The sequence below is a fragment of the Leucoraja erinacea genome, chromosome 14 (genome assembly GCF_028641065.1).
Source record: "Leucoraja erinacea ecotype New England chromosome 14, Leri_hhj_1, whole genome shotgun sequence".
In the NCBI taxonomy this organism is placed as follows: domain Eukaryota; kingdom Metazoa; phylum Chordata; class Chondrichthyes; order Rajiformes; family Rajidae; genus Leucoraja; species Leucoraja erinaceus.
The window spans coordinates 5,952,616-6,074,511 of record NC_073390.1 but is presented as its reverse complement, the minus strand read 5'-3'; the positions used below and the strand labels follow the sequence as shown (position 1 = coordinate 6,074,511).

General features: G+C 41.1%; 3 protein-coding genes across 3 annotated transcripts; 2 read left to right on the top strand and 1 right to left on the bottom strand.

Annotated features, from left to right (window-relative positions):
• Window positions 1-794: 794 nt before the first annotated feature.
• On the top strand, window positions 795-16,023 carry LOC129703217 (uncharacterized). The gene is made up of 3 exons (XM_055645430.1): window positions 795-1,464; window positions 12,615-12,731; window positions 15,519-16,023. The coding sequence occupies exons 1-3, from the start codon at window positions 840-842 to the stop codon at window positions 15,653-15,655; spliced, it is 879 nt and encodes a 292-aa protein (XP_055501405.1). The 5' UTR covers window positions 795-839; the 3' UTR covers window positions 15,656-16,023.
• An 11,634-nt stretch (window positions 16,024-27,657) lies between these two features.
• psmd1 (proteasome 26S subunit, non-ATPase 1) lies at window positions 27,658-119,607 on the top strand. Its single transcript, XM_055645426.1, has 25 exons — window positions 27,658-27,869; window positions 35,962-36,005; window positions 36,461-36,534; window positions 37,400-37,569; window positions 42,853-43,058; window positions 44,695-44,838; window positions 47,507-47,736; window positions 48,146-48,212; window positions 48,976-49,113; window positions 49,194-49,282; window positions 52,179-52,257; window positions 55,937-56,110; window positions 59,234-59,345; window positions 61,161-61,357; window positions 62,021-62,116; window positions 63,188-63,252; window positions 103,653-103,767; window positions 105,038-105,154; window positions 106,620-106,722; window positions 112,873-113,042; window positions 114,001-114,093; window positions 114,572-114,667; window positions 115,216-115,371; window positions 118,674-118,825; window positions 119,412-119,607. Exons 1-24 carry the CDS (start codon window positions 27,854-27,856, stop codon window positions 118,818-118,820), a joined length of 2,898 nt encoding a protein of 965 aa, XP_055501401.1. The 5' UTR covers window positions 27,658-27,853; the 3' UTR covers window positions 118,821-118,825; window positions 119,412-119,607.
• htr2b (5-hydroxytryptamine (serotonin) receptor 2B, G protein-coupled) lies at window positions 78,636-92,267 on the bottom strand. Its single transcript, XM_055645427.1, has 4 exons — window positions 91,750-92,267; window positions 90,943-91,556; window positions 80,746-80,946; window positions 78,636-80,138 (listed from the first exon to the last, which is right to left on the bottom strand). The coding sequence occupies exons 2-4, from the start codon at window positions 91,367-91,369 to the stop codon at window positions 79,264-79,266; spliced, it is 1,503 nt and encodes a 500-aa protein (XP_055501402.1). The 5' UTR covers window positions 91,370-91,556; window positions 91,750-92,267; the 3' UTR covers window positions 78,636-79,263.
• Window positions 119,608-121,896: the final 2,289 nt, after the last annotated feature.

Below are 121,896 nucleotides of genomic sequence, written 5' to 3'. Positions count from 1 at the left end.
AAGGGCTAGTGTGTGAGGGACGGGGCTACTGTGACTGTGTGGGGGGGGGGGTCTACTGTGATGTGTGGGGGGCAGCCCCCTTAGTGTAGTGTGTGGGGGGGCGGGGCCGCCGTAGTGTAGAGCTAAGATCTTTGGTGTAGAGTGTGTGTATCTCCCCGGGGCTACTGTAATATAGTGTAAGGGGGCGGGGCTACTGTTGTGTGTGGGGGCGGGGCTAATGTAGTGTAGCGTGTGGGGGGCGGGGCTACAGTAGTGTGTGTGTGTGGGGGGGGCGGGGCTAATGTAGTGTAGCGTGTGGGGGGCGGGGGGCTATAGTACCGTGTGTGGGGCGGGGCTACTGTAGTGTGTGTGTGTGGGGGGGGGGGGCTACTGTTGTGTGGGGGCGGGGCTATTGTAGTGTCGGGGCGGGTAGTGTGTGTGTGGGGGCGGGGCTACTGTAGTGTGTGTGGGGGGCGGGGCTATAGTACTGTGTGTGTGGGGGGGGCGGGGTACTGTAGTGTGTGGGGGGCGGGGCTATAGTAGTGTGTGTGTGTGGGGGCGGGGCTACTGTAGTGTGTGTGGGGGGGCGGGGCTATAGTAGTGTGTGTGTGGGGGGCGGGGCTACTGTAGTGTGTGTGGGGGGGGGGGGCCGCTGTAAGTGTGTGGGGGGGCGGGGCCGCTGTAGTGTGTGTGGGGGCGGGGCTACTGTAGTGTGTGTGTGGGGGCGGGGCTACTGTAGTGTGTGTGTGTGGGGGCGGGGCCGCTGTAGTGTGTGTGGGGGGCGGGGCCGCTGTAGTGTCCGGGGGGCGGGAGTCTCTCTGCCCGGGCGGGGTGGGGACGGAGCGGCGGCGGCGGCGGCGATGGACCTGGATGCGGAGTGGACGGAGCGCGAGTTCCAGCAGATGGTGAAGGCTATCGGCGGCAGGGAGAGCATCTTCCTGATCGGGGAGGTGTGCGACAGCAGGGACTTGATGTTCCAGTTTGTCAATAACATGTTCCCGCGACATGGGAAAGTTTGCAGCAGAGTAGCGGAGCCGCGCTGCGAGGAGCCCAAGTCCGAGTGTGGGCTCGAACGTGAGAGTGAAAACTTACTCGACCCCTCCGCGAAAGTGACACAGATTGTTAACGGGAACAAGGAGCAGAGAATGATCAACGCCAGGTTAATTATCTTCCTCTTCCACCAAGACTTTATCTGTGACAAGCTGAACGACCTGGTGATCCGAGAGCTGCTGAAGGACGTGCGGTTGCGGTGCGGTTCATGGAAGGAGCTGCCCGCGCTCATTGGGGTGGTGCACGCCGACTCTGCCAGCGGACAGCTCGGCATCGCCGTCCGCCTCGTCGAGTATTACCTGCGGACTATCTTCCACCGGCAACCCGGCGAGTGTGTGCAGGCACTGCCCTTCATCTCCAACCAGCCCGACTCTATGCTGGAGCTGAAAAAGACCACCTGTGTTGTTCTCCGAGCTGTGTCGGGCGTCACAGAAGGTACCGAGCTGCACTGGGTGCTAGTCAATGCTATAGGATGGGGTTTGTGTCGTTTATCTTATGATTTACTGTGTAATTAACCATTATACCCACCCTTGCCGATATACATCCTCCTCCCAGCTTTCCCCTTTATTTTTACCTCAACAATAATTTCGCAAACACGTTGCTATTACATTTTTGCTAGTAAGAAATGTTGGATAACTGCAGTTATTTTCTTTGAAACAGTTAGGTTGAAGAAAAACTTAATTCAGATGGATGTTTATAAAAAAAACCCTGCAATTCGCATAGAGCAGGGGTGGGGAAACCTTTCATGGTGGAATGCCACATTAAATTAGCTGTAATCTAATAAGGCCGCATTCAAGAAACTTCAGTTAGATATACTTCAAAATGTACATTAGTTTGTTAAAATAGCCCTCATGACTTACTAATGTTTTAATTGTGGCCGTCAGTTGGGGAGGATTATTTTGTTGAATCTTCTTTTACTCTTTGGTATTTTAAATACATTCATTTTAAGATTAAAAGAAAAATAATAAAAGATGAACAAAACACATTAATAAATAAAAAGATTTGTTGTACAAAATTTGGATTCATTCAAAAGGACGCACTTAATGGCTTAGAAGGCCGCAGGTTCCCCACCCCTGGCATAGAGGGTTGTAGAACCAAGAATTCCTGGTTCCAAAAATGCTGTGTTTTCTACATGAGGGCTGTAGACTCAAAGAACTGCAGAAACGTTTACAAAAAAACCCCACAAATTGCTGGACTAACTCGGTTGGTCAGGCCACGTCTCTGGAGAACCTGGCTAGGCAACGTTTTGGGTTGGGTAGGAGATTGCATTGGAGGGACAAAGCTGGAAGAGGTGGGGGCGGGGCAAAGCCTGGAAAATGACAGGTGGATGCAGGTGAGGGGGACTTTGATTGGCAGGTGGTTGGACAACGGCCAGAGATGAAAAGACAAAAGATTGTGTGATAAGAAAAGGGGTGTGAAATGGAAAGTCTGAGACCGGGGGCGGGGGAGCTCCTTCTTTCACTTCTGCCTCCAGGCCATTTTCTTGGGTGAGGAGTCCTCATCTCCAAGTCGACCCCTTCTCCAATCTTCAACAATCCTCCTCATGGACTCCCCCTGCTGGGCCTCTACCATGCTGAAGCCAGGCACCAGCCCTCAAACGTGCCCTTTGACCATGACACAAAGACAAACAGCAGCCACCATCTCCTAGACCGTTAATCTCATCAGCTCTGGTGATCTTCCATCCAAACCTTTAGATCCCCTGCCCAATATTTCTGTCTCCTGTCCAAAATCAACAAACAGGACTGCTCCGCACATCCATGTGATAGGAGCAAAATTATGCCATTTTGCCCATCATCTACTCCACCATTCAATCATGGCTGATCTATCCCTCTCAACCCCATTCTCTTGCCTTCTCCCCATAACAGGACTGCTCCGCACATTGTTTCAGTCTCACAGAACTCCTCTCCAAATAACTTGATTACATCTTATCCTCCTTTGTCCAATCGACCTATATGTGAGGAACCTCATGTGCTCTTCACCACTTCAATAACTTCCAATTCCTAAGCCTCCATTGCCTCATTTTTTACCATGGACGTCCAGTCTCTTTACACTTCCATTCCCTAGTAGGAAGGTCTCGCGGCCCTTCAATTCTTAAACAGGGACACAATCAATTTCCCTTTACTAATAGTCTCCTCTGCCTGGTGGTACTTATCCTCACCCTCAACAACTTCTCTTTTGACTCCACTCACTTCCTTCAAGTTAAAGGTGTAGCCATGGACACTTGCGTGGGCCTCAATCAGTCTTTTTGTTGGTCACGTCAAACAGTCCTTATTCCAAACACTAGCACCAACCCCGACTCTTTCTGCACTACATCGGGGCTGCCTCCTGCACTCATGTAGAACTCATTTATTGCATTAACTTTACCACCAACCTCCACCCTTATGTCAAATTTGTTTGGACTATCTTTGACATCTCTCTCTCTCCTTTCTTGATCTCAGTCTCCATCACAGGAGACAGATTGACCTATGGGTGACAGGGTGTCAGTGGTTATGGGGAGAAGGCAAGAGAATGGGGTTGAGAGGGATAGATCAGTCATGATTGAATGGTGGAGTAGATGATGGGCCAAATGGCCTAATTTTTCTCCTATCACATGAAGATTAATCACTGTCATCTCATATAAACCCACTGACTCCCACAGATATCTGGATTGCATCTCCTCCCATCCTGTCTCTTGCAAAGATGCTATCATACTCTCAACTTCTACATCTCTGCCGCATCCAGCACGCAAGATGAAGCTGTCCACACTGTAGGTTATATGAGATGTCCTCCTTCTCTAGTAAATGTGGTCGTCTCCCCCCCCCCCCCCCCCCCCCCCCCCCCCCAGCTATCGTAGATGGATCCCTCACCCGTGTCTTCTCTATAACCTGTTCAGCTCTCATTCCTCTCCCACACCGATGGAACAAGGGTAGAATTCCCCAAGTCCTTATCTATCATTCCAACAGCCTCCGCTTTGTTCTCGGATATTTCTGCCACCTTCAACGTGATTCTAGCACGAGTAACATCTTTCCATCCATACCCCTTTCTGCTTTCCATAGGGACCACTCCCACTACAACACCTTAGTTCACATCCATTCCCACCCCCTCCCCAGGTATTTTCTTCTGCAACCGCAGGAGATGTAATACCTGTCCCTATCCACAGTAGCCCTTCCACGTGAGACAGAGGTTAACATGCACCTCCTCTAACCTCATCCACTGCATTCAGTGCTCCTGACACGACCAAGGGTAGATTATGCGAACACCTGTACTCTGAGATGTTTACCCAGCCCAAGTTTGGAATATTGTTCAGGGCTGCATTGAGGGATTTCTGTATGGAATTCTTTATGCTCAAGAGCTGTGGGGTTTAGTCATTAAGGAAATCAAAGAATAATGGGATTGGGCTGGAAAATGGCATTGAGGCAAAAGATCAGCAATGATCTGAATGGCAGACAGTCTCAAACACGTCTATTCATGCTTCTATTCCTTCTGAGCGTCATAGTTCAGAATTCAGAGACTTCTGAGCTTCATATTTCAGAAGTCAAAGTTTGGTTGATGTAGATCTATAATTATTAGGATTAGATGAAAGATGAGGTAAATATTGTTTTACTATGAGGGTGGCAGAGGTCTGGAACTCACTGCATGAATGGGTGGGGGAGGCAGAACCCTCAGAACTTTGAAACATTACTCGGATGTGTACTTACAAAGCTGTAACCTTCAAGGCTCCGTCCTTGTAGTGGAATGTGGGATTAGCTTGGGTTTCATTTTTGATGAGGACTGATTCAAATGCGTTGAATGGCCTCCTGTGTCATAGATTTTCTATGATGTTATTTGTAGTAAGAAGTTGTATTTTTCTGAATCAATCTCCCCCATAATTGTTTGACTCTACTATGTGAAATAGTGTGCGCGCTGCGCACATCATGAGCGCAAAGCGTGCAGTCCCTCGATGCCAGGGTCCAGGGTCCGCTTAAGGGCCCTGGAAGCTCTGGGGTTTTAGATGCTCTCTGATGCATTCTGAGCCTTATTTTGGAGCTTTTTGCACCAAATTTATGACCAATATTTCAGAAATTAACAGGAATCTGAGGCAGCTTTTTCACACAAAGGGTGCTGGGTGTATGGAACGAGGAGGTAGTTAAGGCTGGGACTATCCTAATGTTCAAGAGACATTTGGACACGTACATGGATAGGACAGATTTAGATGGATATGGGCCAAACGCGTGTGAGTGGGACTAGTTTACATGGGACATGTCGGTCGGTGTGGGTAAGTTGGGCTGAAGGGCCTGTTTCCACACTGCACCATTCTATGACTTAAAAGTTAAGAAGAAAAATGAATGTAGATAAGTAGAGCAGATTTGAAAGAGGAGTGAAATGTAAATGCAGAGAGAGGTTTATGGGTGGAAAGGAACATAGGAAAGGACACAAAGTGCTGGAGTAACTCAGCGGGTCAGGCAGCATCTCTGGAGAACATGGAAAGATGACATGTCACCGAGTGCTGGAGTAACTCAGTGAGTCAGGCAGCATCTCTGGAGATTATATTTCGAGTCAAGACCGTTCTTCAGTAATATTCATGATGTGGCATGCGTAGACATTCCGGAATGTTACCCAAACCATCGTGAGGTCCTTGCCCCCTCCTATAATGTCTCTGCTGCCTTGGGTGGTACAGGACCGGACATGAGCTTTGGGACATGGTGTGAAGCTGTTGCAGTCTGTCCCAGCCTGGTTTAAAAACCTGGATGGAGTGGATGTGGAGAGGATGTTTCCACTAGTGGGAGAGTCGAGGACCAGTGGCCACAACCTTGGAATTAAAAGACATTCCTTTAGGAAGGAGATGAGCAGGAATTTCGTAAGTCGGAGGGTGGTGAACTGTGGAATTCATTGTCACAGACAGCTGTGGAGGTCAAGTCAATGGACATTTTTCAGGAGGAGGTTGATAGATTCTTGATTGATATGGGTGTCGGAGGTAATGGGGAGAAGGCAGGAGAATGTGTTTGAGTGGGAAAGATAGATAGAGTCATAAGAGTGATACAGTATGGAAACAGGCCCTTCGGCCCTGCATGTCCCATCTGCACTTGTCCCACCTGCCCACGTTTGATCCATATCCCTCCGAACCTATCCTATCCATGTACCTGTTTGACTGTTTCTTAAATGTTGCGATAGTCCCTGCCTCAACTACCTCCTTTGGCAGCTTGTTCCATACATCTACCACCCTTTGTGTGAAAAACATACCCCTCAGATTCCAATTAAATCTTTTGCCGTTCACCTTAAACTTATGTCCTCTGCTCCTTGATTCACCTACTCTGGGCAAAAGACTCAACCATATCTATTCAAATCATGATTTTATACACCTCTATTAGATCATCCCTCATCCTCCTGTGCTCCATGAAATAGAGTCCCAGCCTACTCAACCTCTCCCTATAGCTCTGGCCCTCTAGTCCTGGCAATATCCTCGTAAATCTTCTCTGTACCCTTTCCAGTTTGATGACATCTTTCCTATAACATGGTGCCCAGAACTGAACACAATACTCTGAATGCGGCCTCACCAACTTCTTATGCAACTGCAACATGACCTCCCAACTTCTATACTCAGCCTGACCCGCTGAGTTACTCCAGCACTCTGTGAAACGTCACAGAACAGGGCAAGATTAGCAAGTTTGCTGATGATACAGAAGTGAGTGGTTTTGCAGATAGTGAAGATGGTTGTGAAAGATTGCAGCAGGATCTGGATCAATTAGCCAGGTGGGCAGAGGAATGGTTGCATGGTTCCTTGAATGTCGTGTCGCAGGTATATCAGGTGGTCAAAACGTATTTTGGCACTTTGGCCTTCATCAGTCAGAGTATTGAGTATAGAAGTTGTGAGGTCATGTTGCAGTTGTATAAGACTTTGGTGAGACGGCATTTAGAATATTGTGTTCAGTTCTGGGCACCATGTTATAGGAAAGATGTCAAATTGAAAAGAGTACAGAGATCCCCATCCTGGATCAGTCCAATCAGGGATGTGTCGTCCGCAAGCTTGAGAAGCTTGACAGAGGTGTCTGTGGAGGTGCAGTCATTGGTGTGGCGAGAGTAGAGGAGAGGGGAGAGTATGCATCTTGCGGCGCTCCTATGCTGAGCGTTTGCGGGTCCGAGATATGCTTTCCTGCCTCGCATGCTGCTTCCCGTCTGTCAGGGGTTCAGGCACAGTCAACTCAGAAAGTTTGGACCGTAGTAGCTCTGGCACAATGGTGTTGAATGCAGAGCTAAAATCAACAAACAAAATCCTCGCATAGGTCCCCTGGCGGTCTAGGTGCTGGTGGATGAAGTGCAGGCCCAGATTGACTGCATCATCCACAGATCTATTGGCCCAATATGCAAAGTGCAGAGAGTTCAGCAGAGGGATTGTGATATTTTTCAGCTTGGCCAGCACAAGCCTTTCAATGGTCTCCATGACTACAGAGGTCAGTGCGACAAGCCTTTAGTCATTAAGACCAGTAATCCTTACGTTTTTGGGTACAGGGCCAATAGTGGAGACTTTGAAGCAGGCAGGGACCATGCATCTTTGCAGGGACTGGTTAAAAATGAGTAATTGGGTGTGAAGTGTTGGTGGGGATGGGAAAGGGTCCACTCTTTTCCTACTGGACTCTTGCCTTAAGTAGGTGTGAGGTGGTGAATGGGAAGGAGAGGGTGCAAGGACCATTCTTTGAAGACTGGGGTCTGGCTGTGTTTGTTGGGGAAGGGGTACCAGGGTTACGTTTCTGATTTTCAAACCTGCAGTAAAACTCATTCAGGTAGTTCGTCAGCTGATGATTGTCCAAAGAGCGGGGGGCTTTCCTCTTATAGCTGGTGATTTCTTGCATGCCCTTCCAAACTGAAGAAGAGTCACTAGCTGAGAACTTGCTCCTCAACTTCTCAGAGTACCTTTCCTTGGCAGCTCCGATTCCTCTTCTCAGCTCTTTATCGATTAGGCTATCTTTTAACTCTTTAACGATTAGGCTATCGGCTTGACGCATATTTGCCCCCCCCCCCCCCCCCCCCCGATCTCGAAATGGAAATGTTACATCTGTATATAATGATCCCATTAAAATGTATATTTATGTCACAAACTATGGAATTCATATTTTTCAGTATTATTATCAAGGAAAATAAAAGTTCCAATTGTTTGATATTATTTGATATTGTTTCATATTACTCGTATGGAGGAGAAAATATAATAGGTCTAAAACCTACCTTAATTTTTAATCTCACTAAAGATAATCCCCCTTTCCCTCTTCCCTCCTCCATTCTCTCTCTCCCCTCCCTTCCCCTCTCTCTCTCCCCCTCCCACATCTCCCCTCTTTCTGGCAGGGGGGATGAAGATGAAGGTGGCGTGGGCGAAGATGGGGGGCGTGGGCCCAGCGGGGGTGGCGTGGGCAGTGGGGGTGGCGTGGACCCAGCGGGGGTGGCGTGGGCCCAGCGGGGGTGGCGTGGGCCCAGCGGGGGTGGCCTGGGCCCAGCGGGGGTGGCGTGGGCCCAGCGGGGGTGGCCTGGGCCCAGCAGCAGCGGTGGTGTGGAACCAGCGGGGGTGGCCTGGGCCCAGCGGGGTGGCCTGGGCCCAGCGGGGGTGGCCTGGGCCCAGCGGGGGTGGCGGGGGACAATGAGGGCGGCGTGGGCCCAGTGGGGCTCAGCGAGTGTGGCGTGGACCCAGCGGGGGTGGCGTGGGCCCAGCGGGGGTCAGCGGGGGTGGCGTGGGCCCAGCGGGGGTAGCGTGGGCCCAGCGGGGGTGGCGTGGGACCAGCGGGGGTGGCGTGGGCCCAGCGGGGGTGGCGTGGGCCCAGCGGGGGTGGCGTGGGCCCAACGGGGGTGGCGTGGGTAATACACAAATTTCTGGAATAACACAGTGGACCAGACAACATCTCTGGAGGTCATAGATAGGCAACATTTTGTGGTGGGACTCTTATTCACACTAGAATATGAGGTGCTGTTCCTCCAGTGTGCATGTGGCCTCACTCTGACAGAGGAGGAGACCCAGGACAGAAAGATTGGTACAGGAATGGGAAGGCGAGTTAAAATGGTTAGCAACCAGGGGATCCAGCAGGCCTTGGAGACCAAGTGCAAGTGTTCAGTGAAAGGGTTGCCTAGTCTGCGCTTGGTCTTGCAGATGTAAAGGAAACCACATCAGGAGCACCAAATGCAGTCGTGGTGGCTATCTCTCGAGGTCGAGGATGATTGTTTACGTTCTGTTGTTTTATGGGCTCTCAGGTGGCCTATGAGTCCAATCCTATCTTTGAAAGTTCTGCAGCATTCAGGACAGGTAATTCCAGATGGCAGATCGGGCTTTGGTTGTGGCTGCCTCTCTTTCCGTTTTCTTCTCATTTCTTCTAATTCTACACATCTCTTGGCTTCGAAGGTCACTGTTCCTTCTTGGATGATTGTTTGCCAGAGTTTCCTGTCCTTGGCATTGGTTTCCCAATTGTCGATGTCGATTTCACATTTCTTCATGATGGCTTTCAAGGCGTCTTTGAATCTCTTGAATTGCATGGGAAAGCACCTGGGCAGCGGGCGGTTTGAGTGCGTAGACATGAGTGAACCAAGGAGTTGTGGAGGGAGTGGTCACTATGGAATGGGTAAAGAGGTGGGGATGGGAAGATATGTCTAGTAAGACCACGTTGTAGGTGGCGGAAATGTTGGAGAGTGATGTTGGATATGGCGGTTGGGGAGGTGAAAAGTAAGGACCTGAGTAACTCTATCCTTGTTCTATCTGGGGGGAGGAGAAGCAAGAGCAGATGTCTAGGACACAGGAGATGTTGGTGGGTGATCCAGATCAGCTAGGGTGAAAGCACATTGACTAAAGAAAGAGCATTTCTTGGATGTGGAAAAGCTCATCTTGGGAGCAGATGCAGCAGAGATGGAAAAATTGAGAGCAGTGGATGGTGTCCTTGCATGAGGCAGGGTGGGAGGAGGTGTAATTAAAATAACTGTGGGAGCCAGTGAGTTTATAGTTGACATCAGTCAATAGTCTGTGCCCTGTAATGGAGACAGGGACATCGAGAAAGAGAGAGGTGTCTGAGAAAGTCCAAGTAAATTTGAGGGCAGGGTGAGTTAGTGATGAAATCAACGAGTTCTGCAAGAGCAACCCGATGTCGTCTTTGATGTCGCGGGGAAAGAGTTGGGGGATGGGGCTTGTGTCAGAAGCTAGTGCCCAAAACGTCGCCTATCCATGTCCTCCAAGAGATGCTGCATGACCTGCTAAGCTACTCCAGCATTTTGTTTTACAATCAGTAGATGTAATAGATATGGGCTTTTAAAAAAAGAATACTAGTGCAGTTTAAATCAGTTCTGAATTTTTTTTTTTCTCTGCTCACGTTGAAGGTGCAGTGGATTTGTGAAGCAGTCCATTACTCAGTTGGACAGTTGTTGTATTACAACAGAAACCCTTAAAACAAACAACAAATAAGAATCTCCACAACTATGTGAACTTTCAAACATCTGAGTCCTCTGGATTCTACTTCTTTGTTTACTCTTCAATAATGATTAATATTTAGTCAATAGCAGACTCCTAACAGAACGGAGTGATGTCCATCTGCGTGATTTGAAAGCTGGAATTCCACTTGGATTGTTAGGACTTGTTATCAACTAGTAGTTCTGTTTCTGTACATTAATTGGATCTGCTAACTAAAATAAAAAAATAATTAAATGAATGAAAATTAGCACCCCTCTTTAATTCCCGCTATCTTCAAAACCCAATACCACTCCTTCAAATAAAAATGGAACCTGATCCTTGTGATCACGGAGTTAAGAAGGAGCAACATTTGTGTCAATGAACCTTACTTACTCTGTTGGCAACAAATCGAATGCAATGTTTCAAATGTGCTTTCAGTCTAGTCATATCTGAACTTCATAAATTCAGTACTCAGCCAGCAACTGGATACATTGCTGACCATAATTGACCTAGAAATAGTGGATGGATTGGTGATTATTTTCCAATGTTCAATAGATTCAGGATTAGTCCCTGTGGATTGGAGGATAGCTAATGTGATCCCAATTTTCAAGAAAGGAGCAGGAGAGAAAACGGGGAATTACAGACGTTAGATTGACTTCGGTGATGGGAAAGATGCTGGAGTCAATTATTAAAGAGGTAATAATGGGGCATTTGGATAGCAATAAAAGGATTAGTCCAAGTCAACATGGATTTATGAAAGGGAAATCATGCTTGACTAATCTTCTGTAATTTTTTGAGGATGTGACAAGTAAAATGGATGAAGGGGAGCCAATGGATGTAGTGTATCTAGACTTTCAGAAAGCCTTTGATAAGGTCCCGCACGGGAGACTGGTGACTAAAATTAGAGCGCATGGTATTGGGGTTAGGGTGTTGACATGGATAGAAAATTGATTGGCAGACCGGAAGCAAAGAGTAGGAGTGAACGGATCTTTTTCAGAATGGCAGGCAGTGGCGAGTGGCGTGCCACAAGGCTCGGTGTTGGGGCCGCAACTCTTTACCATATATATTAATGATTTGGAAGAGGGAATTAGGAGCAACACTAGCAAGTTTGCGAATGATACAAAGCTGGGTGGCAGTGTGAACTGTGAAGAGGATGTTAAGAGGTTGCAGGGTGACCTGGACAGGTTGAGTGAGTGGGCAAATGCCTGGCAGATGCAGTATAATATATATAAATGTGAGGTTATCCACTTTGGCGGCAAAAACAAGGGGGCAGATTATTATCTCAATGGGGTTAGGTTAGGTAAGGGGGAGGTACAGCGAGACCTGGGCGTCTTTTTACACTGGTCACTGAAAGTTGGCGTACAGGTAGAGCAGGCAGTGAAGAAAGCTAATGGAATGTTGGCCTTCATAACAAGAGGATTTCAGTATAGGAGTAGAGAAATTCTTCTGCAGTTGTATAGGGCTGTGGTGAGACCACATCTGGAGTATTGTGTACAGTTTTGGTCTCCTCATTTGAGGAAGGACATCCTTGTGATTGAGGCAGTGCAGTTTAGGTTCAAGGGATTGATCCCTGGGATGGCGGGACAGTCATATGAGGAAAGATTGAAAAGACTAGGCTTGTATTCACTGGAGTTTAGAAGGATGAGGGGGAATTTTATAGAAACATGTAAAATTATAAATGGACTGGACAAGCTAGATGCAGGAAAAATGTTCCCTATGTTGGGCGAGTCCAGAACCAGGGGCCACAGTCTTAGAATAAAGGGGAGGTCATTTAAGACTGACCTTGTACCGTGCCCTTCTACACCTCAATTGCACGTTTCTCCCCACTTTCAGACAGCTCTGTCTCAGATACCAAAAGTTCCTCAATACATTCTGTTGTGCAAGAAGAAAAATGTTTGACGTTTTTAGGCAAAAGGAATCACTTCTACCATTCTTATAGACATTATGTATGTCATGAAGTTAAGAGTGATTGTCATCTGTACTGGCACCAACAATTCTTACTTGCTGCAACTTAACAGCCCTTAAGTGCAATAACATAAATAAATGTATAATAATCAAAAATACAATAAATTAATAGCGTAATACTAAGTGACCATAATAGTGCAAAACCGATGTCCGTTGTGCCTGCAAAGACACAATGAGAAAAGCAATCAGGTCATTAAATGAACTATTTTACTTTGATGAAATCCAGACACCACAAAACCCTCTTTATTTACAGATGTAAAGAAAAGAAGACAGACGTGTTTTCCTGAATTTTTTTGCTTCTTGGGGAACACCAGAAGACGTAGAGAAGACAGGGATGTCGATAACATCCGGAATAGTATAGAAAAAGAAGGTACGTAGAAAATTATAATATAACTTTATTTATTAATAGGTGCTAAATTTTGCAAGTTTAAATTTGCATTTGGTGTTTTTTGATAAAGTATATTTTCATGCACGCTTCATGGAATCACAGTGTGTGAAGGGAGGAGAATATCAAGTTGAAGCAGAAAACAAACTACTGGAGGAACTCAGTGGGTCAGGAAACAGCTGTAGAGGCAAAGAGACTGAATGATGGGGCATGTTCCTCGTGCCAGGGGAACTACAAAAATTCACCCCACCCACTTTGGAGCTGCAGACAGGTGCCTGTGGCAGAAGATAGTAAGGAAGCTCACTGAAGGTGATCAGTACAATTTAAAGAGTATCTGCATTTTCCAGAAGCTTGTAGTGCAACCATAGGCTCTTCCCCATTGCCTCTATGTGGACTAACGGAAAAGGGTATAAAGTTGCTTCTCCTTGAGTATGGAGTTTGGGTGATCTCCCTAATGCAGCAGTGATCATCAAATATGAGATGTGGCAGAGACCAGTAATTCAGTCTGGCACAATCTCAAGATTAGGAACTGAGTTTGACAGTGATCTTGTCCCTCTCAGGTGAAGCAGTCAAGCACACCTGTGAGGCTGAAAATGCAGACATCCTTAAATTGTATTTGTATTCATGACCATCAGATAGTTTTCTTACAATCTTTTGCTGGGAGCACCAGGCTGTAGCTCTGGAGCGGATGGGGCGAATCATTGTAGCCGCCTTGGCACAAAGAACATGTCCCCCAAACATTTAAGATGTAACTGACTATATCTAGGGAAAACATTGATGTTCCTGATGAAATTCTTGAACAATAGCGACGAAGAACTTCAGTCACAAATCAACTCATCATCCACACCTGGGAAGAGGAAGATATACCAGGGACCTTGGAGATGGTGTAATGACTATCTTCAAGAAAGGAGGAGTCCAATTTGTGGTCATTGCAAATTGGGATTCTGCTGTTATTGTCAAAGCCCTCCTAATATGCTCTTCCGACTGGCTGAATAACTGTTTTCCAGATTGCAGTATATATTCCACCTATTAGAGAAGTATAATGGACATGACAACTTCAAGAAAAAAAGTGTGGAGCAGTTTCTATCATTGCGCATGGCCTTTATTGATTTCACTAAAGCTTTTGACCCCATTAGCTAGGAGGAATGTTGGAGGGCTCCTTAAATTTGCCAATCCGCAGAAATTTGTCTTCATCTTATATTTGCTTTCCATCTTAAAACCCAAGTCAATCCCAGTGAAGACTAGTATCAAATGCTCTTATAATATCAGCTATGTCAATCTCTGTGTGCAGAAAATAGAATGCAAATATTTTAGATGTATTGTCATTTAGTATGTTTATAAATTACTAAATTCATGTTAATTCTGCAGATAATTATGACTGACGAGACCTAATTATTATGCTACAATTGCTGCTCAGTTGAGATTATGTAGTTCTGGGAACTGTAACCTTTTAAATATTTAGAAAATTATATATCTTGGGATGTAGTATTGCATTAAGGTGGATTAGGTACCCTAAGAACAATATATACCATCTACATGGTATTGGCCTGCAGTCATTCTGTAACAAAGGAGTAGTGGAAAGTAGATTCTGTTCCCCACAGCAATTTAGTCATGTGCTGGCCCACAATATGACGATGGGAATTCAGCGTTTGAATTCATTTTATTGCAATAGCATAAAGTCCAGTATGCTTGCATACTTAGCTGGGTGTGGATCATGGAGAAGTTCTTTTTAACTGTTATTGTAATTAATATTGATGACATTGAATATTGGAGATTATGTGGACTGCAAGTCTTTTTAAACAGCTACTTCTTGTCCTCTGACTGTTAGAATTTTACTAAAAGCAATTTAAATACCCGGGTTTGCTATGGGTTGAATGTTTTGACTTTACCATTTCTGCAAGTGTCTTTTGTAAATTTGGAGTACTGTTTGCCCAGCGGTTGTAAGGGTATGATTAAACTGGAGAGGGAGCAGAGGAGATTTACGAGGATGTTACTGTCCCTGGAAGGTTTAAGGTGTAGACTGGATGGGCCAAGTCTTTTTCCCTGGAGTATGGGAGGTCAAGGAGTGCTCATATACTGTAATAGCACAGTCATTTCCTCAGGGTAGAGGAATATAAAGTTTTAGGGCACAGGTTTAAGGTGAGAGGAAAAAAGACTCAAAATGAAATGAGGGGCAACTTTTTCACGAACATGGTGAGGCATATAAATGAACGAACTGCTCAAGGAGGTGGTGGAGCTGGGTGAATTAGGACATTTAAAAGACACCGTACAAGCACATGGATAGAAAATGTTTGGACTTTGGAGGGATGTGCATGTGGGACTAGTTAGGTTACAAAACTTCAACTAGTTAGGCCGAAGGGCCTAATTCAGTGCTCTTCTAATCCTATGACTATGTAAAATGAGTTATTGCTGCCTCTCTCTATCCTGTTCCGACTGAATAAAGCTTAATTAATTAGTACCGTGAAAGAGTGAATGTGAGGTCTGTTTTCCATATCACTGTATTTCCCTTATGACATTCAACTGTGACTGAAATTTGCTGTTGGAGGCAGAGTAGAAGTTTCTACTCGATCTCTTCTCAGGTGTGATGCCTGTGCTGGTTTCTCTGGTCTGTTGTCTATCCTGTCACGTTGATGAATGGACTGATCGATGAATTGTCAGACAGGAAAACGGAAAATCTGTACATTTGGAGTTTATAACATTTGTAAATATGAAATCATATTTTAAATATTACTTTACATCATTAGTTGAAATAATTGCATCTTTTTTTTTTAGGAATATCGAAGGATGCTGAGAAAGATTTTGCTTCACAACAATTGACAGTGGGGTCACACATGACTGATGTTTGTAAAAGTGACCTGCAGATCAACTCCAATGGAAATAATGAACTGAATATAGAAACTGAAGTTTAAATCACTTTTTCTACGCATTTATTACAAAGTGATAGAACCTTCTGAGAAAAGCAAATTAAATAGTTGTTTTTCCATTTCCATGAGGTTTTTTCATTGTACTAGTTGGGAAGAGTTGGTATTCCAGAACATTGTGAAAAAATATTATGAATATTCAGATCACGCATTTAAATAACATGATATTTGCATTCAATTTTTAAGATTTTTAATTCACTATAATCCAATGACAAAAAAATAGGTGAAGAACCTAATGATAATCTACCCAACAGCCATTTGAATTAAGTGTTCAAGAAGGAACTGCAGATGCTGGAAAATCGAAGGTATACAAAATTGCTGGAGAAACTCAGCGGGTGCAGCAGCATCTATGGAGCGAAGGAAATAGGCAACGTTTCGGGCCGAAACCCTTCTTCAGACTGATGGGTGGGGGGGGGAAGAAGGAAGGAAAAGGGGAGGAGGAGGAGCCCGAGGGCGGCCGGATAGGAGGGTGGGAGGAGACAGCTCAAGGGTTAAGGAAGGGGAGGGGACAGTAAGGGCTAGCAAAATTGGGAGAATTCAATGTTAATGCCATCCGGACGCAAGGTCCCCAGGCGGAATATGAGGTGCTGTTCCTCCAATTTCCGCTGTTGCTCACTCTGGCAATGGAGGAGACCCAGGACAGAGAGGTCGGATTGGGAATGGGAGGGGAAGTTGAAGTGCTGAGCCACCGGGAGGCGCTCAGTCCGCAATAACCAACCTGACCTCCCGGTGGCTCAGCACTTCAACTCCCCCTCCCATTCCCAATCCGACCTCTCTGTCCTGGGTCTCCTCCATTGCCAGAGTGAGCAACAGCGGAAATTGGAGGAACAGCGCCTCATATTCCGCCTGGGTTGCTTGCGTCCGGATGGCATTTACATTGAATTCTCCCAATTTTGCTAGCCCTTACTGTCTCCTCCCCTTCCTTAACCTTGAGCTGTCTCCTCCCACCCTCCTATCCGCCCGCCCTCGGGCTCCTCCTCCTCCCCTTTTTCCTCCCTTCTTCCCCCCCCCCCCCCCCCATCAGTCTGAAGAAGGGTTTCGGCCCGAAACGTCGCCTATTTCCTTCGCTCCATAGATGCTGCTGCACCCGCTGAGTTTCTCCAGCAATTTTGTGTACCAGCCATTTGAATTAACACTTGTTGACAAAGATAAAACTACATCTTAATGCCTGGAAGGTGCTGGCCAGGTAAATGAAAATATTCAAAATTGGAAAAGGTCTGCCAGGAACTATTTCTAATCTATCTTTTTTCACTCATCACATTTCTGGCAATAATAATTTACCCGAGTTAAAAATCTATCCATAAAGACCACAAGTATATTTTGCATACCAATAAAGCTAACATTTTTGATACACTATTTTAAAAAGACACGTTTAGTGTGCATCGGCAAACTTCTACTAACTAGTCTGCTATTGATGTAAATTTTTATATGAAGTTAATTTATTCCTGTAATTAGTTTATTCACGAAAAACAAAATATTGTCTCTTTTTATAATAATTTAATAGAAGGGGGTTGAGAAAATGCTGTTGTTTGTTGTAAAAATGATGCACATCATTAAGATTAACAATTTGATAATTGCTAAACTAATATAAAATTACAGTTGGAATTTTGGTTCCACGCAATTTGATTTGTGACAAAACAGAAATTGTTTCTTTTGAATTTTAATTAAGGGTGCAAATTAATCAAAGATTTTTTGTAATTCTCTTTGTGCTACTAGAGACGCATAGAGCACCTATTTTAACTTTTGTCAGAGAAGATTACATGTTGCTATTGCCATAAGATCCATTTATATGAAGTAAAAGAGAATGTTCCATTGATAATACCTGGATGGGCAAATATAAATGTTGTATGAATAGTGAGGTAACTATGCAAGAGGTCTCCTGTAATCAGTGGTATAATCTAGCATTGGGCTAATGTTAAAGCACCATTCTACAGTACAATAGGGAATGAGATACAAACATCATGCAGCGGTCTGCTTCCACAACATTGTCAGCTACTCCGAGTATAAAATGTGGGCCACATGTGGGAGAATGATATTTGGAAGAAAATCACTACCAGCTGAGATGAAGTGCTACTAGTATTTATTTTTGGGACCAAATGGTTGAAATAATGGTCTATTCAATGGGGTTGTTACATGTTTGCGTACACAAGTTTACAAAATACAGTCAGCAGCTGATTACCAATATATGCCTATTGCATTTATTATTGCTGATTCGTTACCAGTCTGGACTAAAATAGTTGAACTAAAGTTAACTCCAAAAATCTATTTACTTCTTGTCCTTTGGTAAATTTAGATTGTGCATCTTACAGTCTTGGCCACTCCCTTCATATATTTGCAGCTTAGGCAATACGGTTTAGGTAAAATAAATCAATAAAGGATTGGGTCATTTTCAATTGTTTCAGAATCGAATGGTGTAGAAAAACCTAGGCAATTTAATATTTATGCCAAAATATTGGAAGTTAATTTATAACTCCCAATAAGTGTAGCCATTAAACCAAGCCTAGTAAATTAAGCCACGATGGTCCTTTTTCTCCGTGATTTACGGGGATGATTTATGTTAAATGAGTGAAATTGAATTTTGCTTTTACATGCAAAAGAAAATGACATATGCACTTCTTCAATCCAGCTATTGGTCTTGAATTTCTACATAATGCATTATTTGTCTGAAAACAAATTTATAATAGGAATATAAATGGTTTACATTATTCAAATATAAAACAAAACTGTACTTCAGGCTGGATTAGTTTAATGTTTTAAAAATCTTATCTTTTACTCTCAATGATGCTGTGTATTGGAAAAGAATACATTTCAGAAATTAAATCTATCCATTTGTTGTAATGATGTGTAGATTTGAATCATTAAATAAATAAGCTGTGGACCATACCGATTAGTTCATTGCAAGTTGTGCTTTATACGAGTGATGTTGAAAATCAAAAGTAAATGAACAGTGTTCAAGACGGAACTGAAAAAAATCGTTTTTCTGTCAGTGCCGTTACTTAGTTTAAAAATCAAAGCAACATCTCACCAACAATGTAAAATAAGGTAGTTTTCTTTATCATTTATTTATTAAAACACAAAATATGTTTAATATAGCATTGATATTGCCACATACGATTCTTCCCTACAATTTTACCTTTACAAGGAGAGATCAAATGCAACATTCTCAAAACAAAGTTATTTCTCCCCTTGTACCCTCTATCCTCCTATTGTCCTTCACTCACTGTTGTAGGCTCAAACAGTTCTGAAATGAAATAGACATTGTTCATTTCTCTGCATCGTCTACATTAGTGAAAAATACATCTTTGTCCTCATTCAAGGTCACTTCAATATTCAATATCCCAAGTATTGGGCAAATGCATTAAGTACAATGCTTTATAAATTATTTTATTAAAATGTTAGCTTTAAAATAGTTCTATTAGCTTTAAGATAGTTATGGATATTAGCCTTAAGATAGTTATGTATAAAGACATGGCCTGTGAATTAAGATTTGAAATTGAGGCAAGCCCAACTTTAGTATTAGACTAGTATTAGAATTTGCTCAAGTTGATTAGAGCAGGTTGTCTGCAGGAAAAGGAATGTACGGAAAGTGGGATGCTTTTAAAAACTGATGTTCTGGGTATGCATGTTCCAGTTAGAGAGAAAGGCAAGGCAGGTGGGAGTAAGGAAGCTTGGATGACAAGAAATTGTGGCTCTGGTCAAGAAAAAGTAGGCTTGGGACAGGTATAGGCAGCTGGGATCAAGTATATCTCTGGAGGAGTTTCGGGAACTGAGGAACACATTAAAGAAGGAAATCAGGAGGGTAAAAAGAGGTCTGGCACAGTTACAAAACATTTTAACTCCAATTCCCATACTGATCTTCTCCACTGTCAGAGTGAGGTCACACACAAATTGGAGGAACAGCACCTCATATTTTGCTTGGGCGCCTTGCAACCCAGTGGCATGAACGTTGATTTCTCTAATTCAAGTAACTCCAGAATTCCTTCCCCCTCCCCCCTTCTCTCCTGCACCCTGGTCATTCATTCATTCAACTAGTAGGATAAGTTTATTGGCCAAGTATTCACATACAAGGAATTTGCCTTGGTGCTCTGCCCGCAAGTGACAACATGACATACAGTGACAGTTAGGAATGACACATAAAACATTAATAATAAAACACTATTGATTAAACACTGTTCCACTGTTCACATCCTTGTAACTTGTTGTTAGCACATCTTTCCCAGCCAACAATGGGCCATTCTGGACTCCACCCTTCCTGAGGTCATCTGTTGCTGACCTTGTTTTGTTCAGGTCTTCCCTATCTTTCAGTCTGAAGAAGGGTTCCGATCCGAAACATAACCTATTCCTTTTCTCCAGAGATGCTGCCTGACCCGCTGAGTTACTCCAGCATTTTGTGTCTATAGATGTGCACTAGTTTTTTTTTATGGTTGGCTTGGAATCTTTGCATTTTTCACATTTTGGAGTTAGGGAGTTCCTGCAGATTTATTTGGTGAGAAATCAAAATGGACAAAAGGATTTTTTCAAATTTAATTTCCAGCTTGTGTTAGGGTAGTGTAGTTTTCCTCGTGATCAAAACTAATGGAGAGAAGAAATTGATGTTCATTCCTGTTCGTTCTGTTTTGTGCAGCAATTGCACAAACAGGCCAAGAAAAGCAAGAATATTTCCTGGCTAAGTGATAATTGTCCTACAATCCAATGGCCCACAAATGTTTCTGCTAAGACACATAATATAATTATCAATGTGTTGGAAGGAACTGCAGATGCTGGTTTAAACCAAAGAAAGACACAAAAAGCTGGTGTAACTCAGCGGGTTAGACAGCATCTCTGGAAAAAAGGAACAGGTGGTAGTTCGGGTCAAGACCTTTCTTCAGACTGAGAGTCAGGGGAAAGGGAAACGAGAGATATAGAGATGTAGAGCAAATGAATGAAAGATATGCAAAAAAGCCCCGATAAAGGGAACAAGCCATTGTTAGCTGTGGCCTAGGTGAAAACGAGTTAGACAATGAGACTTAACAAGACGACTTTGAAGCTCATACAACGACTTGGGTGTGAGAGGGATGGAGAGGGGATGCAAGGGTAACTTGAAGTTCAAGAAATCAATATTCATACCGCTGGATTGTAAGCTGCCCACGTGAAAAATGAGATGCTTTTCCTCCAATTTACATTTGGCCTCACTCCGAAAATGGAGGAGTGCCAGGACAGAAAGGTCAGTGTGGGAACGGGAAGGGGAATTAAAGTGTTTGGCAACCGTGAGATCAGTTGGGCCCAGGCGGACTGAGTGAAGGTGTTTAGCGAAATGATCGCCCACTCAATATTTTGTCTCGCCGATGTATAAGAGTCCACACCTTGAACAACTGGCACAGTAAATTATGTTGGAGGAGGTGCAAGTGAACCTCTGTCTCACCTGAAAGGACTGTCTGGGTCCCTGGTCAGTGTTGAGAGAGGAGGTATAGGGACAGGTGTTGCATCTCCTGCAGTTGCTGGGGAAGGTACCTAGGTAGGGGGTGGTTTAGGTGGGAAGGGATGAGTTACCCAGGGAATTGTGGAGGAAACAGTCTCTGTGGAAGGCGGAAAGGGGTGGAGATGGGAAGATGTGACTAGTGGTGGTCCTCCTGTTAGAGGTGGCGAAAATGTCAGAGGATTAGTTCTGTATGATGGCAGATGGGGTGAAAGGTCAGGACGGGGGGGGACTCAGTCCCTTTTGCAACTAATGGGAGGGGGAGTACCAAGGAGACATGTGCGCGGGCCTCATCTATGGAAGAGGGGAATGGTCAATCTGGCTGTTAACACTAAGTCACATCAACACCTCTACTTCCTGAGAGGATTACGGAGATTTGGTATGTCAGAGAGAATTCTCTTGAACGTCTACAGGTGTACAGTAGAGAGCACATTGACTGGTTGCATCACGGCCTGGTTCAGCAACTTGAATGCCCAGAAGCAAGGAAGACTGCAAAAAGTTGTGAACATTGCCCAGTCGATCTCCGGCTCTGACCTCCCCATCATTGAAGGGGTTTACCGGAGTCGCTGCTTCAAAAAGGCAGCCAGCATAATCAGAGACCCACACCACCCTGGCCACACACTCATTTTACCCTTCCCATCAGGAAGACGATACAGGTGCCTGAAAACTAATGTCCAGGTTCAGGAACAGCTTCTTCCCTACAGCCATTAAACAATACAACCTCGAATAAGCTCTGAACTACATAGACTAATATTGCTATGCATTATTGTTGTTTTTTGTGTGTATGTATGTGTGCGTGTGTATCTATATATTTGATCTATATACAGGTATATGTGTATTTGTGAGTATGTATATCTACACACTGAACTTTTTTCTCGTTTATTATATTGCTTACAGTGTACTATGTTTACATATCCTGTTGTGCTGCTGCAAGTAAGAATATCATTGTTCTACCTGGGACATATGACTATAAAACACTCTTGACTATGTGTAGGAAAGAACTGCAGATGCTGGCTTAAATCGAAGGTAGACACAAAATGCTGGAGTTTGACGAGCGCAGTGACCCGTTGAATCGATGCGGGAACCCTTGAGTGCAGCTTCTGTTCATTTGAAATAGTCCACACCCTTCCAGGTCACTGTGACAAGACTCCAAATGGATATTCAGTTTGCTGGGCTTCATGCTCCCGTGGCTCAAAACCTTGGCACAGAAAACACATTGGGGCTTGACCATGGATTTTTGAACAGTGCTTGTGAAGCCGAACTTGAGAAATGCTTCACTATACGAGCGCTTTTTGGCAGACATGATTCACAACACACACAGTAAATGTGCGTATACGTACGCGCATACGCAAACAAAATACTGTGTGTGGTATGTACCTTTGTTAGGTTCCTAAAAATGGGCTCAACACATTGATATGTTATTTATGACCCCTTCATAACCCCTGGAAAAACCCCAAACGGCCCCCATGGGGAAGTCACGACCCCCAGGTTAAGAACCGCTGCTCTAAGGTAACTCTTCATTCACTGCATACAATAGTATACTGTACATGTAATAAGGATGGGGCACGTAATAAGATAGGAGTACTGTCACTTTTTCTTTGTAATACAAGAGGGCCTTCACAACTAGAGGTGTTTGAGCAAGCAGTAATCACGTGAAGTCATGCTTACAATATTGCACAAAATACACAATCATTGTGGTGGAAATTGTGCCTCGATGTCAAAAGAAATAGATTATATACATTTAATATGAATATTACAACTGAATGCATATTTAAATGTTCTGACTTTGTTGATTTATTACAGCTCAATGGGTTGAAACAATGCACTAATCATTTGTTAAGTAAGGTGACATACAAGTACATATCGCCATCAAGTGGTGTAGTATTAACTAATCTTGCTATTAATAACTGAATTCCAGCGCTATGGCATTCTTGGGGGGGGATATCATTGATCACAGGCGCCTATTGGTGGAGAATGGGACAATCCATAGATCTAAAGAAATTAAAATGATTTAAAAAAACAAAAACATTCTGTTTATGTCGGGGTTACTGCATCCCACTGTTTAATATACTTCATTATGTGCAAAACGATAAAGATTAAAAATGTAAGTCAATGGAGTATACCATTAATTCTGATAAATTTATGTTGTTTTTTGTTAGCACAAATGAATGTTTAAAATATAGATAGAAAATGCTGAAAATATTCAACCAGATGTATATGTGAAGAGAGAAAGTTGTTTCGATTTAAGAGTTCCATAATCTGTTTATATTCATAATATTTGCATTTATTATGATTTAATAAAGCATTTTCTCATGCAAAAAAATCTTATGCTTATTCATGTTCAGTTCTGATCCTAGAAACATTAAAAAAAAAATATCACCATTTCTAAATATAATTTAGACGTAAAATTTGATGCTGTTCTTTATTCTTTTTTAAATTTGCACTTGTTCATAAGAACTAACTTATTATACTTGAGATAGACACAAAATGCTGGAGTAACTCAGCGAGACAGGCAGCATCTCTGGAGAGAAGGTATGGGTGGCATTTTGGGTCAAGACCCTTCTTCAGACAGAGTTAGGGGAGAGGCGAACTGGAGATATGGAAGGGTGCAAAGAGAATGTAAGGTGTGAAAATGACTCATCAAAGTAGACGATGATCAAGGAAACATAAAATGGTTCGTTGTTCGCTGAGGGGAAGAGACCGCGAGGCATAGAATCAATAAAATTAATCAGGAGGACAGTGAAACTAATTGGAGAACTAGGGTGAGGGAGAAACGGAGAGGGAAAGCAAGGTTTACCTGAAGTTAGAGAAATCAATGTACATACCGCTGGGGTGTAAGCTGTCCAAGTGAAATGTGAGGTGCTGTTCCTCCAATTTGTGCTGGGCCTCACTCTGACAATGGAGGATGCTCAGGACAGAAATGTCAGTGTGGGAATGGGAGGGTGAGTGTTTAGCAACTGGGAGATCAGATAGGTTTATGCGGACCGAGCGGAGGTGTTCAGCGGAACGATCACCGAGCCAGCTCTTGATCTCGCCGATATCCAGGAGTCCACACCTTAAACAGCGGATATAGTAGATGAGGTTGGAAGAAGTGCAAGTGAACCTCTGCCTCACCTGAAAAGACTGGTGGGATCCTTCGACGGAGATGAGGGGGGAGGTATAGGGACAGATGTTGCATCTCCTGCGGTTGCAGGGGAAAGTACCTCGGGAGGGAATGGGACGAGTTGACAAGGGAGTTGCAGAGAGAGCAGTCTTCCCTAAATCGGACATCGGAGATGTGTTTCCCCTCTTCCATGATAGATAAGGCCCTCATGAGATATCCCACAGCTCTGCAATTCTTACTCTAATTCATAACAAGGACAGAATCCTCCTTGTCCTCACCTTCCACCCCATCAGCCGTCGCATGCAGCACATAATCCTCTGACATTTTCGCCACCTCCAACGGGATCCCACTACTAGCCACATCTTCCCATCTCCACCCATTTCCGCAGACCATTCCTTCCGTAACTTCCTGGTCAACTCGTCCTTTCCCACCCAAACCACCCGTCCCTAGGTACTTTCCCCTGCAACTGCAGGCGATGCAATACCTGTCCTTATACCTCTCCCCTCAACTCCATCCAATAGCAATGTTACAAAATTTTGAGATTTTAAAAATCAAGTCTGCAATTTATCCCATCAGATAAAGCATAAAAAGAAGTTTAATTTGACACCTAATTCACTTTCATATCTCAAGTATTTAAAAAGTTATGGCCATTTTCATACTCGGAAATTAGCATCTTGTTCCCTATTGATTTTCTATGGACATAACAAAAAAGCTGTGATCGTGGACAGTCAAAAGTCCATAACTTTCTTAAAAATTAAGAGAACTGAATGAAATTTTCAGTTATCATAGAAGCATTCTGAAACAAATATAAATCAATTTTACTTGGATGACCTGAAATTAAAGCATATAATTAGTTAGTTACCCAATTGGAGCTAAGTTCAAACTTCAATTACTAGATCTAAACATCTATCTATTTCTTAATAAACGATTAACATTTTTAAATAGCCTAAGTGTCCAAATAATATTCACAAATAATTCACAATAAACCATGATTTTTAAATCTCATTTACATTAATTTATAGGCCAAATGGAAGGAATTTCGTGTTCAATTACTGTAAATTAAAGTCAATTTAAATCAGCTTTCTAGTGGGTTCCTGTGAACGGGCTGGTTTAGAACGTTCACATTGCGGTGGATTTGTGCCCTCAAATGCCCAGAAAAATACTGCGGGATATAATGGGCCCAAAATGAGCTACTCGCAACTTTAAACTTTGTATAAAGGGATCTTAAGAAGCCCTTTTTAATGTAAAAATAAACAGCCTACCTTCTGTTGTCTGCTGTATGAGACCCTGCCGGTTGCCGGTGGTCGCGGGGTTAGAGGTTAAACTAGTAGTTTTTAAACTACTACAACAATTATATAAAGCCTTTAAAACTAATAATAGCTAAAGCGACGGAATATTTCAGTGATTTTCCGTTAATAATTAACTAGGCTGAACATCCTTGATTGGAACAGCCTAGGGAAAATCGCGTTTTAAACCCGCCCCTCTAAACGGCGCCAAAATCGCGCACACCCGCAGCGACAGATTTTCAGCGACGCTTCAGGTAGGCTTTGCAACATACCTACATCCAAGGACCCCGCTGTCTTTTCAGGTGAGACAGAGGTTCACTTGCACCTCCTCCAACCTCATCTACTGTATCCACTGTTTCAGGTGTGGACTCCTGAATATCGGCGAGACCAAGCGCAGGCTTGGCGATCGTTTCACTGAACACCTCCACTCAGTCCGCCTAAAAACCAACCTGATCTCCCGTTGCTCAACACTTTATAACTCCCCCTCCCATTCCCACACTGACCTTTCTGTCCTGGGCCTCCTCCATTGTCAGAGTGAGGCCCAGCGCAATTGGAAGAACAGCACCTCATATTTCGCTTGGGCAGTTACACCCCAGCGGTATGAACATTGACTTCTCTAATTTCAAGTAGCCCTTGCTTTCCCTCTCTCTCCATCACCCCCAGTTCTCCGACCAGTCTTACTGTCTCCGACTACATTTTATCTCTGTACTGCCCACTCCCCTGACATCAGTCTGAAGAAGGGTCCCGACCCGAAACGTCACCGTTTCCTTCTCTCCAGATATGCTGCCTGTCCCGCTGCGTTACTCCAGCATTTTGTGTCTCTACGATTTAAACCAGCATCTGCAGTTCTTTCCTACACAAGCTCAGTATAGGAATGGGAGGGGGTATTTAAAGTGTTTAGCAACTGGAAGATCGCATTGGCCTAGGTGTTCAGCAACATGATCGCCGAGTCTGCACTTGGTCTCGCCGATATATAGGAGTCCACACCTGGAACAGCGGATACAGTTGGAGGTTGGAGGAGGTTCAAGTGAACCTCTGCTTCACCTGACTGTCGGGGTCCTTGGACGGAGATATTGGGACAGGTGTTGCATCTCCTGGGTGTTGCTGGGGAAAGTACCTGGTGAGGGGGTGGTTTGAGTGAGAAGCGATGAGTTAACCAGAGTTGCAGAGTAAACGGTTTCTGTGGAAATGGGGTGGGGGGGGGGGGGGGGGCTAAAATGTTGGAGTATGATGTGCTGTATGCGGTGGCTGATGGGGTGAAAGGTGAGGACGGGGAACTCTGTCCCTGTTGCAACTGGGGGGTGGGGGGGGAGTGGGAGCAAGGGCAGAGCTGCAGCGGAATGAGGAGACACGAGTGAGGGCCTCATCTATGATGGGAGAGGGGAACCTCCCTTGTATGAAACACCTCATCTTGGGCACAGATGCGGTGTAGACCGAGGAATTGGGAGCAGGGGATTGAGTCTTTGCAGGAAGCAGGGTGGGAAGAAGTGTAGTCCAGATAGCTGTGAGAGTCAGTAGTACATAAGTGCCGTACATAAGTGCCGCTGTAACTCCAGCACGTTGTGTTTTGCTCCACTTTCTAAGTTTGTTGTGTCCTCGTTTAACATGGTTCCTATTTTATATTCATACAAACACAGGACCCTCGGGTCTGTCCGCCGTTCCACAAATCTTAGTCTAATTTTCCATCATCTGCAGTTCCTTCTTGAACATTTAGTCTAATTTAACATTGTTTGAAGCGTCCTCGCTGTGGTGAAGGGTACAGTGCATCTTTGCCTTGTGTTGTCTGTGTGCGTGTGTGTCTGTGTGCGTGTGTGTGTTTTATGTGTCTGTGCGTGTCTGTGTGCACGTGTGTATGTCTGTGTGTGTGTGTGTGTGTGTGTGTGCGCGCGTGTGCGTGACGTCACCGCCGCTCTTCGCCCTTTGACGCTACACCAACGGCGGGGCCACCACGCGGCTGCCTAACCTTTGCCTGACACAAGTGAAAGACCTGTGAAAGTACCCCCACTCCTCTGTGAACTAGATACTTGTAATAATTACGATTTGTTTCAATCAAACGCAAGGGGCTGTTTGTTGTTGTTGTTGTTGTTGAAGTGATTGCAGGCGGGAGGGGGCAGGCAGGCGGGTGCGGAGGACGCCATGAGACGGGAGGACCCTGAGGCGAGTGTGGACGGATTGTGTGAAAACCCCTGAGTCAGGGCGACAGCGGCGGCGGCGACCAGCGGCGACCAGCAGCGGCCAGCGGGCACCGAGCACCGGGCAGTACCGACACACCGAGCGGCCAGTGGGCACCGAACGACAAGCCGACACACCGAGTGGACGCTGAGCGAGTGAGCGGTCACAACATGATCACCTCGGCCGGTGAGTGAAGCTGCTCGGGCCGCTGCCGCCGCCTCGCCGCTCGCGTCCCCAATGTCGGGATGATCTCGGGTCTCTCTGCTATGTTTAATGTTTAATGCCAGCGGGAGAACGCTGCCAGTCCACCACCTCCCTCTGCCTCGTTTAGCGGCGTTAACATATTCGCGCACTAGTTACTTGGGTCTACAATCTTTGCTTGGGACCCAATAGCTGAGTCATTGAATGAATGAGGCTTGAGCACCCGGGGCCACGCTCGGCAGCAGTAGCAAGGAGTAATTCCAGCTTTTTGTGCCTATCTTCGGTTTAAATCAGCATCCGCAGTTCCTTCTTGCACAACAGTAGGAAGTACTCGGTTGTGGGAGAGCGAGATGATCGCCAGGAAACACATCCGAGTGGGCACTGAATGCCCATTAATTTACAGGCCTACTGTGTTGACAGTCAAGTCCAAGGAAGAGAGGGAGCAAGTTATGGATGAATCTGTTACGCTACAATGTAGATTGAGTGTAGATAATCTTGATAAATTCGTGCAACCATCAAAAGTGCGAAAGCCCAATTACTAATTTATGAGTGAGAGGAAGGAAAAATATTTCACGCAGAAGGCCTATGATTTTTAGTTTTAGAATCCTCTACTTGAAAAAAGTCTTTATGCCCCTCATGATTTTGTGTACTACAATAAGGTCATCCCTCAACTTCCTATGCTCCAGTGAAAACAGCCCCAGCCTATCCAACTTGCCTTTTATAACTCAAGCCATCCTATCCCGGTGACATCCTTGTGAATTTTCTCTGCATCCTTCCTAAAGTTGGGTGATCAGAATGGCAGACGGTACTGTGGTCTTACCAACAACTAATGCCATTGTAATTTGATATTCCAACTCCTAAACGGTGCTCTGTTTGATGAAGGCAAATGTGCCAAACATCTCCTTCACCTTGTTTTTCAGAAAACAATGCATCTGCATCCCCAGATATCTATGTTTTACAACATTCTATCTACCACTTGCTGTATAAGACCTGCCCTCGTTTAACTTTGCAAAATTCAACACATCACACTTATCGGAGTTAAATTCCATTTGCCATTTCTTGGCTCAATCCTTCAGTTCATCTAGATGGACTTATTTAAGGATCTTAAATCTAAAGAAAGGTATAGAAGAATTGCCTGTGGTTGATTGGGAGAGAATACATTGAAAGGTATGGTGATCAGGTAATAGTTAGGACTTAAAGAAGTTGTGCAAAGGCTGCTGATGATATATTTTCTTTCATGACCTGACTATTTGGGATAAACATATGTATATATTCATTGATTGAGAAAGGGAGAGAAATCAAGAGGCTGTATGACTTGTTAGCCTCAAATCAATGTTAAGGGAAATGCCTGATTCTTTGCTGAAGGATGTAACGATATAATACCTATAGGGTGATTTCACTAAAGGTCACTGGAGCGTGGATCCGCACCCACGTGACCAAAATTCTCAGGTGGAGGACATGCTATCCATCCGGTACATGTTAGTGGATGGGAAAAATCGCATTTTCCCACCCGTTAAAAACATAGAAAACGGCGAGGTTGAGAGCTGCAATTTACTGTGCCAGTCGGGGTGACTGTGAGGCACAGCTACCTAGATTTACAGGGGGAAAAAAAGATAGCAAGTAAGGTAAATTCAAGAGGGAACTGAAGGTGCCTATCCACCGGAAGTCAGGAGCCGACAATTGCCGAGGATATTTAAAGGTCCAAAATATCGGGAAATATCGCGTTTTCCCGCTGAATTTCATCAAAAGTAAGGCATTATATACTTTTTTATCTTTATTCATTTGTTAGATGAGAATTTTTAAAAGTGAAAAATCACTCAGTAAAAGTTCAAAATCGGCCATGGTTCTCAGGTTGGTTTTAACATGCAAAATCAAAACGCCTCTGAAGCTGCATTTACCATTTAAATAATGATAAACTATCAATGCATTTTTAAATAAATTTCACTCAGATGCAAGCTAAGGAATGTGATAATTATCAGCTGTCAGTTGGACAAAATTAGGACATTTTATTATTTGCCAAAATATATTTCTCAATGTTTCTTGTTTAAAGCCTGCACATTCACCCAATTAATACATAAGTCGTTTGGGTGAATGTGCAGGCTTTAAACAAGAAACATTGAGAAATATATTTTGGCAAATAATAAAATGTCCTAATTTTGTCCAACTGACAACTGATGGATAGCATGTCCTCCACCTGAGAATTTTGGTCACGTGGGTGCGGATCCACGCTCCAGTGACCTTTAGTGAAATCACCCTATAAAAGAATAATAGGATTGAGCAGTCCGATGGATTTAAGAAAGGAACATTGTGTTTGATTACTCTACTGGAGTTCTTTGTAGATGTGACCAGTAGAACACTTTAGTGTATTTAGTTTAATTTAGATATTCAGCATAGAAGCAGGGCAACCTTGTCCATGCCGACCATCGATCACCCATTCACACTAGTTCTATGTTATCCCACTTTCTCACCCACTCCTGACATAATAGGGACAATTTTCAAAGGCTAACTAACCTACGAACCTACACATCTTTGCGATGCTGGACGAAACCCACGCCGTCACAAGAGAAAATGTGCAAACTCCACACAGATAGCACCTAAGGTCAGGATTGAACCCGGGTGTCTGGCGCTGTGAGGCAGTGGCTGTACCAGCTGCACCACTGAATTTCTCTATAAAGATAAAGGGAACCAATGGAAGTGGTGTATTTAGATGTAGAAAAGGCTTCCAGGAGGTTGCTTCACAAGATTACAGCACCTGGACGTTGGTGTTAAATACGTAGATTGAGAATTAATTATCAGATAGAAAGCCAATAGGGAGGTTTCACGGCAGTCGGGTCACGACCCATGACCCGTACTGTTGCTACGCTACTCCAAATGGATTACACGCGATGTACTGCAGGTAGGCACTTACCATTGTTTCCAGCGTAGCGGGCCCGTTAAAACCCGCTGAAATTGTCAATTTTTGCGCTGTAAATAATTATGGAAATCGGGATAAGAGTGAGAGACATTTAGCCTACTTCAGAATTCCAAAAGTGAGGAGAAATGACGGTAGATAGAAGTGAGAGCTGAAGGGGACAACAACAGCCAGAGTGCTTGGCAAACATTGGCCGTTTGCTCACTGCATTTCATCAAGTAAGGCATTATTTGTGTTTTTTCTTGATTCCTTTGGCATCTAAAAAGTTTCAGAAGTGATAAATCTGGCTGTAATTTTTTTAAATCGCCCATGTTTCTCGTGGGTTTTTACATACAGAATGAAAACGCATCTGAAGAAAAATTTACAGCCAGATTTATCACTTCCGAGAATTTTTAGATACCAAAGGAATCAAGAAAAAACACAAATAATGCCTTACTTGATGAAATGCAGTGAGCAAACGTGATAATTCCCAATATTTTCAATGTTTACCAAGTACTTTAGCTGCGGTAGTCCCTTCAGTTCTCGCTTCTCTATACCTTCATTTCGCTTCACTTTTGTAATTCTGAAGTTGGGTACATGTCCCTCACACTTACCCCGACTGCCACAATTTTTTTCAGCGCAAAAAATTTTTTTCAGCGCAAAAATTCAACATTTTGGCGGTTTTTAACAGGTAGGAAAGTACGCGTTTGTAGCATTAATAACATATACCGGAAGTGACGGATGTCTTCCAGTTGGATTTAGCGTCTCCGTGCGTCGAGCCCTATGACCCGGTGACCTTCCCTGCAACCCCCCCTATAGTGGCACCAAACAGACTGTTCTCAGAGGCAGGTAAATCACTGTAAGGCTCGCAGGGCAATTTGGCCTACTCTTCTTTTTACCTTTTATTTTGTCATATATGTTTGCATATAAAAGCTTTGGATATTTCTCCTCGTATCTATAATCCAACATTTCTAGCAATATCCTCTTAAATCTACATTCTATGCTCTCTCTTGTGCTATCACCTTTTTCTTATAATAAACTGATCAAAACTATAAATTGATGTTTTAGTTTTGTTGAATAAAAACAATTGCAAATTCTAGAAATTCTAATAAAAATGCTGGACACCCAACACGTCATGCATCATCAGTGGGGAAGGAAACAGAGTCAACATTTTATGTCAAGATCCCTCCATTAGAACTAGAAAGTGGGAATAAAAGTATTTTAAGCTGTAGAGGTAGTTAACAATTCAACTTTCATTGGTAGGGTGTGTATATTCATTTATGTTATTCCGAGCATAGCGCATCTCAAATTGTTTAAAGATAGAAGGACCACAAAGAGATTAACCTCTGGCTGAAAGGCTCCCGGGGGGGGGTGTTGCACGTGGTTGAAGTCTCCCAGGGCCCACACAGGGGAACCACCGACCCTGCTCAACCGACGGGCAAGCGCAACAGTCGGCGCAGACAGCGGCTGAACGCAAGACCCGGCATGCCATGGCCTGCAAGGGGTAGCCACTGAGGCATGCTCGGAAGACATGGTGGGCCGCGGTCTGGAAGGAGCAGCCTGCTGAACTGCAACCGCTCATCCCCCGAAGACCAGAGACCGTGAGGGTAGCAACGGCAATGGACATGACTGGAGAGGAGCGAGGCCAGAAAGAGAGGAGAGGGAACCGGAGTCAGGCCCACCGTACCTTCGAGATCAGCTGGTGGAGGCGCCCCAGGAGAACAAAGGTGGATGGACGAGGGGAGGACGTAGGTTGCTGGCGGGAGGCTTGCAGCAGCCTGAGGTGTGTCTGAGTCGTGCACTGCTCAAGACAGCTGGAACGTGGCCTGGACTTGGAAAATGGTGCTAAAACATGGCGCCTCTTGCATGTGGGATCAGTGGACTATTTCTGCGCAATTACTAATTGGAGATGGTATAGCGATACTCTACTGGACTGTTTGTAAGAAAGGGATTTCACTGCTTATTTGCACTTCGCAACGGTGGCAGTAAAGCACCATTAAACCCAGAGACTTAACAAGTAGTTGAAGTTTCAAGGGGGCTTTTAAAACAGGATAAACGAGGTGCTAGTAAGGGTAAGAGGATAGGATGGATAAATGCATGGCTGAGGAGTCGGTGCAGGAGGCAGGAATTCAGAATTTTGGACTTTTGGGATCTCCTCTGGTCAGAAGTGACCTGCACTAGATTGGCAAGTTACACCAAAACTGGAGGGGAACCAATGCAGGGACATTTTCTAGTGCTGCTCAGGAAGGTTGGCAGGGGATTGGGGACCAGAGCAGAAGGTCAGCAAATGGAAGGGGTGAAGGGAAGGTGGAAGTTATGACCAGTGATTCACAAAGGAAGAATAGTCAGGGATAGGTTGAGGAATATGGTGAAACTGACTCAACACAAGGAGTAGTGTGAGTAAAGCAGATTAACTTAGAGCCTGGATCAGAGCTTGTAACTATGATGCTTTGACAGGAAGGGCACAGCGACATAGCTGGTAGCGCTGCTGCCTCACAGCATCAGAGACCTAGGTTCGATACTGACCCAGGTTTGATTCTGTTTGTATGGTGTTTGCACATTCTCCCTGTGGGTTTCCTTTGGGTGCTCCGGTTTTCTCCCAAATCAGATACGTGTGACATGATCTCCCATGTACGATTTCTTCCCAAGCTTGCAAAAGCGTCCTCTGATGTATGTGGCCAGGCCCGTGAGATTTGTCTGCCTTCATATGCGTTAGGACCTTCGCACCCCCTTGACCATAATACTGACTGCCCTCAAGACACTTCCATTGACTGCCGCAGCTACCCAGGTCCTTGTGTCTTTCTCCACATTAAAATCAGAGGAGAAATACTCTGTGGACCTTGCCCATCTCTTGTGGCTCCACACAGAGTTGACTGCTTTGATTCCTGAGGGACCCTATTCTCCCTCTGGTTACCATTTTTCCCTTAATGCACTAGCAATGTCTCTTGGGATTATCGTTAATATTGCCAGAATTATCTCCTGCCCCCTTTTTGCCCTCCTGATTTCCTCCCTTGATTTTCTCCTCAGTTCTCAGACCTTCTCCAGGGATATACTTGATCCTAGCTACCTATACCTGTTCCATGACTCCTTTTTATTCTTGACCTTTCTCGTCATCCAAGCTTCCTTGACCTTCACACTAACCGGAACATGGATATCCTGAACTCTTGTCAGCACACTTTTAGAGACATCCTACTTTCTGTACGTTGCTTTCCAAGCAAATAACATGCTCCAATCAACTTGAATGAGTTCCTGTCTCATGCCTTCAAAGTTGGACTTGGCCAAAATTAGAATTTTAACTCGCGGGCCCATCCTGTCTTTATTTGTAACTATCTTAAAGCTAATAGAAGAGTGGTTGTTGATCCCAACAGGCTTATCCACATAACTTCAGCCACTTGCCTCTCTCAATTTCCCAAGACTAGATCAAGCACTGCCCTCTTCCATGTGGAGCCCTCTACCTATTGCCTGAGAAAACTTTCCTGAACACGTTTGACAAAATCTGCCACATCTAAACCTTTTGCACCATGACAGTCTCAGTCAATTTTGGGAAAGCTGAAATCCTCTACTATGGCAACCTTATTGGTCCTGTGGCTGGCTACAATCTCGGCATTTTTGCTCTTCTAATTCCTGTTGACCATTTGGTGCTTGCAGTACACTCCCAACAAGGTGATCATCCCTTTCTTATCTCTCAGCTCCACCCATATAGCCTCACTGGACAAACCATCAGTAGTGTCATCTCTGACCACTGCCATGCTAACCTCCTTAATCAAGCAGCGCCTCCTCTTTTACCCCCACCTCTGTCTCTCCAATATAATCTGTACCCTGGAACATAAAGCTCCAAGTCCTGTCTCTCTCTTAATCAGGTTTCTGTAATGGCTTCATCGTACCAGTCATGTATACCTATCCATGTCCTGTTTTCATCAGCCTTGCCCATCAGGCCTCTCGCATTAGAATAAGTGCAATTCAAACAAACAGTGATACTTGTCATTCTCTTGCCTATTCTGTTCACTGAACTTTCTTTCATCACAATCCATAGCGATCTCCAGTCTCCCACCTGTCTTGGTCCTGAATAGGATCCCACCCCCCTGCCAATCTTGTTTAAACCCACCCGTGTGGCACTAGCGAACCTGTCTGACAGATATTGGTTCCCCTCCAGTTCAGGTGCAACCCATCCCTCTTGTATAGGTTACCTTTGCCCCAGAAGAAATCCAAATGGCCCAAAAATCTGAATCCGCGCCCCATGCACCAACTCCTCAGTCACATATTCACCTGCCCTATCTTCTTGTTACTACCTCACTATCATGTGGCACTGGAAGTAGCCCAGATATCACTACACTAGAGGATCTGCTTTTTAAAAATCTTTTATCTAACTCCCTATAATTGTTTTCCTCTCCCCCTTGAGAATATCATGCAGCTATTCCAAGACATTCTAGACCCTGGCAGCAGGGAGGCAACATACAACCCTGGAGTCTCAACTGCTGCATAGAATCTCCTGTCTGCACTCTAACTATAGAGTTAGCTACGACTGTGGCTCTCCCTGCATTGCCTCAGAGCCAGGCTTGGTGCCACAGTCCTGCCTGGTACTGCTGCTCAACCTTGATATGTCGTCCCCTGCCGACAACACCGAAAAGGGTGTCCCTGATTCGAAGGGAGATGGTCACATGCACCCCTTGCCTATCACCCTTTCTCGTGGTCACGCACATTCTCGCTTCCTGGACCTTGGGCGATCTTTAATGCGCTGAACCTGGACACAATTCCCAGTTTTCTCTCTCTCGCACTACCATGGTTTTGCACTCTTGCTGAGATGCATGCTCTCTCTCTCCCTCATTAACCCCCAATAACCTATAAACCTTCTGACAGCTTATCCCCCATGACATTTCACAGATATTTCCTTTGTACCCCCCCCCCCTCCCCCCGTGGCCTCTCTACTGAAAATTAATGTGTTCTCTGTTTCTAATTCTGATGAAAGATGTTCAACCTGAAATGTTAACTCTCCCTTCTCTTTCCACTGATACTGCTTGAGCTGCTGAACATTTTCTATAATTTTTGTTTTTATTTCAGATTTCCAAAATTAGTCTTTGATTTATTTTCTACCTGGATAACGTTGAACTAGGCTACTTATTTTTCATGATTTACTGGACTTCATTAATGTGTTGTGCTAAATTGTTCCTTCCTAATTGTATTTTATAGCTGGAATCATTTCGCTTCTGGATGAAAAAGAGCCACAGCTCAAGGCAAGTGCTTACCCATCTCCAGATAAACAATAGTTGAAGAGTTCTGTGTTCTGCAAATACTACTATAGATTTTTACTTTAGCACAGTAAATGTCATCTGATTTTGCAAATAATTACAATGTGAAATGTGAATATCTTGGGAATGAAGTCTCTCTGATACTCAAACCACAGCACTGCTGAAATAATTAGTATGACTTTCTAATTTAGGGCAGTGCTTGGATTGTCATGATTTCTTTTGGCTTTTGAGTCTTTACTATCCATGAATGTTAAGGCTATTGTTCTAATTAATGGCCTCACGATCCTACAGTGTAAGGGTGTTAATGTAAGAATTGGACAGATCTTTAGCTTTTGCACTCCAGTCTGAATAAAGAACATATATTTCACACTGTTACTTAAATTGGTTAATCATCATAATGTATTATGTGCCCTTGCTTAATATCTTTTTCTCTGTTCTAGGAGTTTGCTCTGCACAAGCTGAACGCTGTGGTCAATGACTTCTGGGCTGAAATTTCAGAATCTGTGGTTAAAATGTAAGGGATTTGTGTTGTTTTTAATATTTTTCCCAGCATGAAACATCATGATTTTTTTTAGTAATCAGATGAGATGAAGTTAATAAAATGTGCCCAAGTTCCCCAGTTGAGTTTTTATGTATTCAAAATCATTTTAGATTTCAGTGCCATGTTTTTGCATGTTTACATTTGTTACTGGTTTAACTTATAACTTTTAGAATGGCATGGTATCTTTGTACTCCAGTTTGCTGTGCCACTTCTAAAAAGGGTACCTGCACACATTTAGTAAATCCATCAAGTATCAATGAAATAATCAGTCAGTTGTCTCCACTGTCAAGGTTACTAGTGCACAAATACTAAAGAGATAGTGTAGGAAAGAACTGCAGATGCTGGGTTAAATTGAAGGTGGACACAAAATGCTGGAGTAACTCAGACTTCTGACTTCTTCTGAAGAAGGGTCTCGACCCGAAACGTCACTCATTCCTACTCACCAGAGATGCTGCCTGTCCTGCTGAGTTACTCCAGCATTTTGTGTCTACCTTTAATACTAAAGAGATAATTGTTTTAATATTTGCCTGTACTGAATCTCGGGAGCAAGAACTTTATTTTGAAGCATTTTAAGTTTACTTTGACCTATGATATCATTAATGTGCACTTGAGCACTGACTGAACTAGCAGACTCACTAAGCATTTTACAGCTGTGCACAATTTACTTTAAACCACAGCACAGCAATATAGCAAGCTTCTTTAATGCACTCAATACTCAAAACTAGGCTGGTTTCATTGCTCATAAATAAATGCAGAGAAAGACATAATATGTTTGTATCAACAACACCAAAGTACCAAATGTAAATATTCTACATAAGTAAATTGTGCTTGTTTTTAGTGAGGAACTATATGAAGATGAGACATTTCGGAGTCGGGAATTTGCTGCCTTGGTGGCATCTAAAGTTTTTTATCATCTTGGAGCCTTTGAGGAATCATTGAACTATGCACTTGGAGCTGGGGACCTCTTCAATGTCAATGATGAATCAGAATACGTGGAAACCATTATAGGTTAGCTGTCTTTTATTTTTTATCTATGGAGTATTAATTTTACAAATTATGTTATGAAAGTAATTAAACAATAATTATTATTAATTTAATATTAAAGGTACACAGCAGTGGATCTTTGAGCTCTTGAACCTGCTTTTGATCCTTGTAAATCTTCTCTGCACTCTTCCAGCTTACCAACATCCTATAGCAGGGTGACCAAAACTGAACACAATACTCCAAATGTAGCCTTGCCAATGTCTTGTGCAACTGCAACATAACATTCCCAACTTCTATGCTCATTACCCTGACTGATGAAGCTAAATGTACTGAAAGCCTTCTTGACCATCCTATCTACCTGCAATGCCACTTTCAGGAAATGATGTACTTGCACTCCTAGATCCCTCTGCTCTACAACACTCCCCAATGCCCTGCCATTTGTTGTGAAGGCCTTGCTCAGGTTTGATTTCCCAAAATGCAACACCTCGCATTTATCAGCATTACACTCCATTAACCATTCTTCAGCCCACCTGCACAACTGATCAAGATCCTGATGAAATAATTGATAACCACCTTTGCTCTCTTGGATACCACCTACATCCAACTCGTTAATATAAACCACAAACAGCGATCCCTGAGGCACACCATCACTCAAAGACCACTCAACCTTTCTCCTCTGCTTCCTTCGATAAAGCCAATTTTCTATTGTCGCATAACTCTCCCTGGATCCCATGCGATCTGACCTTTTAGAGGACCCTACCATGTGGAACCTCATCAAATGCCTCGCTGAAATCCATTTAGACAATGTCTACAGCTTTACCCTTGTCAACCATTTTGGATTACTACTTCACAGAATCTCCTGTTAGCCCCTCTAACTAACAAGTCTCCTAACACTATCGCTATGCCTGACATTATCCTTCCCCATTGTCTCTCAGAGCGAGGCTCAGTACCACAGACCCGACTGCTACTGCTGCTCACCCCTGACTGTCACCCCCTTCAACAGTATCCAAAAGTGTATATCCATTTTGAAGCTAAATAGCCACATGGATTACCTGCACTCTGCCTACACTATCTTTTTGTGGTCACCCATGGACCTTGGGCGTGATCACCTTGCTGTACCTCCTATCTATGAAGCTCTTATTCTCCAGGATGATCCTAAGGTTTGAATTTAATTGCCACGTGTACCTAGGTACAGTGAAAAGCTTTAGTTGCGGAAAGACAATACACAATTACAATCGAGCCATTTACAATGCATAGACACAAGATAAGGGAATAATGTCTAGTGCAAGTTAAAGCCAGCAAAGTCCTAACCAGGATAGTCCGAGGGTCATGAGGTCAATGAGGTAGATAGGTGACCACCAATGAAATCATCCTGCTGCAACCAGTTCCCTAATACGTCCATACGGAACTATTTCACAGCCTTTGCTGAAGTCCATATACACTATGCCTACCGGCCAGCCCTCATCTGTCTTCTTGGTTACTTTAAAATGCTCAATTGAATTTGTGAGGCATGACCATCCATGTACAAAGTCACCTGACTATTTCTAATCAACCCCTATCTTTCCAAATGTATATCTCTTATTTCTCCAGTAACTTTTCCAATAGCTTACCTTCTACAAATGTAAGCCTTACTGGTCATTAGTTCTCAGGTTTTTCTTTGCAACCTTTCTTAATTAAAGTCAAGGCATTAGCCATCCTCCCATCTTCTGGGACCTTGCCTGTGGCCAACAAAGATGCATATATCTCAGCTGGTGCTCCTGCAATTTCTTCTCTAGCTTCTTACATTGTTCTTGGATATACACAGGATCAGGCCCTAGAGATTTATCTACCTTCATACATTTAAAGACATCCAGCACCTTCTCAACTGCAATGTAGACGCTTCCTCCAGACAACCCTATTAACATTTCTGATTTCCCTATTCTTCATGTCTTTCCCCACAGTAAAAACGGACGAGGCATCTTCATCAAGAACTTCTGCCATCTACAGTTGCTCTAAACGGGTCCACTTTGGTCTTTGAGGAGCCACCATCTCTGTCTCGTAGTGCTTTTTTCCCTTTATTAACTTGGAACATCTTTTTTGGTTTCTCCTTAATCTTCTCTGCCGCAGGCTTGGAAACTGCATATAGAGTACGGTAGACAAATACATTTTGCAGATAGTGCACACTACACTAACACTGCAGGTGTTAGAGGTAATGAAGGCTTAGGATCGTTAAGTAAATGCCAATGAAACGGGTTTTTTTTTTCTAGAACCTGTTGAGCTTCTTGAGTTTTTTTGGCACTGCACTTGTCTTGGCAAATGAAGAATATTCCATCACAATCCAGACTTGCCCAGTAGATTGCAAAGGGGTTGGGGTGTCGGACGGAGAGTCACATGCTTCAAAGTACCCAGTTGTTTATCTGCTTGTAACTCAGCATTTATGTGACTGGTTCAGTTGAACTCCGAATCAGTGGTTCTCCTCACAATGTTGATAGTGTGGGGCTTGATGATGGTAATGTTGTTAATAATGCCCCTGTCCCACTTAGGAAACCTGAACGGAAACCTCTGGAGACTTTGCGCCCCACCTAAGGTTTCCGTGCGGTTCCCGGAGGTTTTTGTCAGTCTCTCTACCTGCTTCCACTACCTGCAACCTCCGATAACCGCATGGAAATCTTGGGTGGGGCACAAAGTCTCCAGAGGTTTCCGTTCAGGTTTCCTAAGTGGGACAGGGGCATAAGGCACAATTAATGTCAGTTGTGTAGCATTATGCAATTAGCATCAAGGGAGGGGATGAAGCCACATCATTAGGGGCAAGAAAAAGGAGTGCAGTTTCAGCACTCAAATCTTCCTTTACCTGAACTACTATTTACCTCATCAGGAATCGTCGGACTATCTTTCGAAACGTTATTCCTTTTCGTGTATCTACACTGTGAATGGCTCAATTGTAATCATGTATTGTCTTTCCGCTGACCGGTTAGCACGCAGCAATAGCTTTTCACTGCACAATACACGTGACAATAAACTAAACTAAACTGAATACCATCTCTTTAACATCCCCAATCATATGTAATTTTTTTGTTATTCATTGTTAAGTGGAGCAAACAAGACAGTCTTCCTTAAAAATTACAAAATTAAACAAATTTAGCGTTGAAGACTATTCATCCTTTTGAGTCTGTGCTGACTCTCGGAGAAACCCCTGTAATCCTATTCCCCATTGATTTCCCCAAAACCTATTTTCTCTCAAATGCCCCTCAGTTACAGTCTAGTTTTTCTGTAACCCACCTTTACCAGATGACAACTTATGCCACTGTCCCACTTAGGAAACCTGAACGGAAACCTCTGGAGATTTTGTGCCCCACCCAAGGTTTCCGTGTGGTTCCTGGAGGTTTTTGTCAGTCAGTCCCTACCTGCTTCCACTACCTGCGACCTCCGGCAACTACCTGCAAGCTCCGGGAACCACATGGAAACCTTGGGTGGGGCGCAAAGTCTCCAGAGGTTTCCGTTCAGGTTTCCTAAGTGGGACAGGGGCATACGAAGGATATATAGATTTAACTCTGGTTCAGTGATGTTGATCGCTGGCTGACATTTTCGTAATGTGAATGATACAAGTCTTTTAGCAGCCCTTTGCTAAATGTTACCTAATTCTTGTTCGGCTGTTTCATTCACTAAGGGATTGTAAGTGAAATTGAATATTGTGTAATCATCATCACGCTTCAAAGCTTTTAAACTTTGTGATGAAAGGAAGATCAGTGTTACACTGCTGTAGATGGCATGGCAAAGGACATGCCTTGAGGAGCTTCTGTAGTGACTTCCAACAATCACAGTCATCTTCCTTTGTGCACGACACAACCATAAACACTGAAATCTTTTTACTGTGATGCTCACTATTGATACTATCATTGGTTAACTGCTGCCGAGATCAAACACAGTCACTGTCATCATGTGTCTGGAATTTGGTCTTTGATCCATGATGACGATGGCTTGTTGCATCTTGAGGTCACACTGCATTTGTAGTTGTGCCATGTGTTGCAGCCAGCATTTCTTTCTGCCCATTCTTTGAAACCAGGGTTGGTTCTCCGGCATGGTTTGTAACAGTAGAGTGAGGGATATACTCGGCCATCAAATTACAGGTTCTGGACACGTTATGTTTAAGCTGTTGCTATTGGCCCATAGTACATAATAAGTGTCCAATTATTTTTCCTGAGTCTTTCCTATTTAACGTGGTGGTACCACAGAAAATGATGGATTGATGTCGTCAATGTGAAGTTGTACCAGATATTATGGTTAATGCCGAAGCTGCACTGACATTAGCTATCAGATGGATGAAACTATATTAAGAACGGGATAGGCCAATATTACATTTTGGATTATGTGTGGAAAGTTAAACACGGGCATAGACCAGCTGTGTTAAATAATTTTCGTTCGTCCAGCAATTAGAAGATTTTTGCTAAGTAATTTTAGAATTTATATATTTCTTATTTTTTGGTTTGAGCATATTGTGCTTGGACCAGAAAAATCATCACACTGATATAATATTTTTACAGCAATCATGAGGCCCACATTTTATTTTGTTAATTTATGCCAAATTCAGGAAAATATGCACTAAGGATACATCCCTGCTAAAGATTAAGTTAAATATTATTCAAACTCGATTCATCATAGCAACTTGAACTTATGATGCTTGTTTTTTGCTGGAAGACGCCCCAATATGCACTACAGAAGTATGACGGAAATGGATACTAAGCAAACATTAAGGAACGTCAAAAACATTCGCAGGGCTGGGCAAAGATTTAGACAATTTTGAGATTGACCATTGTGCACCTATTTACACTAATCTTACATTGTTCCCATTTTACCATGTCAGATCTGTCAACATCCCCCAGATTCTAGCACTCGCATACACGCTGGAGGCAATTTGAAATGGTCAATTAACCTATCCAACGCACATCTTTGAGCCGTGGGGGGGCACCAAAGCATCCAGGGAGGAAATTCACACAGTCACACGAGAATGTGTAAATTGCACACCGGCACCAGAGGTCGGGATCGAATGTAGTTGCTAGAACTGTGAGGCAGCTACTCTGCGAGCTGCCCCTCCATGTTGCTATGAATTTATTTTGTCCAGATCAGTTATGTTTTGATGTTTCAACAATTGTCAGACAAGAAAAATGTACTTGGTCGAAGACAGTATTTTAGCATGATAGCTATGGAATTGTTTAAATATGTTTACCAAGGAAAGATTGGAAGCTCTGGCTCTTGAAGGGAAGGAAATTGTGACTTTGTTCGTGTCAACCAAGATTACTGCAGTTGAAACATTTGAATTTTTTGTTGCAGCTAAATGTATTGATCATTATACAAAACTTCGAGTTGAAAATAGAGAACTACCTGATGTTGAGGAGAAACCTATTGACCCTCGATTAGAAGGTATTGTGAATAAGATGTTCCAACGATGCTTTGATGACCACAAATACAAGCAGGCAATTGGCATTGCTTTGGAGACCAGGAGGCTTGATGTCTTTGAGAAAGTAATTCTCGAATCCGTAAGTAACGCAACGTTAGTGTTGATGAAGTGCTGCAGTTTTCTGTCTCTTTGCTACTTCATTTCCTTTATTGAATTAATAACTGCATTTTGAGTAAACCTTTAATGTGGAATTTCAAAATAGTGTCACTGAAGTTTGTGACACTTTTTAGTTAATTTGGATGAGAATGTAGGTGTGCTGATTACTGAGTTTGCAAATGGCACAAACATTGGCAGAGTTGTGGGATACGAGTAAGGTTGTTGAGGGATTTGGCAGGGTGTAGCAAGTTGGAAATATGGGTGGAGGAACAGCAGGTGGAGTTTAGTTTTGTGACACAGCATGGAAACAGACCCTTCGGTCCACTAAGTCCATGCCATCTGCATTCACACAGCGAGACCAAACGTATACTCGGCAACCATTTCACCGAACGCTTGTGCTAAGCCCGCAAACGCTTACTGGATCTTCTGGATGCTAATCATTCCCATTCCCATTCCCAAACTGACCTTTCTGTCCTGGGCATCCTCCTTTGCCAGAGTGAGGCCCCAGGCAAACTGAAAAAACGGCACCTCTTATTCCGCTAGGGTAGCTTACCATCTAATGGTATGGACATTGCCTTCTCCAATTTTAGATAATTAACCTACAACCCCCAGCACGTTTTTTTCCTTTCCTTCTCTTCTCTTTGTGGCCCATCTTGACTTGCACCCATTTCTCCCCTTCTCCTCTCCTATCACCTACTTCTGGCTTCACAATTCACAACTCTTCTATTCTATTTCAATCTTTTTATCTTTTCATCACTGGCCTTGTCCAACTTGCTGTCTGTCTCGCCTGTATCCACCCATCACTCGCCAGGCTTTGTCTTACCTGTACTTTCTTTGTATAAATCTACATTTGTGTACGTCATTTATATGTATATCACAAACAGCAGAGGCCCCAGCACAGATATCTCTAGAATACCACTGATCACAATTCTCCAGCCAGAATACCAGTAAGTCAGTTTGGAATCCAAACAACCAAGTCACCTTAGATTCCCATGTATCTTAATCGTCTCAATCTTCCCACCATGAGGGACTTCACCAAATGCCTCACTAAAAACCATGCAGACAACCCTTCACCTTATTTATCTCAAGAAAAAACTCAATTGTTAGTGAGACATGATCTGTTGCAGACAAAGTCATGCTGACCATCCTTAATTATCCCATTCTCAACAAAATATGAGTAAATCTATTCCCGAAGAATCCACTCCCACAGCTTTCTAATCGCTGTTGTCGGGCTCACAGGCATATGAATTCCTAGATTATCTCCACTTCCCTTCATAAACCAAGGAACAGCATTAGCTACAATCTAGTCCTCCAGGACCTCACGTGGCTAGAAAGGATAGAAAGCTCTACTGCAATCTCCCCATATCTCAGTAACCTGGGGTAGACACCATCAGGCAGATGGGGTCAATTTGGATTGTTATCATGGTCAATGCTGAAATGATGGGCTGAAGGGCCTGTTCCTGGGCTGTACTGTTCCATGTTCTATGGTGAAATGAAGATATTTTGCATCATTGACATTAATTAACATTTTTTTAGCCATACAAGTTTCCTTTGTTATGTCATGCCAAGGAAGCAACATTAGTTGAATGGTGCCATATTTAACTTGTTTTCTTTCACAGAGTGACATCTCTGCGATGCTTGCATATAGTGTAAAAGTGTGCATGTCACTGATGCAGAATAAGCAATTCAGAAATGAAGTCCTTCGTGTTCTGGTCAAGCTCTATATGAATCTGGAAAAGCCAGACTTCATTAATGTGTGTCAGGTAAGACCATTTTCATGTTCTGACCATACATTGCATTTTCAGTTAAAACATTTTGAGTGGTGCTTTTTATGGGAGCATTTAGAATTGGTCAACTATTCAAATTCATGAAAAAAAACAGAAAATGCTGGAAATACCATGAAGATCAAGTTGTTTCTGTGGAAAGAGAAACCATTAATGTTTTGAGCTGAAACGCAAACTTGTTTTCGCTCTCCATGCCGGAAATTGGAGGAACAGCACCTCATATTCCGTTTGGGGAGTCTGCATCCCGGGGGCATAAACATCGAATTCTCCCAATTTTGTTAGTCCTTGCTGTCTCCTCCCCTTCCTCAGCCCCCCTGCTGTCTCCTCCCATCCCCCAGCCTTCGGGCTCCTCCTCCTTTTCCCTTTCTTGTCCCCGCCCACCCCCGCCCCCGATCAGTCTGAAGAAGGGTTTCGGCCCGAAACGTTGCCTATTTCCTTCGCTCCATAGATGCTGCTGCACCCGCTGAGTTTCTCCAGCTTTTTTGTGTAACCTGCCATGTTACATGTTGAGCATTTTGTTTTTTATTTCAAATTTTGTTCATCTTGGTTTTTTTCAATTATGCAATTCATACATCACCAAATGCTTAAAAATATATCAGTTGTACTATGTAACCTCGTCAAGTCAAGTTTATTCGTCACATACGCATACGAGATGTGCAGTGAAATGAAAAGTGGCAATGCTCGCGGATTGTGCAAAAAAACTATAAAACAGAACGGAAGAGAATCACATATTCACACATTACATATACGTGGGAGGAAAAAAACAGCAATTTTAAAAAGACACCACACAACAGTAAATTAGTACAGTAAAGGGCCTGTCCCACTTGCATGTCCTTGGCACGCAAATTACGCGACCTCGTGGTCGCGTTGAGGCGCACGGGCATCGTATGGCCACTGAGAAGCGCGGAGGGGTATGTAGTTGTGCGCGACATCGCACGGGGCTCCGAAATTTTTGTAGTGAACGAAATCTTCGCGCGTCAACGGCCTGTCGCGTAACTAACGGCCAAAGTGGGACAGGCCCAAGACCCTGTCGCGACGCAACGTCTCACCTCCAACAGCAGCAGAAGCTGGCAAACGATCGCCGAACTAGGCCTGGGGCCGTTGTGATCCGGATCCGCCCCCACTTCTACTCCCAGAGCGGGGCCAAGAAAATTGAAGATGGACACAAAATACTGGAGTAACTCAGCGGGACCGGCAGCATCTTTGGAGAGAAGCAAATGGTGACGTTTCGGGTCAAGACCCTTCTTTTCAGACTGAAGAAGAGTCTCAACATGAAACATCACACATTGCTTCTCTCCAGCGATGCTGCCGGTCCTGCTGAGTTACTCCAGCTTTGTGTTCACCTTCAAATTACGTCATGCGCTCCAGATGGCTGTGCATACGCATGAAATCGCGCGTGACTGTCGCGGCTCAACGTGACCACGGGGTTGCGTAGTTTGCGTGCCAAGGACACGCAAGTGGGACAGACCCTTTAGTTAGGCCATGGTGAGATAGGAGTTTACAGTCCTAATGGCCTCTGGGAAGAAACTCCTCATCCTCTCCATTTTCACAGCATGGCAACGGAGGCGTTTGCCTGACCGTAGCAGCTGGGACAGTCTGTTGCTGGGGTGGAAGGGGTCCCCCATGATCTTGTTGGCTCTGGATTTGCACCTTCTGATGTATAGTTCCTGCAGGGGGGGTGAGTGCAGTTCCCATAGTGCGTTCGGCCGAACGCACTATTCTCCACAGAGCCTTCTTGTCCTGGGCAGAGCAGTTCCCAAACCAAATTGTGTTTCCGGACAAGATGCTTTCCACAGCCGCTGAGTAGAAGCACTGGAGCACTCAGAGACTCCGAGACACTATGAATTTCCTCAATTGTCTGAGGTGGTAAAGGCGCTGCCTTGCCTTACTCACCAGTGCGGGCAGCGTGTGATGTCCATGTCAGATCCTCTGAGATGTGGACTCCCAGGTATTTAAAGCAGCTCACCCTATCCACAGTATCCCCATTTATCTTCAATGGAGTGTACGTCCTCGGATGTTGTGACCTCCTAAAGTCCACGATCAGCCCCTTAGATTTTTTGACATTCAAGAGGAGGCTGTTGTCCTGACACCAGAGTGCTTGTTCCTGTTCATAGTTGTTTTGGGCAGTGAGTACATGCCAGTCAAGAGAATGATACTTGTACCCATTCTCTCATTTGTCCCATTATATTAGTCTTGCTTGCCGACATCTTTTTCAGTCTAACTGTGTTATCAGTGTAGACACAAAATACTGGAGTAACTCAGCGCGACAGGCAGCATCTCTGTAGAGAAAGAATGGGTGACGTTTTTAGTCGAGCCCGTTCTTCAGACTGTGTTATCTGCGTATCTATTAAAGGGAATTAAAAATGTCCTCCATCTTAGTCTTCCCTAGTGTAATGCACAGGAATCTATTTGGTCCAGCTGTGCTGGGCAGGAAGGTTTAGAAGTCGGAGGCAAGGAGATAAATCAATGAAAAAGAGTATTCCAAAATTTCCAAAGAAAAATGACGGAGAGACAAGTTTTGATATAAAGATAACTTCAAGATTGCTTCACATGCCAACAGATGATGCAATTGTCCTCTCTCACAGCAGAAATGTTTTGTACAGTTGCAGAAGGACTTGTTCTGACTTCTGAAATGTTGACCTTGCAGTGCCTCATTTTCCTGGATGATCCCCAAGCAGTCAGCGATATCCTGGAAAAACTTGTGAAGGACGACAACCTTCTGATGGCCTATCAAATCTGTTTTGACTTGTATGAGAGTGCCAGCCAACAATTCTTGTCTAGTGTCATCCAGAACCTGAAGACCGTAGGCACTCCTATTGCTGCAGTACCAGGTTCTACAAATACTGGTACTGTACCAACAGCCACTGAGAAGGAAAGGTAAAAGCATAACATTTTTTTCTGGCAAGAGTTATTGTTGATGAATATGCAGTGATTTATTCTACAATATTATAGAGATGCTGATACCTTGACCATCCCTTCTGAACTTACATTGATTTTACAAATATACTTGCAGATTTTCCCAAATTGCTCCTATTTTAGGAAACTTATTAAAAATATATTTTGTTATTAATGGAACACGAAGATATCAGCTATGTACTTATGTTAATTATATTCTGCCAAAGCAATAACACATTTCTACTTTTAATTACGCATAGAAAATTAATATAGTCCATTGGGAATACCATAGATGATAAGCTGCGAATATAAGGATAAGCTAGAAATGATAATTAAATAAGCCAAACTGTTAACATTTCTTTATCATTAATATTCTGAATTCTATCTCCAGTGAAACCATGGAGACAGAAGAAAAGTTGGCCAGTTCACCAATAGTTTCCATCAAAAGCACAGAATTGGTGAGAGGATAAGCAGTATTTTCTTATGTTTCTTGCACTGCTCCCACTTCAATCCATTTCTCCTCAGCCCCTTCCCCCTTCCCATGCTCATTCTTTCATTATATCTATTTTGGGAACTGTAAGGTTTCGCCAATAAATATGAGAACTCTTACAATGGTTACTGCTGTTGGGTGATGTTCAGAAGTAATGCCCCTGTCCCACTTAGGAAACCTGAACGGAAACCTCTGGAGACTTTACACCCCACCCAAGGTTTCCGTGCGGTTCCCGGAGGTTGCCGGAGGTTGCAGGTAGTGGAAGCAGGTAGGGAGACTGACAAAAACCTCCGGGAACCGCACGGAAACCTTGGGTGGGGGGCGCAAAGTCTCCAGAGGTTTCCGTTCAGGTTTCCTAAGTGGGACAGGGGCATTAACTCAGAATCATAGACTTTATTTGTGAAGAGAAATGCTTGTGGTTCTTTTGATCACTTTTTGCTTTTTACAGTAAATTACATTCAGACTAAAAATAAAAAAGATAGCAAAACAAACAGACTGTAGGCAGAGGTTGCCATCAATGCGACGCCCCTAGTGGCAGTTGGAGAGATTGGAGATCTAATGTGAATATAAACTTGGGAATTACATTACTTTCTAATTCTAGAATGAGTCTTCCTGTGGGATAAATTATGAGTTCTTTGATTTGCTTTATAATCCATATGAAATGTGAGTATATAATTCAGATGAATGCGTGTTGCTTTAAAAGGCTCTCATATTTGTGTTTTGTTTTTCAGACTTCAGAATCGAAGGGCCTGCATGATCAGAACACAAAAATGATAACAATATTAAGTGGTGAAATGTCTATTGAGTTACATTTACAGTTTTTAATACTAAATAACAACACAGATCTTATGATATTGAAAAACACAAAGGTAATGATATCTAAATTTAGCATTAGAATTTGAAAAAAATCACTTGTAATGTTACTGAACAAAATGTCTCTATTTGCCAGGATGCGGTCAGAAACTCAGTTTGTCATACAGCAACTGTGATTGCTAATTCCTTTATGCATTGTGGAACAACAAGCGACCAGTTTCTCAGGTAAAGTTTGCTTTTAATTGTAAAGTTGTAAGATTAAACAATTTTTTGTTTTTGTTTTATAAAAATAATGGCAACATATTTGAGCCTTTCTTGATTAAGGTATGAACCTTTTCATTAGTTCATGAATGGAAACTAATTTCCTTTCATCTTAAGTGGGTGGAAAGAAGGGGCCAGAACTTCTACCGAGTTGATTGGCAATTGGCATGTGTTGCCATGAGAGGTCCAACTGAGACGGGTAAATGTGCAGTTTGCCAGCCATGCTGAGGAAATCTACCATCTTGAGTCCAGTGAGCCCATTGATTGTCAATGGAGAAACATATACTGTGATGTGGTGGGCACATTCAGCCTAAATATCCGTCTTTTGAGTTCAGATAAATTGTGGCCTGTGGCAAACGTTTGTGCAGAAGGCCAGATTCGTAATCTAAAATACTTTAAGAGAAATGCAGTTCATTTTGTCCAAGTGATATTGGGCAAAAATACATCAAAGCTAAGTATTTCAAAACTAATTTTCGTATCTTCTAAGACCAGCTTTCCTTGTTCGAGTTAGACAAATTTCTTGCTTGTTAGCCCTAATTCCATTACACTTTGATAATGTGTATGGTCCCATTCTATCGAGTAAAGTATGGAAGGGAAGCAATGGCAAGTACAGTGAATCGAATAATCTTGAAGCCTGTCCGAGCTCTTCAAATGAGTTTTATTGAAATTGCAACTCGTGTTTTTGAGAAATCTGTGCCCACGAATAATGAACTCCAGTCGCACAATGGTTCGACCCGTGCACTTGCATCTAGAGGTGGAAGGGTACCACAAACCACCTCTTGCACTACCATTAACTTGTTGTTTTTCTAATTGTATTTTGCGCTAATGTCTTTTTTTACAAATTTTTTTCCTTTGCACGTTGTTGGCCAGATCTGGGCCAATATTGGTGCAAAATACTTAATGTTCTGTGGGGTAGAGAAACATCAATTCCAGGCTGTGAGAAAGCTGGCCGAATGAAAACTGCTGAATTTTTGTCCTTCATGTGGGTCTTCACGCCTACAGTGCCCTCCATAATGTTTGGGACAAAGACCCATCATTTATTTATTTGCTTCTGTATGCCACAATTTGAGATTTGTAATTTTAAAAAAATCACATGTGGTTAAAGTGCACATTGTCAGATTTTAATGAAGGCCATTTTTACACATTTAGAAATTACAGCTGTGTTTATACATAGTCCCCCTATTTCCGGACACCATAATGTTTGGGACACCTGGCTTCACTTGTGTTTGTAATTGCTCAGGTGTGTTTAGTTGCCTCCTTAATGCAGGTATAAGAGAGCTCTCAGCACCTAGTCTTTCCTCCAGCCTTTCCATCACCTTTGCAAACTTATTGCTGTTTATCAACATGAGGACCAAAGTTGTGCCAATGAAAGTCAAAGAAGCCATTATGAGACTGAGAAACAAGAATAAAACTGTTAAAGACATCAGCCAAACCTTAGGTTCACCAAAAATCAACTGGAACATCATTAAGAAGAAAGAGAGCACTGGTGAGTTTACTAATTGCAAAGGGTCTGGCAGGCCAAGGAAGACCTCCACAGCTGATGACAAAATAATTCTCCCGATAATAAAGAAAAATCCCCAAACACCTGTCCCAACGGATCAGAAATATTCAGGAGTCAGGTGTGGATTTGTCAATGACCACTGTTCGCAGAAGACTTCATGAACAGAAATACAGAGGCAAGGTGCAAACCACTGGTTAGCCAGAAAAATATGATGGCCATGTTACAGTTTGCCAAGAAGTACTTAAAAGAGCAACCACAGTTCTGTAAAAAGGTCTTGTGGACAGATGAGATGAAGATTAACTAATATAGTGATGGCAAGAGCAAAGTATGGAGAAGAGAAGGAACTTCCCAAGATCCAAAGCATATCACCTCATGTGTGAAACACAGTGGTGGGGGTGTTATGGTCTGGGCATGTATTGCTGCTGAAGGAACTGGCTCACTTATCTTCATTGATGATAGAACTGCTGATGGCAGAAGCATAATGAATTCTGAAGTGTATTGACACATCCAGTCTGCTCAAGACAATGATCCCAAACATACTGCTAAAGCAACAAAGGAGTTTTTCCAAAACAAAAAAATGGTAAATTCTTGAGTGGCCAAGTTAATCACCCGATCTGAACCCAATTGAGCATGGCTTTTTTTTATATGCTGAAGAGAAAACTGAAGGGGACTAGCTGCCAAAATAAGCATAAGCTAAAGATGGCTGCAATACAGGCTTGGCAGAGCATCGCCAAAGAAGACACCCAGCAACTGGTGATGTCCATGAATCGCAGACTTCTAGCAGTCATTGCACGCAAAGGATATGCAACAAAATACTAAACATGACTATTTTCATTTACATGACATTGCTGTGTCACAAACATTATGGTGCCCTGAAATGGGGGGACTATGTATAAACACTGCTGTAATTTCTACATGGTGAAACCAAAATGTGGTTTATAAATACCTGACAATGTGCACTTTAACCACATGTGATTTTTTCTTTTTTTTCTTTTACAATTCTCAAATTGTGGAGTACAGAGGCAAATAAATAAATGATGGGCCTTTGTCCCAAACATTATGGAGGGCACTGTACGTTGTCGTAGGAAATATGACATGCAAATAAGCTTGTTTAATTCTGCTTCAATATGGTGTAACTTCGCATGTAGTGTATTCTCTAGTTGCATTTAACTATTGGTTAGTTAAACTATACAGGCTGAAATTGAGAGTTGTGAACCATAGTTTATAGAATTGTCTCATCTTGCATATGGTAATCTAGATACTGTAGTCAATCTTTGCATCTCTTATCTGCTCAGAATTAATGATGATAGGAAAATGTTGCTTATGGATCAGGTTGACCATTGAATTTTGTTTTTCTAGAGAAAATCTTGAATGGTTAGCAAGAGCCACCAACTGGGCAAAATTTACAGCAACAGCCAGTCTTGGAGTCATCCATAAGGTAATGACTCGTATTCTGAAGGAGCAGCTTGCTTTTTTTCTGAATCAGTCAGAAATTTCGCTTTTCATGTAATAAAAAGCAACTGCAGGTGCGGCTTTATACCAAAGGTGGACACACAATGCTGGAGTAAATCAGCAGGTCCAGCATCTCTGGAGAAAATGGATAGCTAACGTTTCGCGTCGGGACCCATCTATAGACTGATTGCAGTGAGGAGTGGGATAAAAACTGAAAGGTAGAAGAGCGAGCCAGACAAATGATGGCCAGCAACAGATGACCTCGGGCAAGGCAGGTCCCCGATAGGCAGTTTGTTGGACAAAGGCTTGAAATAGAAGCAGGTGGGAGCCCAAATTAAACCCCATAGTTGCGAACTGTGGAACTAGTTGACAGAGTTTTGGCGGAAGAGAGTGGTGGGGGGGGTGGGAAGAGAAATAAAACCCGAGCAAGGTCACCAAGGGTTATGCGGGGGGAGAAAGGGGAGGTCTTTGCAGAGGTTACTTAAAAAAAGGGCTGACAGTTGGAAGTTAGTTATGTAAAATTGGAGAATTCAGTGTTCATATTGTTGGGCTGTAAGCAACCCAAACGAAATATGACGTGCTGTTCCTCCAGTTTGCATGTGGCCTCCCTCTGGCAATGGAGGTGGCCCAGGACAGAAAGCTCAGTATGAGACTGGAAGGGAAGTTAAAATAGTTAGCAACCCTCACTCCCTTCCCCTGAACCCTGGCTGTCCTTGCACCAGTTTCTCTCACCCCACTCCCTCCCTTCCAACAAAGGTCCAACTAGCTTCACAGTTCCTAACTGCTTTTCTTCTGAGCTTCCATCTTTAGCCTTTGTCCAGGGGTCACCTGCCTTTGATTTGTCCAGCCCCCCTTTTCCCTCTTCCAGATTTTTTTCCCCGCTTCCCCCTGCAATCATTCTGAAGAAGGGTCCCGACCTGTAAAGTCACCTATCCATTTTCTCCCAAGATGCTGCCCGATCCACTGAGTTACTCCAGCATTTGTGATTGTATTTAGGTTTTCATTTTCATTCAGTTTGTAATATTTCTTTCCCTTTTCTCTATTAGCAGAAGATTCACTATATACCATTTGTAGGCTTTCACAAAACTGCTCTTTTAACTCTGAGTTTTTCTAGTTCTGGCCAAATTATTTCTCGAATTAGGTTAAATATAAATAGATTTTGCAAACAAACGTTTCATTTTAATTTGGGGCTGAAGAGAGCAAGTCCAATTCCTCTGAAAGTATATATTGCAGGAAAGTTAAACAAATAATGTCATAAAGCAGGCACTGTGAAGTAATCAGTCTTTACAAAGTAATAAGATATGAAACCTGTTAATGTTACTGTCAAAAATTCACAGCAGGAGATAGATGTACCTACCATTTTTTTATTTTCTATGTAGTCATTTTGCAGAATGAGCAATTTATTCCAGTGTATAGCAATGCAATGTGACAGTTAAATTAAACAAAATGAAGAAAAACACGGTGGCTCAGTGGTTCGACCTTGACTACGGGTGCTGCCTGTACAAAGTTTGTACCGACTGCCCGTGACCGTGTTTGTTTTCTCCGGGTGCTCCATTTTCTTCCCACACTCAAAAGACGTAATTGTTTGTAGGTAATTTGACTTTGGTAAAAATTGTAAATTGTCTTTAGTGTGTAGGATAGTGTAGTGTACGTGGATTGCTTGTCAGCACGGACTTGCTGAGCCAAAGGGCCTTTTTCAGCACTGTATCTCTAAACTAAACTAAAAAAAAACAATGTAAATAGTGTATATGCAATATTTAAGTACTGTTCCAGATTTCAGTTTCTGTGCCATCATTTTTATTCTGTTTGCTTCTAATTCCCATCTTTAGATTTTAGAGATATAGCACGAAAACAGGCCTTTCGGCCCACTGTGTCCATGCCGACCATCAATTACCCCATACACTAACACTGGTCCTACACGAGGGACAATTTACAATTTCACCAAAACCAATTAATCAACAAATCTGTACTTCTTTGGAATGTGGGAGGAAACCGTAGCACCCGTGAAAATCCATACAGTCACAGGGAGAATGTACAAACTCCATACAGAGCGAACCCATAGTCAGGATCTAACCCGGGTCTCTGGCACTAAGACAGCAACTCTACCCTGTGCCGCCTGTCTCCTGAAGACAATTGGTCTTGTTATAGAGTCACAAAGTGATACGGTGTGGAAACAGGCCCTTTGGCCCAACTTGCCTACACCGGTCAACATGTCACATCTACACTAGTCCCACCTGCCTGCGCTTGGTCCATATCCCTCCATAGAACCTGTTCTATCCATGTGCCTGTCCAACTGTTTCTTAAACATTGGGATAGTCCCAACCTCAACTACCTCCTCTGGCAGCTTGTGTGAAAAAGTTACCCCCCAGATTCCTATTAAATCTTTTTCCCTTCACCTTGAACCTATGTCATCTGGTCCTCAATTCCCTTACTCTGGGCAAGAGATTCTGTGCATCGACCCGATCTGTTCCTCTCATGATTTTATACACCTCTATAAGATCACTCCTCATCCTCCTGCACTCCAAGGAATAGAGACCCAGCCGACTCAACCTCACACCCTTTAGTCCTGGCAACATCCTCGTAAATCTTCTCTGAACCCTTTCAAGCTTGACAATATCTTTCCTATAACATGGTGCCCAGAACTGAACGTAATCCTCTAAATGCGGTCTCACCAACGTCTCATACAACTGCAACATGACCTCCCAACTCCTATACTCAATACTGACTAATGAAGGCCAATGTGCAAAAGCCTTTTTGACCAGCTTATCAACCTACGGTTCGACCTTCAAGGAACCATGCACCTGCACTCCTAGATCCCTCTGCTTTACAACACTCCCCAGAGGCCTACAATTTACTGTATAGATCCTGCTCTTGTTAGATGTCCCAAATGCAACACTTCCCACTTCTCTGTATTAAATTCCATCAACCATACCTCAGCCCACCTGTCCAATCGATCAAGATCCTGCTGCAATCTTTCACAACCATCTTCACTATCTGCAAAATCACCCACTTTTCTATCATCAGCAAACTTGCTAAACATGCCCTGTATGTTCTCATCCAAATCATTAAAATAATGTAGATGACAAGCAGTAAAGGGCCCAGCAACAAACCCTGGGGCACACCACTAGTCACAGGCCTTCAGTCCAAGAAGCAACCTTCCGCCATCACCCTCTGCTTCCATCCATGAAGCCAGTTTGCTATTTTATTCAGCTATCTCTCCTTGGATCCCATGCGATCTATCCTTCCAGACCAGCCTTGTCGAATGCCTGACTGAAATCCATGTATACCACATCTACAGCTCTGTTCTCATTTACCTTTTTGGTCACTTCTTCAAAAAACACAATCAGATTTGTGAGACACACGACCTCCCACGTACAAAACCAATGTTGATATATGATTCAATGGATAAACTTGCTACTGTGCGGTAGAGACATTGGTATGTGAACTTTGGCAGGGGTATCAAAAATATACTTTGAAAAGGATTAACATTGCCTAATCAAAATTACTTATTAGCTACAGATTGATTGTGGAGTCCATTTTAACAATGTATAGCAATTCTAGCATAAAACGGCCTAGTCTCAAAATAATAGTAAATATGAAAAAAAAAGTTATTAAAGAAATTGAGGTCATATGAATTGGAATTACAATTTCTGTTTCTTTCCAAGGGACATGAAAAGGAAGCGTTGCAGTTAATGGCCACATACTTGCCTAAGGACTCCTCACCCGGCTCAGCTTATCAGGAAGGGGGAGGCCTGTATGCCCTTGGTCTGATCCATGCAAATCATGGTGGGGACATTATAGAATATTTGCTCAACCAGCTAAAGAATGCAAGTAATGATGTAAGTACCAAATGTATTTATATGAACATTAGAGATCAGAGTTTTAACCTGGATACAATTATAACAACATAAGAAATAGAAGCATGAATATACTATTTAGCACCTCAAGCCTTTTCTGTTGTGCATTAAGATTATGGTTGAAATTGTACCTTAGCACGGGCTTTCCAGCACTAGCATATTCCATAATTCACTCAAAAATATCTGTCAAACTTAGTCTTAAACGCATGCAGCAAAGTAGCCTCTCATCCTGTTGGGTACTTAATTCCAGGGAGCCACCAGCCTTTAGCTGGAGATGTAACTTCTTATCACGGTCCTCACTGGAGGACTGTTTATTCCGAGACAATTCCCCCTTGTTCTAGACACTTGGGGAAGTATTAGCCTTGCATCTACCTTGTCAAGTCCATTAAGAATGATGTCTCATTATAATTACCAAGGTGCAATCTTATGTTTGTATGCACACTGTTTATTTCACCTTTAATTGAACACTGGACATAACAACTCAGCCCTTAGGATTCACAATTGTGAATGCAGAGAATATTGTCCAGTCCTCTAACAGTATCCCCAACAGCCACTATGTTCCTCTTCATTGCTCACATATTTGATTGCCATGAATTCTAATGATTTTCATCAACTGCCACACAACCCTAACTGCAACATATCATCTAGTTTTCAAGAGAGAGTTAGATTTAGCTCGGGGCTAAGAGAATCAAGGGATAGGGGGAAAAAGCCATAATGGGGTACTGATTTTGGATGATCAGCTATGATCGTATTGATGGAAACGGGTGAATTGATCATGGGGAACAAGGACATGGCAGACCAATTGAATAACTACTTTGGTTTTGTCTTCACTAAGGAAGACATAAATAATCTGCCGGAAATAGCAGGGGACCGGGGGTCAAATGAGATGGAGGATCTGAGTGAAATCCAGGTTAGCCGGGAAGTGGTGTTAGGTAAATTGAATGGATTAAAGGCCGATAAATCCCCAGGGCCAGATAGGCTGCATCCCAGAGTACTTAAGGAAGTAGCCCCAGAAATAGTGGATGCATTAATGATAATTTTTCAAAACTCTAGATTCTGGAGTAGTTCCTGAGGATTGGAGGGTAGCTAATGTAACACCACTTTTTAAAAAGGAAGGGAGAGAGAAAACGGGGAATTACAGACCAGTTAGTCTAATGTCGGTAGTGGGGAAACTGCTAAAATCAGTTATTAAAGATGGGATAGCAGCACATTTGGAAAGTGGTGAAATCATTGGACAAAGTCAGCATGGATTTATGAAGGGTAAATCATGTCTGACGAATCTTATAGAATTTTTCGAGGATGTAACTAGTAGAGTGGATAAGGGAGAACCAGTGGATATGTTATATCTGGACTTTCAGAAGGCTTTCGACAAGGTCCCACATAAGAGATTAGTATACAAACTTAAAGCACACGGTATTGGGGGTTCAGTATTGATGTGGATAGAGAACTGGCTGGCAGACAGGAAGCAAAGAGTAGGAGTAAATGGGTCCTTTTCAGAATGGCAGGCAGTGACTAGTGGGGTACCGCAAGGCTCAGTTCTGGGACCCCAGCTATTTACGATATATATTAATGATTTGGACGAGGGAATTGAATGCAACATCTCCAAGTTTGCGGATGACACGAAGCTGGGGGGCAGTGTTAGCTGTGAGGAGGATGCTAGGAGGCTGCAAGGTGACTTGGATAGGCTGGATGAGTGGGAAAATGCATGGCAGATGCAGTATAATGTGGATAAATGTGAGGTTATCCACTTTGGTGGCAAAAACAGGAAAGTAGATTATTATCTGAATGGTGGCCGATTAGGAAAAGGGGAGATGCAACGAGACCTGGGTGTCATGGTACACCAGTCATTAAAAGTAGGCATGCAGGTGCAGCGGGCAGTGAAGAAGGTGAATGGTATGTTAGCATTCATAGCAAAAGGATTTGAGTATAGGAGCAGGGAGGTTCTACTGCAGTTGTACAGGGTCTTGGTGAGACCACACCTGGAGTATTGCGTACAGTTTTGGTCTCCAAATCTGAGGAAAGACATTCTTGCCATAGAGAAGGTTCACCAGACTGATTCCTGGGATGTCAGGACTTTCATATGAAGAAAGACTGGATAGACTCGGTTTGTACTCGCTAGAATTTAGAAGATTAAGGGGGGATCTTATAGAAACTTACAAAATTCTTAAGGGGTTGGACAGACTAGATGCAGGAAGATTGTTCCCGATGTTGGGGGAAGTCCAGAACAAGGGGTCACAGTTTAAGGATAAGGGGGAAATCTTTTAGGACCGAGATGAGGAAAACTTTTTTCACACAGAGAGTGGTGAATCTCTGGAATTCTCTCCCGCAGAAGGTAGTTGAGGCCAGTTCATTGGCTATATTTAAGAGGGAGTTAGATGTGGCCCTGTGGCTAAAGGGATCAGGGGGTATGGAGAGAAGGCAGGTACAGGATACTGAGTTGGATGATCAGCCATGATCATATTGAATGGCGGTGCAGGCTCGAAGGGCCGAATGGCCTACTCCTGCACCTATTTTCTATGTTTCTATGAATGGCAGTGCTGGCTCGAAGGGCCGAATGGCCAAGTCCTGCACCTATTTCCTATGTTTTTTGCCTGCAATGCCTGTCTTTGTATATTTATGTAATTAATTCAACATTTAATTCTGCCACCATCACTTTTAGCTCACAGAAGTCTTTGTAGAACTCCAAGAACACTGCAGTTAGGCAATGGGCTTTGTGGGAACGTTTCAGTCCTAATAAACCTCATTCACTTGGAATTTTAATTATACCTCTGTACTCCAAATGTTGGTTGTTAACACCCAGATAGTTTTATATGTCAAATGTGGCTTATGTAATTCAATGTACCAGCTGAGAATTAATTATTTTATGACCTATTTTTAGTAGCAGACAAATAATAATCATGTTTGACTTGTACCAAAATGATTTCAGCACAGTCACAAGGCTTCAAATTATATTTTCATTGTTAATTGTTTAGTTAAAGTTACCAGTTGTCATAAGTTTAGCATCTCTTGTATATGTTTTTGCAAACTAGATTACAGAAAGTATCTAGTTTTACCTTTACTTGTCAGTGTTTAAAAAGAAGATTTTGCATTTATTTTTCTATGTAGATTGTACGTCATGGTGGATGTCTTGGTCTTGGCTTGGCTGCACTGGGTACTGCTCGACAGGATGTCTATGATCTACTCAAAACAAATCTATATCAAGATGATGCAGTTACGGGTAAGGGAGATAGAAACATAGTCCTACATAAAATAATTTGTGCAAAGCCCTCCATGGAGCTTGTAACATTGTCCATTGTATGGCTAACTGTCTCTTGATTTTCATTCTAATGAACCTGAATTCTTTCTCTTCCCCTCACTCCAAAATAGTCATATTGGTAGCTATTGGCATGTAGGACAGAACAAAATATTGGGTGACTGCACTCAGTTTTTCTAGCAATGTAGAATTTGTGAATGTAATGGGAGCGCAGGAAAGGGGCACGGTGATCATAAATAGAGTGTTGGAAACGGGACTCAACAAGTGTAAAGAGTGCTGAGGAAAATTCAATTCAATTCAATTCAACTTTAATGTCATCGCACAAATACAAGTATCAGTACAACGAAATGCAGTTTTGCGTCAGTCCGTAGTAGTTGTACATAAAGAAAAAAACAAGAAAAATAGAAAGAGGGAAGATACAGAATAATCAGGAAATACAGAATTATTAAACAAAGGGGATGGAGGGACCAGAGAAATCTATCGTCGGGACTCCGAGTTCAGCAGTGTGATTGTGTTGTTATAGAAGCTTTTCCTCATCCTACTAGTATGTGACCTGAGGCTCCTGTACCGCCTCCCTGATGGGAGGAGGGCAAACAGTCCATGGTTGGGGTGTGAGGGGTCTTTGATGATCTTCCCAGCCCATCTCAGACACCGTTTTCGGTGGAGGGCATCCATGGCAGGGAGCGGGGCACCGATGATGTGCTGCGCGGTTTTCACCACCCGTTGTAGTGCCTTCCTGTCCGCAGCAGTGCAGCTGCTGTACCATACCGTGAAGCAGGTGGTCCGGATACTCTCTATGGTACAGCGGTAAAAGTTGGTCAGGATCTGGGGGGACAGGTGGGCTTTCTTGAGCCTCCTAAGGAAGTAAAGGCGCTGCTGAGCACGGTGTGTGCAAAGGGCGTGTAAAGAAACTGGGCATAGTGAGTAAAGCGAATGTCGAATATATAACCAAGTGAGCCAGTTGCTAAGCTATTGGGATGTGCAAACAAATATTGACGTTCACATGATTGGAATTTTACCATAGTGGCACCAATTCTATTTGATTGTAGATGGAACATTCCCTCTATAGCTGTAAGGTGTCAGCAGATAATTTCTTACTCGGGGATTTGATTTGTCATTTTTAGCCACATCCTACGCAATTGGAGGTTAGAATGCTAAACCTTCTGTTCTTTACTGTATAAACAATATTATCCCATTTTAAAGCAGCTACTTGGATAATTGAGTAGAATGAAGATCACACATACAGTTTTATTTGGGTGTGATAAAGTTCGCTACTTAAAAACAGACAATAACACAATGGGTTAAGGTAAACCAAACAAGTTTTAGTTTCAATTCGTCAGACGGGAGTGGCAGGGATTACTTCAGTATGTATTCAAGAACACATGCATTTCCCCGAGCTACCATTCAATTAACAAAGATTTACAGGGTCTTATATACTAATATGGAGCTGTTTTTTCTGTGATAACTCGTACCTATCTCTGTTATCAGCTCGTACCAGTCTCTGTCAGCTCGTACCAGTACTTTTCCACTAGTGGCATCAGTATTTCTGCTTGCGGCAAAAGCAAAGCTGCAGAATATAGTCAAGTATCCCAGCAAGCAGTGCAATAGCAATTAGCTCTTTCATAACAAAAAGTGGTTAAATATGGCAGCAAGCGATACAATAGCGATTAACTCTTTCAGGTGGAATTAATTATTTTTCTTTGTTTATTATTTTAAAATAACCGGGATGCTTTTCTGAATTTTTAAAAAAATATTTGTTGATTTTCTTGATCTATGCAGGCGAGGCAGCTGGTCTTGCACTGGGATTGGTCATGTTAGGCTCCAAGTCAGCTCAAGCAATTGAGGATATGGTGGGTTATGCTCAGGAGACCCAGCATGAGAAGATTCTTCGTGGCTTGGCTGTGGGCATTGCTATGGTGATGTATGGCAGAATGGAAGAAGCAGATGCTCTCATTGAGAGTCTTTGTAGAGACAAGGTAAGAGTGACGTCAACATTTTCTGCCAAATCATCACCATCTAATATATTTTGTGTTTGTGGGAAATCTATTAAAAGTTATGGTACAGGGAGCTCAAGTGGGTTGCAGTAACATCGACCAATTTTTTTTATTGAATAATTAATTTGCTTGATATAATGCATGTTTTTGTATATACATTCACATACATGTTTTAGGTCTAGTAAGTAGAGTATCTTAGGAAGTGAACAGAGTTAATATATTGGCTGAAAAATCTTATAATTCTGGAGCAATGAATAAGAGTTCATATCTCACTGACGCAGTGGAATTCTCTGAAAGTTCTTTTACCAGTTGAACCGCAACATTTCAAGGTGGTAGCTGTTTATACATCACCTTCTTGAGGGGGAATTGGAGATTGTCAATGATAGTGGGTCCCAGAGAATTCATAACTTAAAAAAAAAAGAATTGGTTAAAGTAATGTTTTCAAAGTTCATTAATGATTTAGCTGGTCATTTAACGAATGAACGGTTAACTAAATGATTCCAAATTATAACTGCTTGAAAAATTACTGGGCAATGTTACAGAAGAATAAAAAAATGTAATTAAATGTATTTTCTAGCACATTTTAGCCACCAAGGGTGGTAAACGTTTGCATTTCATAATTGGTGTATTTTCTCATATGAACAGGACCCGATTCTCAGACGTTCTGGAATGTACAGTGTTGCAATGGCATATTGTGGTTCTGGAAATAATAAGGCAATCAGAAGACTGCTGCATGTTGCTGTAAGAAGAATCATAATGTTACTACTTTTACTGTCATTTATTAAGCAATTTCAGGAACTTTTTATACCTTCAGATACCTGCTTGTAATTTTATTACTTTTGCTAAAGAACAACTACAATTAGACATTCAAGTTAGTAACTTTGCATGCAAAGCCTGATTTTTTTTTTTTTTTTTAAAGTTTTTATTTTTCTCTCTGTTAAAGCCCTGTCCCACTGTACAAGCTCATTCAAGAGTTCTCCCAGAGTTTGCCCTGATTTGAACTCAGAGATTTACGGTAATGGCCACCCGTCGGTACTCGGGGCTCTCGTGGACATTTTTCAACATGTTGAAAAATCTTCACGTGTCTTCCCGAGCTTACCTGCCGTTAGCGTTACGAGCAGCTAAGCGACGTCCCCGAGCTCCGACGTACCAGCTACATTCATTCTACGTGCTTACCACGAGTTTAATTTTTTTTTTTAGACTCGGGAGAGCTCTTGGAATGAACTCGGTCAGTGGGACAGGGCCATTATTCTTTTCATTCTTCCCAGTCTCCTTCTTCTTCGTCTCCCTGAGGCAGAACCTACAGCACTGTAATCTCTAATATCTGCCTAGAGTATTTGAATCTCTGGATGGCTTGAAACCAGCCTGATGTCTAGCGGACAATATCAAGCTATTTAATGCTTCCATTAGATGAGAGGAAAAAGAAATAATGGGAGGATGAAGAGAGCAAAACATTAGTTTTAATCCAATTTGCCATTTGAACAAGAAAATATTGCTGTCATTGTGGTGCCTTGATTCTTTAATTGATATGCACTTCATGTGTTTTGTCTGGATGCTGAAATTATGCTACCACACGAACCAAATTGGCACTGAGTTCAGAATATAATTAATGACTTTAGGAAACAATAGAATCAATCTACGGGTTTGAAACACTTTAATTGTGTGAAGATTTGGGAGGAAAGCTTATTGTCAGGTGCATTTGACTTTATTTCTACCAAGTGATTTCTGTAGCTGCTGTTTAATCACTTTGTAGAAAGTGAAATGTAGTTAAAGGAGCATCTTGGATTTGAAGATTTTTTTCCTTCCTTTCAGGTGAGTGATGTCAATGATGATGTCAGACGTGCTGCTGTGGAATCACTTGGATTTATTTTATTCAGGTATGGGATTTTGAATTATTGTAAACATGGTTTGAAATGGCAATGAAGACATTTGCATTGTATGTTATCACCCTAAAAAAGCACCTCCCCTTTCACTTGGGCAGCTTACATCCCAGTGGTATCAATATTGACTTTTCTAACTTTAGTAACACTTGCTTTCCCTCTCCCTACATCCTAGTTCTCCCACCAGTCTGACTGTCTTCATGATTACATTTTATCTTTGTACGCCTCGTTTTTAATTTTCCCTAGCTAACAATAATCTATTCTCCATTTTCCTTGAACTTCGTCCCCTTTGATCTCTCGTTGTCACACTGTACCCTTCCAGATCTCTGTCTCCCTCTCCCCTGACTCTCAGTCTGTAGAAGGGTTTCAACCCGAAATGTCACCCATTCATTCTCTCCAGAGATGTTGCCTGTCCTGCTGTGTTACTCCAGCGTTTTGAGTCTATCTTCAGTATAAACCAGTTCCCTCCTACACATTCTGTTGGATGTTACTTGTTCTCCAGTTGTTCTTTATGTTACCACATGGTGGTGCTGGTTGATATGTTTTCCAAAGGAATGCCACATATATCTCGAGCAATGACTAGTGAAAGCACGGATTTATTTCTATGATGGAATTCTTTTTTGCATATTTTCCCAGACATTCTCTCACGGTGTGTTTGTACAATCCTTTTTATAACATCATTAGTTTGAATTGAAGGGAGCCGTGATATTATCTTGGGTGATCTTAAAACATTTTGTTGAATATGTATTGACTGCTTTGAGAAAAATATGTTTTGCTCCACATATAAAAACAATGCATTGCAATTTGAGCGTATTCTGGATAGGATCGTACTCTAAATTAAAAAAATAATAATGAAGGTCCTTAGTAGCATTCAACAGTATCAGATAGCTCCTCCACAGCTGCAGTTTAATTTTAATGGGTGTATTTGATAAACTGATGGTAATTCCACATGTGTTTATTTATCACTTTGTACATCAGGGTAAATGTTTTCTGTATTTTAGGTTTTTCATCGTTCAGGAACAAATTCTTATACTTTTATATGTATTATTATGTATTTAGTGCAAAGTTATCTGCAATGCATGTATTGAAACACAAACATTGAAACCAACTAAATAATTAAGCCAGTCTTTCACAGTAGTGATACTTAAAGCAGACCTCTCGCCTAGCAAAGTTCATCTAATTTAGTGGTCCAGGCAGAAAGAAGGTGATGTGAATTAATATAGTTATTTGGATGGAGGATGGATATTAGGATGGCTTCAGTTAAAGGTCTAAATCATGATGGACCTGGCCTAGGGTTTACAATTGAAACTGCTGACTTCACCCAACAAAATTTAATTCTACTCTCTTGAGGAAATAATTAAGACTTACTATCCATGCTATATTGCTTTTTTTTAAATTAAACTAACTCTTATTATGATTCAGTAAGACATACCTTCAAAATGTTAAATCACACATTTAGTGGCTCGTATTCAAGACCATTTTATTACGGATGTTACAAAATTTTGAGATGTTAAAAATCAAGCCTGTAATTTATCCAATCAGATAAAGCATAAGAAAAACTTTAATTTGATACCTAATTCACTTTCATATCTTCAGTATTAAAATAGTTATGGTCATTTTGATACTCGGAAATTAGCATCTTGTTCCCTATTGCTTTTCCATTAACTTAACACAAAGGTTGTGATCGAGGACAGTTAATTGATATAAAAGCCCATAACTTTCATAAATATTAAGAGAACTGAATGAAATTTTCAGTTATTATAGATTGAAGCATTCTGAAACAAATATGACACGTCTTACTTGGATGACTTGAAATTAAAGTATATAATTAGTTAATTACCTAATTAAGTAGCTAATTACAAAATTAATTATTGTGACGGAAATAGTAATAAACACCCAGACTGCCTTGAAAATTCAAAAATGTCATATTCTCAAGATCAGAACTTTAATATTATTGTATTATATGCTGTAAGTCTGTAACAGACAGGTAAAGAAATTACAATTTCTAGCAAAAGACCAAGTCTTCATGGAGAAGATCAGCTGCTAGCTGGTACATTGGCATATCATAATCAGTAGCATCATCATACTCCTCAGATTGCAACCAATAAGCAACTCTGTACACCTTGTTTTTCCTCAACCTTTCAGTTTTGGTATTGTTTTTTGCTCTTCAAACCACGAATGGCATGCTTTTCTGCCCACTACTTTCCCATTCAGACCGACTTTTTCCAAACGAGGTATACAAGTACAAGCTGTGTCCATTTTTAAGATCCCTCTCTGTCATGCCCGAGTCTAACTTGGGCATGACAGAGAAATTCACTTCAAGGTGAGCTCTAGCTATGCCAGGCTGGGCATTGGGATTGCCAATTTTGCATTTCTTCTTCGGAGGCATCTGAAAAATGTAAAGAAAAAATCCTATATATAATTACATATTCATCAGTGTCATCAAATCAATTAAATTCATCTAAATTCAATTACTAGATCTAAACATCTATCCCATTCTTAAGAAAAGGTTAAAAATAAATATTTAAATAGCCAAAGTATCCAAATAACAAACTGATCCCATTCACACAAGAATTCACAATATAACATGATTTTTAAATCTCACTTTCATGAATTTCTAGGACAAATCAAAGGAATTGAATGTTTAATTCCCATAAATATTTCTGTTGGTTTATATCACTGCAGCAGGCAAGGGCCGTTTTACACAGACATGTGTTGAAAATCCACAAACATCCACTCTCAAGATAATCAAAATCATTATTTTTTTGCACAATCATGTCATAAGAACATCTAAAATATCTATATTTTGTGTAATTGTCTATCCATGATCAGTATTTTCATACTAAATATCTGACTAAATACTATGTACTGTGGAAGTTTTTAATCAGATATTTAGTATGGAAATATTGATCATGGATAGACAATAACACAAAATATAGATAATTTAGATGTTCTCATGACCTGATTGTGCAAAAAATAATGAACGATTATCTTGAGAGTGGATGTTTGTGGATTATGATACAGAGATCGGATTGTGGCCGCCATGATTTTGCTCACACTCACAGCCGGCAGGCAAGACACGGCCGATATCGGGGCCTAAATAACATATTTCGCATCATCAGATTAAAATGAAATTACACCAAAAACTAGATAAGATGTTAAATAAACGTCCTACAGGACAAACCTTTTGTTTTGTCCTGAACTTGTGATCTGTGATTTTGAAGGCGTTGAAGTTGGGCCCGACTTTCATCCAGCGATTTAAACATCTCGAGTCGCATGCACAGGCAGTGGGCAGATCTAGAGCGCTACTGCAGGAAGTTGTAACAACGCTAATTTTATGCCTTGGTTTTCAGACCAGAGTGTTCTCTGGTCTCAATTCAATCATCTAAACTGAAGAATTCTGGTGGTGGCTGAAGGAAGATTGCTTGCATCTCATGTAAACTAATTTCTGGGAAATGACCGAGTTATTTCAAGCAGGAGATGCTTCACACGCCACATCGTTTGTTAGGTTATTTTAGAGCAGAGTTGGCAAGACATGACAACAAGAGCTGTGCTGTCAAACCTAACATCTGATCAACGGGATAGAGATGCACATGTTGATTTGAAATGTACTGCTTTTGCTGATAATTGTAATATTTGAATGCATTGTACCTCTACATGGTTTACACATCAAAGACATTGATATTTTTACCACTACCTTCTCGTAGTTTCACAAACCTCTCCGTCTCACCCCCTGCATATTGAGTGTACTTACAACATATGTGTTTAATATTTTTTAACAAATACATTGCTATTTTTATTGAAGCGGATGCACAGAATTATATGAAATGAGAATAAGGCATTTTGCCCTTTACCTGCTCTGCCATTCAATAACATTGCAGTTGATCAAACTTAGTCCTATTCAATTGTCCTACCCAATTTCTATAACTCCTGATTCCCTTGCTGATTAAAAATCCATCTCTCAACTTTTGAATATAGGTTGAACACTTTCTTTCAGCACCTTCGATTCCAGAGCATTTCTGGATTATCCATTTTTCTAGACCAACAGAAGTCATGTGAGAATGAAATTACAATTCACCCCTGGCCAGCTAATGACACCCATCCCATGTCTCCAAAGCACCACAGAGTGCCAGAAACATAAATAAAACAAAAATGTAAGCTGAATGGGAATGGAATGGCCTGCCAACCCATCCCCGGCTCACACCGTCTCCCTGGCTGTTTCGAACTGCGGTGGGGAAGAGGTTGTGGGGGTGTGGGGAGAGGAGGGATGGAGGGGGTGGCAACCCTGGCAACAAGTAGGGATTGAATCCTAGTGATTGAAGCTGTGAAGCAGTAGCTCTGCTAGCTGCAACACTGCCATCCTTCAATTTTATCTTCAATTTTTCCTTTTTTATATCTTCAATTTTACTAATTTATTTCACATTTAATTACAATTGATTTATTTCACAGTGAAAGTAGGAATGAAACAATCTACAGGTATAGATAAAATAATTTTTCTTTGCCAGTGTTAAATGGCAGATCATTTTCACGTATTAAAAATTGAAGGTGGTTTGTGAAATAAGCTCCTATATCATTCAGTGTACTGTAATTAAACATCTTTTTGTAAGGAAATTAAAATCACAAATTGCTTACTTTGATTTTTACTGGTGTGTTCCAATTCATCCCAAAGGATCCTCTTGAAGAATCTTGAATTGTTTAATTCATAATTTAGGATGGGAAGCTGTGGATAAATTCTTAAAGGGTCACATGCAGGATATACACACCTGGAGTTGGATGACTGTTTTGTCAAGCTAGATTGGGTGTATGATGTGGATTTTTGGGGGAAACAATGTTATGCTATGATCTCAGTTTACTATTCAAAGTAGTTGTTGAAATATAAATGGAAATTACTTTACTGCACCTTTGAATCAACATTGTGGAATGAAGCAAGAATCAATTCCCTTCACTAATGAATGTCAATAGTTGGATGTTTCTTAATTCAAAATTTATATAGACTAGATTTGATTTAAAAAAAAAATTGCAATTGCAATCAGTTGATGTCTGTTTTTGAATAATTCTTAATTATTTGATGAGCAGTCTTCTCTGTTTAAAAAGGAACAATAGCCTTTTCATTTTGATGGTGATTTAAACACAATCTGTTGAAGGAGTTGATCTTTTTCAGGCTCTGTCTCTTTAAATTTGGTAATGCTAGACTTCACGGGTTTAAAACAGAGTTATGAGTTGTGATAATTTGTTTAGTGATGATTTACATTCCTATCTGCCTGAATTCCCTAAGAGGGAATGGATATGGCGTCTAATCAGATTTGTTATTGCATAGTGCAGCCAATACGCTACACCACCTGAGTACCAAATAATAAATGTCCAAGTGTTTCGGAGCAGATGCCAACTGATTCTGTTTCATAACAATTTTGGGTGAACATAATTGAGACTAAATGACTCGGTATTGCTTCAGAAGAAGGAGTCTGAGATTGTTACAACAGCTGGTTTTAGCTTCATGTCTCCCACCTTTCTAACAAAAAAAATAATCCAACACATTAAATTCTCCAATTTATGCAGAATTCTGAAAGTGTCACTAAAAATAAACTTCTGGTAATTAGATTTTAGAACCATCTATATCATGTAACAATTCTTAAATTGTTTTCCTTGTGCAGTAATCGAACATTTCAAGAATAATCAATATGATTTATAATATTTTGCATTTTCAAAACTTGTGTTTTGGCCTAAAATTGTATTAAATAAAAATGGAACCTCTTGAATATCCCAAACTTTCACGTTCAAAATGAACACGTGTTAAGTTATGCTTTTCGGTCGCAATTCTGGACAGCTATAATTCTGGACCTATATGTGCATGTAACGGACAAGATTTCATCCTCCTTTTTAATCCTGCTGATGTGATAATGTTAGGATCGAGACACTCGCCTTAATGAAAAGTCAACAACTGCTTCCCAAACTGAAGTATCCCCTATCCACTGAATTTTAATTTAGGAAGATCACTGATCTTCTTTCCCATAAGGTACTTGTGATATCTTAATAAATGATTTGGTAATAGGTCGGGGATTTGATTATCAATCGGGTCTTCATCAAAATAGACATTGTTCTGAAATAGAAACCAAAACTGTTCAGCAGGTCAACCTTTATTTGTGGAAGGAGAGATTTTTCCTGTCATCAGAATTAACAAAACCTTGCATTAGCGGTTTTGGATATTTAAAGGCTGGGCTTTGAGGACTATGAGGAACGAACAAAAGGCAAAAGGAGTAAGTTGATAACAAGGGAAGATGGTGCAAGAACAAAAAGAATGATTAAAAAGTCAGGAAAGGGAACCAATGGGTTAAAAGCCAAATACCTTCTGGATGTCTGAAATAGAGTGAAAATGCTGGAAACGTTTACTGGGTGTGGCAGCAAAGGTGCAGAGATGGAGTTAACATTTCAACCCAGTAACTTGAAAATGGAACTGCAGGATGTTTGATTAAACAGGTCCACGGACGATGCGGTCTCCCAGGTCTTGCACACCGCTCTCTCCCATCTGGACAGCCAGAAGGGGGTCTACGTGAGGATGCTGTTCATAGACTACAGTGCAGCCTTCAACACGATAGTCCCCACCAGACTGGCCGGGAAGCTACTGGAATTGGGGCTCAACACCTCCCTGTGTGCCTGGGTCCTGGACTTTCTCACCGCCAGGCCCCAGGTAGTCAAGATGGGAGGGAATACATCGAAGTCCCTCACCCTGAGCACAGGATCGCCCCAGGGTTGCGTCCTCAGCCCCCTATTGTACTCCCTGTACACACATGACTGTGTGGCTAGGTTCAGCTCCAATTCAATAATTAAGTTTGCTGATGACACTGTGGTGGTGGGCCTGATCTCAGACAATGATGAGAAGGCCTACCGGGAGGAGGTGGCTGATCTAGCACTCTGGTGCCAGGAGAACAGCTTCCTCTTGAACATTAAAAAAACGAAGGAGCTGATCATGGACTTTAGGAGGGCACAACATCCGAGGGCCTACACTTGTATTGAGTATAAATGGGGACCTGTGGATAGGGTGAACTTTCACGTTCAAAATATCACGGGTTAGTCCACATCTCGAGGATATGACTGGACATCTATAATTCTGGACCTATATGTGTGAGTAAGGCAAGATTGCAGCGTCTTTACCACCTCAGGCAATTGAGGAAATTCAGGTGTCTCCGAGGATTCGCCTTAATGAAAAGTCTAACAACGGCGGTGGAAAGCAAGTTGTCCGGGAACATTACCATGAATTTTAATTTAGGAACATTGCTCTGCCTTTCCCATGAGGGCCATGCAGAGAGTAGTGCGTTAAATGATTTGGTAACGCAAGTCAGGAACTGATTATCACCCCCCCTGCAGGAAAAATATACAACAGGAGGTGCAACTCCAGAGCAAACAAAATCATGAGAGACCTCTTATTTGTGCAACGGTCTGTTCCTGCCGCATCAGGCAAAACGCCTCCGTTGGCATTAGCGGTTTTGGATATTTAAAGGCTGGGGTTGAGGAAGGATGAGGAACGAACAAAAGGCAAAAGGAGTCGGACTGTAAACGGGAAGATGGTGCAGGACTAACTCTACAGAACGATTAAATAGTTCTATTATTTATTATGGGTAAAAGAATATGTGTGTTCTGATTGTGCTTATAATTTGTTTGGTTGTTTTGTTGTTTGTCTTTGCACAAAAGTCCGCGAGCATTGCCACTTTCATTTCACTGCACATCGCGTATGTGTATGTGACAAATAAACTTGACTTGACTTGACTAAAGATGCAGAGTCATTATCTCAAAGTGTTAAACTCACCTTTGAGTTTGGAATGCTATAATGTGGCAAATCGAAAGGTTAGGTGCTGTTTCTTGCAGAGTTTCATTGGAACAGAGTCGCAAGCCAAATAAATACAGATCAGAATGGATGTGGGCAGATAATTGGCATCCATTAGTTCCGTTATTTGTAAACTGAGTAAAGATATTCTACCGTCTTGATGGCTCTGACATCCACCATCATGAAGTGCTATGCGAGACTGGTGATGGCACACATTATCTCCAGCCACCAAGCCAGCCTTAATCTACTGCTTACTGTCGCAACAAACCCACAGCAGACGTCATCTACCTGGCCCTAAGCTCATCTCTGGACATCAGACAACAAGTACTCCAATGTTAGACTCCTATTTATTGACTATATCAACACCTTCACTTCAACACCATAATCAATCTCATCCAAACTCCGGGACCTAGGGATGGGCTCCCCCTTGCCACTAGATAGTCGACTTTCTGACCCACTGACCTCAATCATATGACAACACCTCCTCCTCAATAATTCTCAACACTGGTATCTGCAAGGATGTGTTCTCAGTCCTGTACTGTACTCCCTATACCCTGATGACTGTTTGGCCAAATTTGACTAATTCCTACAATTTTGCAGACAACACCAATGTGGTGGGCCGAATCATGAACAATGATGAGACTCCTTACAGGATGTAGATTGTGAATTTAGTGACACAATGTTAGGATATCTCACTCAATGTCAGTGAGCCGAAGGAGTTAGTTATTGACTTCAGGAAGCATGGTGGAGTACATACCCGAATCGGCATGAATGGTGCGGAAATGGTTGAGAGCTTTAAGTTCCTTGGTGTTATTACTGCCAATAATTTGTTGTGAACGAACCACGTTGATGTGACTGGCAAGAATTCACACCAACTCCTCTACTTCCTTCGGAGAAGTTTGATGTATCTCCAGTGACTCTTACAAACTTCTACAGATGCACTATAGAAAACATACTGGCGGGTTGCATCACAGCTTGGTTTGGGAACAGCTCTCCTCAAGACCGCAAGAAATTGCAGAGTAAAGGGCCTGTCCCACTTTCACGACCTAATTCACGACCTTTTTTACTCGTGGACATTTTTCATCATGTTGAAAAAACGCCCCGATCTACTTGATGCCACGAGCACCTACGACTAGCATCACGACCTACCTACGACCTCCTACGACCTTATGAGTCAAGGGCAAACTCTGCAGAGGTCGTGAAAGTGGGACAGGCCCTTTATAGTTGTAGCACAGTCAATTACACAGACCAGACTTCCCACTCTTGATTCCATCTACACTTCATGCCGCCTCATAAAAGCATCCAACATAATCAAAGATTTGTCCACCCCAGTCATTCCTTCTCCCTGCTTCCATCTGGCAGAAGGTACAGAAGCTTCAAAGAAAATACCACCACACTCGAACAGCTTCTTCCCCTCTGTTATCAGGCTTCTGAACGGATCTTCCATTAGCCTGGGTACTGTTCGATTCACCTCTTTTCCATTGAAGAAGTTGGTCTTTGTCTAAGGAAACTTCAATGATCAAAACTATATTCGGCACTCTATATCTTCCCCTTTGCTCTATGGTATTGCAGTTTGAACTGATGGGGCCAAGTATGGTATATCTGATCTTTTTGGAGACCGTACAAAACAACTCTTCATTCTATGTCGGTACATGTGACAATAATAATCTAAACCTGGCCCAATCAGGAATATTACCCGTGACAAGCTAATTTTGGTGAAACATTTTCCAAAAAAAAAGTAATGATATTTGAATAGAAATTGTTCATCAACAATAGGTACTTTGGACATTTGGATCATTTAGATCTTTTCCACAGGGGTGATCTGTACAAGAAGGATGAGTTAAATCTAAACTGGGGGGTGTCCGATATACTTGCAGGGAGATTTGCTCATGGTATATGGAATAAGCTACTAGAGTAAGTGGGGGCAGATTACAACGTTTAAAAGGCAGTTGGACAGATACTTGGATAGGAATAGGATAGACGGATACGGGCCTAATGGAGGCAAGAAGGATGAGTATCTAATATCTATCTATCTATCTAAATAAAACTGGGGGTCCGTCCGATATACTTGCAGGGGAGATTTGCTCATGGTATATGGAATAAGCTACTAGAGTAAGTGGGGGCAGATTACAACGTTTAAAAGGCAGTTGGACAGATACTTGGATAGGAATAGGATAGACGGATACGGGCCTAATGGAGGCAAATGGGATTAGTGCAAGTAGGCATCACTACTGAGTTGGGCTGAAATGCCAATTTCTGTGCTATAGAACTCATGACTAAACTATCACATATAAAAAGAAACAATATGACTGAAAATCACCATCTGGATGTTAAAAGCATATAAAGATATTAACACCAACCAGTTAATATAATTAAATCTCGGAAAACTTCCCCTCTAATCTTGAAATATATTCAACCTATTTGGCACCCTTGCCTGGAGCATACTAATTGAATTCCTATATTCCTCTGCCTCTCTAACTGCTGCTCTTTTAAGATTTGATCACTCCTGCAATTTGTCAGTTTTTTTTTTAATGTCTTTGTGTAGGAGGTTGTCTTGAGTTAGTGTGTTTTCATCTGCTGCAAGAAAAACATTAGGCTAGGTTTCAGATAAAGTTGCCTTGTGTAATGTCTAGGTTTGGGTGCGGGCGAAAGAACCCAGTGTTATGTTGTGGAATTGTGGGGTTGCTTTCTTTGAAAATGGGCTGTATCGTGATTTTCTGTAATGCCAAACAATTTGTATACATCAAGAAATGCAAGCTGAGAAAAAAATAATATGTTTATTTATTTACTATTTTTTTGCACATTAATTCCATGAAAGAGAATCCCAAATTTTCGGGTAGCAATTTGTGAATTCTGTGAGGGCGAATTTCTGGAGATGCGACACGGAGAAAAATCGTATCTCTGTCGAGTTATGTGACTGTGACTTCTCTCCCCCCCCCCTCCACCCCAACATAAAACAAACCAAGAAACAATAAATCATACTTTTAAAACATACTTAAAATAATAAAAACAGAGAGGGGACTGACAGACTGTTGGCGAGGCAGCCACCGTGGTGGCGCCATCCGATGAACGACTGAAGTGACTGTAGATCAATCACTATATTGCTGATCTGATCCATGCTGAGTTTTCATAATATCTTCTTATGGAATGCAGATTTGCTGGGCACATGCGCAGTGTTCGGGGTGCGGCTGGTCAGTTTGATAAGGAATGTAAGACTGTATGGACGCTTTTACTTGGTCTCTGACATGGATATTAAAAAACTTTATATGAAGTTAAACAACATGTTGTCATCACTACTTCATACAGTGACGATTAACAATGTTGCTGAATAACCATGTGACTAATATTCACGCCTCCGTATTTTTTTAATTGCAAAATTAAACTGCATAAATCAATTATTTTTCCAACATATCTGAAAGAATGTTCAGGATTGAATCTGAGGAATGGTACCCTGAGAAATATTGAAAGGCAAATTGTGTAATTTTAAATAAGGATACGTGACTATGTTAATTCACTGAGGAGGTGATTCATGTTGCAAAAGTATGCACTGCCTTTCTTTATTTGCAATGAACTTCCACTTTGGAATGTGAGCAGTGGAGAAATGAGGCTTAATAATGAATGGGTAGAAAAAAAGGAATATTTATGGATTATTTTGTAGTCACTCTTGAGATGGGATACCATCCAAAAGAGCTATTAAAGAGAAATAAGTATAACATTCATGAGGAATTTGAGGCTACATAAATGTTTGAAGCAAGAAATCAGAAAGAGGAAAGATAGATGTAAAAAAAATTCTTGATGCACGTTCAAGATGTTGAATTTTATAGAATGCAATTACCAACATTTGAATCTCAGGGGCTTAAATACATTATAAAGTATTTGATAATTTATTGAAAACTCTTAATTTACTGACATTTTTGTAAACGTATTAGTTCCTAAGAAAATAATGAAAACTGATGTTTCAAATATACATTCAATCATAGGATCACCGAGTTGCTTGTGGCACATAACATGGTCCGTCCTGAAGTGGTAATTAGTATGCACTAGAAAGTGAGTTATTTTAGCTTGGCTGAAATATCAATGGACTTGGTCATTGCAGGTCAGTGAATAGAAAGATCAATTTTTAAAAAATTGTTCACAAATATCTAACTGGAAAATGTGCTTGAAGAATTTGAAGTTATTATGTCATTGACAGATGCTGAATTACTTCCTAGCATTTGTAAGATTAATACCTAAAGAATGGCAATGAGAATTACATAACTATTTGATGGAATCAGAAGTCAACACAATTCATTGCAAAAGTTACAGGGACGATGAAATCGGCCATTAATGTAACCTACCCTCCTTAGTGAAGTATTTGAAAACCTCTTGCCATACAACATGCTGAACCATAAGCTGGTTTGTCTTTCCACAGATGTTATTTGACTGGCTGAGTTCTTCCAGTATTTCTGTTCTTGTTACCAGCAGCTGCATTTTTATGTTTTGCATAAATTAAGTAGTCAAGACATTACGTACAAAGTCTCATTGGTTGGCCATAATTGTAATTGAATGATTATAGCATGTGAAGATGTAAACCATTTTTGAGGCAATTGAATGTGACGGACATAAGACATGTAAGTGTAAAGCGAAAAGCATAATTACAAGGTTTCCAATCGATTTTACTAGACTGCATTAGTTGGCCATAATATAGCATGTGAAGATGTAAACCATTTTTTGAGGCAATTGAATGTGACAGACATAAGACATTAGTAAAGAACAGGCAGACATAATTATTTTTGTTTACAGGAAATACCTTGATGGATAGCTTGATCCTTGTTAGCAGTAATGATTGTTTTCCAGTCATTAATTTTCTCGATCTTTTCTAAGAAATGAATGTAAACGGAATTTCTGCACAGTCTGTTCAAATGGATTGTAATAATGATTGAGGAGGGAGAATAAAAGGAACACTTTCATGTTTATTCAACATGAAGAGTACAGTTTTAGCATCTTGAACAATTCTGTTTTTAGGAGTATAAATTCAGCTGGCCACTTTGAGTATCCTAAATTTTACACATTAACAAAAATAGTTAGGATTTGTAAAATGTATCCATTAGGTTCAATTTTACAAAAGATAAATTAATTTTAGTATAACTGATAAGAAGCTAATCAGATTTTAGAAAGAGCATTAGGAATCATTATCATGATTACTTATCCAGATGCAAATAATGATTTAAACAAACATTGTGACCAGAGAATGCTGGAGAAACTCAGCGGGTGCAGCAGCATCTATGGAGCGAAGGAAATAGGCACCGTTTCGGCCCGAAACGTTGCCTATTTCCTTCGCTCCATAGATGCTGCTGCACCCGCTGAGTTTCTCCAGCATTTTTGTGTACTTTCGATTTTCCAGCATCTGCAGTTCCTTCTTAAACACATTGTGTCCAGAGATCTTTTTTCATCCAAGTATTTGTGTGTTGGTGCAATATGCAAAGATAATTTCAATTTCAATTTGTTTAGTTTGACTTGGTAGTGACAGTAGCATAGACAGTAGCATCTATATTTTAGAACAAAACGCAGGGTAGTGTCTGTGTTAAGAGGGTTTAGATTTAGCAATACGGCACAGAAACAGGACATTCTGCCCATCGAGTCCACGCCGACCTGTAATCCCTGCACACTACAAGTGTCCTACAAACGCAAGGGACAATTTACAATTTTACCAAGCCAATTAGCCTACAAACCTGTTAATGTAATGTATCCTTGGAGTGGGAGGAAACTGGAGATCCCAGTGAAAACCCACGTAGGTCACGGTGAGAATATGCAAACTGTGTACAGACAGCACCCATAGTCAGGATCAAACCCAGGTCTTTGGCGCTGTAAGTCAACAACTCTATCGTTGCGCCACTGTGCTGCCCAAGAAAAGGTGTAGGAAATAATACTTGGAAGAAGATATGCAGGTTCTGATATTATTTAGCCTGCATACCATTTTTTTTTCCTGTATATCATAATTTCTGGGGATTTGGTTGTAAATTTGGAAGATTTCTTAAATTATGTCAAACTTGTATCTTGGTCAGAAACTCTTGGATAGAAATCAATTTTTTTAAGTGCAAAGGCAGCAATGAGGTAAACTGGAAGATTGGGAATTCATCTTTAGCAAATGAGAAGTCTATTCAAGAGTCTGATAACAGCAGGGAAGAAGTTGTTCTTGAATATGGTGGTACATGCTTTGGATCTTCTCCCTGACAGAAGAGGGGAGAAGAGAGAGTGACCACTTAACAGATATTTGGATTAAGGTTCATTTTAAATAAGGATGCATTTCTTCTAATCATTGTTTTAACAAGGTAACATGAGTTTTGTACCCACGTGCACATTATTAGCTTTTTGTCCTGCTTTCGAGCCTTTCATTCTGGCTTTCTGTCATTCCTATGATCCGGTTGTGCTACCTTTCAGTTCCTCTGAGAGCTTTCCAGCATCCCCTAAACTTGGAATGATTTGAATTCGGCTGACTGAGTCTTGCATTTAGGGCCATTACTTCAGGTCTGCACGTCACTCAGCATCAACTGGGACACAATAGACCTATGTGAGAATACGAGGTTCTATTCAGTGGAAGATGGACGAAGGGGTACTCATCATTCCTGACTTTCATGGTTATTACTTCGTTCTTCTCAAATGTCCTCCTGCTATTTGCCAACTAAGTGGAACTCCCTAGTTGGTTGCCTATCGATATCTGTAGCAATGGCTTCTGTTCCTTCTATACCCTACATCTGATCATTAGGGATCTGGTTTTGGTTAATCAAAATTTGTCGTGGTATTACCCAGCTCAGTGCTTTCACACTGCTTGAATATCACAAGGGGAATTGATAATGTGAATGCACACTATTACCCAATGTAGAGGAATCAAGAACCAGACTACATAAGTACATAAGGTCTTCTTATCGAGTCCAATCGCAAGATTAGAAATTGTTCAGCCAGAGCTGAACACACTACTCGGCATCTGTATACAATGGCGTCTTGCGCTTTTTGCATTTCTTGCACATAGTGGTGGAAAGATTGGTGGAAACAAGGCCGCGACATAAACGCTCTTTCCTTGGCCGCAGTACATAAGGTCAAGAAAGATTTCATTAGGAATTGGCGTCAACTTTTTCACTTGGAGAGTTATGGGTATATGGCATGAGGTGGTAGTTGAGACAAATACTGTAAAAGCATTTATAAAAAAACCTCAAACACATATGTCGATAGGAAAGGTTTAGAGGGATATGGGAAAACGGGCAACTGGGACTAGCGTAGATGGGGCATCTTGGTCGGTATGGATGAGTTAGGCCAAAGAGCCCGTTTTAGTGCTGTATTACTCTATGACAATTGAATGAGCCCCCATAGTCCCATTGGGTAAAGAATTCTAAAGATGCACTACCAGGAGAAGAACTACCTTCTCATTTCAAACCAGAACAGGTGACTTTTTATTTTGAGACTGATGGTTGTTTCTAGACGCCCAGGCGCAGCCCCCTACGAATTTTGTACATTCCCAAAACGGAACACAATACTCCAAATGAGGCCTCATCAACATCTTGGATAACTATACATTATGTTGCAACTTTTGCACTGACTATCCTGATGATGAAGGTCAATGTAGCAAAAGCCTTCTTTACCACCTTTTCCACCTATAAGACCTTTTTCGGGGAACCATGTACCTCTACACCTAGATCCCTTTACTCTACAACACTCCCCAGTCAATATATTGACTGAACGTCCTGCCCTTGTTTGACTTCCCAAAATGCAGCATCTTCTCTGCATTTAACTCTTATAGCCATCCCTTAGCCCACTTGCCCATCTAATCAAGATCCTGCTGTAACTTTCCTTAAGCTCCCTAATATTTCCTTTTTCTTTGTGCCTTTGTTTTCTGCCTTTATTCAGACATTGAAATGTGTTTGTCGTTACATAGTTTGTAAACCTAATGGTTCTCAAATGTAACTTTCTCTGTCAAGTGGATTTGATTGGAGGGGGAATGACCAAAAGAGTGAGGGTATGTATAATCACTCTGATGTTACATCTGGAATGATGTACTGTAAACCTTGTAACAATATAAGAAAATGACCACACTGATCACGATAACAAATTGTAAATATATATCTTTTTGAAAAGTTTAATAGGTCATGGCATGTTGCACATGTTGAATCTGCACACTGATTAGCTTCCACTTTATACAGGATGTCAATACTATTTTATACATAGCTTACTGCTTCTTCTGCTTTGTCCATCTCATTATCTGAGAGTAACAGTGTGTCCAGCATTACTGTGGTTTGGACAGGGCCCAAGCGTAGCTGCAGGGGACTAACATCAGTTGGATTGATTCCATTTTTTGTACTGAATAGTTTGGAGTTTTCATTCATTGATGTTTGAAATGACATCCGGCTGAAATACTTCCGAAGCATTTTAATATCCTTTTTTCTTATATATTCACATGTAATATACCGGCTGAATGCCTTGCGAAAAGTCTTGTTGAAAAGAGTATATACAAGTGGATTGACACCTGAGGAGATGTAACCCACCCAAACAAAAACTTCCATCAGGTTTTCGAGGAGTTTCTGATCACAATTTGTACAGATGGCAGACGTAACATTCGTTACAAAAAATGGGCACCACATCACCAAAAACAGGAAGAAAACTATTCCTAAAACCTTAGATGCTCGTTGCTCGTTGCTGATGCTCTGCATGGACTTTTTACCCATACTGGAGAGTCTTCTGATGGGTATATTCTCGGGTGTGCAGGAAAACGGCTTGTTCTTTAGTGAACTATTGATCATGGCAGCCTTCTCCGGAGACTTGCTTGGTGTAAAATCTTGCTGGAAAACGGTTGAGACAGTATTCCAGTTAAGCTGCTGAGGTGGTTTTGCCCTAATCAGGTAAGCTTTCTTTCTCAGCACCTGAATTGTCAAGAAGTAGATAACTATCATGATGGCAAGAGGAATGAAGAATGCAGTCAATGAGCCAAAGATCATGAAATCTTTAAATATGTCAATTTTAAGTAAGCAAGTTTTGTTTATAAAGGTATTTGTTTCGTCCTGTAGGCCTTTGATAGGGATGGGAATAGCAATGCCTATGTTGAAGAGAAAAGAAAATTAGATCAATGCAGTAATAGATTTTCATTTGATGTCTTATCAAATTCAGTGCTTAATTAAGCCAAATTAGAACTTTATTATGTGGAGAGACAAGATGCCCTTTTGGTAATGTGTTCCACATTTTGCAGTATTTTTGCAAAATGCTTAGCATTTCTGCTTTGTTTATTTCTGGAATTTTAAGTTCAATTGCTTTTAAAAGTACGACTAATTAATATGAGCAACATATCTCAATTTTTAATTTAAGCAAAAAAGACAAAGTTCCATTCCAGTTTTCAAGTTCAGTCCATGTTCTATTACTAAGCAGTATTGCTTTAGGTTGAATTGGATTGTAGGAAGTGTAGAAAGCTAAAATCAGTTCCAAGCTATTGCCTCTGACCGTTTAATGGTACAAAAAATGTGAGAACCGTATTTGGATTGAGTTTAAAAAAAAAAAAAGATTTTGTATCTACTGATAAGATTACAAATAATCATCATCTACTATCACTTCCATGTTGTTAGTTCCATTACAAGTATTATTTAATTTGATGTCTATCGGTCAGAGGAATTTAAATTAAGTTGTTAAAGTTACCAGTAAACCGTACATACCGATGGAGATGAACCATACTATTGTGATCTTTATGAGAACTTTAGCCCTGGAGTTGAAGCGACTGTGCTGAATAGGTTTTTTAATAGCAATGTAACGGTCTAAAGAGATTGCACAAAGATGCATAATTGAGGCTGTGGATAAAAGAACATCCAAGGATATCCAGATGGGGCATATCTCGCAGGGTAACGGCCACTCAGAATCTGAAATTAGGCAGAAAGGTATTAGAATTTACCTGAAAGTCTGTCAACTTGAGCTTCAAACTTCAGATTGAGTAGCATTTCTTTTAAAAGCAACAATATATTTACAGGTTCACCACAGATTCATTTTTGTTTACATTTAGTTTTTTTCAGGCAACTGGTGGTCTGGCACGTCCTTTAATCTGGACAAAATTATGAGAGCGCACTTGAAATCCCCCCCCTAGAAGTCTGTCCAAAAATGTGGAACCTGGGCCGGGTGAGGCAGCCACTCTCGACCTCATTGGGGCTTCCCTGCTGATTGGTGGGTTGAATTTGCCCCCCTGCAGCCAGGATCCTGGAACTGGCCCGACTGCTTCCGAGTGCCAAGGCCGACTTTGGGTGGTGGGGGGGGGGGGGCAATATCCTGGCCCCTGGGCAGCCCAGGTGGATTGTTTAGGTACCATTGGACACCTCACAGAGGCTGAGACCCCTGTTTGCCAGGCAAAACAGATAACGCAGAAAGGTGGAAAATCGGTGGTGGACCTGTGTATGGCATTTTGAATCCTGACAAATATTTTGCTTTTGGAGGCATATCAACCCTCAAGTCAAAGAAGAAATAATTTGTTCAAATGATCAAAAGTTTGGTGGGTGATGAATTTTAAATAAAGCTAATGCTAAGGCAAATGGATTCGGGGAGGGAATTTCCGAATATCAGTCTAGGTTTCAGTGTACGGGGGAAAGTAGTTGTATTTTAGTAATCAGGAGTACAATGTTGCAAGGCCTTGCAGAGTGAGCATTTTTTTATCATGACATTGCTTAACCAGGAGGTAATGCCAGTCGGCAGCATAGGGATGTCCGTGAATGACACAATTAAGTTATGATGTACGTAACAGCAATTTGTTTGTCCTCCAGTTCATATAAGGAAAAGATGGTGTATTAAAGTATTGAGGCATGGAGTGCACTTCAGCATCAAATATGACACAAATTGAAAGCAGATTGTGGTATCAATTGAAGGAGAGAGATGTAGTCAGTCGGTAGCAAGGGTTTATGATGGGTAACAAAGACAAGAGCTTTGATTTATTCCATATTGGTGGAATTTTCTGCTTGTACAGCAGTGGATATTGGAGAAACAGTTGGATTACTTGGAGACAGTGGAGAAACCAAAATATTTGGTGTTAAGTTAGAGCTACCAAATATATGTGGAAATCTTTTTCAATGATTCTGACAGGCAGCATATAGATGAGAAATGGAGAGGATGGTCAGGGATATATCCATGCTGATTGTGTCGTTAATGGTGTTGGTAGAGAAGACAATAACACTATTGTGGCTACTACCAAAAGAAGCAAAATTGACTGATTGTGTGCAGTCTCATTCAACAGAACAGAGCCATTGCAAGAAAATCTAGTCAACTGCATTGAAAGCTGTATGGAGTTTGAGGACCAGATGAGCTTTGTGCTTGATATCAGTGAAATAGTAGATTATGAAATGATTTGTGTGTAAAAACCTGCCTCATGCTTACAATATCAAGAGTGGATATGCGATGAGAGCATATTCTTGCATATTGGTAGTGGGCTGGGTTGGCATAGTGATTGCTCCATTAAAATGGGAATATTCTAATTGATGATGGACTCAAAATGCTGGAGAAACTCAATCGATGAGACAGCATATATGGAGTGAAGGGGCGGGGGCGGGAAAAAGAAAGGATGTAGGCGGAGACAGTAGGACTTGTGCGAGAACTGGGAAGGGGAGGGGAAGAAGGGAGAAAGTAAGGGCTATCTAAAATTAGAGAAGTCAATGTTCATACTGCTGGGGTGTAAACTACCCAAGCGAAATATAAGGTGCTGTTCCTCCAATTTGCACTGGGCCTCATTCCGGCAATGGAGGAAGCCCAGGACAGAAAGGTTACAGTGGGGGTGGGGGGGGGAGAGTTGAAGTGCTGAGCAACCGGGCGATCAGGTTGGTTAAGACGGACTGAGTGGAGGTGTTCAGCAAAACGATCGGCGAGCCTGCACTTGGTCTCGCCGATGTAGAGAAGTTAACACCTGGAACAGCGGATGCAGTAGATGAGGTTGGAGGAGGTGCAGTGAGACCTCTGCCTCGCCTGGAAAGACTGATTTGGTCCTTGGATGTAATCGAGGGGCGAGGTAAAGGGACAAGTGTTGCATTTTCTGATTGATGTCCTTTTATGATCAGGTCGTGTTGATCTCTTTCTTATTATTAAGAATGCTTTTAAAAATACATTTAAAACAGCAGTGACTTTTTACTTAATATAGGCATTTTGTTAAATGGCCTGGTCTGTCGACTTGCAAACTGCTGAGGCAGTTATGTTCCTTGGTTCCATAAAATAAAAATGTTCAGAATGTTAATAATGTGTGTGCATTTCTCAAATTGGCCAAGTATTTGACACACGGTTTAATTCCAAGAGTTTCAACGATTTCTGTCACTTTCTAAAAAAGTCAATTTTCAAATGCAGCATTGAATAAAAGAGGAAAATATCTAATCAAATTTTGTTAGTTTTGGTATCCAGGAATAGATCTACGAAAAATGGCTATTTGATTTCTGTTCCAATGTAAATTTTACACTAATCCTGATCTTTCTGCATGATTAAGATGATGACTTAAGCTGTATAGTTTTCATTCTCAATACTTTCCCCTTTATCATTTTATTGTATTGTCATATTTTATATGTGATAGCAAGGACATTTTATGTCTGAATGTTTCCATTTTTAAAAGCAGTAAAATAACATGCCAGTTATCCCACAATAAAATATATAAATTAAATTCTATTGTAAATGGATATAATTCCATTGTTGTTAGTGGATATATTACAATGCTTACCAATTATCCACGAGCCCAATCATTCTGAACAAATGTATAAAGTTGCTCTAACTAAGGCTATTGTGTGTTTATGCTTCATAGGAGACACTTCTTGTGCCTCTGGTGTTATTTTAATTGGCAAATCTATTCCTTTCTCCATTAAGGGATAATCAAGCTCGTCAGCCCAACAATTTTATTTAATTCAACTTGTAGTTGATCATTCTGCATTCTTACTTTTCTTTGATATAGTTACTTCAAAATTCTCCATTTGATTCAGTATCTTACATTTACATGAGATTTGGTTATTATACTGGACATTTCTATGAGGTATAGACTCTTGCATGAGTAAAAATATTTTCTAAATCCACCCTCTAACAAACTTGCATTACTTTAAAGACCTGCGTCAAATTGTTCTATGTTCTCGAGAATCCTCACTCAGCTTTTCCTAATGGAGAGTTTGCCATTGAACAGATTTTCTGAAGATGTTTTTGGTACTATCTTCAGAATATATAATGGCACATTCGTGATTTGGAACTGAATTTTAAAGGCAGGGTAACAAAATATAAATTCAAATTAAATGATATCAAAATCATAAGCAGGGTGATTAATATGTTTTGAAGATTTCAGTACTGGATTAGTAAAAAGGGAAATTACCTTTAAGTGAAATGACCTGTTAAAGGTCTTGTTGAATGTAATTCCATAAAATGATGTCCAGGATAATAACCATGTGTGCGTACAATTTAATAATCTCTCATAGTTGCGTTGAAAGAGTATGGATGTAGTTGTATAATCCAGAAGTGTTGAATATATGCCGTTGGATCAGTTTGGATGCAAGCCATTACAGAATTAAAAAAACATGGAAGTAAGGTTGTATTTTGTTCCACACAACATTGTGGTATTTCAGATGATTTTTATTGTTGTAAAGGGAATTAATTATGTCTGTCTCCGCATTCCAGTTGTATCAAGCGATCTACTGACTTAACCAATCTGTGCCAAATTTATTTGGCCATTTGTAATCTTCAGCAAAGATTGTTTTAAACCTGCACATACAAATATATTGTAGAGTTGATATAAGTATATAACTTTGCTATTACATTGTAAAACAAGTACATACCGTTCCAAAAGACCAGGTAGCCGGGAAAGGAGGCCGGGTGGTGTTAACCAAGGTGGGTTCCAGAGCAGTATGCAGTTGTAATGTAAAGGCAGTGAATGGTGATGTGGATTTGGTTTAGTTTGAAGTTACAAAAGCAGGAGAAGGAAGAAGCAGGTGGGAATAGTCCTTAGACCCCCAACATGTTTCCTCCCGGTAGTTCAGAGATGAATGAAGAAATATGAAAGGTACGTTTGAAGTATTTATCTTGGCAGATTTTAATCTACACATTAGACAAACCAAACTGGCTAGGGTATTGTAGAAGAAGAATTTGTGAAATGCACCATGGATTACCTTTTAGAGCAGTACTTTGCAGAACCTTGCTGAGAATGGGCCATTTTGGATTTGATCTTGTCAGTGGATCGCTTGATACAACTGGAATAATGGGAAATTATATAAACTACTCTCATCTTTCCATCTCCATCCCTTTCAGCCTTCCACAGAGACGGCTCCCTCCACAACTCCTTGGTTCACTCATCCCTTCCCACCCAAACCACTCCCTCTGCAAATACTTTCCCATACATATGCAGGAGATGTAACACCTGTGTAAGAGATGTAATACCTTCTGTGTATGAAATATGCTTCCTCCCTTGACTCCATCCAACAGCCCTTCCAGGTGAGACCGAAGTTCACGTGCACTTCCTCTAACCCCATCTACTGCATCCAGTGTTTCCAATGTCGCCTCCTGTATATCGGCAACACCAAGTATAGACTCGGCAACCGTTTTGCTGAACACTTGCTCTCGGTCCCCTAAAACCTACTGGATCTCCCATTTGCTAATCATTTTAATTTCCCTTCCCATTCGCACACTGACCTTTCTGTCCTAGGCCTCCTCCATTGCCAGAGCGAGGCCACAGGCAAATAGCACCTCATGGGTAACTTACAACCCATAGGGTGAATATTGATTTCCCCAATCTTATGTAATCTCTCACTAACCTCCCTATTTTTGACTGCACAAACCCCCCTTTCCCTCCATCGTGCCCCACCTGGGCTCCCATCTATTTCCCCCCACCCCCTTCCAACTTTCATCTCAGGCCTTACAATCTATAACACTTCAATTGCACACTCCTTTGGCCTTTGTTCCAACCATCTTCCTATCAAAACCCTCCCTTGTCTATGTCAACCTATTCCCTGCAACGCTCTGTCCTGCATCTCACCTTTTCCAGCTTTTTTCTCACCCCCACCCCCTTCTCTATAATCAGTCTGAAGAAGGATTTGACTCGAAACTTCACATATCCATGCTCTCCAGGATGCTGCCTGACTCGCTGAGTTACTCCAGCACTTTGTGTCTTTTTAAATATTCTTGAAACTTCTTTAAGGGTTTGGTTACCTGTCCTTGTATCTATTTATCTGGTTTGTTGTCAAGTTTTATTTATTAACATTCCTATGAACTATCCATGATGTATAATTAATTGCATGATATAAATGCTTCTGTATTGCAAACTCAATGAAATCTGGAAGTCTTCTACCATGAAATTGCTCTAATATAATTTAATAGCTGTTCTTTCCCAGTTCTAATGAAGGATCATTGACCTGAAGCATTAATTCTCTTTCTCTCGCTGTCGTTGCTATATTAGCTTGTGGATATTTCCAGCATTTTCCATTTTCCATATTGCCAGTGTCCAATATTTTTAAATAATTTAAAACATAGTACAAATGTGTTTGATTGGAAGATTGCTAATTCTTTCAAAGAAATATATTATTTCACAATTTTCTCCATTAACTTTAATTTGTCATTGTGTTGCTGATACTTGGACGTGCCACCTCATTTTATAAGCGTTTCAATGGGAGTCAAATACACATTTTGAATTTAGTCCTTCCATAATCAAGTCCTGGGATTTATGTGGATAGGTGAACCTAAAATCAACCACTGGAAACATCACTGTACTTCTATAGTGTCTGAGGTACAACTGAACTATCCCTCAGCCTATTTTCTGTCTTGAGCATGTTAGTATCCATGTTGCCAATAATTTTGTGGACTTTAATGTTGCTGGCAATTTTTTTTACACCAAACATCAATTCAAAGTCCATGCACACAACCAGAACTACACTATCATTAACAACCTTCTGTTACTCCTTCAAAGATCTCTGTTCTATGCGAGATCTTCAGCATGTCCATATTGACTGTAATAAGTATTAGATTGTAATTATACAGTACCTATCACGTGGCAGAATATACAGTGTTGCTTTATGCCAGTCGTATCAAATAAGAATTGACCACAAATTACTTGGGAATATTGGATAAATGACCAACTTGATACAGATTTGCAGTCAGTAAAACATTCATCCACTACTACCCTCTGCCATCATCCAGCCATTTTTGGATCTAGTTCGCCAATATGCCTCGTACCTCTTGTGCTTTAACTTTCTGGACCACACTACCAAGTGGGACCTTGCCAAAAGCCTAATTAAAGTCCATATAGACAACAGCTACTGTTCTGCCTCCATCAATCTCCTTGATTACCACCTTTTAAAAACCCATCATAATTGTGAGATATTATCTGCCCTGCACAAAATCATCTAATCATTCACTGCCTTTCCAAGTGAACATACATCTTGAACTTCAGACTCTTCTCCAACAACTTCTCTAACACTGGTATAAGGCTCACTGACCTGTAATATCCAGCCTTGCACCTACTGCCTTTTTTAAACTAGGGGACAACTTTAGCTGACTTCCAATTTTCTGGTACCTTGTCAAAGCCTCTGCAATCTCCTTCATATCCTGGGATAGATCCTATCTGCTCGGTGGAGTTTATCCACCCTAATGTGCTCCAATATTTTTAGCATTTCCTCCTTCGTGATAAGCATATGCTCTAGAATAGCAGTGTACCCCTTCTTCAACTCACCAGCCTCCATGTCCTACTTCCTGGAGAGTATCAATTGAGGATTTATTTAGCAGCTCACTTGTATCCCCTGGATCCATGTAATATACTATCTTTGGTGAGGGTTTGGATGAAGGATTGATGGCTTTGTGGCCAAATTTGTGGATGATATGAAAATAGATGGAGGGACAGGTAGTGCAGAAAAAGCAGGGACTCTGCAGAAGGATTTGTATAGGTTGGGAGAGTGGGCAGAGAAGTGGCACGTGAAATATAGTGCAGCAAAGTGTGGAGTCATGCATTTTGATAGTAGGAATAAAGGCCTAGACTATTTTCTAAATGGGGAGAGAACCTAGAAATCGGAGGTGCCTAGGGACCTGGGGGTGCAGGATTCCCAAAAAGTTCATGTGCAAGTCGAATCGGTAGTAAAGAGGGCAAATGCAATGCTAGCATTTATTTCAAGAGGGCTAGAATACAAAAGGAAGTAATGCTGAGGTCACCTAAGTAATAAAGTGCAGGTCAGGCCGCATTTGGAGTATTGTGAGCAATTTTGGACACCATATCTGAGGAAGGATGTGCTGGCCCTGGAGAGGTTCCAGAGGAGGTTTACAAGAATGATCCCAGGAATGAGTGGGTTAACTTATGATGAGCGTTTGACGGCACTGGGCCTGTACTCGCTGGAGTTTAGAAGAATGAGGGGGGACCTCATTGGAACGTACCGAATAGTGAAAGGCTTGGATAGAGTGGATGTGGAGAGGACGTTTCCACTAGTGGGAGAGTCTAGGACCTCAGATTTAAAGGACTTTTCTTTACGAATGAGATGAGAAGGGAATTTCTTCAGTTAAGAGGGTGGTGAATCTCTGGAATTATTTGCCACAGAAGGCTGTGGAGGCTGCCAATGTATATTTTTTAAAGCAGAGATAGATTCTTGATTAGTATTGGTGTTGGGGGTTATGAGGAGAAGGCAGGAGAATGGGGTTAGAAGGGAAAGATAGATCAGCCATGAATGAATGGTGGAGTCGACTTGATGGGCTAATTCTGCTCCTATCACAAGACCTTTTGTCCCAGAGATGATCTGTTCCTCTAACTACCCGTTTGCTTCCAATATAAGTTTTTAAGATTCATCCTCGTCTAACTTGCCATGGTCATTTCATGACTCCTTCCTACTACCTAATTTCTTCTGTTTTCTCCCATATCCCCTATAAATCCTATTACTCGTTTGACAGCACATTTATTTACCTAAAATATGCTTCCTGTTTCACTTCCTGATCAAACCTTCAATATCTCATATAAATCAGGGCACATTAAACTTGCCATCTTTGTTTCTTGCCCCTGCAGGGGAGGGAATTCCAATTTGACGTATTTGAGCGATAAAGGCATAGCTGAAGAAATTCAGTTATGAATGATAAATGGTCAAAATTGAAAAGCAGTTACCTGGAAAGGTAGAAGGATTGAGGTTTCTAGGGGAGATTGCAGTGATAGTGAGAGGATGACACCATAAAAGGATTTGTAAGTGGGTGAGAATTTTAAAATCAAGGTATTACTCAGCCAGTTGCCAATGTATGTTAGCACATACAAGAGTGGTAAATAAACTTGATGTGTTGGAACATGAGCAGCAACATTTTGGGCTTGTGATTAAATAAGTAATATTTCCCAAGTGTATTTTTAACTAGTTTTCTCTCTTTCGAAATGTACCTACCAGTAATACTAGACTTGGTCCTTTAGCTAAGTAAATTCAAGAGACTAAAAATATTACTTCAAATATTCGTTTCCAAACTGCTCACCGTCTCATTTTGTTTTTAAAATACATATGTTACATGTGTAGTATTTTCCATGATTTTATTTCAATTAAAACACATTTAAATAATTAAATGCATTCACCATCAACTTCTCTTTTCTTTAAATTATGAAGATTATACCTGAATGGTATATTGTTACGTACATTATTTTAAGTGCTTTACGACCAAGTTTGAGTTAAACAATTAATCATTTTACCATTTTATGAATTTAAATTGAATAGCTCTTTTAACAATTTTGTTCTGTTGGCATTAAATGTGATATAACAGCTGCATACCTTCAAGTAGTCTCCTCTGTTCCCCTCACTCCTTCAGTAAAAAAATGGTTGAACGAGGTATGTTTTGGTGTATAGTCTTTTGGAACAGGAGATTTTAGTCGGGGGAAAATGTATTTTGCAGTTATTGTCAAGAATTCATTTATGTATAAACATCTTTCGTTTTAATTTAGACATTTTTGTATCTTTATAGACATGCAACTGACAGGGCATATTTATAGATGATCCTTTGAGGTACATGGTAATAACAAACTACTTTTTCCTTGCCTTGTTGGAAGGGACCTTTCCTGTCTAGTGCAACATACTATAGTGTTTCTTTTCAAAATACATTTTTAACTTCTGGGTTATAGAAAGCTTGTTCCTTTAACCAGTATTTTATTTAACTGAGCATTTGATTAAAGGAATACCCGTTAAATTAGATTAATTATACAGTGTTTAAGGCACAGAAACGAGCCATTTGGCCTAACAGATCTGTGTTGGTGTTTAAGCTCCACGCGAGTTCTTAATCTTTATTTGACACCATTGACACATTATTCCATTTGTTTGCCAATTAGGTTTATGTACCTTGCTCTTAAATGCACCATGTAAGTTGTGTTATTTCCACTATGATAGTTTCACCGTTCTATTTGCTCTGTGCACGCAGTTTAATGGCTGTCTGTCAACCATAGCTGCAAATTATAGCTGATTGAATCTTGTATTCATTGTGTTGCAGGTTAATATACAAATTATGCTTGCTCAAAAATATTGCAATAAACAATTTATACAGAGATTTTAAATATGGTGTACTTCAGAATTTTTTTTCTTCAAGCTTCCTGTAAATGTATGGTGCATATGTGTTTAAGGTTTGGAAAAGGAAAGGAGATTAATAGGAGCAAGATCTGTGATGGAAAAACTAAGGACAGAAATCACAAAATATTTTAAAATGTGCACATAATAACTTATGAGTCCGAAGATTGAATAAAAACAGCATGCAATAAGTGCAGCTCAATGAAAAGATTAAATTAATTGTTAACGCCCAGCGCATTTGCATTCATTGGACAAATGCCCATTTCACATTGTTCTTAAAGATGAAACTATACAAACAGCATGCAATAGGTAGGGTAAACAGCAGAGTAATGCTGACTAGTGCCTGAAAAACTGAAGAGAAATTTGAATAACACTTACTGAACAGAATGTTTAGAAGAGCGATAGGCATCACCAAAAGTCCAACCAACATGTCCGCTACTGCAAGTGACATGAGGAAGTAGTTGGTGGCATTCTGTAGTTTCTTCTCGAGAGAAACTGCTAAAATAACAAGAATATTGCCTCCAATGGTGGGTATGATCACTAGTAAAATTAGTAGCGCTGCCCACCGTAGTCCATCGTTCGACCGATCTCCTTTTAAAAAGTTCGAGCTGATAAATACACTGGTGAGCTTGGATTCCTCTGTAATTGTCAGATAGAAGATTTTGTTTGTTTCTGAAGTGTTGAAGAACTGAATTGGGGTTGCATGCATTCTGCTGGTCGTAAACATGCTTGTAGAGTCCACTGGGTTAGACACGCCATAACTGCCTGGTCCAGGCATCGTCTCTGAATATTGGCAATTGCCCATCTACTTCCTTTCGAGTAATGATGAGCATGGTCCGAACAATCAGTTCACAGATCACTGGCACACTTGTGCCAGAATAACATGTTTTGTATCAGATTCTTTGTGGTTTGTCCATAGCTTCAGCTTGCCCTGTACTCTTGAAATAAACATTAATTTCTCCATTGTATCTTGTTCAAATTTTCCATTGTATCTGTTGCTCATTGGGATAGTTGTGCAATAAACAGTTGAGAAAGAAAGGAAAATAATTTTTAATACAGTTGCAAAAAGATTCTTAAAAGTGAGTCACTTCAGCTATTAAGAACTGCTGGAAACATTTCACATTAACTTTTGTATGTTACTAATTAAATTAACAAACTTGCCCCAAGAACTGCAATTGCTCTTACCTCCAATCTAGCAGCCGCTTTTTGTACAAATTCACAAATTGTTGTCTTATCGTTACTGCTGATTCCTCTGTTGCTTTGTCAGGAAATCATTTTAGGTCTGTTTCCCTTTCTCTGCTTCCTCTGAGCTGTATAAATTTGTTTTGATCCATATTCTGTATTGTTGCCAGATCGCTGCTTTCGTTTCACTCCTTATAGCTGTACTGCATCTTTCTTCGCTATTCATCAATATGGGACTACTTAACCTTTCCCTGTGATTTAAAAAAAAAAAAAAAACTCTGGTCAGTATATATCCATTCTGAGGCAATTTGGCAGTGCTTATTTTCTTCGATGTTCAGTCTTTATGATATTTCTGTGTCATAATTGTTCAGCAGTGATGCTTAGCTCTGAAGATGCAATAACAACCCCTTTTCCCCCTCCTCCTTGTTCTCTCGATCTCTCTCCCTCTCTCTCCCTCTCGCTCTCTCTCTCCCTCTTTCTTTCTCCTCCCCCGCCGCACCACTTACGCCAACAGCACGTATATTATCCAAATATTGAATACTGTTCCTTTCTCGTATTGCTGTAAGACGCAGCCAACGTCATATGGTTGAGTTCAGAAAAACAATGTCCATTTTTTAATATCGGTGCAGAGGCAGAACTATGAAATGTAATTGCATATATATATAACTGCAGTTCAAATTTTATTTGCTTTTACAATAATATTTTTTACACTCTTTCTAGAGAGAATTCTATGCTTTCCCGGTGGCCTTTACTTATTCTAGTTAAATCCTCTCGCCTTCAAAAACCTTAGATTTTATGTTCCTATTTATGTTTGAGTATTTAATAAAATTTAAATGAACACTGGTGTTTTGCTCTCCTTAGAAGGAATGAGGTAAGTTTCAGAAGAAATCATAAATTTCTTCCCAAAGGATACACGGTATTTTGTGCGAAAGTACTAAATTCATCTTGACTCTAACATATGGAAAGATCACTTAAAGAAAGAAAAATGGTAGTTATTGCTGATAGTTTTGACAGTTCAGTCAGTCATTTATACAGCATAATTGTGCACTTTCTGAGCATTTGCAGAATCGAAAAGGAAATGTTACTTTTTAAATCTATTAACATTTCTCATCTCTTCCATACTTCTGAAACATGAGGTATAACATTTTACTCCAAACTTTCTGAGGCTTATGAACTTCAAGCTGGCAACTTACATTTTTGAGAACAGGCTTTTACATCAGCCTGCATATTATGAATGCTAGTAACTGTTGATTTATCATCAACTGAAATCTACTTTAAATATACCTGATTGTAAGTTATTTTCAAACCAATTTGTGTTAAAGATGTGAAGACTGGCATCAATAATATGATCATGAATCATCTTGAGATTGGTGAAGGAGAAGTTTATATTGAAAGATAATTTTTCAAAGACTTCATTGCTATCTCGGAAAAGTGCTCTGCTAGTTGCATCTAATCTGTGGTATTAATTGTCGTTTAATGCGTGCATGGAATGTATTGCTCATGAAGTTGTAAGAGACTTAAATAAAATAAATGATCTAAATTTTAAATCCAGCATGTGGGTCATATAAATTAAAGTGTTTTCTCTTTAGGGATAATTTTGACTTTCATCATAAATCTAGCTAACAGAATCTAATGTGCACAAAGCTACAATTTGGCAGCATTTACTGGAGTTTAACTTATGGCTAAGAAGTATTTTGAATGCATTACAAAGCAAGGAGAAGACTATATTTAGGAGTCTATGAGAAAACCATACCCAATCCTAATAGTTTGAAATAACACATGTTTACTTTGCAGTAACGTTAAGGTTGTAGTGACGTGTTGGGTGAAGTAAAACAGCACCTATCAAAGTTTACTATTTATCATGAACCTAACTCAAACTTAGGAACTAATCCTTTGGCTAAAGAAGTTCTATAGGTTACCACAAGGAGATGCAAGAGAGCAAAATGTTAAATACACATTCTCACTGTCTTTTTTTCTATTTAAGTTTGTCTAGAGTAAGCAACCTCATACTTATTTCTCATTCTGAAACTTTGGGTTGAAATGACAACTAAGGATCCGTACAGGAACCGGTCTTGCTGTGGTGTATGAATTAGGGAGGAAAAGGTGAAAGTATATGGTGAAACTGATGGGCTGAAGTGTGTTTATTTCAATGCAAGCAGTAACATGGGGAAAGCCAATGAACTCGGAGCCTGGATCAGTGCCTTGATCTATATGTTGGTGGCTTGGTTGTGTTAGGCACAAGACTGTCTTCTCAACATTCCAGGGTTTGGATGGTTCAGGTATGATAGAGAGGAAGGTAAAAGCGGTGGAAGAATTGATTAACTAATCGGGCAAAATATAAGGCTGCACTCAGGGAGCACATTCTGGAGTGTTTCTACACCAAGGCAATATGAGCAGAACTCAAGAATAAGAAAGGTACAATCACACTAATGCCACCTCTGCCCCCTCCCCGAACAGCCAGTGGGAGATGGAAGAACAGATATGTAGACCGATTACAGAAAAGCATCAGGATTGTCATAGTAGGTGACTTGAATGTACAGAATAATGGCTGGGACTTGCTTAGTGCAAAAGGCTTAGACAGGGTAACATTTCTTAGCGTTTCAGGAAATCCTTTTAGAAACACCTATAAATAGTCTAACTAGAGGAGGGACTATACTGGAGACTGGGGTTTCAGTGGAAGATTATTGTGGGAAGAGTGATCACACCTCCATAAGTTTTAAGATCCTTGTGGGATGGTGCTAACTTAGGGTGAGTCAGATTGCAAGAGTTAGAGAGAAAAAGTTAGGCAGAGTTAGAAAGAAAAAGGTAGTAGTAGTAGTTATTGGTAAGTCCACACCTGACACATGAGAGTCATTTAAAGGTCGACTGATCAGAAATCAAGACCAGCACATTCTGGTAAAGAGGAAAGGTAAGAATGGCACGGGAGGAGTATCTTGGATGACCAAAAAAAATGTAAACCTTGTCAAAAAGAAAAACAATCCACATGTGTGGTTGAGGAAGACAAAATCTGACGGGGCTTGGAGATACATAAAGCAAGCAGGAAAGGAAGTCAAGTTGTCAAATAAAGGGCCAAAGGGGGCCAAGATACGACACTGGAGAGTCGGATTAAAGAAAATCATAATCTTAAAAATAATGTGGTAACCAAAGAGAAGATGGGACCACCCAAAGATAAAGCAGTCAGAGGATGCAGGTGAGGTACAAAATTAGTTCTATGCATCTGGATCACCAAGGTGAAGGACAGTGAGATCAATGTGGGGAATGATAATATACTTGGGTAGTTTGAGATCAAGAAGTGTTGCTGAGCCTCTTGAAAAGCATGAATGCAGCTAAATCTCCAGAACCTAATGGAATCTATCCCAGTAGGTATGTTACAATACTTACCTTCAGTGGCACTGCCATTCTGCCACTGGCCATGTGCGCGATTTTAGCGCCTTTGGGGGGGCGGGGTTAAAACGTGTTTTTTTCCTACCTTGTCCTGGATTATATTTTGTTGGAGTGCAAGCTTTTGCTGAAGAATTGTTCTGACGGCCATTCTGTGTATTTTTGTTTTTTAATCGCCCGACAAGTACTCGCTAGAATTTAGAAGATTGAGGGGGGATCTTATAGAAACTTACAAAATTCTTAAGGTGTTGGACAGGCTAGATGCAGGAAGATTGTTTCCGATGTTGGGGAAGTTCAGAACAAGGGGTCACAGTTTAAGGATAAGGGGGAAATCTTTTAGGACTGAGATGAGGAAAACATTTTTCACACAGAGAGTGGTGAATCTCTGGAATTCTCTGCCACAGAGGGTAGTTGAGGCCAGTTAATTGGCTATATTTAAGAGGGAGTTAGATGTGGCCCTTGTGGCTTAAGGGATCAGGGGGTATGGAGAGAAGACAGGTACAGGATACTGAGTTGGATGATCAGCCATGATCATATTGAATGGCGGTGCAGGCTCGAAGGGCCGAATGGCCTACTCCTGCACCTATTTTCTATGTTTCTATGTAAGTTCAGCGCTGGAGTAATTTTAAAATCAGCTTCTAAAGCCGTCAACGCCGACAACGGGGACGGATTTCAGGTACGGGACAGGTAAAGGAAAGCCGTTTATTTTATGTATAAAAGAGCTAATAAGCACTAATTAGTCCTTAGTGTCCTAAATTTAACTACTAGATCTAAACATCTATCAATGCGAGGTGCGTAGGGTGATGAATAGATGGGGAGGGGAGCACAGGGGATGTCAGTGAGGACTGAATAGTTGACCGAGGTGATTCATGAGGGTTGGGCAATGGATGTAGTCAACATGAATTTTAGTAAGACATTTGATAAAGTCCCACATGGTAGGCGGATCCAAAGGATTAAGATGCATGGGATCTGTGATGGGGGGGTTGTGATGGAAGGGTGTTTTTATGACTGGAGGTCTGACCAGTGGAGATCTACTGAGATGTGGTGGGCCGAAGAGCCTATGTGTGCTGCTGTATCTCCCCTGTGCTGTGGAAATATCCTCCTCATCAATCCTCCTTCAGTGAGATCACCTCCTGTCCTTCCAAAGCAAATACAGGCAAATGTAACCAGCTCGGGTCAGCATGGATGAATGGGCCAAAGGGCTTTTTTTCCCGGTACTGTATAAATATGTGACTTCAACTTGCTGCCTACAAATGGCAGAGGGCGTGTCTGACCTCCCACTCTGAAAGTATTCCCATTCTCATATGTTTGGAAACCATGTCTGTGAGCCAAGTCTCAGTTTGCACAGCTTCAGGCACGTTGTCACTTCTGGCCCACTTCGCTTAACAGCTTTACTGGTGAATGTTTGAGGTTGTTGGGAGCTGTGTCCACAGGAGGCTGCTTCCAATGTGACCTGATCCAATAACTCTGATTAGAAGCTTCAAATAAAAAATTCTGGCTAAGTTGCCCTATCCTGCCAATCTTTAGTAATTTACTATCTTGCCAGCACCAAACTTAACATTTATGAAAATCTTAAATTTGACGAGGATGTTTTCTATTTTTTTTTCATATTAGAGGCTTTGATTGCACAGTTGACATAAACTTATATTCTCACGTTCTTGTGATAATTTTTTGCAATAGCTATTCAACCTGCAAGCATAAATGTGGTAGATGTTGAAGAATTCATTTCCGACAATTAACTGGTCACAATTCATATATTTAGTATACTGCCACATGTTGCAAACCATATCTGAAAATGTCTCCTGATTTTACATGTACTGTAGATTAGAATCCGAAAGCCTGGACCATTGCATATGTTTCGGATTTCAATGGAAGATTTTAGCGTAGATTAGATAGGTAGCGCGGGCGGCTAAAGGGAGCGGGCCTCCTCCCCGGAGATTGGGGATCTCTTAAATCATTTGCTTAAATGTTAGTCAGTTAGTTTGGAGGGATTTTATGTGGGGGGGGGGGGGATACGAAACTGTAATTCTTAGTCGCCAATGGTCGGAGAGGCGGGGAGCTCATAACACCTGCTCTGGAGCGCTACCACCGAAACATTGTGAATCGCGGGCGTCTCGGGGGCGCCGCAATTTGTTTAATTATTTCTACACTTCACGGCACTCTAAATCCAGCACCGCTTGTTTACTCGCAGCCCCAGCTCCGCGATGTTGGGAATCGGCGGCGTCCCAGCATCCAGCATTATCTTTTCCCATAATACCCGCTCCCCGATGTCCTGGGGCTGCGGGCGTCGGGAATTTTGAATGTAGAGTTGCCGGGGTCGGACTACAACCGTGTCGGACGCCCGCAGCCCCAGCTGGGAGTGGCGGAAACAGCGCTGGGAGCTTAGGAGTACGGCCATTTGGATCTTCAAGTCTGACCAGGTAGCTTTTCAAATTAAAGTTTCCCCCCCTCACCCCCCCCCCTTCACATGATCCAAACTAACTTTAACATTTAGCAATAGATGTATAAGTATTCCAACTCCCTCCCCTATACCCCCTGATCTCCGGCCCTTTAGTATTTAGAAATGTATCTAATTTTTGTACTCATCATAAGGAAGGGTAAAGATTGTGGATCTCTTAAATTTGCTGTTGCTGAATTTGAGGTAATACGATGTAATACAATTCATTCCTCATAACAGCTGTTCTGCCCTCTCGTGGCACAATGAATTTTACTTCACTTACTGGAGGTTTTCTCATCCTTCTGAGTGAAATAATGCCCTCCCCATTTTCGGGTGGGCAGCCGATCTTTGGCAGGGCCTTAAATAGGAGTAGGCCATCTCTTCAAGTTGATGAGGTTTTCAAAGCCCATTGGTAATACATATACTATTCCCTCCCCCCATACGATGTTAGATTAGAAATGTACTAATTGTATAGAAATATTCCACATGAGACAATATAATGAATTTTAATCGCCAGTGAAAAATGCAGTTTTGGGTGCCACCATCTTTCAAAGTCCTTAAAGGCCATCTCTTTGATGAGTGCAGCTGGCCATAAATAAGCCCGATGTGTCCTAGTGCCGAAATTTCCAGTGAGACAATGGCCTGGCTAAGCAAAGTTGTAGGCACACTGTGCCTGCAGCTGTATCTGGTCCACATGCTCAGTCTCTTGGAGTACATGTCACTAGCTCTCTCTCAACTGCTTGTTCCACCTTCATGTTTGCATTGTGACTGGTGTACAAGAACACCTCCAACACAATAATCTAACACTATTTAGTCTTAAATATACTTCAATATATTAAAGTAATATGCTTTGTTTCTGTTTCTCTGAATTAAGTGGATAACTTCAAAATTATCCACATTATATTGAACCTTCTGTTCACTCATTTAAATCACCCTGTAGCTTTTTATAATTCCCAGTCTACATTGTGTTGCTGTTGAGATATTACATTTTGTCCCTTCAAGCAAATTATTAATATTAGAAATAGCTGAGGCACAAGCACCGATCATAACAATTTACTGTCTGCCCACTCCCAAAGAAAGACCCATACACAGTGCCCTCCATAATGTTTGGGACAAAGACCCATCATTTATTTATTTGCCTCTGTACTCCACAATTTGAGATTTGTAATATAAAAAGAACACATGTAGTTAAAGTGCACATTGCCAGATTTTAATAAAGCATTTTAATACATTTTGGTTTCACCATGTAGAAATTAAAACAGTGTTTATACATAGTCCCCCTCATTTTGGGGCACCATAATGTTTGGGACACAGCAATGTCATGTCAATGAAAGTAGTCATGTCTAGTATTTTGTTGCATATCCTTTGCATGCAATGACTGCTTGAAGTCTGCGATTCATGGACATCACCAATTGCTGGGTGCCTTCTCTGGTGATGCTCTGCCAGACCTGTATTGCAGCCATTGTTAACTTATGCTTGTTTTGGGGGCTAGTTCCCTTCAGTTTTCTCATCACCATCTAAAAGGCATGCTCAATTGAGTGATTGACTTGGCCCCTCAAGAATTTACCATTTTTTAGCTTTGGAAAAACTCCTTTGTTGCTTTAGCAGTATATTTGGGATCATATATACAATATTTATTACATGTCATTTGAACCTCAGTGAGGCTCAAACGAAACTCCGTTTCCACAGCCATACAAACAAAGACTACAGACATACACACAATTCAATTTACAGAAACATCCATCACAGTGAACCCACTGTGATGGAAGGCAAAGTCTTTTCTCTCTCCCCTGTTCTCCATTTCTCTCCCGTTGTCTTGCTGTAGAATGAACCGTCGGTCAATGAGTTTTGAGGCATTTGTTTGAACTTGAGGAGATAGGATGTATCTATACACTTCGGAATTCATTATGCTACTACCATCAGCAGTTGTATCATCAATGAAGATAAGTGAGCCAGTACCTTCAGCAGCCATTCATGCCCAGGCCATAACACCCCCACCACCATGTTTCACAGATGAGGTGGTATACTTTGGATCTTGGGCAGTTCCTTCTCTCCTCCATACTTTGTTCCATCACTCTGATATAAGTTAATCTTCGTTTCATCTGTTCACAAGACCTTTTTCCAGAACTGCGGTTGCTCTTTTAAGTACTTCCTGGCAAACTGTAACCTGGCCATCATATTTTTGCGGCTAACCAGTGGTTTGCATCTTGCAGTGTAGCCTTTGTATTTTTGTTCATGAAGTCTTCTGCGGACAGTGCTCATTGACAAATCCACACCTGACTCCTGAAGATTGTTCCTGATCTGTCAGACAGATGTTTGGGTTTTCTTTATTATAGAGAGAATTCTTCTATCATCAGCTGTGGAGGTCTTCCTTGGACTGCCAGTCCCTTTGTGGTTTGTAAGCTCACCAGTGTTCTCTTCCCTCTTAATGATGTTCCAAACAGTTGACTTTGATAAGCCTAAGGTTTGGTAAGCCTAAAAATCCAAGCATACGCAATCCAATGGTTTTCCATTCTACCCGCATATTGTTAAAAAGAACACCCGTAGGTTTGTTAAGTATTAGTTCCCTTGGTGAAATCTATATAGACTTTGTCTAATCCTGTCGACATTTTCCTGTCGATATTTTCTATTTAATGTTTTCACTGATAGTAGATTAATTAATCTGGAGTTCCCTGTTTCTACTCTTTTCACTGAGGCTGTCAGAAGTATTTCAATGCTGTTCCATAATCTAGAATTCTGGAAAGTAATGTACTCGTTATTTCTAAACCACCTCTTGAGTTCTCTCTCTTGTATTGTTCGCACCTTGAAATGTGTCTTTTTAACTTCTTTAGGCATTGACATTTTTATATCAGACAGTAAAACTATCTGTGGCGCCAACTTGAGAATGCTGGATCTCATACTTGTCCACGGAGGTTGCAATACCCTCAGTTGTACTCAAATACTCAAGATCCTGTAACAGACCTGCCTCATTCACAATTACAGCCTCTTATCCCTGACCAAATGTCATTTCCGAAGTATTTAAGGTGTGTTGTTACTTCCTCTCCGATCAAATGATTCAAGTATCTTTCTCACCTGCCGCATGTTTTAGTTTTGGAGAAACATGCTGGAAACAAGCCCTTTGGCCCACCGAGTCTGTGCCAACCAATGATCACCATTCACATTAGTTCTATATTATCCCAGTTTTGCATCCTGCACTCTAGGGGCAATTTATAGAAGCCAATTAACCTACAAACCTGCACGTCTTTGGAATGGGGGTGGAAACCAGAGCTTCTGGATAAAAACCACGTGGTCACTGAAAGAACATGAGAACTCCATTAAGACACCACCTAGAATGAAGTTTGCACCTTGGTCTCTAGCTCTGTAAGGTAGCAACTGTATATCTTGCGGCATCTGCACCCTGCACTTCAGTTCCTCAACAGAGCTAAAGTTCCTCAGGCTGCTGGCATTTACTGTGGATGTAGTCGCCTTGGACAAAAGTGTCCATATGCTCCCGCATGTTGCAGCTGCGGTATGTCTTCTATCCGCTATTATTTTCACTTAATTGATTAGTTTGACATTAATCAAATTTATCTCATTTAGTTTATTAAATTATTTTAGAGCATTGGTATTCATTAACTTAAAACTGCCTGCAGTCATTTACAGTCTTTACTGAAGCCAATTAACTGATAAACATGCAAGTCTTTGGAGTGTGGGAAGAAACCGGAGCACTCACCGGAAAACTCGCGCAGTCAGGGGAAGAACGTTCAAACGCTCAAAAGAAAAACGAGGATAACAGAATTGTGCTAGATGCTCCTCAGCTTCTTCCCACAGGCTATAAGACTGTTAAATGAACTTTCCCCCCTGCCAAGTATCGCGCACAAACCCCCCACACTGCAGCAGAGCCACTGTTGTGCCGCTGCCGTTCGGAACGGCTGTTGAATGTTATTGAAAACCATTAGAGGGTTAAAAAGTTTCATGACTGTATTTTTGTAGTCAATTGCTATTTATTTTGTAACGAAAACAATGAACGGACACTGTGAAATGAGAAATGTTTTTTTTTTACAATGAAAAATGCACAATACTCAGGAAATGACAATAAAAATTTACACAACATTCATTACAATTAGAACACAAATTTTCAAAAAGGAACTGAATGCTAGTGAAATGTAAGCACTGCGAATTCAAGCGGTACAGAAATAAGTGATCTCTTTGTGACATTTACTTTTAAATCTGAAGTTTCCATTATTTAATTCAAAATGTTTATAAAACCAAAGAGGGCCCAAAAGTTTCATTCATATCATTGTAGTCAATAGTCAGATTTATTCGTCACATACACAATGAAGTGCAGTGAAATGAACTTGCCAGCAGCGGTACAATAAAAAAAAACCAGAACACACAATAAAATGTTAACACAAAACATAAGCCACCACAGCATTCATCACTGGATTGGGCATATGAAGTAAAGCACAAAGTTCAATCAGTGACAACTCCATTTTTCTCGCAATTGTCGGGACCAGGAACAGCTTCGCAGTCACCGCCATCGGGCTATTAAGATGTACAAATAAGCTCTGAACAGGTGTGCATTGTATGTTTATTGCATTGCATATTTTCTTTATTTAGCTGTGTATGCATTTTCCAGACATTGTTTTAACTCATTGCAACAAAGTTTATTCCACTGCATCCTTCGGGTTTGTACTGAATATAAACAGTAAAATAGTCAAAACAGTTCAAACGGACTAAAGTGCAGATGTTTCTATGAGACGTGACCATCCGAGGGAGACAGTCCAGGGGGGTGGGGGGCACTCAGCAGGGCCGGTTCAGAGCCGCTACAGCTCTGGGAATGAAGCTGTTCCTGAGTCTGGAGGTTCAGGCGTAGAAGGCCTTGTAACGTCTGCCGGAGGGAAGTAGTTCGAACAGTCCATTACAAGGGTGTGAGAAGTCTTTATGGATGCTGACGGCCTTCCTAATAATATTATTATTATTACACTATCTGTTTATTTAGTGTGTGTATATGGTCTATAGACACACTGAACTTTTATTTTCCATTTTGTATTATGTTTACATATTCTGTTGTGCTGCAGCAAGTAGGAATTTCATTGTCCCATCTGGGACACATGCCAATAAAACTCTCTTGACAATTTAGTGAGGCTGAGGGTGTCATGGTAGGGGTTGCCAGGTATTTTCTGATAGCCATGTTTGCCAAGTTGTGGTCAAAGTCAACATTGAATTCAGTGTTTTTGGTTCTGGTCAAAGGGCTGTGCCAGAAACATTTGAAGGTTGTTATCGTTCTTTATAAATACACAGAATAAAATGACTATTTTGCCAGGAAGCAACTCTTCCTGTTATAATGCCACTCAGAATGACGCTTGGGTTTCCAACTCAGGATAGCATGGAGTACAGAATCATGGACTACATAAATATGTCAACTATAAAAGCCATCGGCGACTCTGGTACTTTATCTGTGACATTTTTAAGCAGGTGTGCATAAAACATCTGAACAGATACCACAATACTTTTGTACTGTGAAACTCCATATTTCCTTGTCTCCCTTTACTAATTGCAAGAGGGATTCTGGTGGGATGTTGATAGCTGGTGTGAAACACAACACTAAAGTGAAATACATCGTCATAACCTTTTTTAAACTCCACTAATGTAATGTGATTTGTGCATTTCATAATCATTTAACATCAGGTATGAAGATCTGCATGAAAGAACAAAGAGAACTATATTATACTCTTCCAGCACCTCTAGCGAGGCATTGTTTTGTTCACCCATCTCTGACCTGTTTCTAGTTCCATCTTAACATGCATATTAAGTATGTCCTTCAAATACCGGAATTCAAATCCTGTCTGTGGAAGTAGAATAGTGTCATCAAAACAATTACCAATTTGTCATTTAAAAAAAAAAATGCATATAAGCAGCAATTTTCATTTTGGGTTTACTTATGGACAAAGGACATTTATTGTCACATGCGTTCTGACCAAAATTAAGTGATTGGTAAAACCAACAGGAAATGTCCATGTATGGTTGCTATTGGGTGCATTTCAACATTTTGACTGTAATATTTTTGATTTAAAATAATGTAGTTAATGTTTTCCATGTTTTATAGAACACCAGAACAGTGTCCAAGTGTGGTGTCTCTGCTTTCTGAAAGTTATAACCCTCATGTCCGATATGGTGCTGCCCTAGCTCTCGGCATATGTTGTGCTGGAACTGGCAATAAGGTGAGACCACATTGTTTTGATTATTAAATAGATCAGCACATGTTCCATATCTCTCTTGTGCAAAATTGAAGCTATATTATTATCATTATTTAAACTAGGCAAGACTCTGCAGGACATAATATCAGTAAATACAACACATTTTAACATCAGTTTTCATTTTTGCTACAAAACGTGTGACATGTGCAGGGCAAAGCTGGAATATGGTCAGGTCAGGATCCTTGACCAATGGATACTCATTTGAAACTCTTGGTCTGATATATGTTGTGGAAGGTAATTGAAGAAATGCTTTGAATACGAATGTCTAATTAAATAACTGAGATATCATAGGAGAATGTTACTGTTCGGTCCAGAGCATTAATTTGTGCAGATCCCAAACAAACTTGAAAGTTAAATAACAAATTGTTCCCATTGATCATTCTGCATTTGCTGTTTACACTGCAGTTTCCTCTACTTTAGCGGGTGTCAGGGATTATGGGGGGGAATGGGGTTAGGAGGGAGAGATAAATCAGCCATGATTGAATGGCAGAGTAGACTTGATGGTTTGAATGGCCTACTTCTGCTCCTATCACTTATGACTTTGAGGAGTTCATATGCAAATTAGATGATCATTTTTTGGAACATGTGGTTTTGTTTTACTTGACTGATTCTTTACATTTTCACGCTTTAATAGTTGTGTTAAACGATCTAGACTGAAGTCTACAATCCAGCACGATATTGACTTTTACATGGAAACATAGAAACATCGAAAATAGGTGCAGGAGTAGGCCATTCGGCCCTTCGAGCCTGCACCGCCATTCTATATGATCATGGCTGATCATCCACTCAGTATCCTGTACCTGCTTTCTCTCCATACCCCCTGATCCCTTTAGCCACACGGGCCACATCTAACTCCCTCTTAAATATAGCCAATGAACTGGCCTCAACTACATTCTGTGGCAGAGAATTCCAGAGATTCACCACTCTCTGTGTAAAAAATGTTTTTCTCATCTCAGTCCTAAAAGATTTTTCCTTTATCCTTAAACTGTGACCCCTTCATCTGGACTTCCCCAACATCGGGAACAATCTTCCTGCATCTAGCCTGTCCAACCCCTTAATTTTTTTGTAAGTTTCTATAAGATCCCCCCTCAATCTTCTAAATTCTACTGAGTCTATCCAGTCTTTCTTCATATGAAAGTCCTGACATCCCAGGAATCAGTCTGGTGAACCTTCTCTGTACTCCCTCTATGACTTTCTTACACTTATTGTTCCTTTAATTTCCGTTCTTTTGCAGGAAGCTATAAATCTTTTAGAGCCAATGACTAATGATCCAGTGAATTACGTCCGCCAGGGGGCTCTGATTGCATCTGCCCTTCTCCTAATCCAGCAGACAGAGATCACCTGTTCAAAGGTAAGCTTGAATACAACATTTGCAAGCGGATGGGCAGAAGAGTTGCATTGGAATCCCATCACCCAAAAGATTCCCACCTAAGTTTCACACTATCCAGACATGAATGTAACTGTTCTGACAGTATTGCTAGGTCAAAATCTGGAACTGGCATCTGAATGTCATTGAGAGTGCTGCCACCATTTTGATCTCGGTGGTTCAAGAAAGAGTTGAGCTAGTTCCTTCTTGGGATAGTAGGCATTCTGTTTGCTGTTGCCTCTGAGTACTGTTGCTCTTTGAACTTTCTGACAGTTATTTTTGTAAGAAGTATATAGCACAAATGAAAGGAAGGGAAATGATGTACAAATTGAGCCTTAAGGAAAGAGCAACTCGAATAAAACTGAAATCTAAGCTAACCATCACAATCTAAACCTGATCTGAACCCAGAAACTTTCATTTCAAAAATTTTCTTTCATACTCGACCTGACCTGTCTCAGTAAATATAACAATTTTAAATATTCTGTTGAAATGTTTAAAACACCATGTGTTGATCAGGACTAGGGAATATTTAATAATTCTTAGCAAATAATGCTGACCCAAATAATGTACTGAGCTGGCTCAGCATGGCAAATCCCACTTCGACTCGAATCAGGTACACATAGTTGAGTTCAAGTCAGATGAATGAGTCCACAGATATCAGGCTCAGATCATGTGTGATTTGGGAATGATCGGCTTGAATACAAAATATAATTATGCATGCATTGTACTCAACCGACATAGCACTTCATTTCAACAGCAAGAAAGATAAAGGTAGCACGACATACAGGAAGATCAAGAAGGCACAACATAAGACATAAAGTGCTGGAGTAACTCGACCCGTCCCCCGAACCATTATCTGTCCATGTTCTCCAGAGATGCTGCCTGAACCGCAGAGTTACTCCAGCACTTTTTTTTCTTAACCAACATCTGCAGTTGTTTGTGTCCACTCTGAAGAAGGCTCCAGAACCAAAACAAATTCTGTCCATATTCTCCAATGATGCTGCCCGACGTGCTGAATTACTCCAGCACTGGTACCTTTTTTGGAAAGCAGCATCTTGAGTTCCTTGTGTCCACAACATACTTAATTGTATTCATGTGGATTTTGAAACCTGTGCTTGTGTTCAGCATTAATTTTTTGTATTTTAACAAAAAAAATAAAACGGTGATGATGAAAAAATTTAGTTTAGAAGCAACCTTTGATCCTTGTAGCTTAAGCAATAAGGTTTTAATCTTGACCACTGGTGCCATCTATGTGCATATTCTCCCTGTTCCTTTGTGGGTCTCACAAGTGCTCTGGATTCTTTGCATGTCTCATACAGTACGGGTTGCTAGGTTAATTGGTCTTTATAAATGAGCTCAGGTGGACGGGTAAGTAATGGAATCTGGGTGGTGTTGATGTTTTATGTTCTACATATTCTTCATTGATTTGCTGTGCTGTGGTATTTACCAGGTCACGCAATTTCGTCAGCTTTACGCGAAGGTCATCAACGACAAACATGATGACGTGATGGCCAAGTTTGGTGCTATCCTAGCTCAAGGCATTCTTGATGCAGGTAATGTATAGGCTACCTTGAGACCCATCATTGTCCTCAAGAAAACACTGAGTGGTGTCTCACATATGTTATACCTTTAATGTAACCAGGTTGACTCTTCCTAATCATACTATGAATTTCTACTTCTTCTGTTACCATTCTTATCAGTCTAACTGGTCTATAATCTGATATTACCCTCTTCCATTTTGTATGTGTATTTCACATTAATGCCCAGCTGCTCCAGAATATAAGGAACTTTGTAAAATTGTCACTGTTGTTTTCCCTCCCCATAGCCACCTCTTTTAGAATCCTTAAACTCAGATGATCAAATCAATGAGATAGTACGTAATACTCTCCTGAATCTCTTCAGAACTCTGTTTCAATTATAGTAATCATATCATATACTTATTAAAACTCTGATCTTGTTAGTGTGTATATGTGTGTGTATATGTGGTTGTCTTTACATCTTCGCGAAAAAAACTACACGTAACAATTACATTTTTACATATTCCGGTTGTCATTTTTCCCGTCGAGGCCAGGATCATCTTATCTGAACATTTCATGCTTTATTTCTCGACTTATTCTCGACTAATTACTGATTAGGTCAAAAGACTGAAATTAAAACCACCAGCTTTCAAATGTTGACGTCACAATGGCTCAACAAGCAGTGAGAAGCCTCAGTGAAGATCTCATCCTAAATGAGAAACGTTATTCGCGATTAAAGCTTTAAAAATGCCAACTTTCACAAGATTATTACCTATTCTGATTCACATTTTTCCCCTTGACGCAGAGATCACTTTCACTGAACATTTTATGCTTTATTTCTCGACTTATTACTGATTAATTTGAATTTCAAACTGACCAGTCTCAAATGATGACGTCTTTGAATTTCAAACCGACCAGTTTCAAATGATGACATCACAATGGCAGCTTGAACTAATGACGTCACAATGGATAGACTAGGAGGGAGAGGGCGAATTGCTATTGTAACACGCAGGGCAAGTGCAATTGGAATTTTTTTTTAAATAGCACAGTTGATTGAGGCTAGGGGAGTGCTGCAATCTTACGTTCGGGAATGGCTTGAGTTGGAGGACCACGCCTCCTGTGGGGGCTAGGGGTAGGGAACGGGTGCATTGGGGGAGCAGACCCAACGGGACTTGGTCTAGTCACTTTTAAATTCCTTATTGTCATGAAATCTTCCTTTTCTCAATATTTATAATAATAATAATAATAATAATAGCTTTATTTATATAGCACTTTTCATACAATTGAATGCAACCCAAAGTGCTTTCCACAAAAAACACAGGTCTAAACAAAAATACAATTTAAAACAGTAAGGACATAGGCAGTTAGTAGCATAAAAAGCTGATTTATATAAAATATGAGAGTGTACAAGGACAAAGGAAAGTCAGTTAAAAGCTTGATTAAAAAGATACGTTTTTAGCTTCTTCCTCGTGTCTGGCCATCTTCTATATCACGTCTTTCCGGTTGGTCAGTGACGGTTGACGGTTGGTGGTTACAGAATTGGCTACTTCAGTCAGTCACTGTGGTACAGTTTCTGTCGTCAGCATTGCCCGGGATGCTCCACGTGGAGGCTTCTGCTTGCATCCCAGTTTTTAGCTATAAGGTGATAGACTACTGACCGACATCCACAACAAAACCCACTGACTCCCATGGCTATCTGGACTACACTTTTTCCCACCCTGCTTCCTGTAAGGACTCCATCCCCTACTCCCAATTCCTCCGTCTACACCGCATCTGCACCCAGGATGAGATGTTCCACACCAGGGCATCAGAGATGTCCTCATTCTTCAGTGAACGGGGGTTCTCCTCTTCCACTATAGATGAAGCTCTCACCAGGGTCTCTTCAATACCCTGTGACTCTGCCCTCACTCATCATCCCCCCCCCCCCCCCCCCCCACTCGTAACAAGGGCAGAGTCCCCCTTCCACCCTACCAGCCGTCACATACAACAAAAAAATCCTCTGACATTTTCACCACCTCCAACGTGATCCCACCACTTGCCACATCTTCCCATCTCCCTATCTGCTTTCTGCAGAGACCGCTCCCTCCGTAACTTCCCGGTCAATTCGTCCTTTCCCATCTGAACCACCTCCTTTCCGGGCACTTTCCCTTGCAACCGCAGGAAATGCTATACTTATCGCATTACCTCCCCCCTTGACTCCATTCAAGGACCCAAGCAGTCTTTCCAGGTGCGGCAGAGGTTCACCTGCACCTCCTCCAACCTCATCTATTGCATCTGCTGCTCTAGATGTCAGCTGCTGTTCATTGGTGAGTCCAAGCGTCGGCTTGGCGATCGTTTCGCCCAACAGTTCGCAATAACCAACCTGATCTCCCAGTGGCTCAGCACTTCAACTCCCCCTCCCATTCCGAATCCGACCTTTCTGTCCTGGGCCTCCTCCATGGCCAGAGTGAGGCCCACCGTAAATTGGAGGAACAGCACCTCATATTTCGCTTGGGCAGTTTGCACCCCAGTGGTATGAACATTGACTTCTCCAATTTCAGGTAGTCCCTGCTTTCTCCTCCCCTTCCCAGCTCTCCCTCAGCCCACTGGCTCCACCTCTTCCTTTCTTCTTCCCGCCCTCCCTCACCAACACATCAGTCTGAAGAAGGGTTTTGACCCGAAACGTTGCCTATTTCCTTCGCTCCATCGATGCTGCTGCACCCGCTGAGTTTCTCCAGCATTTTTGTCTACCTATAAGTTTTTAGCTGCCATTTGAAAATGTCAACTGAGTGGGCGTCTCTCATAGCCCTGGGTAGGGTATTCCACACCTTGGGGGCGTAATATAAAAGGCTGCTTCACCAATTTTCGGCATTGCTGCGACATTGAGAGGCTTAGAGGCCAGCATTAGAAGACCTGAGCCCTCGCGTAGGGGCATAGGGAAAGAGGGACTCTGTAAAATATGCTGCTCCCAGGAGGACTTTATAGTCTATCCTGAATCTCACATGGAGCCAATGAAGGGAGTATAATACTGGGGTGATATGTTCTCTTTTCTTGGCATTTGTTAAAAGCCGGGCTGCGGCATTTTGAATGAGCTGTAACTTGTGGGTGGATTTTGAAGGCAGACCGGTAAATATGGCATTACAGTAATCAAGTCTGCTTGATATGAAAGCATGTATGAGTTTTGTACAGTCATGTTGAGTTGAGAAAGGCTGTACTTTAGCAATATTTCTGAGGTAATAGAAAGCACACTTTGTTACCTTATTTATGTGAGATTTAAAATTAAGATCATTTTCAATTTTTTCCCCAAGGCTTGTGACTTCTTGTTTGACATAGGCAGTCAAATTTCCCAGTTTACCGAGTAACATCTCACTCTTGGGTTTTGATCCAAGGATTAACATTTCTGTCTTGTTATTGTTCAGTTTAAGAAAGTTAGCATTCATCCATTTTTTAATGGAAAATAGGCAGGAGTCAAAGAACTTAAGGCATTTGCATCAGTGGGTTCGACAGAGAGATATAACTGAGTGTAATCGGCACAACTTAGAAAATGTACATTATGCTGTCTGATAACCTCCTAGCGGCAGCATATGCAAGGAAAAGAGTAACGGGCCAAGGCAGCTACCTTGTGCTACACCACAGGGTATATCATGCAGCTGTGACACATGATCCCCAAGGCTAACAAAGTACTTCCTTCCACTTATATATGATTGGAACCAACTTGGTACCTGATCTGACAGGCCGACCTAGTTTTCTAGGCGATCTATAAGAATGCTGTGATCTATGGTGTCAAAAGCTGCTGTGAGGTCTAAGAGGATCAGCACTGAGACTTTGTCCTCGTCAATGCTAACTCTAAGGTCAGGGCAGTCTCAGTGCTGTAATTTGCTCTGAAACCAGATTGAAATTTCTCTAAAATGTCATTATGACAAATGGTGCCTTCAAGTATGAAGTTCTATACAAAATGTTTGTTTCATACCTCGGGTCATTTCCTTTTTGCCCATTATATTCTTTCCCGCCTTTGTCTTCAGAGAAGCCATGTTTATTTTGTTTTTATATTTTTTAGATACAGCTTGCTTAGATACAGATATTTATTGATTTGATTTCTATAGCTGTGCTGTAGAAGAGAAATGATCAGTACTAATAGCTGATTCAAATCACCAAACATTCATATAAGATGCTCCGAAGAAAACTGGGACATATTAGTGCAGGCGCTTGCAAGCCATTTTCGCAGTTTAACAGATAACATTTAAAGGCCAATATCCCTTTTGCCTCCTTAACCACTTGTTGGACTTGCCTGCTTGTCTTTTGTGATTCGTACACTGGAACACCTATATATCCCTCTGATCTTTACTCATTTTGATATCTCTCCATCGATATGATAATCTGCCTTACCATTGCTCTCACCAAAGTACATGATCTCAAACTACCCCACATTAAAATTCATTTGCCAGGTTTTTGCACAATTGCTCAATCTGTCTATATCCTGTTACAGAATTGCCATGTCCTCATCACAACCTGCCCTTCCATCTGTTTCAAATCGACAAATTTGGAAATTTGATCATTATGCAAATATTAATCACTTCAGAGCAAACACCAATAACTGGAGTCCTTCACTAGTCACATCGCTCCAACTGATAAAGGACCCATTTATTCCAAGTAATAAACTTATTTCACTGTTTTGAAGTTTTCAATAGACCTAATTTTTTATTTGAGAAGGAGGATAGTTTGAGAGAGTTTGCTTGATTTCCACCCCTCTTTGTGTGGAAGAAATGTTTCTGACATTTCCGAAAAGTCTAGCTTTCATTTTAAGTTTATGCCTCATATTTCTGGAGTCTCTCACCAGAAAAGTTAATTCAAAATTAACTTGATAAATGGCCTTAAGTATACTGTTTCAACTGTCCGTCCTAATTTTGCTGAAACATCCTTTTACAGTAATGCTGAACTTCAAGCACCAATAATTCACGTTCAGTCTCTGGAAAAACAGATTGTTCTTCTGCCTGATGTATCATCCAGTTAATCCTTTAATTGAAACATCTTGACCATCCAAATCGATTATACTAGGGGTACTGCATAACTAATTGAATCCATATTGGCTTGAAATCAACACATGAGATGAATCTAAAATTTGCATCAGTCATGCAACTGTGACTTGCAATGTAAAGAGATTATGAATGGATGAAAAGACAATGTATTTGAATGTTGGGACTATTCTGATGTGAACTTGGCTGCATATTTTGGAAGTGAATATCTTGATCATATTAGATAAAGCAAATTCTGTTTAGCATTAGATGAAACTACAGTTACGGTAAAGTGTAATTTTATTTCCAATAGCTTTGTGTCATTAATATGACAGGCATCCCGAGGCATATCATAAAGGTGTTATCAAACACCATTTAGCACTGTGACCCAGGTGATGTTGGGGCAAGTGTTTAAAAGTTTAGTCAAAGGGGCAGGTTTTAAGAAACATCCAAAAGGGAGAGGAGAAGTTCAGTGGCTTACAAAAGCAATTCCACACCTTTGGCAGCTAAAGATGTGAATATTATTGTATAAAATAAACAGAAGGCTCCAAAAATGTTTTCATTTGAGTTGTGTGATGTAAGAGAAAAATTAGATTCTTTTTTTCCTTCCCCTCCCCTCTATTGAAGTTCAGGATATATTCAAAATAGCTTGAATTGTTGAGTAGTGAATGAGATGCAGCAGCCCAAGCTGCTCCATTCTCCAGGCTTCCGAGATTCAACATATTGTCATAAAATCATCTAAAATATTGGGATTTCTTGGCTTCAACATTTTTAATTCGAAAAAGGCCCATTAATGAATGGGTGCTTTCTTGCATTATTCAATCCATTATAATTTAAATGAATGAATGCTGCTTAACAGTGGCGCAGCGGTAGAGTTGCTGCCTTACAGCGCCAGAGACCCGGATTCGATCCTGACTACGGGCGCTGTCTGTATATGTTCTCCCCGTGACCACGTGGCTTTTCCCCGGATGTTCCAGATTGCCCCCACACTTCAGTTCTACAGGTTTGTGGGTTAATTGGTGTCAGTAAATTGTCCCTAATGTGTAGCATAGTGCTAGTGTACGGGGTGATCACTGTTTGGTGTGGACTCGGTGGGCCGAAAGGCCTGTTTCCACAATGTATCTCTAGTCTAAAGTATAAAGTGTCTAAAGACAGGTGATGAAGTAAGATGATTTAATTTCCTTTCTTTTGATAGGTGGTCGCAATATGACCATTTCACTTCAGTCCCGCACAGGACACACCCACATGCCCTCAGTGGTAGGAGTGCTGGTGTTCACTCAGTTTTGGTTCTGGTTCCCTCATTCACATTTCTTGTCCCTGGCCTTCACTCCAACTGCAGTAATTGGACTGAACAAGGATCTCAAGGTAACTTCATTTGTGTATATTTTCCTTCATTCCATTGTTTCAAGGTCAAACATGCCCCGATAAAGTTAAGAGAGTGCGAGAAATCGGGGCCCTGGTGATTTACAAAAAAGTTTAGGAAATGGGACTCTATTGAGTTTCAAGGGAGATCAAGAAACATCACCAGTGAATCAAATGGCAAACCATAAGGATTTCCGAATAATCACTTTGCATGTTATCAGTTTTACGAAATACCGGATATGTTAATCAAGGCTGCATTATAATGAAATGTTAAGCCTGTGCTCAATTTAAGTTGAATAGAAAAATATTGTACACATTAGAAACCTGAAATACAAAATTCTGTAAATACCTAGTAAAATGCACAATGACCTCTGGCTGCTTGCCCTCCCCTTTGAGAATGTTCTGCAGCTTCTCAAAGACATCCTTGAACCTGACTCCATAGAGGCAAAGCAATAACCTGGACTCCCGTTTGCAGAAACAATCTCCTGTCTGTCCCCCCCTGACTATCGAGTGTCCGGTCACTGTAGCCCTGTCACTCTTCACTTTTTGCGGTTCAGAGCCAATCTTGGTGCCACAGGCCTGGCTGCAGCTGTTGCTTTCTCCTGAATAATTATCCCCCCCACCCCACCCCTACAATATCTTGAATATAAATGTATTTATATCCACAACAGCTATTGGAGCCGAGCAGGATAAGTGTCCTGTGTTCTGCCCATTATTTTTTATTTTTAATTACTTACTCTTATATACATAATGTCTACACTGCAGATGTGCTCTATTGGTTGTAAATTGTCATGGGAAGGCACAGATTGTAGACGGTTCCATATAAAATCACAAATTTCCCTTCCCTCCTAAATATATTGAATTAGACATATGGTATTCTAAAATGTATTTTTCTGGCCTTATTATTATAGTTTGTTCAATAACCTTTAAACACTACATGTATGGTATACTTTGTTCACAGATGCCTAAAGTCCAGTACAAATCAAACTGCAAGCCATCAACATTTGCTTACCCTGCTGCACTGGAGGTTCCCAAGGAGAAAGAAAAGGAAAAGGTCTATTTCACAAGATATTTCCATATGTAAAAGCTATATGGCATATGCTCTGTAATACCTAATCATATTCAAAGGAGTAGAAAATACATTTTTTGTTCTCTTATAAAATATGAAATCATGAATTTATACCTGAAATTTATTTCCCAATTTTAATTTGTGTTTTGAATTTTGAAAAACTAAGCAAAATGCAAGTTGCGTATTTCTGCCTTTATTGTCAGTTTTTGATTATAGACGTTAGTGCACCAGTACCTAGCCAGTCTAGCCTTTACTAATCTTTACAGATAATCAAGCAAGTTTGTTTCTTCTTTTCACAAGATAGACAGTTGTGATATTTTTGTGATAACAGTTGATGCGTTGGACTACTACTGTTGCTATCACAAATTATGGCCATGAATTCATTATTTTAAAATGTGATTTTTTCATTTTTGTCATTCTGACGAGGCTTGAAATATAAATGTGTTACCTGTTCAATGCCCAGGTCTCTACAGCTGTCCTATCAATCACTGCCAAAGCAAAGAAGAAGGAGAAAGAAAAAGAGAAGGGAAAAGAAAAAGAGGAGGAAAAAATGGAAGTTGTAAGTATGAAGTGGACAGATGTGTGTAAGAGTTACACGCATTGAAATAATCTGGACAGGAAAATGCAGAGTGACGAGAGAGAATTATATTTTCTCTTTCACTTTCCAAATTTGGAATCTCAAAAAATAGTTAAACTTCCCTTTAAAAACAATTCAATGCTCAAAATAACTTTAAATGGTCTATTTTAGGGGGGCCAGGGCCACAGTTTAAGAATAAGGGGTAAGTCATTTAGAACGGAGATGAAGAAACACTTTTTCACAGATAGTTGTGAGTGTGTAATTCTCTGCCTCTGGTGGAGGCCGGTTCTCTGGACACTTTCAAGAGAGAGCTAGATAGGGCTCTTAAAGATAGCGGAGTCAGGGGATATGGGGAGAAGGCAGGAACGGGGCACTGATTGTGGATGATTAGCCATGATCACATTGAATGGCGGTGCTGGCTTGAAGGGCCGATGGGCCTACTCCTGCACATATTGCCTGTTGTCTATTTATTACATTAGATAAACAATGTTATCGTAAATGTGGTTCATTGAAGTTTTTTTTCTTTCCAGGAAGAGATGGAGAAGAAAGACGAAGACAAAGAAAAAGAAAAGAAGAAAGAGCCAGAGCCAAACTCTCATCTGTTGGAGAACCCAGCTCGAGTAATGCCTGCACAACTTAAAATCTTGGCAATGCCAGAAAGTTGCAGATACCAACCATTTAAACCTGTAAGGATTGTTTTCAAACCGTGCAACTAAACTTGTAATTATGTCAGTTAATGACATAATAATAGCTTCAGTATGACTGTGTTTTATTGTTGTAAAGTAGGAATTACAGACGTCGGCCAAAAACATGAGGCAGAAATTTGTCTTGGAATCTCCTACAATGTTTTTTCTTTCCATATCCCAGGCAAGATGCTTGCTAACAAGTCAACTTATGACAGTCACTTCTACCTCATCCCCATCTCACTTGACAGCTTTCTACTGTATGTTGTAAAACTGCTAGTCTGGCATTCTGTTTTGAATGAATTGAAATTCCATTTAATTAGAATGTGCGGGCCCTGCCATAAACTGTGTAACCTGGTAAACCGTTCCTCCTGTATTCTTCCCCCAGCCACAATCTCAGACGGAACCAGACTTCAATGAAAGCCAACAACTTGCAACTTAAGAACAGTCAATGTGACCACAGCTCAGTCTATCCATGTTAGACTGATCTGTAGACTTGTTAACTTCTCACTTTGTTATTAAAGTTCTATTACAACCTTCCATTTTACATTCCCCAAAACTGTGAGAAATAAAAAATATTACCTGCATCCCAATTCGCAGTGAAGCTCATTAGCTTAACATTTTTGTGCTCATTAATTTTCATTGGCTCCCATTTGTTTAAAACCTTGTTCATCTTTTCCATTCGTTCAGCTCTACTAAATGAACTTATGACAGTGAATAAATATTCATTTACCTTGTTCTCTTTTGCGATAACCATTTCCAAAAATCCACCATCAGCTGTCACCCCTTTAGCTGAATAGGTCCCAACCTCTGTCATTCCATCAACGGATTCTCCTCCTCGTAACCTCCACTTCTTTCACCTGTCCTTTGGACCTTTGTAAACATTTATCTTTTCTTCGTGGTCTATTTTTTTGATTACCCTTTTTCAACTTTCTCCTCTTTTATCTTTGTTTCATTATATAAATTAGGCAATAGTGCAGCATAAGTAGTGAATGTCCAAGTCGGGTTGAATATTTTTGTGGAATATTTCCTATCGATTTGGAAAGGCTCTGAGCTGTGTTATGGTTTATGAAAATGTGTGTCCGAATGGTATTTCCTTCACCCTTGTTAATTTTAATTCTGACTTGTTGCTTTCATTTCTAACGTGGGCCAGTTAAATTTGTGAGAGTTAATCGTACATACCCTCAATTTACTTATACAGTACAAAATATTTTACTGATTTGTCCAACTCGCAGGCACTAATTATTATTGTTATTTAAAAGATTTAACAGTCTTTGTTCATCCCTCCCTCCTTCCAATCCACATCTGTACCTTTCCGTTTATGATCCTCCTGTCTAGCTCCACCAATTTCTATCCTCCTCCTCCTGTTTCCATCAATTTACAACCCACACATTTCATCCACTGGATCCTCTCCCCCAATTGGTTTCATCTGCCCATCATCACTTCCCCAATGGGTCCCATTCTCACTTTCTTTCCTTCCCAGATTCTGTCCAGCACTGGTAACCCTTGTGTTTTGGCATCATAACACAGCTGCTGTCTCCACCTTTACCCAAATTAGACATCCTTTACTGGCACTCTCATGCCATTGGGTTGCAGGTCACCCAGGTGGAATACTAGGTGCCATTCCTCTGGTTGTGTAGCCACCCCCGCCCCCACTAGATCTATCTGGCCTTCATCTTTCAATCCCTTTCAGGTCCATTTGTCACCTACCGGAGCCGGTCTCATTCCTCCCCCTCTCCTCTTTATACTGGCCATCTTCACTTTCAGTCCTAACGCAGGATCTCAACCTGATATTACACCATTTTCTTCTCTCTTTTCCCAACCCCCTCCCTCCTTTACTTTCTCTACAATTACTGCTCCAACAGTTTGATTTGTGTTCCAAATTCCAGCATCACCAGTCTCTTCTGTCTCCATGACAATATGGGTGGTGTGTCATATTCTAGTTCAGCATTTTTGGCACTTGGAGGAAACTAGGGGCTGGGTGGCATGTCTGTGAGCGGATGGCGGGCCACATCTATCATGTGTACACATGGATCCCGCCCCGGATGGCAGGCATCAAATCACGTATTCACATAGATCCCGCCCCTTCGAGGATGCCACCTGGAGCACTGGCCCCTAGTTACGGGCGCTCACGAACATGGCGCACCTACAGTCCATTGCCTTGGCTCTGTCCTGAAGGCGGTGGCTCAAATACTCACACTCACTCGTCCCCGGCCTATTGATAACCCCGATCCTGACAGTGAAGCCCAGACACAGAAGGTGTGCGGCCGTGCCAGTGGCTTTGCGCAAGATGCAGTGCAGCCAGAGCTCGACTCCGCTCGGGCACTCGGGGGCTCCGAAATTGCAGGCCTCAGGCCTCCTTGCGTCACCGTGCCTGGGCACCTCGGGCCAGGGAGGTACCGGAGATGAAGGAAGTCTGCGGGCCAGATGACTACGGAAAAAATAAAACACCTGCGGGCCGAATGATTTTGGCTTACATTCGGCTTACATTCGGCTTGCATTTGGCCTGGGGCCCATAGGTTGCCGACCCCTGATGTAGAGCAATTACGTTTGCCTGAAATACCTCGGTTTTATTGAAGTTCAACACTAAATAGCTGTACTGTGGTTTGAGCCACAGACATTGATATAAAAGAATGTTATCTCAATAGCATGATCAAAAATACCACAACATTTCTTGGGTTAAATATTAATTTAGATTTGATCAGGGACAGGAGCATGAAATTGAACTAAACTAGTTTTGGAACCTAGGATGCAGTAATACTGGCTCTTTGGTCTTCATGCTAGTTCAACAGACACAAGAGGTTTATTGTTTACATTTCCTTTCATACTTTGTGTTGTGGTTCCTGTGTTCCCTTTCAACACGGGTCCGAAGAAGGGTCTCGACCCGAAACGTCACCCGTTTCTTCTCACCAGAGATATTGCCTGTCCCATTGAGTTACTCCAGCATTTAATGTCTATCTTCCCTTTCAACTCATTGGGACCATGCCTCCATGCAACTAATTGTCCCATGCTCCCAAGGGCACTGAAGAATTTATTATATTTCAGTGTGACATCCAAAAACAGTATGTAGGAATAATATTCAATAGTCTGGAAAATTTACCAGTCTGGCATCCCCAAATTACCAAGTATGTTTTACTTTATGTTAATTTTTCAAATAATGTTTTACATATTTCTCTCATTTGTCATACAGGTGATTTAGAGTATGTTTAATCTCCACTTTGAAATCATCCGAAACTATAAAATGTTTTTTACGCTAATGAATTTAGTTGTTTGTTATACCACATTGAAATGTGCTGTTTTTGCAGTTGTCAATTGGTGGGATTATCATTCTGAAGGACACCAGTGAAGAGATAGAGGAGCTTGTGGAACCTGTTCCTGCTCATGGACCCAAAATTGAGGAGGAGGAGGAAGAGCCTGAGCCTCCAGAGCCATTTGAATATGTTGATGATTAAACCAAGTAAGCCTCGTGATTCGCAAGTCACTCTTGTGTTCTGTTTCACCAAATGCAAGAGCAGCAACTTGCACTGGTGTAACAATTTATTTTAATAAAAATGTCCCAGGCCAGTTATTAATACAAATGTTATTAACACTAATCCACAGAAGGATATATCAGGACAGATGACCAAAATGCATTTCAGCATGCACTTAATGGTCTTTGGTCTCATTTATCTGCCTTCATGCCGAGACATCATTCAAATTGTATAGTGCCACTGAAATCAAATTCAGCCATATTTAACAGCTGCATAGTTAATATCCAGCAAGCTGATGAGAAATTCATATGTGACTTGTGTTTTTCCAAAATAGTGTATGTTATTTCTCCATTCAGCGAGTGGCTTGGCATCATATTGAATGACTGCAGGATCACTATAACGGATAACCCAAATTAGGGCCAACAATAACATTTCTCATTTAATTGGATTTAAATATATGGCTTTAAGAATCAAATGCTTCGGAATTAAATGTTCTCAAACTGAGTAAAACGTTGTTGAAAACCGGCGTCACTGAAAGGCTCATTCTATTTATTTTCTTTTGATCCTACACAGGATACTTGCGCCATTTTCAACATTGGGGTTTTATCGGAGATGCCTGTTTAAGGTGATCATACCATGCTTCTGCAGAAAGGACTAGTGCTCTTTCATATCTGGACTTGATAACTTTCAGAATAATTGCAATTAATTATACATTGTAAAACTTGGTAATGCTTTGGAGAAATCAATAAACCACTTTCGTGTATAAAAACCATTGTGCTTTATTTCATTTTTGCATGTGCACTGAAGTTTACTCAGCATTAAGATAAAGTTAGCTATTCTGAAAATGCATTTCATGGATCCTGCAACCTTCAGGGCTGCAACAAAAATTGTAACAGCATCCATAAGTAAAACGACATGTATTTTCCAATTGTTTCCATGGTCACCTGGGTATATATATTGAGATGGATTATTGTAGTCTGGAATTGGACTTTGATAAAAACAAAATCCTTTTAGTTTTGAATTTTGTTTGTATTCTCTTCTGCCTAATGTGCTGTTGGGGTACAGCTCGCACCTCACAAAAATTACTATTCTGTAGATGGATGAATCTGGGTGGGTAAATTCATAGAAAATAGAACATTGCAGTTTGGAACAGGTACTTCAGCCCAACTGTCTGCGCCTGATATAATATTATTAAATTAATCTCCTTTGTCGGCACGTGATCCATACTCCTCCATTCCTTGCACACCAATGTGCCTATCGAACAGCCTCTTAAATTCCCCTATTGATCTGCCTCCACCATCCTCGGCAGCGAGCACCAAGCACCCACCACTCTTGTGTTAAAATATATATTGCTCCACGCATCTCCTTTAAACTCTCACCTTAAAGTTTCCACTCTGGGCATGAAGGCTCTGACTCTCTGTCATCTCCATGCCTCTCAAAATTTTAGATGCTGCTATCAGGTCTTTCATCAACCTCTGGCATTTCAAAGAAATCAATTTAAGCTTGTCTAAACTCTCCACTTCTCTGATACATTGCCTGTAGCTAGAAAGCATGAAATGAATGGTTGCTTTCTTTTGGGATTTATCATCCATGACCTCTATATGCCACCTCAATGTGCTCTACTTTTCCTCTTGTTTCTGTTTTAAATGGTTAAACAGTGTTTCTTGTCAAAAAACACCAACAACACCACTTCCAAATGGTCTTTTTGTGAGAATCGTCAAATTTGCTATTGGCATTATTCAATAGTAATGGAAGTTAATTTATATAAAAGTATCCTTCTGAAGCTGGTGTTTGAGATTTAGATGCTGGAACGATGGAATGAATTCTAGGAAATAACCAATTCAATTGTCTTTGCAATAAGCTGAATCCAGTGAAAAATATCTTCAGAAGCAGATCATTTAGAACTAGAGAAACCCATGCAATGTAATTTGAAAGATTCAAAATGCATCTAATTATTTGCTTTCTTTAGTTTTCCTCTATTGCCATTAATTTACATTTTAATTGAAGATATTAAACAATTTTGAATTTGAGCAAAATCAGGAATTATTAACAGAAAGTTAATCCCATGGAATTTGTGGGGTAGGTGGAGAATACTTGTTACAAATAAGTTTACTGGTATATAGAATTTATTATACCTGATTTTAAATAGCTCAGGAATTAATTTGCCTATTCTTTAAATAAAGCTCCTACCTTGCAGTTTCTAAGAACTAAAATATACTAGAATAACAGTTATGGTTTAGTAACTCAGCGGGACAGGCAGCTGAGGTGCCTCAGCTCAGCTCAGCTCAGCTCAGACAGATACGCTGCCTGTTCCGTTGAGTTACTCCAGCTTTTTGTGTCTATCTTCGGTTCAAACCAGCGTCTGCAGTTCCTTCCTACACGGTCATGTTTTAGTTCTATGTTGGTTATAAATGGTTAGTTCTTTTCTTCTAAGTAATTTAAATTTCAAAACCTAATTCTGGTGTAACCTAATGACAACTTTGATTTATCTCTTTATTACTTTTGTAATGTTTACGGTGGATCTACAAAATGGCTCCTAATAGAATAATAAATGGTTACAGCACAAAAGAAAGCTCATTCAATCCCCTGGCAGCTCAAAAAAAGCACGTTCTACGATTGCTACATTTCTAATTTCTTTACCGGGGCAGCCTTACAGATTGCAGCATGTCAGGTACCTATACAGGTGATACTAAAATGTGATGAGTGTTTCGGCCTTGTATCCCAAAATTTACACCATTCTCTTACCCGGTTAGTCAGTTCAGACTCTGATTGTTTTTGTTTAAACCCTTATTAATCCTAAATAAGGTCATCTTCTGAGAGTCTTCTGCGATTGGGGAAAGAATAACTACCTTGCATTGAAAATAAAAGCGTGATGTGCAAAAAATATGTATTGCCCTAACGTTCGTTTCTTTTAAAATAAACCTATACTAAGACTTTTGATAGTCTTCAAAGTATATGAGTGAGAAATGTCCCAAATTAAATTTCTTATGGAAATCAATTTAGTCGTTTTGGCCAAGATAGCTGTAAAAGTGCTGTGTTTGCCTTCACCAATTAGATT

What these genes read in the sequence shown, in the direction of transcription:
- psmd1 (XM_055645426.1), top strand. An exon ending in TCAAGATGATGCAGTTACGG is followed by an intron (nt 59,346 to 61,160) that starts GTAAGGGAGATA and finishes TGATCTATGCAG; the next exon opens with GCGAGGCAGCTGGTCTTGCA. An exon ending in GTGCTGGAACTGGCAATAAG is followed by an intron (nt 103,768 to 105,037) that starts GTGAGACCACAT and finishes GTTCTTTTGCAG; the next exon opens with GAAGCTATAAATCTTTTAGA.
- LOC129703217 (XM_055645430.1), top strand. Translation starts at nt 840, where the DNA reads ATGGACCTGGATGCGGAGTGGACGGAGCGCGAGTTCCAGCAGATGGTG. An exon ending in TGTGTCGGGCGTCACAGAAG is followed by an intron (nt 1,465 to 12,614) that starts GTACCGAGCTGC and finishes CTTTATTTACAG; the next exon opens with ATGTAAAGAAAAGAAGACAG. An exon ending in GAATAGTATAGAAAAAGAAG is followed by an intron (nt 12,732 to 15,518) that starts GTACGTAGAAAA and finishes TTTTTTTTTTAG; the next exon opens with GAATATCGAAGGATGCTGAG.
- htr2b (XM_055645427.1), bottom strand. Translation starts at nt 91,369, where the DNA reads ATGGGCAATTGCCAATATTCAGAGACGATGCCTGGACCAGGCAGTTAT. An exon ending in TCTTCTAAACATTCTGTTCA is followed by an intron (nt 80,947 to 90,942) that starts GTAAGTGTTATT and finishes GCCTAATTTCAG; the next exon opens with ATTCTGAGTGGCCGTTACCC. An exon ending in AGTATGGTTCATCTCCATCG is followed by an intron (nt 80,139 to 80,745) that starts GTATGTACGGTT and finishes TCTTCAACATAG; the next exon opens with GCATTGCTATTCCCATCCCT.